The 144,179-nt window shown below is 39.7% G+C and overlaps 5 protein-coding genes across 15 annotated transcripts in view; 3 read left to right on the top strand and 2 right to left on the bottom strand.

Moving 5' to 3' along the window:
• Positions 1-53,797: 53,797 nt before the first annotated feature.
• On the top strand, positions 53,798-57,744 carry SGO1 (shugoshin 1; the record flags this gene model as incomplete). The annotated part of the gene is made up of 8 exons (XM_082302062.1): positions 53,798-53,933; positions 54,017-54,213; positions 54,629-54,733; positions 55,201-55,265; positions 55,427-55,566; positions 56,155-56,991; positions 57,177-57,351; positions 57,603-57,744. 8 exons carry the CDS (start codon positions 53,798-53,800, stop codon positions 57,742-57,744), a joined length of 1,797 nt encoding a protein of 598 aa, XP_082158188.1.
• A 2,127-nt stretch (positions 57,745-59,871) lies between these two features.
• Positions 59,872-99,842, bottom strand: KAT2B (lysine acetyltransferase 2B). Of its 10 annotated transcripts, none has more exons than XM_082297943.1 (19): positions 99,606-99,842; positions 91,089-91,215; positions 86,180-86,325; positions 85,581-85,670; positions 83,715-83,896; positions 81,301-81,492; positions 78,746-78,852; positions 78,032-78,157; positions 76,503-76,639; positions 74,910-75,118; positions 72,594-72,720; positions 70,237-70,347; positions 69,112-69,255; positions 66,342-66,456; positions 65,542-65,578; positions 65,122-65,185; positions 64,940-65,024; positions 61,848-61,881; positions 59,872-60,448 (listed from the first exon to the last, which is right to left on the bottom strand). In XM_082297943.1, exons 1-19 carry the CDS (start codon positions 99,825-99,827, stop codon positions 60,394-60,396), a joined length of 2,310 nt encoding a protein of 769 aa, XP_082154069.1. In that variant the 5' UTR covers positions 99,828-99,842; the 3' UTR covers positions 59,872-60,393. The 10 variants fall into 10 exon arrangements, 5 of the variants coding, with proteins under 5 accessions (XP_082154069.1, XP_082154068.1, XP_082154071.1 ...); XR_014227119.1 differs by lacking the exon at positions 59,872-60,448 and adding an exon at positions 64,645-64,826 and having other exon boundaries at positions 61,748-61,881; XR_014227121.1 differs by lacking the exons at positions 59,872-60,448; positions 61,848-61,881 and adding exons at positions 61,917-62,775; positions 64,645-64,826.
• A 9,334-nt stretch (positions 99,843-109,176) lies between these two features.
• PP2D1 (protein phosphatase 2C like domain containing 1) lies at positions 109,177-115,693 on the top strand (the record flags this gene model as incomplete). Its single annotated transcript, XM_082300795.1, is given in 12 exon segments — positions 109,177-109,250; positions 109,373-109,816; positions 109,818-109,844; positions 109,846-110,026; positions 113,355-113,522; positions 113,525-113,565; positions 113,567-113,695; positions 114,093-114,118; positions 114,284-114,362; positions 114,364-114,476; positions 114,479-114,529; positions 114,532-115,693. Coding segments are annotated over 12 exon segments (1,443 nt in total). The 3' UTR covers positions 114,642-115,693.
• Positions 115,694-115,835: 142 nt separating this feature from the next.
• Positions 115,836-131,491, bottom strand: RAB5A (RAB5A, member RAS oncogene family). Of its 2 annotated transcripts, none has more exons than XM_082280257.1 (6): positions 131,256-131,491; positions 125,256-125,508; positions 121,770-121,921; positions 120,661-120,783; positions 118,710-118,803; positions 115,836-116,310 (listed from the first exon to the last, which is right to left on the bottom strand). In XM_082280257.1, the coding sequence occupies exons 2-6, from the start codon at positions 125,416-125,418 to the stop codon at positions 116,195-116,197; spliced, it is 648 nt and encodes a 215-aa protein (XP_082136383.1). In that variant the 5' UTR covers positions 125,419-125,508; positions 131,256-131,491; the 3' UTR covers positions 115,836-116,194. The 2 variants fall into 2 exon arrangements, with proteins under 2 accessions (XP_082136383.1, XP_082136384.1); XM_082280258.1 differs by having other exon boundaries at positions 131,123-131,261.
• A 6,170-nt stretch (positions 131,492-137,661) lies between these two features.
• The window catches only part of EFHB (EF-hand domain family member B), a gene marked incomplete at both ends in the record, with an annotated part of 13,802 nt that continues 7,284 nt past the window's right edge, over positions 137,662-144,179 (top strand). Inside the window, 7 exons of the mRNA XM_082282075.1 lie at positions 137,662-137,727; positions 138,052-138,114; positions 138,905-139,048; positions 140,365-140,545; positions 141,134-141,244; positions 142,314-142,440; positions 142,800-142,883. Coding sequence (XP_082138201.1) covers positions 137,662-137,727; positions 138,052-138,114; positions 138,905-139,048; positions 140,365-140,545; positions 141,134-141,244; positions 142,314-142,440; positions 142,800-142,883 — 776 coding nt within the window. The remainder of the gene's footprint in view (positions 137,728-138,051; positions 138,115-138,904; positions 139,049-140,364; positions 140,546-141,133; positions 141,245-142,313; positions 142,441-142,799; positions 142,884-144,179) is intronic.

Below are 144,179 nucleotides of genomic sequence, written 5' to 3'. Positions count from 1 at the left end.
AAAGAAACAAAAATTCTAATTTGTGCCAGCTGTCATGGATCACTGCTGAATTTTAAGACATGAAATGGGTCAGTACTGCTCTTAAGAGGAAGCCGATGTCAGTAGAGCTCTATTGTAACTGAGATTATGGTCAAAGAGTAAAGTAACAGAGGTCTATGTAACAGAGTTATGGTCAAAGGAGACAGAGACAAAGCACACTGAGTTAGGTGGCATATCAGGTGAGAACAGTTGATATGCTTGGAAAAAAAAATACAGACACAGTTTTGGGCTCAGAATCCCATAAGCAAGGGTTAGTAGAATGTGTAAGAAATAAGCAAGTGCAGGTGAAGCTGGCAGATGAGTAGATTCTCCTGTAAGAATAAGAAAAGCAGAGTGTCCCACTGCAGACCAGCAGAGTCTAATCCTGGCACAAGAGCCTCTGGACACACCAGGCACTCAACTGTCACACGTGTTTCACACCGAGGGGTTTGGAGAGAGCAGCGTGGCAGGTACAGCTCACCAAGGGGCTCTGCTGAAAGGACAAGCACAGTCAGGAGCTGCTGGAATTCACCCTGCTGAGATGCCACCACGTTTTGGTGCTTGTTGTCAATTGTCCTTTCTCAGTCATGGGAACCACTGATTTGGTTCTGCTAAGGTAACTCCTTCCAAAAATTGTCAGAGAGTGAAAGCATCCTTGTATCTTTTTGGTGCTTGATAGAGAACAGGCCACTTTTCGAGTGCAGCTGGGGCAGCTGGGTTTGGGGGGAGGGCTGATTTGTGGGGATTTACTGCTTTCAGGGAAAAATAGAGTAGCCCAGGATTTCACCTTCTCATAGACTTCAAGATGAACCAAAGCTACAATTTCTTTATTTTTGAACCATACTTTTATGTAGTTTGAAACACATGGGATAAAACAAAGTAAACTACAAAGCACAATTCTAGCTTAAATTTTAAAAATAGTTTTATTGCAGGTTATCACCTAACACATTCTGGATGCTAGAGCTGGGGCTTCAACAATCACATCAAAATCCTATTTTTATAACCCTGAATTTAATGTTGGCCTTAAAATACTGTCTCTCTGTGAGCCAGCAGAGTATTGTTATCCCAAGTCAGGTGTGATTTTACTTAATTTTGTTTGTTAGTTTTGTTGTTTGGGGTTTTTTTTCAAATACAGGAGCAGTCTGAATGACTTGCAGCTTCATTAACTCTGGGCATTCTCAGTAGTTTCTGCTGGAGATAGTATTTTGGAAATTCAAAGGTATTCCCTATCCCCTATTCACTCCTGATCAGTCAGACCTGAGGGAGATAAGTCACCTTATAACAGCAAGGTGAATCTGGAACTGAAAGCTATTCCCCCTCACTGTTATTTAGCTTGCTGGCTCTTTTACTGCTATCCATCGTGAACTGGTCCCCTTACAACATACTCTTAAAAATTAACCCAGTTATCAGTCATATCAACACTATGTGAACACACAAATTCTTTGATTTTAAGCAACTTCTAGCATTTGGTTCATTGCTAACACTGATGACATTTGATAGTGAGATGCTCTGCTTCAATGTACCTGTGAAAGGACACATCCCTTACTTTCCCCAGTGCATGAGAAAAAGATATGTTACATACTTTCTGCTATGCTGTGAAGCTGTGGATTGCCCAACACTAGAGATCCTTAAGAAAAGGCTGAAGAAAGATTTTTTTAGGAAAGATACAGAGACAGAAAGACTCAGCCTCACAGAAGCATTTTGAATTTGATTTTGCTGGCTCTGGCCTATGAAGTCAGTGTCATATAAACTGTAATGTCTTCTTTCTTTAACAGTTGTAATAGTAATTAGGACAAAATCTAATTCACAAGCTGGAGTTAAAAGGAATTAGCTAATAATGTATGATTAAACAATAGTAACCAAGGTCACTGCATGACTAAATATTCCGTAATCAGTGATTAGATTTTGTTGGTCGATCTTTTAAAGGACCTGATAGGAGATGACCTCTTCCTTTCAGATTAAATATCTTCTCAGGCTGAGTTATTATTGATCCAGAAGCTGACCTTACTGCCAGCACTGGCATTCCACATTACTGATCTCTTTGCATATGGTGTGCACGTAGTTGCTGGAAAACTTCAAAGAGATTCGATCAAGTTGATGATTGCTTGGTTAATTAAGAAGGTGCCATATTTTGGTATTCCAGACTGGTTGCTCTCTGCATTCTTACAGAAATCACTCCCAGATTCAATTAAAAACAGCAGGCAAAGAAAAAAGACTCCATAAGACTTGCATTCTACAGCATAAATCTTGCCCTGTTTCCCCTGACAAGAGGAATGAAAGGGTTTTTTCCCCACTCATAAGTGGAGGACAGGTGTACCAAAAAAGAGGAATTTTTCCTCTCTGTGTCCTGCAAGGTCACTGCAGACCTAAGACATTAAGACACAGAGTGGGAGAAAGTGCTCTGCAAAGCATCAAACACAAGAATGGTACAGTGGAGGCTTTCAGCAATCTCGGAGCCCCAAATGCTTCTTTCTAGATAATTCATATGATCAAGTGATAATGAGCAATTATTTGTCTTTAGGACATAAGGTTATATATCCGTCTCATCTCTACTAATTACCCATCAGTTATACTCCTTTTTGGCTGCATGTTGCCATAAAAGCAGTTAATATTAGTCTTCATCCCCACCCTAGAAAATGTTGCTTTAACTCTTTCTCAAAGTTAAAAGAGCAATTCTTTCTTGGAGAAAACATCCAGTCATGCACCAGGAATATAGTCCTGAGACTGCATTACCTTCAGAAGAATGTGGTCTTGTCTTCATGTCAAATGTCATGTTCTCAGGAACAAAATCTTGTCTTGGCCTGTCTTTGAGTGGTAGGAAATTCTCTTTTCAAAAGCCAACAAATTTATTAGTCAGGGATTTTTTTTGTTGTTGGTTTCCACCCCTTTGGGGGGTGGGGGTGAGAGGAACCAACAAAAAAAACCCCACACAAAAAACATAGGGCCATGCAAAATCTTAACCAATTCTACAGATGCAGGCAGCTGCACTAAGAAACAACTTTAAACCCACATAGAAGCCCATCTGGGCTGAGAAATTTCACAAATCATGTGCAAAGACACTCCCAGATTTCTCCTTTTAGGTACAGATTTATTAAGAGACCAATCGGGATTGTGACCCATCCATTAGTTTTGCCTTCTGCAGTGCATGCTCCTGCTGGAAATGTGGGAAAGCATCTGCAGAGCATATCCTCTGTGCTCCTTCTGTGCAGAGGCCTTGGCTGTGCCCACCCCAACTCTTGTCCTGAGCCAGCACTGCTTCCCTGGGTCTCCGCTAGACATAATAAGGATGAGCACACCATGGCACAGTGTATTTTTTCACCAGACAATTCCGGACATGGTGATGATGTCATTAACTTTTGCCTCCTCATCATTTAGTTGCAATAATTCCTAAGCCAAAACACGCACCTTATTACAAAAATGAAGATGAAAACTGTGAAAGGAAGTTGCTGTTTCCCTGGCCAAAGCAGCATGGTTTGCAAGTGAATACATTCCATGCTGTGTCATCCTTGGAAGGAAATGATCATGAAAAATAATACAGATACTTTAACATTGTCCAGGGAAGGTATTCATCTGAATTCTATCACCACACAATGGGCTGTGTGTTTACATCTGTAAAAATATTTACTCTTGTTAAACAAAGAAAGGCTGAGTTTACAAGCACAATAAACAAAGTTGTTCATTCAACAGATCGCTCTGAAATCTAGATTTTAATTCTCCCCCACTCTTTATCTAGCACTCATCTAGTTACCTAGATGAAACACTCAGATATTGGCCCTAATTGCAAATGACATTACCAATAAATATTGTTCAGCACTAGACTCTTCCCGTGCTTTAAAACAAATAAAAGTTTTTGTTAATTAAAATTTGGGATTCCTCTACAGTCTGCTGTTGCATTTGGTCTCATAAAATAAGGTAGGCTTAAATTAATTCAAATGGAAACAAATTTCCAAGTAAGTATCAAATTCAAATTCCTAATTAAATTCTCAAATTCATAATTTTACAAATAATATTTGAATTTTGTCTCAGCTGTGGAGAATCACTCTACAGAAGCACTGGAAGGAATAAAAACTGGCTCCTCTTAATTTATTAGCTTGTTGTGCATTAAAAGAGTCATTGTAGGTCAATTCTTAAAATTAGAGAAATTTAGGTTTGGCAGGTTTTTGTTCCTAAATCCTTTTTAAATTGTTAGAAAGAAGAGAGTAACATTTTTGGGAGTAACAAGTAGTGTTTGATGTACTTCCAATGTTTATAGATTGCTGCGTTTAAAAAATTTAGCAAATTCCCAACAGAGAAATTGTTTAAAAAAAATCATAGAACAAATGTTAAAATGGAATATTCACCTCATCCTTTTTTGTGGAAGACAAACCAGAAACCCCTTCACTGAAATCTTTGATAAATGCAAACTTGTTCTTCAGTGAGAAAAATATTACCTGCATCTGAAGTTCTATGTCTACTATATCTGCCCTCTCTCCTGAGCACAGAGCAGAAGGGTAAAAATCTATGCACTGTGCATGAAGGGGCTTTATCAGGTCTGTTCAGACACAGAGGGACCAAAGGGAAGATGTTACAGAGAATTCCCATTGCGTGTCTTCTTTTGGATCCTGTGTTTGCAGTGAGGACCGGCTGCTGCCCCCTGCTCATTCTGAAGCCACCAGACATGGTGGCACAGTGCATGAACCCTACAGCTCACAAGGGTCCCATGAGACCCAGCACCTTGACTACATGTCTTGTACCACTTTCACTTAGCACCACGGAAGAAGGACAGGAGATGGTTTTTACTCACAGCCTAAACACAGAGAGCAGCTATTCAGAGCTAGGTGCACCTCAGAATAAGGCTGCCTCAAATTTGTCTCCCTCCCACTCACAAGTCACTTTGTAGAGGCAAAAGTTTATGGCAAACAGCAGGAAAGTCTTATTAAAAGACTATATTCAAATAGGAAGTAAAATCAAATCATTCTGCCCCTCCTCCCAAAAATCAGGAGATAGAGCTATTGGGCAACTTTCTGTTGAATATTAGTTTATTACCTAAGACAGAGCTCTGGCTGGCAATTCCTGTCAGATACACATTCTTTAAACAATAAAAAGCTGCTTAAAAATAATAAAGTTGGCCTGGAAAGAAGTATTGATTTGAGTATTTGATTCCTGTGGGAACAACAACCTGGGTTTAATCTACCAACGCTATAATACAGATATTTTTAATGCCTTTACTTAGATATGATAACACGGAAAGTAATTGCTTTTAAAGTTATACTTCTATGGGAAGTACAAGATGCCTAACAGAGAAGAAAACAAGTACACAACAATCCCTTGAATGATTTTCAACCTTGTGAAGCAGAAATCTTTCTCCAAATTCAATGTCATAATCAGACTGCAGAGGACACTTAGTGAATTATCTTCAAACATAAAAGCAAAGGTCTACCCAAAGTAAGGGGTTAAATGTGAGAAGTCTGAAGAGACAGATGCTGATCTGAATAAGTCACTGAATAAATATGAGGCAAGCTGTAGCTTTCTGTTGACCTCCTAAGTGGTGGGGATTGGGAAAGAAAACAACAGGAAGAAATTCAAACAAAATTAACTCCTATAAAATAGTAAAATTATTCAGAAGGTGTGGAGGAATGCTAATGCTTCCAAATGTGTTCACCTTTCAATGGTGCCCTTGAACAAGTAAGGAAAGGTAATGCACCACACAGACAAGCATCTGGAGTCTGCCTCTCTGAACAGACCCAGTCTGTTTATCCCATTCTAGCTGGAATCAATTCTCACAATCTTCTTGTTTGCAGTGAAGTGCCGATACCAAAAGCACCAAGTGACCTAAAAGGCACGGCAGTCTCAACTCTGGTATGCCCTTGGAAACAAGACAGAATCCTGGAGAGCAGACCCTCCAAAGCTACAGAACCCTAGAACAAAGAGGAGGGAAATGGTAAATTAGGAAAACTCTGCAGATCACAGTGCTGGGAAATTCATCTGCCTTTCTGTGCTAACCAAGACAAAAAGTATCACAAGGGCTTGGCCCTCCTGAGCTCTAGGGAATCAGCCCTATTTCAGTGAGTTGTTCTAAACCCAGCTTTGATACCCCTCTTGAGAGTCACTCGTTGCAGCTCACATTTTTAAGCTAGGACACCCTCGGGGGTTGTGTAAAAGAATGTTTTCAGTCCCACCTGGATTGAATGACAGCTCAGAGCAGCAAGCACTTAACACACAGGACCAGGGTTAGGTATTCACAACAATACCTAATGTTGTGTTGTTGAGCAACAGCACAACACCTTAACAGCTTTTGTGGCAAAGGTAGCTGGGCAGGTGAAAGCATCCCACAGAAGGGACCTGAATCACAGGGCAGCTGAGGCACCTACACTGTGGGGTCAGGCACAGATGTGTCTGTAGGGACAGACAACATGGGAGGAAGGGGACAAAAACTGATTTATAGCCACCTTCTCTGAAGCTGTATAATGAGCTCCACAACCTCTTCCTCTGAAGGCATGGGTAAAGAAATTTGTTTTCACTGCCAGCTCAAGAGCTTCACAAAGATACCTGTAAGCGATCTAGTTAACTCACAGTCACTCCAATATTAATTCCACATGGGGTATGAAGACCAGACTTACCTTCTCTTCCCCTTTTATGCTTCCTTTGTCAAACAGGCTCTTACTCAAACATGCATTCACTGTGGGAGGAGAGGCAGAGAAACCACAGAAGACTGACTTATTTTCTTGGGGAGCTAGAAATTCATCACAGCCCATCAGTAAAGGTGTTTTCTAATCACATTATCCTTCAGTTTCTGATATCATCCAAGACCCTATCAGCATTTTTAAGAGTGCTCTGTCTCCTTACCTCTTTCATTTTACCTCAGCTTTTCTTTTAGTTATGCAAGAAAGTGATGCTTATATTGGTTTATGATAGGAGAAAAGCTTTAACTCCTTTCTTTATGAATTCCATTATCAATTCCCATTTAAATAAGCTAAACTAAGACAGCAAAGTGGTCAAGCGTTGTTTAAGGTCAAGTGTGTTTTATGAGCAAGGAGTACAGGTAAGAAAGACCTATGTAAGAGGGTTTATAAAAACTAGGTTCCTCTACCAGAATAGATTACAAAAAATAGACATGTTTCTAGCAAAACAAGCAAATACAGAGAGGGAGAAGAGTGTGGGAAAACAAGAAGATCACAGAATCATGGAATAACAGAATAGTGTGGGTTGGAAGGGACCTTTAAAGATCACCTAGTCTGATTCCCCTTTTGAGGCACAGGGACATCTTCAACTAGATCAGGTTATGCAGAACCCTGTCCAAACTGACCTTGAATGTTTTCAGGGACGGGGCATCCACTTCTCTGGGAAACCTGTTCCAGTGTTTTACCAGCCCCATTGTAAAAACCTTCTTCCTCATATCTAATCTAAAGCAAACCCTCTTTCAAAGGTTTAAAACCATTTCCCCTTGTCCTATCACAACAGCTAAAACGTTTGCCGTCATCTTTCTTATAAGCCCTTTTTTGTACCTGAAATAATGTCTCCCCGGAGCCTCCTCTTTTCCAGGCTGAACTCTCAGCCTTTGCTTATAGGAGAGGTGCTCCAGCCGTGTGACCAGCTTCTGGCCCTCCTCTGGACTCGCTCCAGGAGGTCCATGTCCTTCCTGTGTTGGAGACCCCAGAGTTGGATGCAGTGCTCCAGGTGGGGTCTCACCAGACGGGAGCAGAGGGACAGAATCCCCTCCCTCGCCCTGCTGGACGCGCTGCTTTGGATGCAGCCCAGGGTACAAGTGGCTTTCTGGATGTGAGCGCACACTGCTGGCTCATGGGCAGCTTTCATCCACCAACGCCTTCTCGGCGGGGCCGCTCTCGATCCCGTTTTCTATCCCTTCACCCCCAGCCTGTGTTGATACCGGGGGCCGGCCCGAGCCCCTGAAGTGCAGCACCTTCGTGGCTGCACGTCCTGGCTGCGGCTGGACGTGACCCCAGCCCGGTCCCTCGCCCTGGGTGAGCGCCGTGCCAGGGGCCGGGGCCGGGGCCGCGCCCTGAGGGCGCCGCCAGCAGCGCCAGGCGCGTGGGCAGCGCCCCCTGCCGGCCGCGCGCCCGCCCTGCACCGCGCCCTCAGGGCAGCGCGGCCGCGGCCCGCACCTGAACCGCGGGGGAAATAACATAAATAAATAAATATATAAATACAGCATACACACACAGGTAGGGTGACCCTGGACGCTTTGCGGTTATGTCAGAAATTACTCAGTGTTTGCAGCTTCAACTCCTAAAATCTCGCTTAATGCGGCTCCGGTCAGGCTGGTAACAGCAGTCTGTTTCCCAAAGACTGAGCCTCTTAATAAAATTAGGAGTCAGTTCATTGTGTTCCGTTTTTTTTGTTTTTTTTTTTTTTTTTTGTTTTGTTTTTTTTTTTAATTGTTGTTTTTGGTGTGTTTTTTTTTTTTTTTTTTCTTTTGTGAAACTTCCCTGATGTGTATGTGTGTATATATATTTAAGTCCTTGACAAATTTGGACTCCACTGGAGCAGCAAGAAAGCTAAAGTCAAATTAATCAGAATAGATTACCTAGATGAGACAGTCATTGCTGCTGAGCAAACCTTTAGGGAGAAAAGTTGTCCTTGAAAAATATTTGATGAAGCTGCTGCACTAAGAAAGGGGCTAAATCTATGAATAAAACAGTCACAGAGAGCTCCAGGGTCCCCATAGGCTCAGTCTGTTAAGCAGAGCAAGGCAAGGGAGAAAAGGGAGAAGGAAAGAGGCTGATAGGGAGAATTCCATTATATACAGCAACTCAAAGCACCTCTAAACCCAGAGAAATCTAGAAGTCTGTCCCACCAAGTACAAGAATCAGAAACAATGCTTTGCCCCAAGGTATCCCTTGAGCTAGTCAAAGCATTTAGATCCCTTGGGTAGGTAGCAAGGAAGAAGAAAGTAAGTTTCTTCCTAATCATATTTTGAAGCACTGGTTTATCTTGGGGCTCTGCCTCCATTCCATAGCCAGAAATAGCAGTAGAGGTGTTTTCCAGGTCAGAATCCAGCCTGGGGACACACACTCTTCCTATTCTGACTGTGACTTTTGCTGAAAGTCAGTTCAGTGTGGGAGAACTCTTGTGCCATTCTCAATTCACATCAGATTCAGCTCATCTGCATTAAAGGCAGCACAGGGGACCAATGATGAAGTTAGACCAGGATATCAAGAATTCCACATCTTTCAATCTCCTCCTGCAAAGCATAGAAACAAATCTCTCTCTTTTTTTTTTTTTTTCTCCATTTACTTTTAACATTTCTAGAAAACATGAGTCCTGCAATGCTTCATACAACATGCACCTACAAATTTGATAGGCAGGAATAATTTGTCTGAACAACACGAAATTCAGTAAATTAAGAACAAGACACTTGACCACACCAAAGATCCAGCTGGCCCAGTAACCTGACCAGCAGCAAAATCAAGGGAAGAGAACAAGAACAGTGTAAATTTGTAGTGACAGCTCTTCAGACTGCGTCCTCAGCCCCAGTGTTTTGTAGCTCAGGGATCTCATGAACCGAAGGAAACACACCTGTGCATGGGGATACCTATTTTGTTGTTGTTTTGTTACTCCCATATGTTTGCACATTTACTTTAAGCACCCATAGGAATTTTCATTTTATGCAACACCCTATGGCAGAGTTCCGTTACTTTATTCTCTGTTTTTCTGTGTGCCACTTACAATTTTGTAGACGTATATCTTCTCCCTTTTCTCCTTTTCCATACTGAAGTCTTCTCCTTTTACACTTTACTCATTTTCAATCATCCAGCCAAGTAACTGAAACAATACCACACAGCTTAGTGAACCAAACACACACCTCTACTAAAAAAATATTTATTTAAAGGCAGGGCTGGGGGAAAAAATGTTTTTCAGGTGCTTCTTAAGTGAAATATGGTTCAAGAAAAGCAGTGCTGAATAACTATAGGTTACAGGCATTTTTTTTTCTTTGAGCAAATTAGTCACAAGAACTAAACACCTTATTACAAAGAGTTCCCTAGTCATAGTAGTAAAATATAAAATACTAGGAAAAAAAGAAGGCACTTTATGACTGGGGGAAGGTTTGGTAACCTGTCATTTAAGCAGCCAGTTTCCTCTCAGACTGTCATTACAACATTTTGCACTCTAACAGTAACAATAATAGGCTTTCTCAGGGGCATTTGTCAGCCCTCCTCTCATGTAAAACAAATTATGTCCTCAGGGGAATATTATTTTTAATATCACCATCATGGGTTTTAATAACTCAGTAGTTCCCTGCAGAAATGTTGGTCCTCACCTTTATGAGTGCGATGACAAAGGTGGCAGCGATGAATCAGCCCTGAGAGGGTGGCCCGTACAGCACTGAGAGTAGAAGGTGAGTACCACTGACTCCTGCTGAAGCCAGCCAGGCACTGTCACAGATGTCCTTGAGGAGAGCATGAGGACTGCCCTCAGAGATGATTGAGATATTAAAAAAGAGCTGCACTACTGCTGGTTTCACTGAATGCTGTAGGGTACAAGCCTACCTCTGATTCAAGCCATACACTAAACTCTGCCTGCTTCCTGATAGGAATTGTATGGCCAGTGATTAGGACAATAGCAAACTTAATGGCATATTTGGTAGGCTAAACTTATTTCTAAACTATTTTTTTCCTATGACTCAGTGAAAATAACACACACACACAAAAAAAAGTACCCTCACACTCACCTTGAAAAGCACTGAGACAAGTTGACATCACAGAAAGCCTGTCCTTTGCTTTGTATCCTTTGCTCCCTCACTTCTCTATCACTTCCAAAGGACAGTACGGGGATGTATGTAACTTATTTTTCAGTAGCTGAAGTGATTAATTTAGGAATGAGAACAATGCACATTTTTACCATTTATTGTAAATCTTCTGGTAGATAACACTTTCATCTTAGTCTGTGCTAAAAAAGTACTTTCATCATTGCTCTCTAAGCAAGCAGAATGTGTGAGACTATACAAATTTGGTTGTGGGGGGTCTTTTTGGAGGAGAAGGCATTTTGTGTAACCAAAAAAACTCCATGCTAATACTGTCAGACTGAAGCAGAGACAGGTTCACCTGATATTTGGACCATATATATTACCAAGCATAGTTCACTATGAAGCTTCTAACCCAAATACATATACCGACTGTGGACAGTGTGAATAGTGAAATATATGGATATGTTCACCCTGAGCCAGTACAATAACATGTTGTACTGTCAGAGGTGTCATCCTACAGAAGCATCAGAAAAACAAAGCCCTGATGACCAATGATCTTGAAATTTTATCACAATTCTTTCTGTGGGGTTAATGCCCTCTCAAAATGCATTCAAGCTAAATTTCCTCCTATGCAATTTAACTCTGTTTTCCCTTCATCTACCAGCATTGTGCAGTGAGAAACAGCACCTTCCCAGTGCTTTCCTCTATGGGCTGTGTAACAGTGCTGGGACTGTATGCTGCCCCTCAGCTATCCCTCAGGCTGCAGGACTTCAAGGAGGATTTTCAGCTGTTATTTCAGTGAAGTTATTCCCACATACGGCTTATAAAGCACTGTGAGGTCCTAAGGGATGAAAGGTGCTATATAAATGCAAATTGTTGCTGTTGTTATGCATGAACCACATCCAGGTTTTAAACTAGACTGACTATGAAAAATGTCATTTATTTTGACCTTTCCTGATGAGAACCACTGTGAATTAGAAAATCTCTAAACTCTTCGGACATAAAGACAAACTCCAGTTCAAATTCTCTGGAAGGTAATGGCAATACTCAAAGTGGGCAAATGAGTTAAGGGAATAAAAAATGAATGCTCCCTTACTTAAGCAACACTGATAAGAAGCCAGCCTTCAGGCCAAGGAATTTGGGCTCTTATTTTGACCCTGTACTAGACTATAGGACAACTGGGAGGAAATCTGTTCACTGTTCTGTGCTTCTGTTCCTAACTCTCCTCCTCCCTCACCCACCATCTGTTTTGTCTATCCATATGGTACATGTCTATCTACATTGCAAATTATCTCTAAGCTCAGTGTTTGTATAATGCTTTCCTAAAGCCTCCTCCTCACAGTTTCCAAGTGAACAAAGCCAGCTAAGTAGCTGCAACCCTGTCAGGTGCCCAGGCAAACGTAAGTAATTGAATGATACTAACGGGAAAGTGGAAAGCAGGGCCACGGCCCTCCATTACACCAGCTTCTTCCTCACAAGTAAATATTGAGATGCTTTACAGCACTGTTTTGAGAAGCATGAGCTAGCTCAGAGTTAATTAGCTGGGGCAGAGCATTGCATTAATATAGCTATAGTGCCTCAGGTGTAAGCTAGATTGTGCAGAACCAGACTGGGAATCACAGCATGACTGCACTGGGCTTTGAAGAGTTATGCTCAGTACTCACTAAGGAAAAAAAAAATTATCCAGAACAAAGAAACTGAGGAATATTTCAAGACCTTCTTTCACTAATGACCTTGAAAGGGTCTTCCATCAGTCCCAAAAGTTGACAGCCTTTAACATGTCCTATCTAGTAGATACTTACTGCTCTCCTCCTCTGTTATCCAGACACACATGGAGTAGCCTGTGGATCGGTCTGCCGTTCAAGGAAGTTGAATATGTTTGTTGAGAGACACCAGAGTAACTGCATCATACCTGTTCGCCAACTATTGCCTGATCTCTCACCATGATAGATCTTCTAACCAAAGTCACATCTTTAGCCAGGTGTGATAGCTGTAAAAACCAGGGCAAAGTGCTGACAGTCACAGCTGATAAGAAAAGGAGTATAGATGTCTTTAATGCAGTTTTACTATTGAAAGTACATTTTCCTGTATTAATGCAGAAGATACTACCATGTGTTTTAGTTGACATTTCATTTTAGAATACAATGATGACTGAGCAGTTAATGCCAGGAGTTAAGAAAATGGACTTCTGCCCATTTTTCTTAAATATGGGCAGGTGCAAACCTTCTAAACTTTCTCAGGGCCAGCTTCAGCCCAATCTAATTTCATGGGGAGTTACACACACCATTGTAAAAGTCAGCAAGACTACAACAAAGCAGATGTTGGTTCATTTTGGTCCAGAGTAAGAACAGGGTTCCTGTTCAACCTGACAGCCTATCTCACTGCATTGATTCAGGCTTTTCTGGACAACTCTTCCACCAGAAATTTTGAAGAGTGAAATTAATCTTGGAAAGACTCTGGAAACTTGTCACTCCATACTGGGCATAAATCCCTCTCATTCACAGATCTACTCTTGATATTGGCACAAACTGTCTCTCAGTGTCCCAGACTTGCACAAAAATAGCAAGAAGACCAAACATATTGCAATCTTGTGAAACAAGATACCCAGTTTAAAATTAGGCTGAGTGTTTGTTTTGAGGGATTTTGCTGTTTGCTTGTTTCCTGCCCTAAAAAAAAAAAAAAAAAAAAAAAAAAAACACCTCTTTGGGCAGTCTTTAAGTGCTGCCTAACTTACAGTGGTGAGTAGTCTTTGACTAAATGTAAGAATTATCTACAATCATGGAACACTGTGCGGTAAAATTATTTTCATTGGAAATTGAGAGGCATCAAGAAAAATACTATGAGAATATGCACATTATTTCAATCAGAAACCATACCTTTTTGCAAAGTAACACAGAAAAGACACTTATTCTGATTTCCAACCCTAGAGATAACCAAGTACTCAGTCTGAAAAGGAAAGCAGCTGGGCCCCAGAACCCATCAGGAAAAACTACATCCACCTTTATATGATTACAAATTAAATGAAAACCTCACGTAATTAAAAGAAAAAAAATTAAATCAGAAAAGTTAGAGATAAGGATAAGCAAAACAGAGAATTTTGAGGAAATTTGTATTTCAGACTGTCAGCCCATCTGTAGGCCTTTAGTTTTCAAAGTGAAGAATTAGTCTTGACTTCCTGTATGTGACATTAAAGTTGTATTAATCACAGCTTATTGCCATCCCGATTCTGAAGACATAAGCACAGTTTATATTGCCTTAAGTGGGAAATGCAGAAGGTATTGTCAGAAGTAAATCACTGAATACCTCCTGTTTCCCTTTCTACTTTCATAAGAGTATTATTTTTCTTTAGGTTTATATTAGAAAAAAAAAAGTCTCCATCTAGTCTAGGTCAAAACTTCTTTTTGTATTTTTCCACAGAATATGTGTTCTTAATTTCCTTTGCTGGCATGATACAGAAGATACTCTTGTTCATTGCATAACTATATAACCAATGCTTCCATGTGCTGACTGCATACACCAAAGCAAAACTTTCCCAATGGTTATTAATTCAAAACACAATTTTGGTTTCAGAGTCTCCAGTTCTGAATTGTAAAGCCTAAGAAAAAGGACAGTATTTCTATACTTTGTTGTTGCTTCAACTTTTATTAATCTAAATATTGCTACTTTTTTTTTTTAATTGATTTGGTGCTTCAGGATCAAATGGAACTCCATTGTACTGTCAGAGAGAATCCCCAAAGAAGGATTTACCTCTCCAGGGCCAAGAGCCGACTGCAAACATGTGACCAGCTACTGGAACTCAGCTAGTGCATGGATACTGTGTAAGAATGACTCCTATACCTGTGCCCTCAAGCTCCTGCCATCTTTATTCACTCTGCTATATCTTCCTCCTCTTTCACACGTAATTGCGTAATTATTTTCACATACACGGAAGAAGATCCTCCCTTTTTTAGATACATGAAGCTTACTATGTGTGCCTTAAGCCAGTGCCTGTCCTTTCAGCAAAGACAGACCCAGAAATAATACTGCATGATAATGGTTACTGTAGCATGTACATGACCCAAACAGAATCTGGGGCACACTGTGCTAGATCCTCTCCAAACAGCAGAAGATGGCCTCAGGTTTGAACTGCGTTAAGGGGTGACCAAACACCATGGCTTTAGACTTCTGAACACAGAGAAATAAAAATGACTTGCTGAAAAATTAAGGACTGAATCAAGGACAAAAACAGGTCTACAGAACCCTAATCCTAATGTTTAAGGATGACCTACTTTCCACAGTGACGGGGCTCATGACAAATAGGATTTGTACTTGTGTTATGTATATGGTACAGCCTGTGCTATTAGCCTTCCAATGATATGCTGCTTCACAATTCAGAAGGTGGGCAGGTTGAAAATATGTCATTTCTTCCTTTATGAGGAACATTCTGACATCCTATGAAAATATCCTTCAGTCCATGCTATAAAGGTCGTGGAGACATATGCTGCAAAAACATGCAGTTATTTAACATCTGAAATGACTGAGAAATGTGTTGACATTTTCCTTCAACTGAGTATCTTTCTCTTTTTCACTCATGGTTAGTGAACAGTTTTTGGGAGTTTATGAATCTGATTGCATGAGCACTATTTAATTTCTTGAACTGTTGTAGCTAAAACCCAGCTGTTTGCAAAACCTATTTTATGACATAATGTAAATTACTTACATTTTACTCCCCCTTCCCTAAATAGCCTTTTCATTGCCATCCCCTTTACTATCCCACAATCTCTTCTACTAGAATGCCTTTACAGAGAATGAAGATTTTGCAACCCAGAACACTGGGTCTTTTTGCTCCAGTTCTGAGCAGATTAGTCATCTCTTTAAAATTTCTAGCAACAGCATCCATTCATGTGTTAAGAGAAAAATAATTGGCTTTTTCCTCTCTACAGATCATACTTTACAAGTTACTCCATACATCAGGTTGTGCAAATACTGTATAAGTATCCTTAAAAGATTTATGTGTTTGTGGCAAGAAGTGTAAAAATTATGCATTTGTATATTTTATTATTCTTGCTGCATAATCCTAGCTGAAAGATGCTGGCTGCTACCATGGTCTATATATGACTGATACACCCTAGCATGGTAAAGATTGATTGCAGATATTCAACTGCATGACCTGAGGACTTGCCTTACATGTTTTATTTAGGGTATGGAACACATGGAGCCACAGCTGGGTTTGCTGAAGCACCACAATACATTATGTTGTTTGGTCTATAAAAGAATCCTTGTGCAGAGGAAGGGGGGAAGAGCAAAAAGAGATAAGTAAATGCTTGCTGAAAATCATAATATTCAAGAGGTAAGGAACACAAGAAAGAAAGGAGCTGCAATGATAGATCAGGCTTCAACATCTAGTATATGAAATGGGTCAGGATGTCGATGTCAGTCAACAGCTCCCGCCCAAATGAAGGAGGTAGCAATGTTTGTGTTTTCAAAATCTTCTCCTGCCCCCAAGAATTTTGGTTGGGTTTTTTGAGCCAGAAGTCAAAGGTTTTTTTCTAGTGCACAGTTTGTATTTCATAGATGAAAGAGTTCTGCCTCCTAACCTAGACCACTGTTGGCTACATCATCCCCTAATTTGTACTTGTCCATTTTTTTTTTAAGCATGATGAGCCAGCCTATGCCATACTAGTAATAAACTTTGGGAAGGCAGCATAGTTCATATAATGTCTTATTTTACTGATTTTGACAAAGCTGGCTTCCTATTCTTTTTTGAGATGAGTCCTTAGCAGGCAGAAAAAATAACCAGAGGGAGAGTTGAGATCTCTAAATATTCCCTGTCATCACTTGATATTTGCTGCAAAATAGTTTAAGTACTACATAACAGCCTTATTGTCACAGACCACCTTCCCTCCCACTAAATTTTACATCTAAATGTATGTATACATATATCATATATCATGGCACAAAGATATGACTATCTAGAAAGCATCCCAGAAATGAATTTAATTGCATTTATGTTCATAAACACCGGAGAGAGGCAGGTGGCTTTATTTGAAATCACCATTTTATTTTGCACTCAGCTAACAAACAAAATATATCTTTCAAAAATTCAGGACCTAGTCTTCATTTTATGTAGTATTAAAATTATTCATAAATTAAAATGATGAGGAGTATTTTCATGTAAAGAGGACCGCAAATGTATGTGGTCTAATACATAGTAACCATTTTTACTGCTTATTTGGAACTCAACAAGTCTGTCCACAAGTGCATCAAAACCAGAGTTTATGAAGGAAGTTGTGTGTCTGGGCTAGATCTCTCAGAGCAGATAAGGGCAGAACTGCAGGATGCACTGAAGAATGAATCTGCACTGCACAGCAAGAGCAGCCATGGAGAGCTCTTTTCCAGAATATCGAAACGGAAGTTTCCTTATAGACATGTACCTGTGCCATAGTCCAGCTTCCCCAAAGTCAACAGTAAAACCCCCTAAGAGTTGTTTAGCCAATTAAATATTTTCCAGATAATAAAAATCTTACTTGTGAATCACTTCAGATCTTTTACTTGTATTTTATAACTATGACTTTAACTTACTTTTATATTATCTACTTGTTATATACCCTTAAGTCTAGAACACAATTTTTCTCCTACAGAGCTAAGAAGTGCACATGACAAGATTGTGATCTGATATTGTAAACAGTGACTACAGCACCATGTAAGATCAAGTGCTGTCCCTTGCTGAGCACCCTTATCTCCTTACAGAGATGAAACCGGTCCAAGGGTTGATACAGAGAATCACAGTGTAAGGCACAGAAACTCTGTTATGCACCTTATCCAAGTGTTGGAGGCTTTCCTGCTGATGGGAACAGCAGGGATGAGAAAAGTGGAAAATTAAGGCAGCTGCACAGTTCTGTTGCTTTCCTATGACTCCTCACGCAGGAATGAGCTGGAGACAATCTATAGGGCAGCATTAGGAATGTAGGAATTGTTACCTTCAGAGCAGGAAGTTGGGATTTCAGGTGTACACAGAGCAAGAAACGTGAGTGAAAGTCCCCTTACTTGCCTCCGGATGATGACATCTCCTGATCATCACTGAGAGAGCTTGTCAGTATAAATTTATAAAAACCTTTGTAATAGAAGTTAATATTCTCAGGTCACCTTTAGCAGGGAAAAGGAGAACCAAACAAAACCCAGGCTGCCTAACTTGGTTTTAAGCCACAGTTTCTTTTGCTACATTTAAAAAGGTCCACATTTTGTCCACTTTTGACAAGTGTCTTACTTGACATTTTATATCATTCATGTCAGTCACACGTATTTTCTAATGCAAAGTGACATGTCAGTCACCTGTCACACTGTTGTGTCTGCAAGAAGAATTTCTATGAGCTAGAATTTGCTTAAATTCAGAGGTGGAGTACAGGTGCCTTACAATGACTTTTCTTTCCCGAAAGCAGATGATATAGTGGAGTACCTCTTTCTGATCTCCTGCAGTTTTATTCCCCGGCATAGGAAATGCATTATTCCCATAAATCGCAAAGGGGATACTGACTCTTCCCTCCATTTAATAGTTTTGGTTTTAGTGCATCGTAATCATTAATAATCTACTCTATTAAGATTAAACTAAACTATGCCAGATGTTAAAACAAAATGGTAAAAAGCCAACAGCTGAAATGGGACTGTAGCAGTATAAATTATCCTTCTAGTACCTAACAGAGGTAGTCACAGAGAGGATGTAAGTACTCTCTCCCAGAGGAAGGAAAGTGACAGAGCAAAAAGCGACATGCAGAACCTGGGAAATTACATAAAAGTTATTTACTGTGAGAACAGTTAAACATTGGAAGAGGTTTCCAGAGAAGTGGCAGGATGTCCTTTGCTAGAGATATTAAAGACTTGGCCCTGTTTAACGCAGTCCAATGCCCTACTTTCAGCTGGAGCTTGTACCAGATGACCTCCAGAGGGCCTTTCCAACCTAAAGGTTTTCCATCACTCCAAGATGCTAAATATTTGTGAGAAAAAATTGTTTAAAAGAAAAAAAAAAAATCACTGTATGCCACTATCTTCACGTGTTTCTTTTGCAAATATAGCACAGCAATGTATACTAGCATGTCTCAGACACTTTTGAATACAAAGATGAATCTTGAAAGTCACACTTTGTTGTGAGCTGAGGCAAAAACTATAATTCACTAATGGTCTGTATGGCACCTTGCACATTGCTGTTCAAATGTGTGTAGCTATGGGCACTGTAACTAAACATTTTGTAAATCCTCCAAAGCACTTAATGCACTTGACAAGAGCACAACTATTTTTGCAAAAATACCTTGCACATTAGCCCTTAATTAATTAACCTACAACCTTAATCTACAAACAAAACCTAGTAATGGACCAAAACCCAAAGGACTACTTAAAAACATAGCAGAGAAAAGAGAAAGAGATCAAAGTTCATGTTTCATTAATCCAGCCTTTCCTGATGCTTTCTCATCTGCTTACTGACACTTAGCTATAAGCCAAAACACTTGGTGTTTAGTTGTAGATCCACATAATGAGAACCTTAAAAATATTTCCTTGTAATAAAAATTAATTAATTAATTAATAGAAACCAGGGGCATCAGATGAGATTGTTGCAATAAAACTGCTTAAGATTTTCTGGAAAAGCAATTTTATATATAGAATGGGACCGGTTTACTGACAGGGCTGTCAGCAAACTTGGGCAATTTTGTATACCAGAGCAACTGGGTTTTTTTAGTAACTAATTTATTTCCCCAAAGTGCTTATTCAGTTGATCTGACATTATTGATGAAAGTGCTTAGAAACTGGCAAATGCTTCCAGTTAAGTTAAAAAATATATTTAAATAGAAAATATATCTATCCATTTCTATCCCCTTCCTCTTGCTCTTGTACTTTCTGGGAGATCCTGTAATTCAGTTTTCTGAATAACTGTTTCTTGAGAGATGAAATGAAATTCTCTTTTTCCAGCTGCCCAAATCATACTGGCTATTTTCATCAAGACACTCATATTTACCACAGGAGTGGCCTAATTACCAGACCATAAGAACAGTCTGTCCCAGGAAATCCATTCTTTCCTGTTGTGTTACACTTAGTATTACTTAATATCATATGCAAATGGGACAGCAATACTCCTGTCTCCACTGAAAGAATATACTACCCATCATCCCCACCCTCCCTGATACTGCAAACACTCAATTATTTATGTCCCAAAGAAGTTTAAGAATCAATCCCAAGTGACATATGTAACGTGTTCTTTCTCTCTTTTGTGAATCTTTCATTTATGTCTGCATGTAATTCAAAAGGAAGACCATCTAAATGCAAAGCAGAGAAGAAGATTCAGAAAAGCAGTCATAATTTTATTCCTAATTGAAACAGTTCAAGATGTGCAATTTTTTGTGTGGACTACATGTACGTCAAACGAGCTGCTGTGGTTTTAACTTTGTTTCTGGTGGAAACCTGGTATTTGCTAGCTCCTAAGCTGTAAGAAAGACCACAAGCAGACTATCGAAAAATACCTAATTGTGTTCCCTCTGGGTCAAAGTCCCACCTGGCTGTTTAGAAATTCAAGTACCTTTCTTAAGGAAACTCCAGATCAGACAACCATATCTATTTGGTTTCAGGTTTTAGGAAAACTCTTCCATTTTACTAAAACAGAAGTCAAAATTTGGAAAAGCCAAGGACATTCCTTGCCAGAATGGCATGTATGTATGCACCAGTCCCACAAAACAGAATAATCTCAGGTATGAAGAAGGAATTTTCTTGGAGGAATCAGTAGTTTCTAAAAGGCAAAATCAGTTTACTTCAACAACCTTGGTTCAAATAATTTCTTATAAGATGTTTCATTTTAAAGATATCGAAGAAGTTACAATCCTAAGATTCAAGCCTGCTAATGAAATCTAGCAGGTTTTCCATATTTTTCTCTCAGGGAAAAAAAAATATACCACTTTTGCTTGTTACAGTTTTTCATGTAGGAAGAAGGTATCTTTCCTTCCTTTAATATTCTTTTAGGTTTCTCTCGCTCACTCTTACCCACCTCTATTCAATGGAGCCTCATTAGTGAATGATTTTATCTCTTTTTTTTTATTGTTTTTACCATATATTTTTGTGGTTATGTTAATGTTCTAAACACAGTTCTCTGAAAAAAATAACAAGATTTCTGTAAGCAAATATTACTACACCACTTAAAGTTAGGGGGGGAATTGGTGGGGATAGTTTTGGGGGTGAGGTAGTTCAGGCATAACTCTCAAGAAATAAATAAGAATCCCATTCAGGATGTTGGATTAGTCCTTAGCTATTTCCCTGATCATAAGTATTTCTTTGAACAATTGCTACTACAAAATTAACAGGCTGAATAACCATGCTGTTGGATTAATTAACATGTTAAATTTATTAAACATATTGTTACAAATATGTATAAATAGAGCAATTCAAGTGTTCAAGGAGGATTTAAAGGAAGGGAAATTTCAATTAGTTCCTGAAGTTACAGAAGAAAAAACTGAGCTATTTCCATATCAGGGTCACATTATCCTTTCTGTAAGCTGAAAAGACACATAACATTCATAATTTAAAGAACAGCTGAGATTTAAGGACACCACAGTAAATGCCTTCAATAGTCTTGCAAAGAAGATAGTATGATGAAGGGATCAACTGCACCCTCAGTAAATTTCCAGGTGGCACCAAGCTGAGTGGTGCAGTTGGAACACCTGAAGGATGGGAAGCCATCCAGAGGGACCTGGACAAGATCAAGAAGTGGAACCATGGGAATCTCATGCAGTTTAACAAGACCAAGAGCAAGTGTTGCACTTGGGTCAGAACAACTGGTATCAACATGGTATCAACACAGGCTGGGGAGTGAACAGATCAAAAGCAGCCCTGGAGAGAAGGACTTGGGGGTGCTGGTGGGTGAGAGGCTGGACATGACCCAGCACTCCCAGCCCAGAAAGCCAAACTTGTCCTGGGCTGCATCCAAAGCAGCGTGGCCAGCAGAGCAAGGGAGGGGATCCTGCCCCTCTGCTCTGCTGAGACCCCAGTTGCAGTTCTGTGTACAGTTCTGGGCTCCCAGCACAGAAAGGACAGGAACCCTTGGAGCGAGTCCAGAGGAGGGCCACCAAAAATGATCAGAGGGCTGGAGCACCTCTCCTACGAGGGAACTCTGAGAGAATTGGGATTGTTCAGCCTGGAAAAGAGAAAGAAGACTTCAGGGTGGCCTAATTGCAGCTTCCAGTACCTGAAGGGAGCCCACAAGAAAGACGGAGAGGAACTTTTTACAAGGACATGTAGTGACAGGACAAGGGGAGGGGGAATGGTTTCAAACTGAAAGAGAGTAGGTTTAGATTTGATATTAGGAAGAAATTCTTTACCGTGAGGTTGGTGAAGCACTGGAATAGGTTACCCAAATAAGCTGTGGATGCCTTATGCCTGAAGTGTTTAAGGACAGGATGGATGGGGCTTTGAGCAGCTTGTTCTAGTGGAAGGTGTCCCCGCCCATGGCAGGAGGGTTGGAACTAAATTATCTCTAAGGTACCTCAAACCCATGGAAATCCAGGATAGTTGTAAACCAGACTCCTGCAGTAGTATCACAAATTTCTCTCCACAGAAATACCAAGTGCCATGGCTTGCTTTAAACCTGCACAATACAAACACACAATGGATCCTTCCACAGAGATTACTGTTATGTGGTTGGTTAGTGTAATAACCTTTAAATTTTACTCAGATAAAGGTAAACCAGAAGAGTGCCTGGGCTCTCCGAACCTTTAAATTTTCTGCTGGAATTATGGTTATATGCCACTCAACAAAAGCTTTTGCATTAATCAGTCCTAGGCACCACTTTTAATCAATGGATATCAAAGGCTTTCTACGAGCCACTGGAGACAGACAAGCTCCTACAAGGGGAGAAACCCACAACATCCAAAATGAGCTCACAATTTCAATTGCACTTGTGTACTATGCTGTGATCATCCTTTTTTCCAGATGCAGAGAGCACAAAGGAAGAGCAGTGAGGTATCTGTGCTGAATGTCATTCTCCAGCAGCGGCACTGGCTTCCCATCCCAGTCCCGAGTCACGACTTACCAGTCTAGCAGAAACAGACTTGCTTCGATTTATCATAGGGTCATTTAGGCCCCTGCTGCATGCCCTTAGCTTCTTATCACTGTCAGAAAGATGTACAGAACTTTTTACAGCCCTGAAAGATATAGGAATGTCATTAAAATGAACATAGCATTACTAGAATAGCAGAAAGGGAAAATGAGCTCTTACTGTTTAATCAGCCCGCTTAACAGTTTGGATTTGTTTTATTATTCTAATTTTACCACTCCAATTTTACGAACATTTACCCTAACCCTTGGCTTGTTCAGATTCCTCCTCAAGTCCCAATTCATGACTGTTTGCTTAATACTTGAGGGATTAAGCCAGTGAAATTCAAACAATTTACCACAGGTCTTTAAAAGGTTTCTTTTCGGTTTTGCTAGTGGCTTAGTCACTTGGTAGATCAGGCTGCTTCCAAAGCTTGCCTCTGATCCTGACACATTACTGCAGAGGGCGAGTGGATTTATCCAAAAGAGGTCTTACGGAATTCAAGTCTCAGGCTGCAGTGTTTGCAGGCACAAGCTTGAAGGTGTGCTACAGTTTCAGCTGTGATTTCCAGGTTGTGAAAGATCCTCTGTTGCAGAGGACAAGAGTGGAACATTTGGCTTGAAACATGTGAAAATGAAATTGTAAATTGAGGCTATGCGAACTGAAGAGAAATAAGTTTTGGCATCCTTCTTTAAAGTTCCCCTGATCTACTGGAGAATTTGAGCTGGAACAAAAGGGTGATGGAGCACTGTGTAGAAGGCTGTGACAACAGAACATGCCACTTGGGCCAAACTGCAAATATATTGAAACTCATTAAATGGAAGCATAAAATAATACTGATATGATACTGTGCCTATGTGCATACCATGCTTTGATAGAGGTAGCAATGTGAGATACAAATTAGCTGAGAAGGAGAAATTCTACATGATCACATACAACTCACCAGAGTTTGGCTGTCTGAAGGTAAATGGAAGTCAATCAGGTTAACTCCTACCCTGCATTCTCCTAAACTGTCAGTTATATAAACAGACAGAATGCAAATGTGTTTAGCTGATGTGAACTGAAATGGCAAAAAGCCAATAATGACACCAGAATATTTTGAACAAAACCTCAGACTTGCATTTATTCGATTTTTTCATTTTCCTGCATTTAAAATTTATGTTTTGCTTCATGTTATGGGAAATGTAATAAAAGCAGTTAACAACATGATGTTAAGCTTCATTTGTGAACTGTTTGAGAAAAATCAGAATCTGCCCAGCCCATTAGTGAAGTGAAAATTGTACAGGCAGAATTCCAGCACTTTTGAATAATTGAATCTAGATTTGTTCATTAGAGTAACCTTCAGGGAGCTATAATGCAGATCCATGACATCAGCAGCTTTAATAGGAACAAAAATGTGAATTTGTCCAGAAGAGCACCATAAGGCTGATTAGGGGGCTGAAGCAACTCTCCTATGAAGACAGATGGAGAGAATTGGGATTGTTCAGCCTGGAGAAGAGAAGGCTCTAGGGAGACCTTAGAGCACCTTCCAGTACCTAAAGGGGGCTGACAAGAGAACTGGAGAGGGACATTTTACAAGGACATCCAGTGACAGGACAGGGATAATGGCTTCAAACTTAAAGTGGGTAGGAAGAAATTCTTTACCATGAGGGTGGTGAGGCGCTGAAACAAGCTGCCCAGAGAAGCTGTGGATGCCTTACACCTGGAAGTGTTTAGGGACAGGCTGGATGGGGTTTTGAGCAACTTGTTCTAGTGGAAGGTGTCCCCACCCATGGCAGGAGGGTTGGAACTGAATGATCTTTAAGGTACCTCTGACACAAACCACGCTATGATTCTGTGGTGACAGGTATTCTCAAAATTTTTCAATACTAAATTTCCTTTTGCCTATATACAAGTATACACTCTTTATATCCCCGTACACAGAAAGTTATTAACTTATGTGACATGTCAGTGGGAGAAAGTGACAAATATAAATATATATAAATGTTTTTTCAGTTATGAGGGCAGCAGCTGGGGTGTAATACTCCTCTGCCATCTCCTATTACAGGGTTCTCAAGAGGCAATGACCCTGACAGTGTCTCAGTCTCAGTCATCTATACTTACCAAGTATCAGTCACACTTTTCCACCAATTCCTCCTCTGCCTGAGCCTATCTTCACTTTTTGCCCAATCTTATGGCCTATTAGAAATCTCTATTTTCTACGCCTGTATATCTGCAACAGACTTCTAATATCTTGTTCTCAACTTCTAAGTCTCACCTCACTTCAGTTGATTCTAAAAATTTCGCACTAAATTGGATGAAAAAAAATTTCCAAGTAGAAGTATATGGATCTCTTACTGTATTTCACCTTAGCCTAATCACTGTATATCTTAATCCTCCTCTATCTTGACTCCTTCCTTACCTTCCTTCCAGGCCAAAATCACACCTCTTTTAAAGGGATAGTAATGTTTCCTTTGATGTGGGAGCAGGGAGGCAGGGGAAGAGGAAAATTAGTATCACATCTCCCAAATCCTCTCTTGCTTTTCTAGTCCACCAGTAGGGTAGAAAGAAACGTGTGAGAAATGGCTGTGGGAATGCTTTCTGTGGATAGCTGAAGCAGACCTGTGAAAATGACAAAATACCATCCTACTTTTGTAAGCAAGTGATGCTACATTTATGGATAAATTTGGTATTTCACTAAATTTGGAGGTCCACGCAACATTCCCCAACTACAAAACTGCCTGAGTTTCTACACTTTGAAACTATTGCATAATAGAAATGACAGGGCAATCAAAATGCAAACATTTTTTACTGGTTACGGCTTTCCATTATTTATAGCTTCATGTCCCTTTTGGGAAATGCCATCCCAAAATTAAACTTAATTTTAGTCTCCAAAATTAGTCAAGTCCTATGACTCAGTGGAGGAGAGAATGTTACACATGCATGCTTCTAAATGGAGCGGGCAGTTTAGTCTATTAGAATTCATTAGAGACTGAGTCATAATTGTGAAACTGAATTTGCTTAGGACAATAACCTTCAAGAGAAAATAAGTATGACAGTGAGCCAGTTCCCATTTCACCAAGAAGTCAGGCAGCCTCCAAGCTTTCTTAAGTGCAGTAATCCCTTCAAGTTCCCGCCTGGCAGGATTTAGGCTGCCTCCTCTACTTTCATACATAAGAACTTTACCACATATGACACCTGCAAAAAATGTCACATGAAACTGGCGTTTGGCTGCCTGGAGTGTTTAGTCTGTGTAACATCATTATCAAGACACTAAGAATTCATTCCCAGTCTAGTTAAGGAGTAAAATTAGAAAGGGACTACATACAAAAATAACATTAATAAGTGGAAACAGCTGAAATAATTCCCTCTGCACACAGCAAATAAAGTCTAATAATAAATTATTAAAACAAAATGTTAAATATCAGCTGAAGATCCAAGGTTAAAGTTAAATATTGGGAGTAATATTCCAAGAATGAGAAGGCTTGAGTACATCGCACTTGATCACAGATTATTGACTGTTGCTGACTTAAAAATTAGCACTTAAAGAATCAAATCATTGTCTGTCAACAGCTTCTCAGTTTGGCAGGAGAGAGCTACACCCCAGTGTGCAAGGGTATATTTCAGTACTTATTTCTCCCAGATTGAGCACAACAGATTCTTCAGAGTCATATTCTTTCTCCATTCTGACTTTGGAAAATACTTGGGGAAAGGATAACTTTGAGAGTAGAAAATTTCCATCTATTTTGCCTGTTATGAGTTCATAGAAGCAACACTGCTGAAGACAGGTTAGCTCAGTTACAAACTTTGACAGTGATTGCAGAACAGCAAGTACTCGCTTTTCATTCATTCCTGGCTGAGTGGCTGCGCAGTGTGTGATATTCATGCACACTCAGGTGGTTCCGAATTTAATTTTGTCTCTAAAGTACATCATTAACAATTAATACTGATGCTTCACAATTCATTTAAGCATACAGCAGTCTTCTGTTTTTCACAGTGGCAGTTGCGTTCCAACTCAATTGGGACCCTCCCTAAATCTATCCTCTAATAGCTTGCTTAATTTTATTTTTGTATTCCACAGTCCTTGATAACAGCAAGCTAATTTCTGTAACTCCGTTTGATGAAAATGTGCTGATGGAACTCATATTTCACTTCATTGACTGTAATGAGCTATTTCATCAAACTGTCCATGTGACACTATTATAGAGAAAATGATAAATTTACTAATTTATTCACTAGAAATTTCATTGGAAATTTAAAAAGGAAAAGAAAAAAGCCATGAAGTAAGTTACATTAGACTTCTACCAAATGATATGTCAGGGTCTACATGAAACAAAAGCACTGACTACTGCTACACTTAATGAGGTGTAAACATTAAGTATGTGTTGATTAATCAGTAGTTGCTTGAAACTGAGAACAAAAACCTGCAGCACGATACAGGTTTTCCCTTGTAAATATTTACAAGCTTTACCTTTTCATCATGAGGTGCTGCTACCATCAGAAATCAGAGTTTCATTCACACACTTCCTCTCTGCCTTCGAGACCTCTTACCCATGTTAGGCACATGGATTTGGATAAATTCAGCAGCTGACAACCAAGCTGTCATAGCAAAGAAGTAATTCCTCCAAAGATCATTTTTACAAAGATTATTTGCATTTACCTCTTTTAAAAAGAGGTGAAATTTTTAAATAATTTTTTACTTGCAACCATAATGTTGTGTGGGATGAAACACTATTTTGGAAGAACATTAGGAAGCATGTAATTAGACAACTCATCTCGTGCTAATATTAGGCCTGGAAATAGAGACAGTATCACATGGCCTGTGTGGCTTATTTTTAATTAGATGTCCTCCACCTGCTACTACAGTTATGATCCACATCTTTGATCGCTCTGCCACAGACCATCCAGAAACCTAGGCACTAGCCTGGAGAGCATGCCACTGGAAAATCACAAAACCAGCTAGGACAATTACTCATAATTCTTCCTTGCATCCCATTTTGTACCTATTCAGAGACTTACTTTATCTGTACTCAAAACCGCAGCACACTCCTCCTGCAGTAGTAACTTCCTGCACTTGTTTATTGTGGAAAGGGATTTTGTAGGCGGTGAAAAATAATTTTAAAACTCACACAATTTTAATTAACTTCAAGAAATTATGAAACCAATAACAAGGCTCAAAATAAAATAATATTTCATATAATGGTTAATTAATTATTGGACTTTTCTGGTCCATATAGTTTTGGGGAAAACAATTTACACAGGGAATTGTCCAGGGGCTTTTTTGTTTGGTTGGTTTGGGTTTTTAAATCTATTTGACTGTCACTTTCAAAAACTGCTTTCTTTGCTAGTCTAAGCTAGTCTCTGGAAGACTAAAATCCAAAACAGATGATTGCATAAAGAGCCCAAGCAACTATTTGCAAGATATATCTTGTGTTTACTCAAAGATATGCCATTCAACATAAATAGAAAACTACCACAGGAAGAGAGCAAGAGGGCTTGTCTTTTCCCTCAGAACCTGAATGTTTTAAGACAGCCCACTCCCTACTCAAAGCTGAAGATAGCCACCTGAAGGCAGTGACTCAGCAGCAATCACCTTGCTGCTGCACAAGGGATTTCTTCTTAGGGTGCATTACAAGGAAAAACTGCTCAGTTCACACGCTTTAAATCAAACCACAAACAAAGAAACCAATGATTTAATACTGATGTGATTAACTGACAGTTGGCAAACTATACATTCAGAATCAGTATCACAACACATAAACCACACTATTAGAATGAAATGTTAATTAATACCTATAAATTTCTAAGCACACTGTAACTAGTCCCAAGAGTTACAGCACCCCCCACGTTCAGTTATACACACACCACTCTCTCACAGGGCTCGAGGGCAACGAGCCCTCACCACTCTCTTCTGGGAGTGCAGTTTCCCCTACTTGCACCCCCATCTTGCTGGAAATGTGGGTGCTCTTGCTTTGTTTGTGTCCGTGCTGCTCTCTACCATCCCTATGTGGCTGAGAAATCACACCACAAGTTCACACACACAGATCCTTATTTCTTTGTTCCCTGTCCTGAGACCACAGTGGCTGGATTGCTTCGATGTGAAGGATGCTCTGTTAGGTCTAGACAGAAGTTGTCATGCCAGAGGATGACTTTTGGAATTATCAAAATAGGTTTTGACTGCTGCTCTCTTCTCACTTCCCTCTCCCCTCCTGTCACAAATTCACATGGTGCTTTCATACTTCTTTTGAAGTTAACTCATTCATTTAACTTCTTGATTAGATTGAGGGCCATGTGGGTACCCCAATGAGGTTATACCAACTGGTCCAAATAGAGAAAGAAGGCAGTGAAGAAGCTCTTCAGGAGAAGAATTCGTCTGTTTCAATATATTTCTACCCTCCTCCATTTGAATAGCGTCTGCTCAGAAAGCGCTCACACTCCATCAGGGCAATGTACGGGGCAAACTCACCACTGGGGTTAGAGGACCAAGAACACGGTGGATTACGTTGCTACCAAACTCCTGCTGGATTGCACTCTCCCTGCTTGGACCAGGCACTGGGAAAGAGCCATTTAACCTCCTGCTCTGGCTTCAGCTTTAATCAGTCCTCAAATTGTCACAACATTTAGACATATGAGTGATCAGCAGCTTTTTCTGCTAAGGTATCTAGTCCTTAGGAACATAACCTCCATAGATCCACTAGAAGTACAAACTTGGCTTTAAAACTAGGTAAACATTGAGAAATGGAAGCTGCTCTCCTTTTATGAGCGCAAGTTCACCACTCTATAATTAAAATATATAATTATATAAGTCCTGAGTGCATCAAGTAGCAAGACAGCCTTCCTAAGAGATTTGTGTGTAATAGGCCAATTAGTCCCTAGACCCCTATCCTGGATTTTGAAAGCAGTGAGAAGACCCAAGAAAGAGTGATTTTTTTGCTATTAGTAAAACTTCCCACATACCCATCTTCATGCATGGTCATCGGTAACCACTAAGCTGATGATACTTGTTCAGTATCTGTTTGAGGAAAAAAGTTTTCTTCCAGCAGGCTTTTCATAAAGCATAATTAGATGGATTAAAACTGTCCTTGCTAAATCTGCCGTCTCCAGAATGCCACTGTATGGTTAATTTACTCATCTTTGTTCCAGCCCTATTGTGCTAGTTTTTGTATTACACAGATTGATGTAGCAACCATCTATAAACATGAATATAGTCCTGGCATAACAGGAAAAACACTCAAACAAACAAACAATAGTTTCCTCTGCAAAGGAATACCTCTAGCTCAGACCAGATAGTTTTTATGCAGAGCATGGAGGTAAGAGAAACAAGTGGCCTCTGAAAGTCACTTTTGTTCTCTATGCTATACCAGGGAAGCAGAAGACACAAAATAATGGAGACATTAAAGATATTTTGGTCCTCTTTGCCAAAGATCTGAGTCTGGAGGCTGTTACTAAAAAATGCTACTTCAAGGGATTTTCCTAGTGGAGTCACAGTCTGTTAGCAGTAAACAGAATGGGAACACAGCAGAAATATCATAAGCCTCCCAGTTCAATACAATCAATATTAAATATTTAATCAAGCCTATTAAAATGGATAGCAATGCAAGTCTTCAAGGAAAATAACAAAAGTAATTTAACAGAAAAGACTTGTAAAATCTTTTTCAGAAGCTGATACCATAAGCAGAGTAACCAAGCATCAAAGATTACAGATTAGCCAAGTCTTTCCCCTTTCCTGGTCTCCTTACATATGTTCCAACTCATATTCAACTTTACAACAAGACAGATAGCACCCATCTATATGAATATGAAATTACCCATTTGCAACACTCTCAGACTATGCTCTGCCCACAATCCCTCAAGCATCAACCGTGTGCATCATCCCAATGCCTCTAATTTATGTCCTCTTTCTTAACAGCAGTGAGGAGAGTGATGCCAGAATTGCTTTGAAGAGCAATGGACTACTAATATGAGTAAAAATCAATCCAAAAAAACCCTCACATTAAAAAGTAGACTACCCAGTTGTCAATCAAACATCTAAAACATACATTCTTTCAATGGTGGTAAATGTAAGATACTTGAAATTGAAGGGCTATTCAAGTAGCTCTATATAAATAGAGGCATACAGGAGTGAAAAATTATTAACAAATCTCAGAATGAAAACTACATACAAATTTTGATTTGTCAAGCTGTTGGTAGTGGAACTGAGACAGCCATTCCTTGACTCAAGTGCCCTTATACCATGAATACCATACTGAAGAAACACAAAGCAAACTTAGCAAAGGAGTGACCAGTCAGAACAGAATGATGTTTGACAATCACCAGGGTGCAGTTCAACCACAGCGAAATTGCCAGCATTCAATTCTAATACTGAAATATCTTGTTTCACAAAAATTAGAACACAATTTTCATAGCACAGAAATTATTTCAAGTTATGAGCCATCATAAAACACATTCTTTCTATGAGGTGGTGAATTCTACCAACACTAAGGTCTGCCTATAAGGTCAGCATGCAATTCAGCTGGAATTTCAAATGTAAGATCCAGTTACTAACATGATGCCAAAACACTCTTGGTCAGCAGCCCTGGGACTAAAACATGCCTATGCAGTGATTCAGTTGCACTCTTGCTTTGAGTTGGCACAAACCATTTGTTGCATAGTTCACACAAAACCTAACCAAACAGGCTTTTTCATCAGCTCAGAAGGAACTCTTGTTGACATGGCCATCCATGCTGCAGTATAACTTGTTTTGGTCCTGTTTGCACAGACAAGATCAAAACACTTGTCATGGTACTTGGAAGCCAACTACAACTTGCATGTTTTATATCTGTATGGAAAATATGAACAAATTAGAGTTTAAAGAATGCTCCTAAAAAATGCCAGGTTTTCTTTCAGAAGACAGAGGGAAATACTTAAGCACTGCTTTGGACATCTAATCTGAGTGCCATTAAACACCTGAACAACTTCGAGGGCTCAGAAAGAATAAAAATTAACAGCATTTAATAAAAGTACAATTTCTTTGGCAATTTCTATCTTGCTAACCTTAAAACACCAGTTCCTAACTGGATTCAGGGGACACTTCATTGGTACAGAAGGCAAATTTTGCACTCTATCACTATTTGGTGATGGACACTTAACAACCTGGCTGATCTGAAGTGTATTAATGAGGCATTAAAATGTTTTAAGGCATAAAGTAGGTATTAAAATTTCTTTGATACATTGTATGCATTTAATGGCAATTCATTTAAAAGTTGCTGGTCTTCTTGATGGGCATATAAAAAGGTTTGTTATCTAGAGATTTTTCTCATTATTCGCTTTCAGAGTTCATTTACCCTTGATTCACGTATTAATTCCAGCAGGCTTCACTGTTCTCAGACATGGAAAAAACACCATTTCATATACTTTGGCACAGTTATGGTGGATTAGGAAAGAAAAAGACAGGATACAGAAGAACAATCCATAACCCAAAAATGACAATAAACTTCACCTATATTGCTCATTTCTCCTCTAATTTATCTATTCTGTAACAATGATATAGCTAAGGGCTGAATCCAGAAGGCTTCAGAAGAGAGAGACACTACTCCATTCAGGGGCACAGTGAACTGTCCCTAGCTATTCCAGGGATAATTATGTTTCACTAGCTAGTGAAGAGTTTTCAATGAACCTGTTCATTAATTGAAATTCAGGGAGAATTTTCACAGTGCAAACCAGCAAGAGTTTTGCTTTATTTCCTGTACAAACAAGCAGAAGGTATGAAACCGAATTAACTGCTCTTCAGGAAGAAAGGAAAGAACTAAGTGAGGCTCTGAACAGTTATCAGCTAGGGAAAAGCTGTAAGGAATAGTAACAAAATTGTCTGAATTACAACTGGTTGCCTTACGTACTCCTAGAGAAGTATTACAAAAATTTAGGGACGTTTTCTGAACTGTATCCTTAAAGTCTAGATGCTTAGACTCACAAATAGCATAATAAACTCTTTTTTTTAGATCTAAGGAGATCCACTTGAAGGCACCTGCAGTTTTTTTGCCCCGCTGTTATAAGCACTCTGTTCTAAAACCTGCTTGTAACAATAGCTAGAAGCCTTTGTAAAGTCTAAGCCTATTTTCCTTATGGTCAGATTTTACTTATTTCCCTTTATATCACTTACCGTTCTTTTCCTTTTTTTTTTTTTTTTTTCCCCCCTCTCCTCTGTGGTGTACCTGGACTCAGAAGCTTTGTCTCCACCTCTTGTTTGTTTTAACTAAACAAGAACACCAGGTTCTCCAAAATCATTGCCTTGGCAAGAACTGCCTACAAACAATGTAAGTGCATCAAGGTGGTTTTACAGATGAGGCAATTAGCGCTGCTGAGAAACATGACTTATTAGCCCAGGGATTCAGTTAACACACCCATGCTGCCCCAGACAGGCTAAGACAATTGGCCACTGCCTTTGGGGTCAGGACCACTCTCTGTGATGGACCATTTTGTTCTGGATGTTTCTGGGATCTGCCAACAAGTCCCTACTTTTCTTTTGTATGATGTAATTTCCACAGAGCTTGCCAAAAGTCTCATTTGGCTAACCAATCCAATAGGAAAAGCAACACATTTCTGTGAAACTCTATAAAGGACAGAATGGGACCAGATATTAAACACAGATAAGCCAAGATACTTTTTACCATTTGAGGTACTGGGGATTGGACTGTGCACTGTTACAAGGTAGAATTGCACCACTGAGTTCTGTCCAGAAATGAAATTTCCACGGTTTTACTTGCTTTATTTTTACCAGTTTTAATTTTCTGTTTGTAGTTTACTAGATGCTGGGAAAAAAAGACAAAAGAGAGCATGAGAAGTGGTTCATTTTTCATAATTTTTTTTTTTTTTTTTAAGGGATTGACAGAGGCTTTTTTCCCCGATTATAACTTCTGCTTTGAGAAGACAGTCAAATAATGATCCCCATATCCATGGCATAAATCTTTTTTTGTTAGGCTATGTTTTACCATTAGCATTTGGCCTTCCCATGCAATTACAGTTCATCAAGCACAAAAAGTATTTGTCAGTCTATTAATTTTCTGCTGGAATCCTCCATTATTGCTCACTTGAGTGTGCAGATCAAGCTTCTTCAGGATCCAGCTGGTAGTGACCGCTGTCATTAAAGAGGAATTCCAACCACTGCTCGGCCCTCCCCTGCATCAGTGGCTCCTAACTTTCTCATGCAAATTCTGTCAAGCCAAAAATGTCTGCGCCTCTTCTCAGTCCAGTGATGAATTACTTTGGAAAGCATGAGTAAAATCAATTCAGTCACTTGAGTTAAGCCAGCATGAAAAATAAACTGAGCTTTCGCCATATGTGCTGATTGAAATTTTCAAGCATGGAAATCTTAAAAATGGCTAATTCTCCACACGTCATTCCAGGTTGTTTTATAAATCCTCACAGAGGAAGGAAAAATTATTCATGGCTAATGAAAAATGGTTCAGTAATTGTAAACTTCTGAGCATTTAAAGTCACACATTTGTTTAAATTTTCCTTGAAACAAGGGATGAGTTAACGCTGCTCACATTTAAAGGTAATCAATTACCAATAATGCCCCTTGCTTTAACTCTGTTTTAGCATACAATAAGTGTGCCTGTATCACATTTTAAAGTGGTTTTTCTTTAAAAAAATACAATAAATAATGCTGACACAACATTCATGAATCATGATCTAGGATTCTAAGACATTCTCAGAACTATGTGATTCCTCAACTCTATTCAAAACACTTCAGTACTTACAGCGACGGTTCTGCACTGTGTGAATCTTGATGACCTTTTTTTTTTCTGTTATTTAAACTGTTATCTTGCATACAATATACAGAAATAATACAGTGGCTACAACAACAAAATTATGCTAGTGGTCATGTATCAGGGATAGGGATAGCTCCAGGCAAGAGGCAGGGAGGCAGAGAGGGAGGGAGGAAGAACAGGCTGTGCAGTCAACACAATCGTATTACCCACAAGTCGAGGTACACCAAGCTTGTGAGTCACTTCTTACAGAGAAAAGGGGAAAAAGCTTTGAGCTTTTGGACCCTGCCTCACTAAATTGGCACTGGCTCACACAATGCAGGAGCTAAAACTTCCTTAGGACTCCAAAAAGTCTAATGGAAGGATACAAATCCCACTTTAAGAGCTTTCAGCTTTGAAGACAATTGAGCATCGTTACAGGTGTAACAGCATCTGTCATCTTGGATTTATTTTATTTGATGGCCTTGGAGGTAAAGTCTGGAATTATGGCAGATATAGGGTTAAAACAAAGAAGTATAAAAGAAGAAAGTAGGGTAAAAATACTGCGATGAAGCAAATGAAAAAGCTATAGTGCAGAGCATATGAGAAGATTAAAAGACCTACAATCCTTTAAGGAAATACCACTACCTAAAAAGCAAATCAGTGAAGAGTATTGAGCTAAAGACTGTTTTTCTCTGCCAATTTCCTAACTGATCTCTCTGTTGAAAGCTTGATCCATCTATAATTAAAAGGACAAAAAGTGCATAAAAATGAAATAAGGATCTCAGAATTTGGCCTCTATTATTTTCACCTGACCTATTTTTCACATCATCACTAACAAGCTACAGCTTTATGTTAGAAGGGTAAAGCACCTGAGCAATCATAGTCAATAGTGTTCTCATTAAGAATAACTAATGCTCTTACAATTGCTTGAAACACTTTATTTGCTATAGGAGCAAGGTCTAAGTCTTGCAGAAGTAAATTAATTGTAGCAGTGTTTGTGCTAGTTGAGAACACCTGCAGCTATTCCTCAGACCCGATGGTCAATGTCACTAACCTAACCTGGGAAGTAATGATATGAGAGTAATGATCTTGTCAGATAAATAATCTTGCTGTTTTTAAAGATGAGGACTTAAAAACAAACAAACAAAAAAAACCCCAACCCTACAATAATATTTTACCATAACTTTTAAACAACTATTAAGTCACTGTAAAATCAACATCATGGGATCAGTGCCTTCCATGGTGCATTTCCATCCGCATTTATTCCTTTATATTTCATTTTAGCAGAGTTGCATGTGTTCAACTGCACCAAATACTCATGTGTACACTGCTCCGTGTTTACACTGCAGGTAGCGCTCAGGGACACGTCCATACAGGTTTGTTCACAGGTCTGCTGGATCTGACCAGAGCACAGACTCTCTCACCCACACAGCGTCCAAATGCTTTCGAAACAATCCATGTAATAGTTGATCTCAGTTGTGAATTGAGTCTATATGCTGCAGAGCTAACACCTTGATGCTAGTCAATCACCAAATGCTCTCAGTGAGAAAATGCCTGCCGCCTCAGGCTATGTTTCAGATTAAAGTCAGGTCCAGTGGTAGGTTTTTTATGTATTATATATTTGTATTACATTTTTAAACTTTTCTTGGACGTTTTAACACCCATATAAACACATAACAGAGAGATTCATATATTTTAACCATTTTGATTCTCTCATAGTATTTCATAATTGTGAAGTCCTCATGTAACCACTTCCTGTGAAAACCAATACCAAAAAAAAATCTTTCATCTTGTTAACAGTGTGAACAGATGCCGGTAATGGTGGATCCTTCTTCCTCTAACAGAGGATTACAGGACAGACAATCCATCCATATGAGAAACTAGGAGTAAGACACCTGATATACATCTGCCCCATGCTAAGACAGCAGGGATTCTCTGATTTGCACAGGATTTTGAAGCAACGTGCAGCAGCTGCATATTTTCACTCCAAGTGTTTTCATTATGGCCCTTTTCCTCTATCAGTAATTGCTTAGTGGCTAGTATGTTTAAACAGTGTGGAAGAGAGTAGAACTCATTTTTCTTTTACCTCAGGGGTTTAAAACTTATTTTGACAGGAAACTTAATCACTTGACTGTAAGTTAAGGGGGCAGGAGATGCTCTGCACTCTTCTTGGTGTGGTTATGCCACTGCATAGCCAAGAGAACAAAGATTCCATGAGAGGTAATGTTTCAGCAAGACTGTAGCTGAGGGTTAAAGCTTCTCAGTTCCCATACTGAAAATAAAGTCCCTTTTTAAAATCACCTGTACTTCTTACAGTGACTTTTACAAGTTGGCAACCAGCACGCTTCCAGAATGAGCAAAAGGACACAGTCATCATGTGGCCATGTTGCACACATGCCTGATAACCTGGTGTATCAAACCTCCTGGAATGTGAAAGGACTATTTTAGCTGAAATGCAGTTCATGAATCTAAATCAGGATTTTAATTTGTGGAGCTATAAATATTGTGTAAATATCTACATCTTCACTCAACACAAGGATGGGGTATTCCAAGCATTGTCACTGAGGTGTCTTTTTGCAAGTATACTGATGAAAATAAAATACACAGGGCCCTGAAGACCCTCAGTTAACCAAAAACTGTTGCCATCTGTTATCCTTTCAGTTAATTCAATCTCTAACTCCAACAGCTACAACTCAGTGCCAAATATATGAAGCAGTGCTGCCATCTGAGAAGCATATGAGTATGTCCTGAGAACAGAGCAGATAATGTGCACCACCTTATACTTAGTAAGTAACTTCTGCTTAACATTAAACCTCCCTGTACTTCTGATGCAGTTGCCTAGGTGCAATGTCAGGTATTTTTATCTTACCAAGACTATGCTTCCACGAGCAATTATAATCTAATTAAAGTCATTAATGTTTATGCCCTAGGGAAACATTCAGTTATTTGTAGGCATCTGAATTTTTCCTTCTTCCGATCCTTGTTGTAATTTATGCTTTGTTGAGCACTTCTAAATATCTACAAGTTACTTCACTTGCCACCTTAAAGCTGTGCCACCTGTAGCCTATGGCACTGCTTTCAGTGCTTCTATTTAGAATTATACTGAATAAAAACGGTTTCAGAAAAGTTTCCTAACTGGAGCTACAGCTTGTAAAACCTTTTGGTTTTTTTCTTTTACCAAGGATGTTCAAGTTTTCATACCATAAATCATGCCTTAATCAGAGTTCAGAATTGTCTGTGCCTTTCAAATGCAAGCAGAACCCTAGGAGTGCCTAAAAGAACACACCAGTGATTTCAGAACCTAGAGCACTACTATAATCCTCTATAAAAACTATTTTGGAGCTAAGGAGTGTCAGTGAGGTAAAGATTTTAAGATAGGGTTGGAAAATTTCCTATTATTTACCAATTATATAGCAAATCTTCTCATCACTAAATTAATAATATTTTGTAAAGTGCTTGAGTATTATTTTCAGAGTTCTACTGGGACTTGATCCATAGACATTAAAGCCAATCCTAAGGATCCCACTGATTTAAGTAAGCTCTGGAGCTAACTTCGGTGTCTCTCTTAGTGTCAGTCCACAGGCCACATGGCAAAAGAAGGAACAGTGGCATCATTACCACAGGGTGTCTCTAATAGCTTCCCAGGCTTCCAGATTAGAATTTTTTCTGCTTGGAACTGAGAATGTTTGAGTGCAAGGTGAAGCAGCCAGCCAAAGAGCACATGATTTCATTTCAAGCAATCCAGCTCAATTACTGCAGAGGGTGTGGGAAGTGATCTGTCTGTATCGCTGCTGTCAGCCCAAGGGAGGATCACTGCTGATGGCCTGTGACAAGCAAAACATTTTCACGGCTGTGCCTACTAGTCTATCAGCAAAAAATGTTCCCATAACTTCAGAGGAAAAGGGATTTTAACTACAGCTGTGAAAAAAAGTATTTCCTCATGTAATTCCACATTTCAAACATTTTTCATTCCACATGAGTGTGAAACTAAAACTTCTTGAAGGTTTTCACCAAGAAAAAGCATGCTTTCCCTGACACTTCCAGATCAGGTTCAACATGGTGTACAACCTGGTCTAAAAAAGGGGTGTAAGTTTAAACCTTTTTCTAACATATCATGAGCACCGGGCTATCTTGGGCTGGAACTGTTGCATATATACCCTATCTACAAACACTCAAACATTTCATTGCAGCCAGGACTTGATCCCAGTAGAGTCTGTGAACTCGATTGTTGTGATTTGGGACTCCTGCTTGTCCATCTTTATCTCTCTCCAGCACGGGGTCAAGATAGCTGTCCCAAACTAAGCTAAATATACTTCAGTTTGACAACCAGTCATTTAATGACAAAAGTCATTTCAGTAAAATATTCCCCACCAGTGGCAGTAATGCTCCTTTTGGAACACATTTAAATAGCAATCAGCATGGCCAGCCTGACCTTGTCTGAAATCTGTTCAGAACAGATTTAATTAATGAGACTAGAAAGCTAGAACAGAGTCTGACATGGCCTGTATTCTCCACAGAGTGGGGTGTTTTTAGCTGGAGTGCCCTTTAGTAGGGGTCTGCTGCCCATACAGTACAGTCCCATGGCCAAGGCAGTATGGGTCATTAATGTGCAGTCAGCAGGATTGAAGCACATATTGTTGCATACAAGTTGTTCTAAATATGGATTATGAAACCATTGATCCTTGGGAATTATTTTTAATATCTGCAGAATTAAGAAATCCAGGCGGACATTCTGTCTCATTAGTGTAAGCATAACTTGATTTACAATTTTTTTAAGCTGACTTCAGAACATGTTCAGAAATAGTCTTCTTTCTACAAACTGTTGCATTCACAATCTTAGGGAAAAAAAAGTAAAAGCTAAAATATTTTTCTCTATTTTCAAACTAGAAACATGCCAAGCAGTTCTGAACAGCTGAGTTGCTTGTGTTACTCAGAAGTGTTCATCTACATTTAGGTATGTAAACTCCATATATTTCAGGTTCCTTCAGCATACCTTGTTTAGTGTGCATATCAGGACATCAACATTATGCTGAGCAGGTTTAATTATCTGCTACTTACATCACATATCTCCAGCCCACACTTTATGGTCCAAGCTATTAACAGAAAGTTTGGAATATGACTACAGCTTAAAATGGATTTATTTGATTAATGTGTGTATACAAGTGTGCGTTCTCTTGTGAACTATTCAAGTGTTGAGTTTAATTGAGCTACAGCTGGTGCTGACTATGTTTTCAGAGAGCAGGGATTTACTGACTGATTGACTGTCTCTCCCTTTTAACCTGGATGAAGATGCATTCAGTAAGAAGTGAAATTTCCTGATGATACAAACCCACAGAGAGAATAGAAAAAAAAAAAAAAAAAACCACCAATAATCTGAATGAAAATAAGAGCACATAAAATCAAGTAGTTTATATAAAAGGAATGAAACTAGACATATCAGTTAGAAAATGCATGAAATCAGGGATTTTGTTTGTAAATCTCCAATTCAACTGGGGAGGAAGGAAGAGGGAAAAAAAACCAAATAAGAGCTACTATTCCAATGACAATGCAAATCTCCTTTGGAGAGGCAGAATAAATTAAATTAATGAACTTTTAAAACCCTTCAGCTGAGAACCTCTCTCCCTTGCTGGCAGATATAGATACAGCTGTTCAAATGGTATCACAGAGGGAAAGCAGAAAATCAGAAAAAAAAAGAAATATAAAATATTTTCTTCCCTGCTCAAGGATGTCAAACATCCTGTGTGACTTGTCATAAGTACTGCTTATCCAAAGGAAAAGCAGTAAAACCAAATGCAAATTGCCAGGGTGTCACCAAAAGTATAAAAATGAAATAGAGCTATCCAGTTAGAAAAAAACCAAAGAAAAGTAAAATCCCCCAAACCTCCACAGGCTTCATTATCTGAAAAAGCACTGCAGAATGTAACACTTGTCATCATTTTGCCTGAATAGAAGTTCTGGACAATGATCCAGAAAGAGGCCACCACAAGGGCTCTTTCCAGTTATTCTGCACGTGCAAAACCAACACTTCACATCTATCCTGCCCCTATTCCACCTTCCATTAACAGAGCACATCCTGCCCTTCTGTAGGTGGGAAAGCCTATTCTCTATTTCAGGTTTTTCTTCTGTTTGACCTTTCCTCTTTTCACCAGGAATGTCATTGCTGTCTTTCCATAAAACGTGATCGGTTCTTTACATGAAAGTTTAATAAACCATTTTTTTTCCTCCCTTGCAGGGAAGAAATACAGTAATTTTTAATTCTCCTTAACATATATCTTGCTGCTGCCCAAAGTTATAATTTAAGATGTTCTAGAAATATGGTTTGTTTTCATGATGTATGTTTTCATTCACTGAGAAAGAACGGGTTCTATGCCAAAATAATTGAGGAAAGCAATTTATTTAGAAAATCTTACTTTTTCTGAATAATGTCCCTACTATGACTTTGTATGTACAGTCTAGGAAGCTGTAACATCAGATTTTCATGTAGTTTTTCACTTTTTTACACTAGGGTAGGAAAAGTTATAAGAGCACTGTGTGCCGGGTTTGCCAGTATCTTGAAGGTTTGAAAATCTCAACTGTCATCTGACTCGCCAGGTCATGGAAGCAGATGTACTTCTAAAAACACACACAGGAGCTGGGAGTGAAGACATGCAATGTGTGGGACTGTGATGCCATCATGTCACTGAGAATTTTGTCTTTTAACTTGGATTTCAAAGCATAAACCCCCTCTAGTTGGCCAATCTTAAGCTCCTCTCCTCAGTGTTGCAGCTTCTCTCCTGTTCTATAACCCTGATTGCCAGATATATCTGTCAACAGATGGCTGATTGGGAGAACCGGCTCCTTTTGGCACAGAGGGTCACCAACCAGGAAAGAGAGATGTGCTCAATATATTTTGCAATAAAACATAAAGCTTGAGCTCAAATGACAGAGCCTATTCTGGGTAAATGAGATGTGACAAGTCTAAAGAATATATTGAAAGTGTAAGATTTTATTCACATGCTAGTCAGAAAAACCCCTCAAAAATACCTATCCTTATCCATCTGTCTCAGAGGAATTCAATGCATGCAAACACTAAAAAACCAGAGTAATAAAGAAAACAAACTCCCACAAAACCACCAGAAAATATACACACTCTCAGTAGTAACCTCTGATTGCTGAGTATCACAATGGCAGAGAGAGCCATAAATTCCCCAAGTTCTTTGTTACAGTGTGCACAATACATACAGTAAAGAATAAGAATGAGTCGGTGCTTTTACTGTGACACTTCTTTAAAGAGTGTCCCATTCTTACAGATGGAAAAGAAACAAATTGTGAAGAAAAGTTGCTGAGAGTTCTTTATACTTAGCAGAGTATAGAGAAGGTGTTTACAGTGTGGTATCTCCTCCTTTTTTCCTCTAAGTATAGTCTATTCTCTATGCCAGAAATAAATTAGTTGTCTTTCCTGATTTTATGAAGAACATTTAGAAGAGAGATACAAGTATGGAAAAAGTTTAAAATATTAGAGGGAAAATGATGTAAAAACATGTATAAACATTAACAAGCTGAATTTTTAAAAATTTTACCAAGATTGACAGCTATTGCTTCATCCTTGCAGGTTTGCATATACATTACCAAAAATACTGTATTCCCACCTTATTCCAAGATAGCCTTTGCTTTGGCCAGCAAGTCTGTTACTTCTTCTGTTCTAGAGTAATTAAAACCAAAGCCATAAAGCTTCTAATTCCTACAAGGATGTATTGAAATTCCACATTTTTTTTATTGTCTTCCTCCAAAGTACTATTTATAAATCTGTCTTTGCTTTTCTGCAAGCTATTTGTAAAGCACATTCACTTGCAGTGTAATCTGGCTCCACCAAGTGATGATCACTGTGATTGCTGGTCTACACCTGGACCTAAGATAACACAAATGGGTACCAACTATTAAACTAATTTGGTAACATGGGATTTTGTTGAATAGCTTTGAACTTCATTATATCATACATTTTAAATAGATTATCTTGTAGTGTAGATGGTAAGTGAAAACACTGAAGCAATGCAAGGAACTTATTTGTTCCACTGGATGATGATGAAATTTTGTCTTAACAAAAGTACCCATTGGATTACTGTTAGTAACTCCACCAAAAACAACTGTGAGAATAATTGTAGGAAGGTAGGAGGGAGGCAGGAGAGTAAATTATTTTCCTGAAATTCATTCCACACCTTCGAGGTGCAGATAGCTAATGAGAGAAAGCCTGCTGGAATATGAGGGATGTGTATGAATGAACTTGCTACACAGTCCTTAATGTAAAGTCTAAAAGAACATGCTCTGGACAGTCAAAAACAAAGTGGATGAAAATCACAGATGTTAGGAAGATTAGTATAAAATGTATTCGGTAATAATAATTTTGAATGATGGCATATTATGAAAGGGAAGTTTTTAAAGCATTTCAGGCTCCCAGGGAGATACCATGAAAAGCCTGACAGTGAAACTGAAATTGCTTTGGATGCTGCCTGCAATGACTTTGTGAACCCACCCAAAGACCCTGGCCTTAGCTTTTGCAAGCTCATGGGGGCATGAAAAAGTAGCTCTGCTGAAATTTGAAACTACCATGATGCAGTTGATAGGTTTTAAATATCACTGTTAGTCAACAGTTAATTTTACCACAAACAGCAGGATTTGCTTTATCATCATTGTTACTTGCAGTTTTTATTTTTGGTGAAGAAGACTATGGAAAGGGTGAGCAAACTGTCTTTTGCTACCTTAGAGTTTTACTTTGATTAATTCTTAACAGAAAAACCAATATAAGGGGTCAGCAGCTATTGGAAAGAATCATAAACCAATGCACATGGATACACACATGCACTCACACATGGGGCTTACAAACTGTTAGAAATTAATATATTAATATATTTGGATTATAGTTCTCTCTGCCATCGTGCCTAGCTACACAGAACACAGTGTTTGTTTTATTTGTGTGTTCTGTTACATGTTCTGTTCCTTTGAAAAGACTCGTTGAGGAGGAAGCCTGCTCCACATAACAGGAGATAACTCAGCATGCCCAAAGGAGAGAAAGCCAGAGAGGATCACAAGAAGGAATAGACAGGACATTCACAAGAAAGAACAGCCTGGCTCCAGAAAGACTGGGAAGAACTTGCAAACAGAACTACACAGAAATTGTGGGCACCCAGCAGATCAAACCTAGGGTCTGTCTGCAGCGATAGTGGACGAGAACAATGCGTAAGTCCTTTTTCTGTGGTGTCACCTCAAGTTGTCTTAAGTTTTCTTTATATTGAAAAGTAGAAATGGAACTATTTATTTAAATAGAGTTTATCCTTTTTTAGTCTAGAATATTTTGGATCTTTTGAGGGAGCTCATTATAAGATGAAAGCCTGAGGCATTTCACGACAAAGCTGTATTCCACTCTGCATCTTGTCACAGGAGGGGACAGACAACCTTGCAGGCCAATAGAAGCTGCTACTGTCCTAGATCCTGGTGTTATTCTGAGAAAGGGAAGGGAGGTATGAATAAAATAGCAAGGAAAATCACCTCTGGATCTGAACTGACTCCTTCTGAAGAATATACTCAGTGCTTCTAAAAGCCATATTTTTGCTTGGATTCTTTGTTAGTCTGACACTGTACCTAAGGTGGGGGGGGAATTACACTTACTCTCCTGGAGATCAGGGCAAATAAAAATTTTGGGGATTTTTTTCTAGATTTTTACCAAGATTCTGTCCTTAGCATTCTAGGACTTTATTCCTTTGAAGCTGCAGACTTTTTATGATTTATGGACTTAAGTATCAATTAGCGAGAAAAGCAATCCTTGGAATCCTGAACAATTAGTGTTAGTGTTATTGTTGCTAACAAATGCTAGCAACACCAAATTCCACTGGCCCACTCTAGGGTTAAAATCATAGTTATCCCAAACTGTAAATTGACTGTTTAGAAAACAGCAGCTTAATCAGGAAGCAGAGAGCAACAAGCTGGCAGAATACAATACAAATTAAAAGAAGAAAGTATAGATCTTAGTAAAATCTGTTCTGAAGACTGCACTGAAGAAAATAGATACTCAGTTGAAATATCTGGTAATTTTGCATTAAAAATGGACTTTGGTGCAAGATTTCAGGATTAAAAAAAGCCACAGTGAGTTTTCATGAGGAAATAGATAAGCTACAATAAGCCAGTACTAAGGCACAAGAAAATATTATTTCTAGCAAAAGGATTATGGCAACTGCAGACTCCCTCATTGCTTCCTCATTAGTCAGTACTCCAGTTGACTACAGAAGACCACACGCTAAGACCTAAGCCTCTATCAAATAATGCACAGTCTGACAAATTATATAAAAATAGCAGAATTAAAATGGGTTTGCAGCTGGGTAATATGTGCTTGTTCAGCCCACAGGCAATCAGATAAAATATGGTGTGCACATTGAGCTCCTATTTTAAGCACAGCAGTATCTTCCTCCTCTTTCTAGAACTTCTGTGTTTCTAGACCTCTTTTAAAAAAAAGAAAAAAAAGAGACACCTAGGTTAACCATAATTTCTTAGCTGACCTAAGCTGACCAGGAGTACCTGTATGTATGTGTTTATTTCCTTTGGTGACTGGGGCAGCAGCCAGGGTATCTGATGGAAGTGCAATAGTACCTGTAGGAATTAAACTAGGAAAGGCAGAAATAAATAGCTTTATCCAAATGTCTAAATGTATATAACACAAACCAAAGACTCTTCTGCAACAGTCTACATCTACTTTCCAGCACGAAAACGGTAGGAGAGATGTGTAGGAAGGTGACCACATGTTGAGTGGGCTCCACGTCTGCAATTTCATTTTCTCTTCATCATCTTCACGGAAAACTGTCATTTGAGCATCTCTGTTCAGATTTGTGCTTATTTCTTGGCAAACAAGTACTTCAATCTAATTTATCTCATTTACATTTCTATAAAACTCCTTTGTACTAAAGCATTTTGAAAGTCTTCTATTAGGTCTCCTCCCAACCTTTTATTTTAGCAATTGTTGGCTTAACTACAGTGAAAAACTTTCTGGGAACATACTGATTACATTAAACTTTGTGACATAACAGTGTAATTACTTTTTTCAGTAATATTCCAGCATTTTACAATTATTTTATCATGACAAATGCTGTGTTCTCTTTTTATTGATTTAAATAGTTCAGATTGAAGGAAATTTGGTCACAGTATCTCATTTTTCAAATGTTCTTGAAGTTTTAAATATTTGAATTACACAAAATAAACCATGGAACACCCATTAAAACATAGTCTTTATCAACATACTGGTTTTTTGCTTCCTCTTTCTTAATACAATCTCTAGTTCTTACCATACCAATTGTGTCTGCCTACAAATATAAAATAACAATATTGTATAATTTTATTCTGATTTCTCCAATAAAACTGAGAAAAAATATTCTGAAAGGACAGAAGATCAGATGAAATTGTGGGAATGAAAAGCTGTAACATTGGACACTACAGTACAGTTGCAAAGCACAATAATAGAATGATAAAAGGTACCGAGATAGAGGGGAACACAAGAACAGAAAAGTGCAAAGATTACAGACCTTGGAGAATTCTGCCTCTATTCCACTTTTCTGTCAGTCAAAAACCTTGTCATGTTTGAAGTTCACATCTGCAGCAGTTCAGCTGTCTTTCCATATCTCTTTACCATTATCATGCCACTTACAGCTTTTGCTGGTGACAGATCTGCTTCAACTGTTCAAGTAAACATCAGGATGTTAATGGCAGGCTAAGCTACAGAAACAAAACATCCTCAAACCTTAGAAGCCATTTCAATGTCAAATGTTATAATGTCATTTTGGCCATACAGTTATGATTTCAGTTGATCCTCATAAGTATTTGTCATTCAAACCCCTCCCTTCTTCAAAAGGAACAGCAGCCTTTTGGAGTAGATCCATTATCAACAGAAGCACGGAATGATGGTTGCGGTGTATTCCTTTATTCTAGAACTGACCAGTCTTTTATTGCCTTTGTTTTCTGTCTGGTATTACCCACAGCATTTCCCACAAAATGTTTAAGTAATAAAACAACCCTGCTTATTTTAATACGGGCAACATACCTAGAGCAGAACCAAATGGAGTACTACGGAGTAACGGTGTTTGCTTCTTGGTCTATCCTTGCCTGTTATGGCTATATAGTTTATTATACCCTATCATCCCCCTGTCTACCCTATCTTGTTCTCTGTGGTGGACTGAAGTCAGTAAAAAGTGTTTGTGCAGGACCTCTTGTGAGAGAACAAAGTGTCAATCTATATCTCTGTCTCCTACCTATGAACAATGATTAGCTCTCTGAAAGTCACCCACCCATAACCCAAACCTCAGAGAGCTGACTGCAGCAATACAACCCCAGCAGGAAGGAAAATTGATTTTCCACACTTCATAAAAATCCTCTTCAACAAAATATTCTGATCTAGAAGCAGTGCTGGCTGTCAAGACATTTTTTCCCTACCCAGTACCAGTATGCTCCAGCCAATGAGCATGCCAAATGCTGTGGTTAATTTCTTCAGTCTTCTGTCTTTCATCATGTTTTACCAGTGGCTTTAGGAGCCAGTAAGGATTGTACACACTATTACAAGGCCTCAAATAAATACTTGTATTTAATGTGTACATAAAGAGTAGTTGTGTTTAAAAAGAAAGCTAAAAGCAAAGAGATCAGCTCTAACCCCAGGTTTACCCATATAAACCAAGACCCTCTCCACTGACACCACAGCACCTATAGAAAGAAGGTATGCAAGAGTGGGAAGCTGGTGGCACTCTGCTCCATCGGGATCCAGGATTTCTGCACTTATTATCATATGTTTAATATTCACCTCTCAGATTGTGACAGGTGTGTTAGCACTAAGAAAAGCTACACTAAAATACATTCTTGTATACATGAATGAGTTTTGTTCCATTATGCCTGATAGTATCATCATCATCATCAACATATTAGCATAAAGATCCACTATGCAGGTCATTTTTGCCTTTGTATCTTTATGCTACAATTCTAACGGTGGCATATTCTACTCCTGAGCTATTTATTCATCATGAAAAATGGGGTAATAACTGGTGGAAAGCCACATATTTGTACAAACAGTAGAAGGAAAATAAATAGTTTTGTCGGTAAATATTCCATTTGATGGTTAAAATAAAAAAAAACCCTAAACTTCAAAGCTTAAAAAGTTTACTTACTTAAAACCACCTGAAAACACAGAACCAGTGCTAAGCTTCACTTCGATACTGTGAGACAGAGGTTGGTAGGAGATTTGGGGGTAGAAAATTTGAGGGAGAGGAGGTTGCTTCTGACTGCATGCTCTGGAACTGCTGTGTACTGGAGAAAGACAGGGTTCTGGCCTACTGATAGGTGGTACAATGATAAATGAAGATATGTACTCAATGGAAACGTTGAGAAAATGTTAAACATTTAATATACACTTGTACTAGTTTGAAAACAAACCAGTGGGAGGCACCAAGTCAGAATAACAATTTAATAGGGAAATTAAAGAAAAGGAAAAAAAAAATAAGAGAACACTGGTTCAAACTGACAGAGTCAAGATACAACCTGACTCCCTGTTGTAGCAGTCTGGTAAAATGTTGGCTGCAGTCCTCTGAAGCGGTGATTCTGTACAAAAGGGTCTGCTCTTCCTCAGGAGGTCCAGTGGTGGCTATGTAGCTCCTGTCCTCTGGAAATCCAGTGGAAGGGTTGTCCCTGAGTCATGAGGCCAAGTGTTGATTGGACTCATTAACAGAAGATAGTCCGGAGGGAGTTATCTATGAGTCATGGGGCAGGACAATGATGGGCCATTAACAGCAAGATAGCCTGGGGGGAGGAGGCAAGGAAACACTGCCCCACCTGATTTCAACGGCTGATGGGGATGGTAATGGAATACACTGCAACCCAGGACAACACTTTTGACTCATGACTCCTCCTCGCTCATTAGATCTATGTAATTTCAAGGTTTCAGATTGGTACGTATATTGTTGCAATACTGCTACAGATTAAGACACTCTTTTGGGCTCTGGATTTTCCCTGGCACTAAAAGGAAAGATTTTGTGGCAACTCTGACATGTATAATTCAGAGTGTCTATAGTGAAAGACACAGCTGTATCTGACCCATATAATAACCATTATTTTTATATATATTAAATTATATATTTATATAATAAAATTATACATTTTTGTCTCTGGAATACCTCTCATGAACAGATCAAGATACTTATTAATCTTTCACATCCTCACTTACATTAAACTGACTAATAATTGAAAACATTTTAATTTAGATTTAATTAGAACATAAAGATTTATGTCTGTATATGCATTTAGAACAATTTAGAATACATATGTACATCAAAAAGACACTGATACAACTAATGTAGGTATGCTGATTTATAGCTCATTAATTTTAGCTTAATGAAACCCATGTTGCCTCATACTTCAATTAACTCCGGCTTCTTTTCCTCTTACATTTATGGTTTTGTAAGTAGAACAAAGTTATTTTTGAGAAAGAAAAATAATAGCATTGTAATTAGAAAGTGCTTATGGATAACTCAGAATAGAGAATGTAATACTAATAACATATTCCAAAACAGAAATGGTCTGAACTTAAGGAATTTATGGCTCCTATTTGATAAATCCTTCTGAAATGTGAAAGAAATAGCACATATGGACGTACATAAAAATAATGACACCCCAATAATGCTCACATTTCTTTTTAACCTTGCTGAAGGAAAAATATCAATTATCTGGTCATTATTTCTACATAATTTTCAGCCAAACTTGGTCAAGCTAGTACAACACCTTTTTTGCTCAAATACGTCTGTGTCAGCTTCTTCAAAAAAATGTTTGCTATTTTTCTGTTTTCAGGGAAGAAGAGGCTGCATCAGCACCTTGCAGTCCCCACAGTTCTCACACACCAAATATTCTTAGACTCCTGTCACGATACTTCCACGATGATGACAGCTACAAACATCCTACTCCAAACTGATCGGAGCTGAACAGTCTGAAGGCAGTTCACAAATGAGGCATCCGATGGGCAAGCAGAAAAGCACTGCAAGGCACCATCAGTGTGCAAGTCACAGCAAATGAGAACAGAACTGACTCAGCAAGACATAAATGATCTTCCCAAACCCCAAAAGTAATGGAAAGTCCTGTGTGCCTGTAGCGGGTTCAGTTTGTAACCGTGCACTCATCAGTCTCTCTCTCTCTCAGTCTCTCTCTCTTGCTAAAGGAAAGAAATACTGTAGGTGTGTAAGAGCCACTTCTAAGGATGTCCTCTAACAGAGAACACTTTTCAGTATTCATTAATTTGCTACTACACATAATTTTATATTGTATACACTTTTCTTTCTGTCCTCACAGTATGCACTGTATTACATTCATTGTGACTTCCAGCTCTGTACCTTTTTGTGATAGAGGTAGTAAAATATGAGTCATATGATGGTTAACACCAGACAGTACAAACATCATCACTGCGGTTGCCAGATGCAGGGTTGGATGTGGAGCAGCTGGAAAGATGGGTGGGGTGTTTAAGTTGGGTATCTGGAGGTTATCCAGCTGCCTGCATCAACAAAAGTTTGCCATCAGTCACCACATCATGGCTGCTCTTTTGTGCCCTACTGGTGATCACCAAAATCGAGTGAAAAAGTAGATTCAGCAAGTCTAAACGTCTGTTCTTACAGAGCCATACACTTCATCCTGTTATTGAAACCAGTAGTTTTAAAAATATTTTCCATCAAGTACCAGATTATCAATGCCTCTCATAGGCATCCACTCAAAAAGTTAAAGTTCCATTTATTTGAAGAGTTTGGTGTTGGTAGCAATAGAAGTAACTAATTAAAATTGCATAGGATATCTTATATCTGATTGTTTGCTTAGTTGGAAAAATCAACAATGTCCTGACTTTGAGCCCTAACAGAATGTATTGGACCTCACCATGTAACACCACACTCAGAGGTGAACTCTGATAAGAAGTATCGAGAATGCTCCCAGAATCACAGCTCTGATTCCTGTAATTTGCTGTCATTATATGAAGCAACTCTTGCCTTGTAATGCAAGACAATAAATCTAAGATGAGAGCAAATCTTTTCATACTGCAATTCCAGTTGCAGTAGCAGCTGTTTTGCCACATGAGTACACCCGCTAGAAATAAACTAATAATCCCCAGCAACTCTGGCATCAATGACAGCATCAATCTTTATAGAGGAAAATGTGAAATTGCTTACAGCAAAGATTCAGTTGGGCTAGAAAAATTCACTACTTGGAATACTCCGCTATAAATAAATAAAATTATACAGTGGATGTAACCTGCAAATAATCTAATAGAAACACAGCTGTCTAGAGATGAGACTAATGCACAAATGAGCACACCTCAGTAACAGTGAAAATGTGATTATCAGGATATAGAAATTCAAATTCAGGAAATCAAAAATAATCTGCAGAAAGATTCCAAAGTGTTTCTGAAAGAGGTGTAACAAAATTGATGGAAACAATAGAACACAAAAAGGCGAAGAGAGGATTTTTAATCGTGATATAGGCATACTCAAGACCAAAACCAAAATTTAATTAAGAGTAGCGCTTAGATAGTAACGAGGAAAGTATTATTTTTTAATCAAAACAGGGTTCATTTAATCACAATCAGTGCATTTGTGTCAAGCTAATAAATGACTAATGGATAAAAGACCTTACCAGCATTGCTGGGAACTATCAATTGCTACTTAGCCAAATGCAAAACACCTGCTGCCTTTAAACAAGACAAAGTTTGTAGGGAAAGGCATTGCTTTGGGTTAGAATAGCTGTGCTTAGCTGAAAAAAAAAAAAAGCTGAAAAACAACCCCCCAAGCCCCCAGGAGCGGAGTTCAACTAGATAGTTTCATCTATGTTTAGAGACAGAGAGATTTGCAAGGCTCCAAGTGACACTTGGCTGCAGCTGAGTGGAGGAGCGTGCCCAATTATTGCCTTTAAAACAGTGAGAGGCCTGTGGGAAGGGGATGGGAAATTAATCGTACCAGAAAATCAGTATTTCTACAGACTATGTGACTTTTAATGTCCAGTACACATATATTTTTCTGCTGCTTTGGGGAGGGGGGAGTTGGGGTGGTTTGGGGTTTTTTTGGTTGCTTGGTTGGGTTTTTTAAAATCTTTATTTTCTTTTTCCCCCAAGCCTGTGAGATTTTGTTTTGTTTTGGGGGAGTTGTTTGGAGCTGGAAGGATGGGTTGGTAGAGGTTACTAAGGCAAAGCAAGCAGACAGGAAAAAAGTAAAAACATGTAAAGAGAAACTAAGATTGTGGGTTGCTGTGGTTTTGTGTGTTACTAGTAAGTGGGTCTAATGTGTGTATATTGCTCATAATCTTTCATGTTGAATCCTAAAGAAAATATGGGGTTTTTTACATCATCTCATGTCTCCAAAGGGGACTGGCGGACTGCATCAAGGGCTGGGTTTGCAGGACAACTTATTTGCTAACAGGAATGCAACACCAACTTTAACGATATCTATTGATGAAGTAGGACAGTAAGTTAAACATTTATTTATACCAGTGTAAAAAATACATAGATGAGGCCAGCAATGCTGAACTGGACAAACAAAAATTACATGATCTTGCAAGGAGTGGGAAAGGACAAATGCATGCATATCATGGTTTCTGTCATGATCCACGAGAATTTTTCAAGTTTGAAATCAGATTGCCACACCACATCCAAGCTGTAATAAATAAAACCAGGAAACTGGGAATAGCTGTAAGAAAAAAAAAAAAAAAAAGTGTAGCAGCTAGGAAATGCTGACTTAACACAATCGAGAAAACCATTTATTCTGTTAGTAAGACATCGTTTAGCTGATTTTTTCTCTCCCGTTTCTCTCAGTGTTTAATCAAGGTTCAGCACGCCACAGCCAAGATGCATATGAGCACATAGAAGATACAGCTCCCTGACGCTTGTCGGGAAAATCCACAAACGCCAGAGGTTTATGTCCAAAAAGGAGACAGAGGAGTCCTGCAACTTTATTCGAATAAAGGGAGAGAGTCCCCTGGGCCAGGGTGTTCTCTCTCGAGGCTTCGGAGGGCGCAGCCTCCTTTTATCCTGAACTCCGGGCCTCATGTTGCCGTCTTCCTTTCCCCAGTGGCTGAGGTACTAGGAAGGCACAGCCTTCCCGGACTGCCTACCCCATATCTCCCCCTTGAACCTGTCGTTTTACCCCAAAGTTCAGAAGCTCGGGACTGTGTAGACCCACTTGTTTCAGTAGCCAAGCTGTCAGGGCTCTGCAACAAACCTGCAGCCCAGAGTTAACAGAGACATTAAGACCCATTTCAAAGACGTGAACACCCATACCTTCACCCATCAAACTGTTTGTAAAGACATTCGCTTTCCTTTTACGTTTGTCCTACGCTTCACGGCCTGGCTGTGGGCAGCCCTCGTAGCGCAACTCTAGAGTGCGAAAGATTCATCCTGCTGCTGCTGCAAGAAGCGGCCACTGAACTAAAGCCCCGCAGATGACATATTTCTATCTCCCGGCCCCGCTATTTACCCGCACTCACTCGCTCCGCCCCCGCCGCTGCCCCGCGGCCGCTGAGGCGGTGCCGCGGGTGGGCGGGGCCAGGGGCGGATGCGCGCGGCGCTCGCGCCGTGACGCGGCGCTGGGGCGCACCAATGGGAGGCGGCGGCGGCGGGGTTTGAACGGCGCGTGGCGGCGGGCGCGGGTGGTGCCGCCCCGCGGGGCCGAGCGGTCGCTCCTGCGCTTCCCCGGGCGCGGCCGGAGCGGGACCCGGGCGCGGAGCGGAGCGCAGCCGGGCCCAGCCGGGCCGCGGGGAGACAAGGAGCCGGACGTGCGGAGACGGGGAGGAACGAGCTGCGGGAACAGGAAAACTCCGGGCCGCTGCTGCCGCTGCGCCTGGACCTTTGCGGGCCCTCCCGCCGCCGCCGGGGACTCGGGCGGCCGCGGCCGGTCGGTAGGAGGTGCCCGGCTCTGCACTCGCCCTTCCGAGGCGGTACGGCCGGTCGGTGTGGGGTGCTGGGACGCTGTGCCTGCAGCGTTAGAGGAGCAGGGGGCCGGCTGCCGGCGCCTCGGGAGACCCCTCCCCAGGCCTTGGCTCCGGTGCCGGTGCTTTAAGCCCTCGCCGGGCCCGCCGCGGGCGCCGAGCGTTCTGCAGTTCAGACAACGCGCGGCCGGGAGAGGCCACGCTGCAGCAACTGCGGTGAGAAGGGCCATAGCTGCGGGTCTTTGCCGGGTTGCGGGTCTTTGCCGTGTGTGTATCTCCGCCTAAAACTGCCACGAGCTTTACTCGTGTGTCCCTGTGCCTTTTCTTTTGGCGTTGGAGGAGCGTGGTGCAACCCCAGCTTCATGGGTTCTTCACCTCTTCTACTTTTAAAGGTAGAAGATGGCAGAATACTCGAGGAAGTCCTTTAAAGACAGTCTGAGTGACATCAAACAACGCATGAGAGAGAAAAGAACTCAGAAATGGTCAAGGCTGGGTAAAACTATCCAGTTCTCCACCGTAAAGGCCAAAAGAGCAAGTAAGATGCTTAAATATCTTAGGATTTATAATTTATTTGTTTTCTTTTGAAACCCAGTTGAAACACTCACTGTTGTCTTGCAGCCAACGACTCCAACAAAATCAAGATCATTCAAGCAAACAACAGAGATCTGGCTCTGTCCTTGCAAGAACAAAAGCTCAAACTGAGGGAAGCTGAAGCTACCATTCTTCAACTAAGGAAAGATTATCACATTTTGAAGACTCAGATGTTTGACTTGCAAAGAAATCATAGGTTCCAGCGAGAACAAGGACTTGTGGAGGTATTTTTAATAATAACTTTATGAGCTGGTGAAGCTGAAAATTAGAATCTGCACCAATCCACTGATTGATATCTTTATATGTTTTGATGTGTTTCATAAAACATTAATTCAGTACATACAACAGGGTTTTTTTAACCTAACTTGGTATGCTGGTTTGGATACCATGACACCTGGTAATGAACTACTTTTTTTCTCACTAGTCTTTTATATTTACTTAAAATATGAAAGAGTAAACCTAAAATCTTAATTTAAAAAAATATTAAAGTCTATCTTCTGTGAATTTCGTAGGGGTTTTCTCACAGGTGAGGGCAGCTGACAGGTTTCTTCAGATTTTAGTTATCATAATGCTGATAAATTTGTAGTTGGTACTAGAGTATGATAGTAACAGTGTTACTGTCCTTCCATTGTTCATTAGAATCGACTATCAGCCTTGAATGAGATAATTTCCAAAGTCTCTCAGAATTTACTGGACTCAGTCACTCTCCTTGGCCCAGCAAAGAATTTGTGTTCCCTAGATGTGGTAGGTACCTTTTCCTCTTGAGGAGCAGGACTTCCATTACTGATTGCCCTCACTCCTTCCACCATAGATGCACACAGATTTTTAGATCTGAGCCTTAATTTAGTGGAAGGACTACTCCCACAATTCCCAGTATGCCATGGGGTGCACACTGTGGGGCTGTGTCAGTAGGCTGTAAGTAGGACTGAGGCTCTGCTAGGAGGTGGTTGGGGCACCCTGATTTTCTGGGGTTTTGTGCACAGTTCCTTCCCCTGTCCACGTGCTCTAGGATTGGGCTGGTGATGAATGTGCTGATGTGCAGAGGCTGAGAAGGTGGCTGGCTAACAGCCACAGCACTTGGTGCTAGCAAGACAGACAGAGTCAAGGGCCTCTTTGGTCCTTCCTTGGGTAACTTGGCTGTTGTCTAAAATTTGTAGATGGTGCAAGCTTGTTTTACCCATTTAATCACAGTAAGATTTATTTTTTGACAGAATCAAAGAGTGCTTTCTTCAGGTCCTGGAAGCAGTTGCAGTGTCACAGGACCAACAAATTCAATGTAAGTATCATTGATTAATGCCTGCTTATGTTTGGAAATTCTGTTACAGGAAGTTTAATTTTCTGACTGGAAAAAGGGAAGAAACCCAATGTAATGAAACTGTTCCTTGTCATACATTTTATTGCTGTTCAGTAAATACTACCTTTGGTATTTTTCTCTAGAGGACCTCTAAAGTGTGTTCTTGAAGACAATCCTGTACCTCCAAGTGGGATGGAAGCTGGTGGTGACAGAAATTCTTTGTCAAAGATCTGTGTGGAATCTGACAGTGACATTTCCTTTACCAAAATAATTCCAAGCGAAGGTAACTAAATCAAAGTATCAGATATTGCTCTATTTTGAATTAGGAAAAAAATGTGTGAGTACAAGTTTAAATAATTGCTGCTTTTGAAGGAACTGACAAGTAATTTTCTGCTTATTGTCATAAGGGGGGAATACTAATGCTGTCCACTGGTAAAATGTTTGAATGAAGATGCCCAGCAAAATAGGGAGGAATTTGAAGCTGCTTTATCTTCTCTATACCTGCAGTCCAGTTTCATTATCTACTGAACTGTTCAACCAAGTAAAATTACCTTTAGACAGGCATTAGCATTTTATGAAATCAATAAAAAATTGTTAACAAAGCGAAATACCCAGGAAAATAAATGACCTGTAAATAACCTTTCCAAAAGGAACAGTTTATAGGAAAATACTAATGTTATATACCTAACTGCTTTCTGCCTGGAACCTGTATTAAACAGAGCTTATTTCAGTTGCCAAATCCTAGTTTATAAAAATCTGGAGAAAACCCAAAGAATAGTCTGAATTTTTGACAGGTTCAGAATTTTTGCTCAAAACCTTAACATGGTGTTTCTGTTTGGCTTTAATATGACATTTTCTCTTCAATCACAAGGACAGCCATCTGATTTTCATCTGAACAACACAGAGTCAGAGCTGGAAAACGTTTCTTCAAGTGTAAAGTTTGGATTTGGTAGAGTATTACCAAAAGGTGTATCCACCAGACGTCACTTTTCAAAGATGAGGAACCTTGATATAATTTGTACTGGTGTCTTGGACCATTTAGAAGCACCTGATTCAGTAAAAGAACTTTCTGAACAGAATGAAATTAGGCTTGAGGAAAGTCTAGAGGAGTGTGCTGCAGAAAACATAAATGCAGCTATGCCTGACTTGAATGAAAGCAAGGTCGATTCAGGGCTCGTGTTGAGCCAGAAAAATTCTGGAACTACACAGTTCAAATTAAAACGTAATTCTGATCTTAAACAACCGGAGTGTAAAAGCAGAGAAAACCCTCAAAGAAAAGAAAAGCACCAGAAAGGAAAACCGCAACGGCCGCTTACTTCCCAACAAAGACCAGGAAAACAAGGTAAAGAGGCTTCTAAAGAAAAGCTGAATTTCTTGCGTGGTAGCAGTGATGCTTATGACTTCCATTTGGAAGAGAGTGTCCATCTTACACCTTTCCGACAAAACAAGGTGAACAGCAGTGATACCGAAGTGGAGGACGAAGAAGACTCAGCTGAAACCAATACCACTGAGTCAAGCAGTACTGCAGAGGACTCTGATGACAGCCTCTACGAGCCTTACAAGAAGAAAAGGCGAAGTTCAGTGGACAAGAACCCTACATCACCAATCCATGCAAGGCCAAGGTCTAAAAGATGTTTGGCACAGCGTGAGCAGAAACACTGTCATGAAGAAGAGACTGAAAACAACAAATCAAGTGATAAGTCTACTAGTAAGTGCAGAAAGTGTTCTGTAATTGGTTTTGTTTCCTTGAAAGAACATTGCTTAAGAGGTTTAGGCCTTTTTATTTTAGGAGGTTTTTTTAATAGCAACTAAAACTAATGTTTTAAGAATGGTTAGATTTTCTTTTAAGCTTGCTTACCTGAATGACCGGACCTGTGCCTAACTTCTTCACAGGGCAGCCTTCTGAGCCATCTCGTGGGCATCTCTGTGATGTTACCAATACAGCCGCAGTGCCCCCCAGCACTGGGGATGCAGCAGCTGTCCCTGAAGGTGAAGAACCTCAGACTCCAAAACGCAATCGGCGAAGCTGTACTGTTACTGTGAACTACAAAGAACCAAGTATTGTAGGGTAGGTTTCTTTACTTTCCAGTTTGATACAAAGTTCATGATATTCCATCCAATAGAGGACTTGAGAGGCCTATTTAGATCTTGAAAACAAGACCTTAACAAAAGAGCTTATTCAAAGAAGTCTGGAGTTAGTAATACAGCCTAGTTCATGTGGAATGGAACTTAGTAGCTAAAAGTTACTGTTTTAAGTGATGTCGGGAAAAAACCTCAGTTTTGCCTTTTTTTTTTTTTTTTTTTTTTTTTTCCAAACAGGAAACTCAGGAGAGGAGATCCATTTACTGATACAAGCTTTCTGTGCTCTCCAATTTTCAAGCTGAAAAAAGATGCTAAACGACATTCTCTTAAGAAAGATTCTGCAAAAAAATACAACGAGAAATTGGTTAGTTGTCTTTGAGATTTTCTGCAAAACCATGCTTGTACCATGAAGAAAGTAATTTTCTGGATGGAATATTTTGTTGCACAATATGTTATATAAATATGTAAATAGCTGTGTATCTCATATTAAGGATATCAGATGAAGGGGGCCTGTATTTTTTCTAGTGACATGTTTTTAATGATAGGGATTGATTTTATAACTAAAGTGATTCTATTCAAGGTTCTTTTGAATGGATCTGGCAGTATATGAGAAATCTGTGATGGATAAAATGGTGAATGTCATTTCATGGGTGAACCTTAGGCACTTAAGATGTTTTGGGCAGGAAGTATTTTTAATACAGATATGTGTTTGTACAGATCTTGTTTATGTGATGGTTGTAGTTTCATGTTGAATCTTACAATAAACATCTTAGTGTTTGGAAAGAGCTCTGAGTGGGTTGGTGTTCCTGTGGCAGTTTCCATAGTTACTCCAAGGGCACTAATATCAGCACTGGGCATTACAGAGACCTGTATACTCTGTCCCCATCTTGTGTGGTAGCATAAGCAGTGTTCAGAAGCAGTTTACCAGCTGTAATTTGATTCTGTAGCTGCAGCTCTCAAAAGCAGCAGTTTAGGCTTAGTTGGTCCTGCACTGAGTGCAAGTTAGAATCAACCAGACGGAAACAAAGCAAATTTCTTGTGAAGGTTGGTGAAGAAGGCGGCACGTGGGTGGAATGTAAACTATTAGTCCCAACTGTTGCAGGACATTCATAACAGTTTATAATAATTTTGTCCCTGCTTTGCACAGTGCCTTTCCCAGAGGAAGAGCTGCCACATTGGAGCTTGTGCTATCTGTGAGAACAACTGCTTTATCAGCTGTCCACCACTCAAACTACTTTTACTTTGCCTAAGACACACTTAAGTATTAAAGGGTACATAACTACCCAAATGAAAGCTACATTCCAAATAACTAATGGGAAAGTACAAAAACTACACACTCTTCATTTGTTTTGCAAGATTGCCTGTCCCACTTCAACAGGTGCAAGATCTCTCCCTTTCTGTAATAAAAATGTTAATTACTCTTTTACTTGTAACTTCTTGCATGACTCTTTACAATAACACTAGCTGCAGCTACTGAGTGTTTGATAGTTGTTCACAACACAGCCTTCGAATGTTTGAACGGAAACTTAACTTTACCTTTGTATCCTAAAATTCTAGCCACAAGGCCTCACCATCTCAGTCTGGAATTCTAGTACTAGAGGAACTTGAGCAGAGGGGCTGAGTTGGTTAGAGCCTAGTGCTAATAATGCCTACCTTGTGGGTTCAATCCCTGTATAGGCCATTCACTCAAGAGGTGCACTTAAAGATCCTTGAGGGTATTCTGTGAATCTCAGGTCCTTTCATGAAGCAAATCTTCAACAGCTGTCTTACCAGGGACAGAGAAAGAACAGGGTCATTGCAAAGCAGCCCATGGCAGGTGTGGTGGGTCTGGGTGGGTTTTTCTTCTTACTGGATTGAGCAAGCTTGAAGAATTGAAGTGAGGGAACTGTGTAAGGAAGAAATCAGTCCTTCCTGATCTCAAATGCTTTCTCTAGAAGTGTTCAGTAAAACGACTCTTGGCCACTGTTGCTACCCTTTAACAGAACACTTTCACAGGACCAAATCTGAGGGGATGGGGGAAAAAAAAAAATCTCTTCCTCAATCTGTAATTATCTGTCACATTGGACAGGTGCAGGCTTTGTTTATGTGACCATCAGTACCATTATGGTGATGGTACAAGCTCAGCCTGGACTGTAGTTTGCTGCTATATATATTACGTATTGTGAGTAAAGGACTCCTGAAGGCAAATACCAGCAAATAGCATAAGCATGCTTTGAGGTGAAAAACCCAAAACTTTGGAACAGCTAAGTCAAGGAACTGTTGAGGAGATGGGAGTAACAGCACTGTATCCCAGTTACCATAAAGCTGGGAATGCTACTTGGACTGGTCACAGCTCAGCCCATCGTCCTCTTGGTGAACTCAAAGGCCATTTCACATATTTTCTATCTGACCTGGACGAGGCACTGACAGCACTCCTGTAGCTTCATTGCGCTTGGTTGTGAAATTGCTTCAGTGTGTATGTTTGTATCATAAGTACTAAGTAATGAAAAAAACAGACCAAAATAAGTAGGGTTTTGTACATATATAATTTAAAACTATTCTGTACCAGTACAATATATTAATTTGACAAATGTAAGGTTCATCAGCTGTTAAAGCATTTGCAAAACCACATATCCTACCATAACTTTATTGCACAGTATCTATGAAAATATCAATTCTTAAATTAGAAAACACGTTTCAATATAGAAGAGACAATCTGATTGAAAGACAATAAGAAAATCTACTCTGAAAATAAGAAAAATTCACAGGTTACCAAGCTTAACAGGTGCATCTGTAGGGCCAATCTACAAAACAGGTTTATAGCATCCTGTTCTGGCTATTAAAGAAAAAGTACTCACTGTACCTTTGTTATAGATCCCAATGCAGGTCAGACTAAATTCATACAAAACACGATGGCAAGTCCAGCATTAACATTTTGAATACCTTGGGTAGCACATTTACTACTTCTAGATAGTTCCTGACATCTCCTTGCTGAATTGATCTGTGATCTAACATTGCACAGGCATTTTGCAGGAATAGATTCTTTGACTCAGCACAGGATTGGTTTTCTCAGTCCCATAACTTGAATTTTACCAGTGTAACATCTGTAAATATAAAACACCAAGAATGAAAGTTTAATCTGTTTTTCACAAAAGCAGTTATAATTTACAGTTACAAACTCTAATTAGAAAATGTCAAGGGACAGCTTTTTGGCCTGTACTGATCTCCATTAAGGATTTAGGTGTACCTCTTAAATGTAGTGTAAGCAGCAAAATATATATATATTTTTATATATATATATATATATATGAGTGTGTGTGTTCTTTTTGAAGATATAATAAGAGCTGTAAAATGTTAATATGTTCCTGGGTCTAAATAATCACAGTTAATAAGCATTTACAATAAAGCTTGGTAGAAAATCCAGTTTACCACAGAGCCAAGTATCTAAGCTTGAAGCTGTCCTATGTTGTCTTCTTTTGTGTACAATAGTCTTATTTCTGCTGAACAATCTAAAGAATTTAGCAGTGAAGAGTAGTAACTAGGGTGGATCATGAAGTGCATCAAAACCTTAACTCTACTAAGCCAATTAAAATTGTCCACTAGATGCGAAATAGTTTCTAAAGTTATTTTGGGTACTTATGTCCTGCATAAGCCAAGTCACTATGACCTTACGCATCTAGCCAGATTTTTTTTCTTTTTCTTTTTTTTTTTTAAAGAGTGGTTATGAGATTACAATTTGCAGGTAAAATATTTATCAAAACTGAAAATGAATAGAAAAACTTGCATCTATCAATGATTACAGGCAGTCCTTTTTCAGAACTGACTGCTCTTCTCTCACAGCTTCTCAACCAGCTGAGTGTTTCTTTTAAAAAATAATATCTTATAAAAAGATTCTACAAAGAAACAAGTGTTTCAGAACCCCCCCACACCTGTTGTTTTCCCTTACGATTTTCTTTTTTACTGGAAAAAATAATAAAACTTTATCAAATAGGTACTGCATTAGGTAAGATATAACATTTGTTGTCTGGGAATTTTCTTCATCTTCCCAAACATGTGCAACTTCCCCCATGTTTGTGGGGTTTCTGAGGCTGTAGCTGATAAACTTATTAGGAACATAAGGTAATCGGCACACAAAAGAAATTTTCCGTAATTAAATACATTATAAAGCATTTTAATAAAATAATTTTTGTAACTTCAGTATAATACATGTTTGCAAAACTAAAAGGGTTTTAAAAAGTGCTAAGTATTAAACAGAAGTTTCTTGAAAGTCCCACAACTCAGATATAGAACGGCTTTCCCTGTCCATAACATAGGCACGCTATTTGGTTGTAAAAAAGACAGTGTCACTTGTCAATTAATCCAGCTTCTTTAATTTTTGTGTAGAAGAATTTCTCCAGTATATTGGCACATTTGTAGTATTCACTCTCGGGGGGGTTGTACTCTCTGCAGTTTGTAAAGACTCGCTGCAAGTCTGCCATGAATAATTTCTTAGACACGTAGTACCTGTTCTTGAGTCGCTCGCTCATTGTTTTGAGATCTGCACAGAAGAAAAATAGATTAACAGCGTTTGATTCAAATACTTTTTGTGTGCAATATCCCTTCAGACTGATTTGCCATTTAACGTGAACTGGCAAAGGTAGGATTTGGAATGGAAATTGCTTTCATCTAAGGCATGGTCCAACTGACCTGCTGGAACTAAGTAATATTTCACTGTAAGGATGAATTTATGTAGAGTTTATTTTTAATTCTTTAAAACATTAAAGCTTTTTTTTTTCTGTTCTCATACTTAGAGCTCTGAGTTTTCTGCAGGTAGTAGATGTCTCTAATGCTCTTCTGACTGTCCTGAAACAACCTGTTCTCAGCTCTGCTGGAGGAGGCCTTACGGGTATACAGGCAAAGAATTCAAACATCACAAAACATATATGTTAACCTAAAATCCTTACTGCTGTGCAAACACAGCAGAGAAGATACACTGGTCTATACCACAGGCAGGATTTGCAGCTTTGAAAGAAAGATTCAATTTTTTCTACACTCTGCATATATTTTTATTACCTCTTCAGAGTTTATAGTTGTATATCCTTTTTAAGAATCATGTGAGAACTGATGTCCCCTGCTTTCAGACCATCATGCAAAACATTTACTTACAGAATATTCTTTAAGAACTGTTCTCCTTTATACTAAAATCAGTCAACATAAAATATGTTAATCATCTCAGTGTTCTCCACATAGTCACTTTCCCAGTAATTCTCATCAGGCATTTAAAAATTCTGACTACATACAAGTGTTCTAGGAGTGAGTACAGGAATAGAAGTAGTGGGAGGTGTGCTGGATGCCTTGGCTTTTCTCACCTCAGATGCTCCAACAACAGGTTTTTTTAGTAATGCTTGAGCCAGGCATCAGCAGCACATTTGTGAAACTGTAACAGAAGTAGCTGCAATGAAGAAGACTTAATGTCCACGAGTATTTGCAAGGACAACAGAGACCAAAGACCTCCAATGCAAAGGAATTAAACTTTTTAACTTCAGGTTTAAAAATATGGTTGTATTTTTGTTTTGGTACTGTTTTTGGGGGCTTTGGGGGGTGGCTTTGTTTTTTTTTAAGGGAGATTGGAATTTATTAAAAGAGAGGAAAACCCTGTCAACTTGACAAGATGGGATTATTTAAAGAAAGTTTGATGGATGCTCTCAAATACCTTTTCCAATGATACAGAACTTGCCACTCCCAAATTTTGCACAATATTGTGCAAAAGTAAAGGCTCATTCAGCTCTCATTAAGTCTGAAATTCAGGTACCTATATCTAAAGTAGATATCCATAGACTAATTATAGCACCCAGCTGAGAAGGCTGTTCAGCTCACCCTAAAGGAAATGTTGCCTGGCTGGAGAGTTAAGCTATTCTCCTCTAAGTGCAGTGAAAGTTTGGTTCCATCTGTCACTCAGCCATACAGCTTTTGAATGGCAGATGAAAAGGGAAAAAAAAAACCCAAAGAGTATTGCTTAAAAGAGCACCTGAAGAGCACTTAAAACAGGGGTAAAAAAGCATTTATACATGAGAACTGACCTAAGGAGGTAGTAAAAAAATTTACAGCCATACCTCTCAAAAACTACAATTTAGTCTGTACACAAACATAAAGGCAACTGTTATATCTTGTCTGAGCAACTTTTTACAGTATCAGCATGCTGGCAGGAAGAGCAGAAAGAAATCTGAAGTTAAACACAAATCAGGGCAGTTTAGTCATGCTGGGTTCCTTAGCTGAAAAAAAACAAAACAAAACTAAACCAAAGACCTCAGCTTAATCCTCACAGTAAACTGCTGCCCTCACCTCTAGTTTAATGCATCTGAACAAGGAAAGGACAGACAACATTCCTACTTTGGGTTTGCCAGCTCAGGTAAATTCTTTGTAACCACTGTTCAGATTAAACAGTCAGCTAGATCTGCTCAAAAAAGCAAATAGAGAAAACTCTGACACAGAAGGGGATTAACATTCTTTTTCTTCACTGGTAGAAAATACATTTATGCCAGGGACACAGGAAGCCAGTGATTAGTTTATAAAATATATGTATATCTGCTACTTGGGAATGGTAAGTTGAATAGAAAAATATAATTAAATTGATACACATCAGCTTGGAACCTATGCAAAGGAACATGAGCAAATACTTTTATTCTCTGAGAAACTGATGGCTAGTAGCCTGCCATGAACCTGTGTTTCATTTTCTAACAATATTAAAGGGTTCAGAAACTGTAATTAGAATGATAGAGGTGAGTATTGCATAAAGGAAGGAGTGCCAGAAATCAGTTTTAAATCTGGTGCAGTACAAATCAAGCATCCATTTAGAGTATCACTGAATTATCATTGAAATTGTATGTCCCAGAAGTCAAAAACTGGGTCATAAGACAAGCAGTCAAAAGAAAAACATTATTAGCAGTTGTGTACTTCCCTTTGCAAGCAATCCTACATAAACAATAGCTGCATTACTTATGAGTAAGAATAAATAAATAAATAAATATAGCACCTCAGACAACTCTGGCAGATCTAAAAGACAATGATAAAAGTTAGCTTACAATCAGTTGTATGAAGCATTTTCCTAAACTTAAATTGGAGCAAAGTGTTAAGACTTAGTTAGAAAACCCTGGGACCTTTGAAAATGTTTTCTCTATGTGATTTAGAAATCTTAAATCTCTATTTCAAAGCAACTCAAATGCTCAGGTGTTCCTGAAAATTTGCCTTCAGGTCTTTTAACACATGAGTAGGATCTGCAATGACCAGTTACGACACACACGAACATATTCCTACAACTCACCTACACCATCTCAGTCCTAAAAGCTTCCAGCTGACTGCACCATTTAAGAGCTTGTTAGGGTTCTCTAGGGCACGCTGAGATTTCCAATATGTACAACATACATGTTTCACAAAGGTCACAGAGCACTCATCAATTTCAAATGACAGCACCACACTCTTGACACTTCAGAACTTTGTATTCAGCTGCAAGTAACATACATCTTTTTTCATAAAACAATCAGATTAAAATTTATCTGCTAAGTCTGCAGCTATAATGATTTTTAAACGCTATACTTAAAAAATGTTAATGGTATTACCCATGGGAAACCTTATAACTTCATAATATCCAGGAGCTTCTGTTCTCTTCACGGGTTCCATGAAGGGCCAAGCGCTTTGATGGCTCTTTGGTAAAGAAAAAAGTAAGGTATCTAATATGGAAACTAGATATTGGAAATAATTTTAAAATCTTTACAGAAAATAAACTAGAACTAGCACTCACCTTCACTTGCTGCAGGATGGTTTTTAATGTGCTGTAAAGTTGATCTGGATCCTTGGGCTCCTTACTTGAAGAAAAATATGAATACAAGAAGATTAGTTTGAATCCCTTATCTTCATTCCTACAATTTCCATCTTACCTAAAAGCAACTCCAAAGTTTCAAGCATTTTATGAAAGAAATAAAATTTAAAACAACCAAACACAAATGAAAATCCTCAAAAAAGAACCCCACTACCCAAATCACACTTGCCCACAATAAAAAGAAAAACAAACAAAACCAAAAAACTACTTAAGAACTCATCTCTTGCAGATTATTTATCTGATTTCCAGGGGATGGAAGGAAATATCAAGTGACATTGTTTAAAGACTCTTCTTAAAGGAGTATCCCAACTGCTTCAACATTTTACTTTGTCTAGCACTTACCCTCTTTCTTTTCCACTTGGTTTCCAGCCAGTCTCTCCTGTACACCAACAACATGAGATATTATATGGGAACTACAGTAGGCCAAAACATTAACTGAGTGATTGCAACTCAAAGAAGAAAAGCCATTTCAGCACTACTGCAGTAAAATTGGTTTGTTATAATAAAAGCTACTCCTAATAAATAACATAACCATCTAGACCACAGCCCCATTCAATTTCCTACATGACTCTTTCTGCAGACTTGAAAAGATTCTAAAATATTTCTATATGAAACACATTTCTTTTCAATAATTCATACATATTTTACTGCAACCCACCCCTGTAAAGAATAATGAGGACAAAGTTATCCAATCTGATTCCCCAGGGACAAAGAATAAATTGCAGAAAAGCACAGCTGAAAAAAAATTCCCCAGAATATGATACTTAATTTTTTAAAATTCTGTTTTGTCCTGTAAGTTCATGCCTAGCACAGAAAAATCATTGTTGTTCAGGAGTGCAGTGCATTAAAATGGTGCCAAAGGGAAACTGCTGCCTACACTGTGATACAAATCAAAGAGGGATCACATGTAAGTAAAATTATACACACATACATAAAAGAGGATCAGCCTGGGATGCCTTGGGGAAATCTCAAAGACAGTAGTTGCAATGGAAACACAACAATCTTCACAGAGATCAAATCAGCAGACCAAAACAATTACATTCTAATCAAGAAGAACTATGTGACTACGTTAGTATTTCTAGTCTTGGACCTTTCTTGGGCTATTCTGCTTCTGTTCTACATTGAAAGAGATTGATACATACTAATTCCAGGAATGCTTTCTATAGGGATCTGCCGTACTCCGTCTTTGAAGCAAGAAAGGCCAGGATAAACTTTTCGTATTTGAGCTTGCTTCCTTTCTATGAGCTTTTTAATGATCTGTAATAAAGCAGCAGAGAAAACAAAAAATAATTTATTTGGTCTAAAGTAACCCAGAAGATTAATGCAAAACTGTGATGAACAGAAACATTTTCACTTCCTAACCTTGCAGCCCTTTTCCATGAAGCTGGTAATAGGGCTGAGCTACCTGACCAAACACTGATTCTGCAAATGAAGCTACCAAGTCTCTCAGCTTTTTTGGCACAAATCTAGAAAACAAGGAGTCATTGCTTGCTCTATTGATCACAAGCTGCACAGCTCCTGGGAATACAGGAGCAGAGGCAGAGAAGGAAATTTTCTGGAAGAGGGTTTGGAAACTGGCTATAAAATTTTAACAGCTGGAGCTTCTGAAATGCTTCAGCATAGCTGGTCAAAAATTTCAAGGCACATACTCAATGTATGTATTTTGATGTACATATATGTTCATATCCCAAAATTTTAGAAGTAACCTATTCACTTCAAAGTCTCCATATATCTATCTGCAGGAGTTGCTTACCTATCAGTCAAAGATACTCTCATGGCAGATTTTCTCTGGAGGATGTCAGAATGATGCCACTCTTCAGAACCAAAATTCTACTCTATCTGCTGATGCTAGGGAAAGGCTTTCCCTGCTCCTGGATACACTCTGTTTTACTTTGCAATCTTATTACCTCAAACTCTAGGCAATTTGCTTTGGTGCTCTTGAAAACCACTTAGATACTTATCTAACTTTTGTGTGTCCTGGATGTGTGACTTTCAAAACTTCCTAACTTGGAGCAAACAAATGCACAGCCATTCAGACCACCAGTTTGACAGACTATTTTCTTTGGAAGTAATAAAGATGGACATATGTTTATTTTTAAGGACCTTCACTCCCTCATACATAGTATTTCCTCTCAAAGAAGAGAAAAAGATAAAACCAGACTTTCAACAGAGATTAGAGATGTTAAGAGAAATATAGTATACAACAGCACCATGGCCAGATTACAGCATAATATGAAAATAATTTCAAACTAATTATTAAATCCAACTTAAGCCCTTCTTATAATTTAGGAACTAGTGGCTCTTCCTGATTCAAGCAAGCTGTTCAATCAGCACCAGTGATTGCTCACAAGTCAGTAGGTCACAAAGCTTTGCATAGGGGGATTTGTCATATTTTTCAGAATGATTGTAAAGAAGCTACTGGTACAGGTGATATGGTCTTAGCAGCCATAGGCATATACTCCAGTTCTTTAAATAAAAGCTTAGTTCCCATGAAAAACTTCACTTCTAAGAGGACAGGTCCTGAAAAGTCTGATGTCTAGTACTGGGCAATACCAGCATTCAAGAAAACTGGTCATAATACAAACTGGTAACATTTAAAATTATTTTTATGTCCAGGTAGGATTTTCACTGCTTCTGATACAAGCAGACAAGCAAACACTCTTCATAAAGTTGCAGACTGTGAGGGCTATTTCTAAGTTTCTTTGCAACAGGGAGAATAAAAGGCCTGATCTGTGTTTTGAGTGTTAAACAGGCAATCCTAAGTTCCAAAGTTCCAAAGCTGTATGTAATTATTCTCAGAGAAGATCAACAGCACAGATCAGTGCAAAACAGCAGCTAATAATTTTAGACACAAGAGGTCTGGAGGACCAAGGCACTTTATCTAAAAGAGCAGTGTCTCCAAGTTCTTTAGAATAACGTGGACATCCAAACAAATAATAAGGGAGTTAAGAAAGTTAATAAAGCAATCTCAGAGCCAAAATCTTGAAAACTAACAGGTTTCCAGAAGCAGCATGTTATGGTGATGGTTTGGGCCCAGAACTGGGCAGCTGGCACGTCCAGCAGTAGCCTGGAACCTGAAGGATCAGGCAGCCAAGCAGAAGTGAAAGGGGAAAACTTATGGTCCCTGTTGTATGGACACATGAAAACTTTCCCAATGAGTGAAATTAAAAACCTTGTAAACTAAATGTAAAGCCATCAGATACTGTCTTTCCTTCTCCACACATGGGCCAAATCATTCTACTGGAAGAAAAATTATTGTTCCATAAAGAAGCTTATTAACAAAATAAATGTCAGGTTTGAATAACCTTGAAAGAACAAATTATAATTTGTATTTCTTTAAAAACCCAGGAAGGTGTTTAAACACAACTGGAAAAATCATAATTATTTTGCTAATAAACTGTCTTATTATATGGAATATTATTATGAACTAAATAAAGAACACCTCACATAAACTCAGACTGGAAATTAAGACAGTCCACCCTTGACTTATATATTAAAAAATGGCAGAAAAAAGAATCCTCTTTTTTTCAAGTAAAATACAGGCCATGCAATACAGACACTCCATTTAAATGTCACTCTAATGAACAATACTGATATGGGGGGGGAAGGAATTGACAAAGCCATAAAAAAAAAAAAAAATCAATCTCACAAGATTTTGCTTAGTTAACTACCACAAAATTGAACTGTGAATTACTCCTCAAAATACCAGTACTTTAACAGTCTTGTTCTTGTTAAGTCAGTAAGTTACAATTTGATACTTCAAAATTTTGGCACTGGGACTTGAATGAAGGGATTACTCTGACTAATAAAAGCATACACTCAATTTTAAGCACCAAAGCAACAGAGCTAACCTCAACTGTTTCTAAACATCTGAATAGAGAATAACATTAAACATTTCATGTCAACCTTTACCTCTTTTTGCTTTTTGATGATGACGGAAAATTCCGTGTAGGGGATCCTTGGATTTAATTCACATCCCATTAATGTGGCACCCTCATAATCCTTGATGTAGCCAACATATTTTGCTTTTGGTACTTTAATATCTTTGGAGAAACCCTGACAAAATAAAATAAAAAAAAACCCTTATATTGTCATGATGCTATTTTCCTTTTACATTTGTACTGAAATGAGTGAGGATTTAGAACCAAATTCATCATAATGTTAAAATGCAAAAAATACAACAGAGTGAGTTACAGACCATGGTTCAGTGGTGCAAAAACCTTCTCATGGGAGGCACTTGATACAAGAACATTTAATTGCAAAGAAGGGAGATAGGGGAGATTGTATTCATTTTGAATGTGTGAAGAGTAAGTTGTGTCAGTTTTATATACAGAATTATAGAACACATTGGGAGGAACTTGAGGAGCTCGTCTAGCCCCATCTCAGCTCAGAACCTGTCTCATAATATCTGGTTGATGAAGGCCATGACCACTCTTCAAGACTGTAAAGGACAGGGATTTCCCCTCCCCAGAGAGTATTTTCTAGTATTTCACCACTCCTAAGACAGGAAGGGCGAAATAAAAATTTCCCTAGTTGCAATTTCCCACTATCCAAGTCATCTTCACTGCCTAACGCTGCACACCTCTGAGAATAATCTGACTCCATTTTGCTGACCAGATAGTTGACACCTGTTTATCAAATCTATTTGACAGAACAGACATTGCCATCTTTCCTGAATTTGAACCTCATGCTTCAAATCAGGAGGAGCTGTAAGTGCAGGTCAGGTACGTTTTAGTCTATCACAGGTATGTCTCATCCTTTACTTCTTACAGAATCAGTGAAGGAACTCATATTTTACAAATTTTTAGACTAGACAAATTACAGACTATTCCATATACCTATACTCAGACTATTCTGTCAAAGTAAAATGTATTAGAAGCCAATATTTCATGAGATGAACACATTTTATAGACAAAAAGAATATACATGTAAAATTGCACTATGCATTTTATCCAACTACTTTGCCATGTCTACTTATTTAGTTCATTACTGCCAGATGTTAAACTTGCACAAAGTAATTTCTTGCATTGAACTTACTTGTTTTTTGAAGTAGCCGATAGCATATTCATCTGCATATGTGAGAAAGTTGAGGATGTTGTGTTTGATGTGGTACTCCTTCAGATGGTTCATGAGGTGAGTCCCATAACCCTGTGTGAAACATGAGGAAAAAGCCATGACAGAGACTTTGGGGACTGCACGTGTTAGAGCCTGTGGACCAAGGGTTATTACACACCGTTTTTCAAAATGCAGGCTTTCCTCTAGATCCTGTTTTAAAGATTTTTCTCTTAATTAACCTGGTGCTGCACACTCAAGAGCAAACTCTTTTCAGCCTTGTAGGGGTATCTCTGTGACCCAGCATGGAAGCTGTAATTCAAGGTGCCCACCTTCTTTTTTTTGTTCCTCTTTTAAATTAGATATTAACCATTAAAATCACACACTTCACCAACAACAAAACTGCACATACTGTAACAATAGAGCATCCTTTCTGAGCCATATCACTTCAAAACCACAAAGCAGTAGCAATACTGAAATTATTCCAGTGTTCTGTGCATCTCTGGCAAAAGTCTCTGCCTCAAAGGATTTATTATCTAAACTTATCATAAAGCATAAAAAGGAACAGTGAACAATTACCATAATAAGGAGCAGAAAATTATTGAGTCCACAATGAAACAAATAGCTATGCCTTCTGACTGCACACAGGCATGATTTCCATTTAAATTCAACCCCAAAGTAAACAAAAGGTTGCATTTATTCACATTACCAAGTAAGCCATAGTCATCCCCTTTTACTGTGATATGAAGAAACGTCAAGTAGACAGGAAAGCCCATAATAATGTTTTGTTCCTGCATACATTCCAATTTTCTCATCATGGAGACTAACTGGACACTTAGAGAAACCTACATAGATTGCTTTTGGGTACTCTGTTCTTGAAAACTGGGAAAATTTTTACTTATGTACAAAAACCAGAAAAATAAATTAGAAAATACAAACTTCTGATTTAATTTACAATTTAATAGTCCCAAATATGGCAATTGCCAGATAGGAAACTAAGCCACATACAGTAAAATTTAAATTTATTTTGTAAGAGGGGACCAAACTACCTCAAAAACAATTCAATTTGTATGGGAAAACAGTTCCCATATTTTTTACTCGAGCCTCAAAATGAATTAAAATAGGAATTTATTTTTCCTAAGACTAGGCAGGTCACCCATGTGTGAACATTTGTTTTTTCTCAGTTACCTGTTGACAGGGTCAGCTTACTCAGAGAAAAAAGGTGGGAAGGCAAATTTTCAGAAACACTTAACTGATACAATGAGGCACCCAGAGGATAAAAGAATAAATAGTGTGTTATGCAACCCTGGGGGCAATCTGATGAGTCAGAATTATTTGCTCTATTATTTTGAAAGATTATTCTTAGAAAATCACAACACACCTTTGGCAGCCTCGCCTGTGTTGCGCAGTTAGGAACAGCTTAGGCATATTCTGTTAGGGTTTGCATTTGCTAAAACACTTTGAATGCTGACAGGTCACTGCTGAGTGTAGGGGATTGCTCCTCTCTAACACCAGAGTTGAATAAAAGCAAATATAAGCCAAGTATTAACAGCTGTTACAGACTTTCAATCCCACTGTGTTACCCTTTCACACCAGGGTGTATGATTTCTGCATGTTAACTGCTACACACTCTGAATTAACCCACATCTCAGCTCTTGCTGCTTGAACTGAAAATCATGAAGCTACAGCACCATCTAAAGGCATAATACTGAACCAAACGGTCAGAGTTAGATCTACCCACAGTAGCTGGAAAAGCTGGAGGAATCTCATGTATTCATAGTGCTCTGTATTCTTTCAACACAGATGCTAATTCTCAAAATTCTGAGAAAATGTTGCAACATTAACTCAAAAAAGAGTGTACAGAATAGACCCTGTGCTTGTTTTGAGATGTAAAACTAAATCTAATTTTTTACTACGTCTCATTTTGATTGAAGTCATGTAATGTCACAAAGTGATTGAATACAAATTACTGCCCCACACAGGCAATATGTAGTCAGTCAACCACGATGTGTTACACTACACAGAGACACAACTACTGGGGACAGAGGCGTGAAAAGTACAAGAACGGCAGACTACTGGCCTCTATTGCTCTACTGAGAGAAAAATTTATTTAATTAATTAATTACAGGTAATCCTACTGTTATGATGATGATTCTAAATCCACACATTTTAGTTTGGGTTTTGTATATTATATTCAGAATCGCTATATCTTTCAAAATCTATTTCTGTCTGGCAACTCAGCAGTGCATTCAACATGACTAAAAATATTAGGAGCACATGCAGTAGGGTGAATGAGACTCAAATCCATTTAATAAACACTTCCAATACAGAATTCTTTTTACCTTGACTTGCTCATTGGAAGTCACAGCACAGAAAACAATCTCTGTAAATCCTTGGGAGGGGAACATCCGGAAGCAGATACCACCGATAACACGACCATCTTTTATTAATGCAAGGGTTTTATGTTTCCTGAGTAGACAAAAAATATCAACCACTTTAATTCATGTACATAAAGTGCCATTAACCTTTCTTTCTCCAGAAACTTGATTCACTTCTTTCCCCGATGATAATGCAATTGTATATGCCTCCTAGGTTAGCCACTTGTATCTAAAGAAGAGTTGTTATTTTAATATCAGGCTTTCAATATACCATAAAGGTCACGTAAAGCAAGCTCCTGGCCTGGCCAAGTACTCTGAGATACTCGGGTAATGCCCAATAAATAAAAGTTGTATCGCTTTCATTGAATCTATTGCTGACAGTTACACCATTGCACAGTTCTCAGAATGATTTTATCCTGAGTAAATTAGAAATTAATGGAGTTACAGGAGAGCAAGTCCATTCTAAGGGATTCCTGTTTCCTTGCATGCACTCTCCATAGCTAAGCTATCAGTTTCAAATGCAGCTGATGAAGTAAGAGAGGACATTTCTTATTTCTAATCACCCACTCCTAGGGGAATCAAGACCAGAATAAATATCCATTTCTGTTGCACTTATATTGACTACCAGGAAAGATGTAACAAGGTGCAGTCTCAATTCTTATGTCAAGGATAAAGAATTTTAGTATAATCCTCAAGGTGTGAAAACAGTGCACCTTTCTTTAGATCATTCAACACACAGTATCATACAAATCATATAAATGATACAGTTAATTTACAGAAGTTGTATTTGGGGGGAAAAGTTGGTGCCAAAATGTGCCCCTGCCAAAAAGCCCAAAGAGTAGTTATACAGTAGGTGCCACCATTGAAGAAGATTTATACATGTTATACAGTCTTCTTTTTCTTGTACTTATTTTAGTGCTTTTTACTTGTGGAATGACAGCAGCAATGCAGTAGCTGGCAGTTTCACCCTGGCTGAATGCCAGATGCCCACCAAATATGCTCTATCACTCCTCAGCTGGACAGGGGAGACAAAACGTAATGAAAGGCTCATGAGTTGAGATAAGAGCAGGGAGAAATCACTCAACAATTACCACCACAGGCCAAACAAACTTGACTTGGGGAAATTAGTTGAATTTATTAGCAATCAAAATCAGAGCAGGATGATGAGAAGTAAAACAAATCCTAAAACTACCTTTCCCCTCCTTCTTCCTGATCCTCTACCTTCTTCCTCAAGCAGTGCAGGGGGATGGGGAGTGGGGTTATGGTCAGTTCACCACATGTTGTCTATGTCACAGCTTCCTCTTCAGGGAGAGGAGTTCTCCGCCTGCTCCAGTGTGGGGTTCATCCCACGGGCTACAGTTCTTCAGGAACTGCAGTAGCACAGGTCTCTTCCCACAGGGTCACAAGTCCTGCCAGCAAAGCTGCTCTAGCAGGTAGTGGAGGCAACTCTCTTCACAAGGCCACAGGATCTGCCAGGAACCTGCTCCAGGGTGGGCTTCCCACAGGGCCACACAGCCTTCCTCCAATTCTCAATGGAAGGTTAAACTGCTGGAGCAGTTCATGAAGAGCTGCAGCCTGTGAGAAGGACCCATGCTGGAGAAGTTCATGGAGAACTGTCTGTCGTGGGAGGGACCCCACACTGGAGCAGGAGAAGAGTGTGTGGAGTCCTTCCCTGTGGAGGAAGAAGCAGCATACACCACAAGGGAACTGACCATAGCCTCCATTCCCCAACCCCCTGTGCTGCTTGGGGGAGAAGGTACAGAATCATGAATGAAGCTAACTCTGGGAGGAAGGGAGGCATGGGGCAAAGGTACTTTAAGACACAGTTTTTATTTTCTCATTATCCTACTGTGATCTGATTTGTAAAAAATTAAACTAATTTCCCCAAGTTGAGTCTATTTCGCCTGTGATAGTTATCAGTGAGTGATCTCCCCCTGTCCTTATCTCTATCCAAAAACTTTGTACTTTCTCTCCCCTGTCCAGCTGAGGAGGGGAGCAATAGAGCAGGTTTCATGGGAACCTGGCATCCAGCTAAGGTCAACCCACCACAGTCCCACAACAAGGAGTCACTTACCATTAATACAGCCACCAAGATGGTATTTGGGTACAACCCAATTAGACTGACCAGGAGTTATGAGAGCTTGAAAAGATGGCAAAAGTGTAGCACAGGCAGAGGTGCTCTCCACACCACCTCTGCTGGCACCTTCCTACACCCATGCTGGCAAACAACACCAGACACCCTCTGCCTCACACGCCAGCCCCCTCTCCAAGGATACTCACGGATCAAAGACCAAGCGGGTGATGTATTCCTTTGGCATCCGAGGCAGCTGATGGGAGAACACGTTCTGCAAACCAACCAGCCACATCATGATCTTCTTGTTGGGCTTCTGGTTCAGGGAGTTGCCGACCACATGGAATTCAATCACCCCCCTGCGCTCCTCCAGCCTCGCTGCCTCGTCCCGGGCCGAGTGTGCTGAGAGGAAGTTGGTCTGTACCACACAAAAGAGGAACAAAATCACAGTTTTGAGACTTCACATCCTCTGACAGAACAGCCTTAATGAACAAGCAAATAAAACCCACTCTCTTTTTCCAACAGAGCTGCCAATGATTGCCTTTGTAATGTGTCTGCAGAAGGGACACCATCAAATAAGCCAGATGTAAGTCTACATTACAGTCTATAAAGGCCTATCTGAATTTATATTGGTACAGATTAGATAAAAACAACTATGGTTATGACCCAAAAAGTCCCAAAACCTCTTAAGAGATAGCGCTCATCCAGTTGAAGCTTATGACACTAAGTCTTCATATTTTCATTAGTCCTAACCGGTTTGGGCATGACTTGTGGATTCGCCTACACATACTGCAAATCACACATTTTAATGGTACTGCAGGGAAAGTCATTTTTTTTTTAAATTTCATTAGTGCTTTCCACCATCTCTACCACTACTGTAAGAGCCTAAAAAGAAGATTTTAATTCCTACAGTATTTGCTGTTATATATCTAGCAATTGCATCTGTATAACTGAATGCAGATTAAATTAATACAGAAAATTTATTTCACTTATTTTTTTTTCAAGATCATTTTACAATGCCAAAACATCTCTGTATGCCCATACTGTTTACTTTTTTGAGCAAAGTTTGGCTGCTGGGTTTCTATTCACTGCCAGCCCCAACAGCCAGGCTGGCACAGCATTTGTAATATGCAGAGCCATCAGTCACAGTGCATAGTTTGAATAAGAAATGTAGGTGGTTCCAAATCTTCAGCAGTTTCTAGCTAAATCTTGGCAAATGAGCTGCTGGCAAAACATAGCCTGGCAGAGGGAACAGAAGGAGGAAAAGCCAGCCAAGGGAAAAAAAAAAGTGCAATTCTGTACATGGCACAATTCCGCAATTCTGTTTGTTTTCTCCTCCAGCCAACAAAAAGAGCAACTGGGGAAGACAGAGCAAATAACTGTTTAGATCAGTTTCTGCACTAGAGAGAGGTTTTAACTTTGGATATTTCATTCTGCTGCAATTTTTGAACCCCATTTAACCTTATCTTACAAGGTCTATCTATGATTAACAATAAAAAGCATACTCTGGAACTGTTTTGTAATAGAAGTACCTTCCAGGATAACCTGAGATCTACCATTTTACTATCACCAGTTTACAAGTCTCTTTGCTAACTGTACACAGTGCATAAAGAAAATTGTAGAACTATTCCTCATGTTAATGATGTATTTCACCAATGCTTTTTGCTCACCTAATCATACTCTTTCCAAGTCTCTTTTTCTTGACAGGACTTCTAGCTTATCACATCCTATCCATGTGGAACATTTACTAAAACCACACCATTTACAAACAGACCTTTTGCAACACCAAGTCTGTATCTCACCTCTGGCCCAAGCATTGCTGCAGGATCTGTAATTGTTGACATTACTTCGTTGATTAACTCAATAGGAATATCTCCTACAACCCTTGGTCTTTTAGAATCCTCCAGAGAATAGGGTTCATTATTTTTTCTCTTTTCCCCTATAAAACAAAACTCGGACAGATTAGAAATAACCAAACTGTCACAGACTAGCACTATGAAGCCTAGCACTTCTGTTATATCCTTTAGCTTATATTACAAGTTTAGGGTTGGGGTTTTTTTTGGGGTTGTTTTTTGGTTTTTTTATCCACATAGACAAGGAGAAAGCAAAATAAAGGAAAACTGAAAAATATTTATCACTTCTCAGTTTTGGCTTTGCACTGGGGTATTAGCATAAAACAGGGTGAATATATCTCTCCTTCCACTACACCTCTGTAAATTCACTATTTGCTTTTTCTTTTTGCTTCAAAATCCTCTGCATGGAACCTCTGTGCAGCTGTCTTGGAAGGTCTGTGCTCAATACACAAATTGCAGTGCATATTTCTGGATAACAAGAAATCCCCATTTTAGGATTCACTGGAACTAAGTAACCATCATTTATTTTTTTCACCTTTTCTGTAAACCAAGTAGCACGTACAGTCTGATGTGTCATACATATTTGAAAATCCATATAAAGTTTTCAAATCAAAATGTACCAAGTTAATAATTAACTGCCCATCTAACTGCAGAGCCACATGTATTATATAGCAAAAGCAACTAGTTAAATTCATGGAAGAAAAGTCCACCAAGGATTAGCAGAGGTACAGTAACAGAGAGCCAGCTGCTAGATCAGGATTATCCCACTCATCACCCTACTCATTCCCACTTCTGAGGGAAAAGTTGAGAAATGACCTCAAGGAAAACTGCAGTTTAGGAGCCACCTTGAGTTTCTCTGCAGTGAACACAGACTAAAAATTCACTTTGGTTTTGCTTTTTCTCCTTCCTTGAGGACTTGCTTTACATAAGCTTGGGATCATCTCTCTGACCTACAACTTCTCTTGACAGGCTCATTAATCCCGAGGTGTTTGAAAATGGATTTATTAGGAGAATTTATGCATTCACCAACCTTTTTTCTTACAGCATTTTTTTTTTTGACCTGACCTCATTCAGGTTTTAAACTTAACCTGTGTGGTTGTCTGTGTTTTTCTTTACTGCTCAAATGTATGCACTTTTAGTACCTTGAAAGATTGAAAACCCCAAATGTGATGGCCCCTTCTACTCTGCCATTATTTAAATCAAGCTTTTTCTCATGGCTTATAATAGATGTACTCCAAGAAAAGTATTTTTCAAAAAGCTCTGACACCATCAGACCTTTCCCCATTTTAATTTCTTTGCAAATACAGTTGCCATTTCTGTTAGTTAAACATTACCATAGTGGAGAAAAAGGTACATGTGTGCACATCCTTCAGCAAAAACACCTCAAGTTTGCTAATGTGGAGTGAAGGCAAAGGTGACCATACATTGCAACTGACAATATCAACAGAAACCAAAAGGCAAGGCTCCTTCTCCATTACCTAAGTTTGGGTCAAGGGCAGAAGAAACTTTACAAGCTGGACTCATATTTCCACTGTTGGATTGCTCCAGAGATGATGGACTTGCACTGTATGCAACAGATCTTGCAACAGGAGGTGGACTGATAACTGCAATGACAGAAAAAACAAACACAAAAAAATCAGGTCATGGAACCCATTCTGGCGCCGATGGAAACACTGTCACAGAGATGGACACCCACCACCCAAAAAGTAACAGTGAACACCGTGCAACAGAGCAATGCCACCAGTTAACAAATAGAGACATTAAAGGTTCAGCTCAGTGTATTTTTCTAAACTAAACTCTACCCAAGCAAGGACTGCTGGATAACAGGGATTGCAAACATCAGGCTTTATTATTTCACAGTGCTGAGCAGAAGCTAAGAAAACAAACTCCCTTCACATACCTGCCAAGCATGCTGGCATTTTGCTTCATGAAAAGGTTTTTTGTAGGGCTCTATTGAAAAGCAAAATCTCATCATTCAGCTTCAGCTGTCCACTTTAACAGTGCTCTAAGACTGGTTGGACAAATCAAACTCAATAAAGGGAGAAGCTGTTTCACCAATTAAGAGAATGAAACTATTATTTTAAAAGGTCACAGACTAACATCTCTCTCTAATATTTTAAACAAAAAAGCCCCACATTAGTCCTAAATAATGCAGTTTTCATTTGTGTTATCCATCACTAAATGCAAATTACCTGTCTGGATTCCCAGCTGGCCAGTTCGGGAACTAGACACCATGAAATCCTGATCCCAAATGGGAGAATTCTGGCTGTACACTTCTTCTTCCAGCATAGACAGAAACCTAGGCACAAAACCAGGCAAAATATCAACTTAATGGGGTCATTCCAAACAGGTTCTTTTTCAAAATAAGCACTTGCAATGTTTTAAAATTAAAAACATTTACTAAGTCAGTAAGAAAATGCTGTTGGTCAATGCTATTAAAAAGAAAAGCACACACACACAAAAATCACAAGCCAAAGTTGACATAAGTATCATAATTCAGTAGAGTGCCTTCACTTATGAAACCTTACATGTGATTACAAGCAATATTTATCTAATTGCAAGTGTGAAAGTAGTTACAAACTACTTTTACAGAACAAAACTCCACTAATAAGAAAACTATGAGTTGACTAACGCTATACAATGATGGCAAAGTATGTCTGTTTTGATAAACCAGTGTTTTGCAGATGCACTTGCTTTCTGCCTTTTATAAAATTCCAGTGTTACTAACAGTGCCTCTTAGGAAGACATTTTCATTCCTTTAAGTGTCCTACTGTAACATTTAATTGCGTGTTTGTGATTGCCTAACAGTATTTTTAACCTTACTTTGGTGCAGTTACAGTAACAGCACGATTTTAAACCTCTCTTAGCATTATTGTATTCCACAGATCAGACTCTCCAGCACGCTCGCCTTCTCAGGGCTAATACACCAATTTCCTCTCAGCAGCAAGACAGCTGCTTATCCTGTGTGGCACAAAAGGGGTTTTCAAACCAGAAGTTGACATGGCACATTTCTACTCTCTGGAGTCATCTATATGTATAGAAACTGTTCAGCTGAAACCAACAGGACTGTTGAGTAAAACTTTGTTGAGCAGGATAGGGATTTTCAGGATCAAGTCAGACTCTTGTACTGTATATACAGGACAGCCATACCTAAGCAGTGTGCAGTGTTTGCTGCTGTCTATACAGCTGATAATAGCTAAAAGGTTTGTAACAGTGACCTGACCATCTGTGACAGAGCAGAAGGACAAATTCGACTTTAGCTAAAGCTCCACTTCCAGGCAGCACAGAGGCTCTGCCTTCATCCCTGTTAGTGACTACTTCCTAGGTGTGCACAGACACAACCCGTGGGTGCTCCCTTTGCCCAAAAGGAGAGCCCAGGGCAGAGGGGAGCCCTGTGCCAATGCCAGGCTCCCTGCTCTAAGACACAGGTCTTCCCCAGGGCTCACTCAGCACAATGCCAGAGAAGAGACAATGCCTCAGAAAAGCACAGCCCATTAAATATTTAAGTTGTTATTCATATTTCCCACAGATCATCTGCAAACAGTACTTGTCCTTTTTTCCCCAGCAGAATATCAAAAGGAACTGCAGTGAATAATAATGCTTTTCAAATTATGGCAAAAGGCTTTAAAAGGCAGTGAAAACAAGGGCATATGCACACCTACTTCTTCCACAAGTCTGCTCCTTTCATCGGTGAGGTGCTAAATCCTTCTTTATATCTGTTTCAGGGCCAGATCATGATCCTGTTCCCAGATAAGCACCAACATTCCTGTATCCATAAGAGCCTACCCCAAAGACAGTGTACATTTTTTCAAAGTGGTAAAATAAACTATTAATAATAGTAGGAACAACAAATCCTGGCTCTGCTCAGCTTGGGAAAGTTCATGTTGTTTTTCATTCCCCTGAGCTCTAACCCACCTTCTGGCCCAACACAGTAGCTTGCATAGATAGCATCAGTGCCACCAGGTCTTCTGCAGGTTCAGTTCATTTGTTGTTAGGAGGGACAGGCTTTTGAAGTATTACTTGGAGAACCAAGCCACCCTCGTAAAATAAGGATATTTTTAAAGTGATTCATTACAATGAATGATCCTGTCACCATCACTGCCCCTCTTTACCACCAGTAGAATGTTTGAAATTAAGGACTGTCAAAGTTGAGCATGTTTCAATACTCCAGCATGTAACTATTGCTGTTTTACTGTGAGAGATCACCATCAACATTCCAGTACTGGAAAAGATAGTCAGTATGAAATTTAGGAGTTTAGGATTCATTGATGCAGTTTTATACTGACTCCTCCCTAATAAACCCATCTCTTCTGGGGGTGGGGTGACTACTTTGTTCACTATTACAATGTTGAATTAAACTGAAATTCTTATAAACTCTGTACAACACCTGCCCTTTAATGCTCCATCACCAAAGCAGATGAGAACACGTTTTTAGAGGTCTGGAGTTTCTTGTTTCCAAGGACTACAGAAAAAGAAAGTAATTGACCTACAATATCTGCTAATAGGCAAAAAGCACAATCCCCCAGCAATATGAATAATTCTTTTCATAAAGTAAACCCTAGGACAAAGCAAAGCAAGCACCTGTGTACATAAAATACACTAGTCTAAATTATGGCAGTAAAGAAAGCTGCAGTATCTAGCTGCTACTGAATAAAAAGATAAATTATTTTAAACTGCAGGTAATTTCTCCCTTTCCACAACAAAGTTGCTGGTTAACTTTGAATGCAGGCACACTGTGACCCCTTACTTTGGAAAATGAGTGAGGATTAGTGTTCGTTTTTCTTGAGGAAGCTTGTCTTTTTCTTGCCTGGCCTGCTCCAGCAGTTGTCGTCTCATTACAGTAAAAACAGAGCGAAGCAATGTCCTACCAAAAACCTGGGTGGTTTCATACCGAGGTAGACTGTCACAAAACTGAGGGACATTGCAATAACAAAGCCACCTGTAAAGAGGAAAAAAAGCCAGATAATTATTACCATCTAACATATGACTTAATGCAATAAAACCACTACCCACATCATTTATAATGCAGCTGAAAGCTATATGACCATATAAATCAGTTCCACTACAAGGCTGGACAGAGTTAAGCAGCATTTATATTGCCTGGTTTTATAAAGACATGGCAACCAAGTACTTATAAGTTTCCGTATATTCTTTTTCTCTGCAGTCTAGTTTCCACAAAGTGCTCTTGTTCCAGACAATAATCATAGATTACAGACAATTCATACTGATGTCAGGGATTCTCTCCACAGCTCATTCATTCAGCCTCACACATCTCCTGCCACTGACTCCAAAGACCCTAAGCATAGCCTGTTTTACCCTCTAAATGTCTATCTTTCCCCACACAGAGGCAAAGTAGGTGACACTTTTAACTAGCTCCATCCCAATCCAAGTGGACTCCCACCCGTTGGCTTCTTCTCATTATACTCTGAGTTACTCTTTCATTACCAGTATCTCCATCCATAATAAGCTTTTCATTAAGGAAAATTACAGCATGTCATGTTTCTTTTCTAGGAAAAGGGATTATGGTACCAAATAGATAATTCAGGAGGTACACTGCCTAAGTAGGTCACAAAATCTGTTAATTGAATAAACAAGATTTTGCTATCTGTGTGTAAGTGAACAGTCATTGGTATCTGGAGCTTTAGCAGAATCAGACCACAGCCATTATGAAAGCTCCAGCAATGGAAAGAAAATATTAGGAATTGGATGCAAACATATTGTGCTGGATCCTGCACACGTTTCCTCATCCAGACCTAAAGTACAGCCTGTCTCGAAATGTTCTCCCAAACTCTTGTGCCTTAATCTTTGCAGACAGGAGTTGCAAAAGAGTTGCGAGATAGAGCTGTTCACAGACTTCTACTCCCTGTTCTTGGCTGATAAAGCACAGCTCTCAAAACACAAGAATGCACGTGAAACTCTGATACAGTTTCATTCAAATCCTCAGGTTCTCAAATGAAATTGGTGACTGCAAAAATTCAGGTGTGCCCATGGTTCACAGCAGCACCCAGAGCAATGCCTCAGACAACCCAGAGGAGAGAAGCTCACAATGACAGGTGAGATTTGATGGGAAGAGCACTTTGGGTCAGGGGAGACCTTAGGGACTATGGGCAGGACGGTTTGAGAAAACACAAGTGACAAAATAATTAACAACAAAAAGCCACCAACCAGAACCAATTAGCTAGTGATTCCTAACCTAAGTTAACTCCTACCACCCCTGGCTGACACCTGTTATCACAAACAAATGGAGGTCAAACACCCACCAGACATGGCTGTAGGAGCACCATGGATTATAACTGCTCTTTATGGCAGTAATTCCAGGTGACACAGGCACAGCGCAGTCTGCTCTGTCACTAGCCAGAGTCTCAACTCATACCACGTTTGCTGTTCTTCACGGAGAGCAGGTGTGTCAGAGGAAAGGCCACCAGGAAAGCAGCCTGGTGCTCATCCTTGGCCAGCAGAGGTGTCTGGGCCGTTCCTGAGAACGGGGTGCTGACAGAGGTTACCTGCTGCCTGCACCGGCAGGACCCTTTACTGCTCTCACTGTGCTCAGTGAAAAAGGCACTGCACTACTCTTGTGAGAAAAAGAAAACAGAGACATGTCTTTTTATCCTAGCTCTTCTTCCTTCAGCGACTGAGTTATCCCTTTGAATTCTAACAACACATTAAAAGGTCGTAACAAGAACTATAATTTTAAGGAACCTAGTAATATCTGTTCCCCATTTAGCATTCAAGCACTCACAAAATTAGTTTGATTTTTCAACTCCTCTGTGATTTGGTTTCAAAAAGTGATGCTTTACAATGCTTAATGTTATCTTCTCTCTTTTTTTTTTTTTTTTAAGTTGAATAATAAACAGGGATCTTACATGAGGCTCATATCTTAAATAGACTGGGAGCGCTTCACAGAGAACTTGCGAAAGCATCGTTAGATACAAGTGTTCCAGCTTCTACTCCCTGTTCTTGGCTGATAAAGCACATCTCTCAAGACACAAGGATGCATGTGAAACTCATATAGTCTCACTAAAACCCTTAGGTCTTCATGTTAAATCCATGGCTGCAAGAATTCACAAGGTCCATCTGTGGCATAAAGATACTGGTATACCCCTGAAGTTTGTACGTGCCCTATTCGTAAGGAAGACTCCTAACAAGCAAAAGCAGCATTACCTGGTATAATTCACTTTATACCCTGCAATATCATCATTGGGTGATCTTAGTCTTCGCTGAGAAGGGGTCTCCAGGTGCCAGTAGTTAATGCGGTTCAGGAACATTTTAGCCAGTTCCACTATTGTTTGCCTTTCCTTCGAGGGTAAGTGGCTAAATTTGTACTGCACAAAATTATTCACACCCTTAAAAAGTAAGAAAATTCTGTTTAATAATTTAGCCATAATTTTTATAGGACCATCCTCAAACAATCCTCACTTTATGTTTATTATGAACTTGCATTGCATGGGAAAGAAAAGAAATGTTGGAAACCATGAACTCCTTGCTCAGCTACTCATGTAACTGCCACAAGCTGGTACCTGTGTACACAGCAGAAGGCACATCCAGGTATTTTTAACCAACTGTCAGCAGCTGATGTAAAGGGAAAGAAGAAAAAATTCCTTTTTTCCTTCCTTTTTTAAAGTCAGCAAACAGAGAAAGTTCTGGTAGGCTTTCATCTATTCATAAACCAACTACCACCCTCAAAACTCTCCAGCTACTTTTCAGTAATAGATTAGGGCTTATGGACTTTTACTTAAGTTTATGTCGACAAATCATATTATTTCTCCAAGAAATCTTAAAACTTCACAATCATGTCTCATTGCACGTTGGATACTGTCCAGTTTGAAGAAAAATCTACTGAAAATTATTAAAATGGGTGACTAAAAGTACTGCAACACATATTTTATAAATCCATTATAACACTGGTACTTAGCAAATAATTTTGTTTGATTGAGTTGTTGAGCTGCTAAAAACTGAATTGAAAATACTGGTCTTTTTTAAAGGGAAAATTATTTTAAATCACAAGAAGAATTACCCTTTAATCTTTATACTTTATTTTCTTAAGCAACTTGAACATTATGAAGAATTTGACCAAAAATTGCATTGTACAAAACCTTTTTTAAAAGTGTATTTTAAGGATTAGGAGCCTATGGGGATTACATACACACTAAAGCAGAACTTAAAGTGAAGACTTCTCAGAAACTCAGTAATGAAGTGGTTTGATCTTCCTATTGATAAGAAGTGAGAGTTGTAAAGAAATAATTACAACACCATAACAGTCTTCACATTTAAAGTGTCCTCTTTAACAATAGAACATCCACTCATCCACGGATGGGAAAACATTGAGATCCTGTTTCAGCGAGGTATGTGAGCCTCTGCATAATCTCACTGGAGTTAATGGGCCCACTTGTGTGCCAGAAGTGCATTCTTAGGAGCTTGCTTAACCAAAAACTGAATTTGTTGTATGTTCTTTATCTACTGAGAGTTACAAAAGCCTCAATTATTCTTTGGTTTCAGCTTTGTTTTTTTCTTGTGTACCCTTTGAAAGAGAAGGCTATGATCTCACTGAATTGGACTGTAACATTTTTCTTGATATACAGAAGGCAAGTGTCATTTCAATATTGGATTTCAAAACTTCAACAGCATTTTTCATCACTTGAAACAAAGAAAGATTAGAACTGCCCACATAAAAGTAGCATTTCAAGTTAACTCTCTAAACCCACAAAAAAGTCAGTTTCATTAAAGCATAAGATGAATGATGAGAGAAGTCAAATAATGTAACTATTGTACGAACACTAAAAGAAGCAACAGCAATCTCCTATAATCCCGTTTTGTCCTAAGCAGAACACAGAAACATCTGCAAAGTGCCTAAAATGCCCTGTTTTCAAAACTAGTGCCTGCATTTACAAAAAGAAAAACAAACCACAAAAAATCCCAAAACAAATCCTTCAAGCCCCCAACAAAATAAAATTTAAAAATAAATATATAAATAAAGAACAACAAAAAAACCTACCACACACTGACCAAACCCACATTTTGACTCTTTACCTGTTCAATGCTAGGTTTCTCAAATGGGGGACTTTCCAAAGATCCTTCTACTACAGGTTTTCCCATCTGTAAAATGCACTTCCTCAAAAGCTGTTAAAAATACACAAATTTTTTAAAGTTAGTATATTTGCATATATAGAGTCAGTGGAAGTCACGAGGGCACAACACACTGTGAGCAGTGTTGAAACTCTCCTGGATATCTACCTGTCTGCTTGTGTAATCATCTGCATTTGTAATTACTAAACTTCACTATGAAATCACCTCTGAAATGTGTACAAGAGGCTTCTCTGAGGAAACGCAGGCAGCTACATTACCATTTATGTCAACTGACTTTTCCTGGTATGTCAGTGAAGAAGACTGTGCAGTTTATAGATGGGACTCAGGGTCAGTTCCTGAATCATCTGGATGACTTTTGGAGTAAGAATCAGTATATTGTGGCTGGACACCAGAATGTCCAGCCCACAGTTACTCAGGAGAGCATCATCTTAGAGAAAAACTGTCTCGGCAGATACAGACAATCCATGCCCGAGGGGCAGTGAAATTGGCTTATGTGTGAGAAAGTGAAAAATCTGAGAAGATTCTCCACAAGTTCAGCTTACTTTGAACAGGTAGAAATAAACTTGCTTGGTGTCTGCATCTTCTTCTTTGTGGACACAGGTGAACAGATATTCCACATCCAAAACAATCCCCAGGAGCCTATTCATTTCTTCTTCAGACACATTCTCCAGGTGAGAAACATGAGCAGCTAAACAAAATAAAAACCCAAATTTGTAAGAGCCTACTTAGAGAACCCATAGCACAGCTATAGCCCAGGAAATCTCCAACTAAGCCTGAACTGTCAAGGCACAGATCCTGTAATAAACTACTTAAACAGAACACATCTTATTAGAGGTTAACTGAAACCTGTGTCACATCAGAGCAGTTAGTAAAGGTTGACCAGGGCTGATAACTTCCACAGCAGAGGAATGACAGCTGGTTGGAATCACATCATCCACTCACACTTAAAACAGACTACCAAAGTCCTGTCTGTATTAACATGTTGCACTATATAACTAAGTACATACATTTTTGTCCTAAAGCTATGTCTTTGAGACAAGGTTGCTTGACTTAAGAAAATAAATCCATAATTTCCATAAATTATGTAATTCAGATGTAAGCAGCACCTTATTTTGTGAAGAGTGAAAAAATGGCTTTTAGTTTTAAATTGGGCATAAACTGTTTAAACTGGGGAAGTCTCTTGCTTTCATATCATGTAAGATCAAACTGTGCTTTGTGCACTCTATACTAACAGAGACTTTGCAGGCTGTACATGCTCATTTGTTCAGAAGTTTACACACATCGCAATTTCCAAGTCACAAACTCCCTTTTATCATCACCAAAGGTAAATACAATTCCACATCTGTAATTTTCAAAAGCTTGAGGTTTCTCCCTGTAAAGCAGGACATTCATTTCAAGCTGGTTTGAACAAACGGCCCGGGGAAGAAGGAAGGCACTGTAAAACAAAAACAACTCCCAGAAAGAAGATATTTGCATTACAAAAAGCAATGATCTTCCCTGACTCCAGGCCAATGTAGACGGTATGCATAGCCTTTCCTCTGAAATGACAAGAAAATATCCTTTCAAAGAAAGAGAAAAATACTTTAAAGTTTGGGCATATTAGCTTTTTATATTTTATTAAATTTTATCTCTATTTACTTCTTAAGATCAACACAGTTTTTGAAGAGAAATCTGACTCCTTAGTTGGGGAGTTAGTGAGGAAAAATAACACTAAACTTGAAAACGATCACATTTATTGGCCACCCAGCAAAGATGGTTTGTTTTGAGAAGTTCAGTATGATACCAAAACATTTAAATTCAATATCTTTGTTCAGCTTCAAGTAAAGAGTATACTGTAGCTCAGCACTTCAAAAATATGCCAGCAACTGTTTCCACTTAAATGAAAATTTATAATATAGTGTCTTAGGCACATGGCCATCATGAGCTTCCTTTGAGGATAAATATTCAGTATTCTGGGTAGAATAAAATCATTTAATTTCTGTCCCTAAGACAGGTATGAAGGGTTAATATTCCCAGCTGTGTGTCCGGATTGTTTGCAAGTAATAAATACCCTCCTAGAGAAGCTTTGCATTAGAAACTGATAATGTGCTAGAGAAATGTTGCATTCAACTAATAAATGAATAAAACATCGGCAGAAGAAGCCATTTCTATGCAGTTTCCATAACAATACTGAACTACTTGACTACTTAGTGGCAGTGTTTAAACATCTTATTAATCTAGTGAATTATTACTCATACTGTGAATCTGAAAGTTAAGTGTATTATCAGCATGTATTTACCAAAGAGACACCAATGTTTATACACCAGCCCAACAAACTATCTTTCTTCAGGTGTTCACAGCCCATTCCCAAACTCTGTGGCCATTAGTAAGCGTTTTATTAAAATTAAAGCTTTAGTACACCGGCATTAAATACTGCGTCACTCTTGACTAGAGTTACACAGTCCCAATCACATGCACTGCCCAGCTGGTACACCCTTCTTCAGTTGCTGTTATGCCCGAAAAAAAGAATTTAAATATCATATGTACAAGTTGCTACAGCACGCAGGGAAAAAGCAAGCAGAAAGAACAAGGCTCAGCGATAGGAGGACCTGCAACTTCAGCAAGCAAGCACTGGAGTGTACAAATTAGGAATGGTGGAAAAATGGATTGACAAGGAATGTGTCCACAGTCTACCTCAAAACAAGTAAATGTACACTGTAGTGTACACTGAACAAACAAAAAAATACTCAAATATGCTATGAGAAGGTGCGTAGCAGGAACTGAGGACAGTGCTGGGGGGAAGAAAAGAAAGACTGAATGTGTATGCAGTGTATTAATTAACTAGTTTCAAAAGTGATTCAAGACTGACAATGTTTACCAATTAAAAAATGTGCCCTGCAACACAGGAGAAACAATCAAATAGGAAAGAGAAGAGCTCACACAACACCTGGTCTTGTGGCTGGTGGACAGTGAATTCTCCCAGCATCTAATGCAGTCAGTGTTAGAAAATATGCCACCCAAATAAAAGAAATATTCATTAAAACAACCACATTGGGCCAAACTGTGGGGCTGGGCACCAAAAGGACGAATACAAGTTGTAGGTAAGTAGACAATAAAACACACAATCAAATAGATTTATGCACCAAAAGCTGCACTGACTTGGCTCTAAGATCAAACCACACCCCCAAAAAGAGATAGCTCAAGCAAGACCAGTATGTAGGACTATCTCTGGATGAAAATAATAAATTCTAGAAAAGAAAAGAAAAAAAAAATCCTATCTTTTACATCAGGTACAGCTTTAACCAGTACAGGAATTTCTACACTGCTACTTCGATGGCTTTCTGAGGAGAAGAAAAAGCAGGACAGATAAAGTGAAGCCCACACACCTTGTGGTAAATCTGGTCTTCAAGGTATTCAGCAGAAACACGCTAATTTAGAGGAGATGAATAGGAAAATTATCTTGGAAAACACAGCTGAAAGACATATTTTTTCCAGTAGTATGAGGAAGCACACAGCAAATCATTTCAGTTATTTTAAATGAAACATCTTCCTCATTAGCTGCAATCAGAAGAAGCCTTTTCTAAAAAGAGCAGTAAATAAAAATACAGTTTCTTTATAAAATACTTTTACTAGTTTTACAGTACTGGTTTGCCCTGATTCCTAGCTAAATTACTTAATATTTTTTAATAGGCCAAAACCAGGCCCAGCCTTTAGAAGAGATGAGTTTTTTCAACAAAATACAAAGCATCCACAAATTCTGCTGAAGAACAGAGAACTGACAGGCACATCTTGCAAGTTTTTAAAAAAAAAAAGAAAAAGCTCTTTCTTCAAAGGCCAGGATTGAAAGGGATGGGTAACACAAGCCACCCTAATTGCATAAACAGAAGCAGCACAGAGAAGCTGTGATGAAAAGTTGAAACTAACTTGGCTGAAGTGACTGAATTTTCTGTGATATTATGTATTTGTTAATCTTCTCCTGCAAGCAAACCCAGAGATTTGGAATATCAGGAAAAAATTCTCCTGAAAAGCCTAGAAATAAATCACATGTAATGAAAGCATAAAAAAGAAGACAGCAGAAATAGCAATAAATCCCATAAAAAAAAAAAAAAAAGTATTCCATTCAAAGTACAACATTTTTTTAAAAAGTAAAATAATAAATGATCCATTGTGAATGTTTTAGATTTCCCTTTTTTTTTATTTCATTGTCCTAAGTTTTGGGCAGCAACAAAAATTAAATAGCAACTGCTTCTTTTCAGTTAGTTCTGAATTTTATTTTAGCTGAATTTTTGTTCAATATTTGCAAAGAAGGAAGTGGATCTATGCTGGAGCAAGTCTAGAGGAGGGCAGTGAAGTTGATCTGAGGGCTGGAGCATCTCTCCTATGAAGTCAGGCTGAGAGTGAGGCATTGTTCAGACTGAAGAAGGTTCCAGGAGACCTTAGAGCAGCCTTCCAGGACCCAAAGGTGGCCCACAAGAAAGCCAAAGGGGGACTTTTTCAAGGACACTCAGTGACAGGACAAGGGGTGGTGGCTTTAACCTGAGAGCAGGTTTAGATTAGATATCAGAAAAAGGATTTTTTACAATGAGGGTGGTAGAATACTGGAACAAGTTGCCCCGAGAGGTGATGGATTCCCCATCCCTGGAAACATTCAAGTTGGATGGGGCTCAGAGCAACCCAGTCTAACAGAAAGTGTCCCTGCTGACTGCAGGAGGGCTGGACTAGATGATCTTTAAAAGGTCCCTTCCAACTCAAACTATTCTCTGATTCTGATACATACAGAAACAGCCACCAGCTTCTATTCTGGATAAATTCTTAAAATTATAACACAACTCATTTTTCAGGCTATGTGGGTAACAAATTGTTATTTATTCTAAGTCTGAAAAACAAAACCAGAAACTACAACAGTATTTAACAGCGGATTTTGAGGACTTGCGTCCAAGGTATGCAAGCTGTCTGCAGAATAATTAAGACCATTCCAAGACATGCAACCCTAGTTTTACTTTCTGTGACACAGAGAAGACACAGTTCTTTTTGCTGGTAGGAGTACCTGCTTTAGTGATGTTCAAGAATATTTTATACTTTGTTCTAAAGCAAGGAAACATAATGCAGCCTACAGGAGAGAGCTACTCGCCTTGTAGCAACAGATAAAGCCAGGCAGCTGACAGATAAAACTATGCGAGGTTAAGACATATGTAACACAAAGTATTAAAATTGTTATGGGTAGCTTAATGGTGCTTCTGCATTTTAACAACTTTGAACGTCAGTGTTGTTAGAAGTTGTACCTTAGCTGCACTTCTTTAGAACAAATTTTAGGACATTTCCCTATTAGACACATTTTTAAAATATTAAACATACTTTAACCGAAGTTATTCACATTTACACCTAATCGTGACTCCCATTCCTAGGCCTTGGCACGGCATCCTGACTGGGAATTTTGGGCCCGGCCCGCGGGAGGACGGGAGGAAGGCTCACCCAGCGCGTGGCTGCAGCTGCGGCAGGGCTCGGCCAGGCTCACGGCTGCCTGCTGCAGCTCAGCCCGCGGCGGCGTGGGAGGCGGGTTCGGGTTCTTCCAGCCATTGCATTTACAGGATTCCTCGGCCTGAAACCAAAGCAAAAGGGATATCGATCAACACCATAAAACACAGGAACTTGCTGAAACGGCTTTATTTCAAAAGCAATAAAAAGAATTACAGGTTGCTTCCTCTTTTTTTATTTTTTTTGGGGGGGGGAAGCTGAGAGGAGGGGAGTTGGGGTGTTTTGCTGTTGTTCAGCTTGGGTTTGCATTTTTATCTACCTCATTACTAACCCTTATTTTCTGGAAATTATCAGAAATAGAGTAGTATCCCAAACAGAGAGATTAACACAGTTTGGTAAGCAGAATACATAACAAACCCTGTCTAGTTCCTTTAGAGAAAACCCTCACTCTAGTGAAAAAAGTATTCAAACATTTACTGGTATATCAACACTTACAGTTCCTGCCACTGAGACAGATTTAATGATTTAAACATAAATAGGTTATCTAACAGGCAACACATTTGTCACTGCTTCATCAGCTACACTGGCACCAAGGAATCACACAACTGAAACCAAGCCCACGACAGCCCAGGCAGGATTAACTAATGCTGAAATAACCAAACAAATAAATGGACTGTTGGAAAAGGCTCTTTAAGGCAAGGAAGGCTTGGCCACAAAAGCAACAGATGCAAAAGACAGTGACACTTCCACTGCAACCTGCTGCTTTCCCTGGAAAGTCTACTTATCCTCACTGAGTGTGAAACAACCACCAAAAGACTGCAGTTTTTAAAAGGGAAGACCAAGAAGGGAGAGGTTGTGACTTTGGAAACCATGTCTCAAACTATTCAGAAGTTCAAAGTATCGATTCCAGTTATCCAAAGAGCAGCTTTACAGGAGGAGATTTTCTTCTGCATATCCAAAAGACCTTGGTTATTCTAACATCGCTCATCACTCCCATTTGAAGATCTAATTGAAAGGAAAGCCTGCTTTTCTACTCTTCAGAGATATCTGTGCACTGGGTTGTAAGAAGATACTCATGAATTTGCACTGCCGAGACCTCAGTGAGGAAAGTATGCCAATTCCTGCATAATATTTATGGCTGAAACAATCTTAGTAGGAAAAATTGTGATGATAATATATGCAGCACTAATGTATCATTTTTCAAAACTGATTCTGCATACATTTAGTGTGATCTATTTCAGGAACCTATTTCATTTTCCTTTTAAGTTTCCAAATCCCATCCTACCTAAGGAAGAAGAGCCCAGGAGAAGCAGAAAAGATCACAGCTTGACAGCTCCTAACACTGACAGCTTCGTAAATGGCTGGTAAATTGTTCTTTTAAACTCATTTCAATATTCAGCAACCTGAGAACCAAGAAAACTGCTGCCTGAAGTTTCCTGAGCACCACATGATGTTTTTACCATCCGTACGGCTTAAGCATTTATCCAGCTGGGCTCCTGGCCCTGGGTGCCACGGCCTCTGCCTGGCCCGGAGCGATCTGGCAGGTACCAAGGGCTGTGACCAGCATTTTCTGTAGCCAGAGGCAGCAGGATGACTCAGAAATCCACCTGCAAGTGCCCAGCAAAACCATTTCCACATATTTCCCTTGAAAAGGGGACAACCTGTTTTGCTCTCCAAACTCAATGAGTGGGTGCAGACTGCCTGCCAACCCATGCATTTATAAAGTGAAATCAGTGAGTGTTCAGGATGAGGGGAAGATTAAAACAAATTTTTTTCTAAGTCTCATAAAATGCAATCTGAAAAGATTTATGGTGAAGCTTAGGTTCTTTTTCTATCGTGTTTTCTGTGAGTAATATGATTGGCAGAGAACTGAAGGCAGCCTGGTGTAATTTTATGGCAGAAAGCATAAGGCACACAGGCATTGAGCCAGCCGTGTTTGTCATCCAGCCCTACAGGCCCTCAAAGTTTATTGGACCAGAGAGATCAGTGATTGAGTGATACCTGTGAACCACAGATTGCCCTGGTGCAAGGACTCTGGACATCTGGGAGATGACATGAAACCCCTTATTTTCAATTAGCATCCCAACGCAAAACCTATGCCAAATAAACTATACACATTTGCTTTGTGGGAGAGACAGTGTTGCCATGAAAGTTTTTGCATTTAATATGAGGATAGAGAAACTGTCAACAACAACAAAAAAAGTCTGAAAATGAGATTATTGACAAAGAAAATGCAAGAGACAATTGTGAAGGACTTGTCGAACAAAAAAAGGATTGAGTATTATTTTAGGGAAGTAAGATTTGACTCTTCCCATGCAGCTGTCTGGACAGATGCTCAACACTCTAAATTACTGACATATCACCATGCTTATTATTAATTGCCTTAAATCAGGCCACAATGAAACATATCCAGAACTCCCTCCTAAAAATAGGCACGAGCTTTTTGAGATGTTTTTCTCCGAGTGGAAGCAGTATGTCACAGAAGCTCACCAAACAATGTTTACTATCAAGCCAAAAAGCTGTAAACAGTGAGTAACTATGCAAACTTTAGCATCACACCATAATTAACAGCAAAGATGCAAAGAGATGTACAAATCGTGGTAACAGCTCAGTTAAACTGACAAAAATAAATATCAACCCACCCACAGAAGAATAAAAGCAGCATGTTTAACAGGAATTTTTTTTCTGCTGTTGTTGGTATTTCCTCACCAGATCTTTTTGCAACAGCTGTTAATTGGCATTATTCTAGAGACCTTACTCAAACAACCACTAGGGTGGGTTTTTTTGGTTAATCTCTATAAAACACCAGAATCAGCATAAACGTTCTGTTAACCAAGGGGAAACAGAACCTAAAAAGGTCCTCTTTAAAACTTAGCTTTCATTGTAGATGTTGACAGAGCAAGTATTTTGCAGTGAATATGCAATGTGCATTCCTCAGTGGCTTAAATTGCTGAGTTGTTTTAAATCTTCCACAGAATTTTGCTCATTCAATCCTTTCTTTGACTATCTTCAGCTTTTTCCTTTCTTCTTTTTTTTTTTAATGTCACTCATCTGCTTTTCATTAGAAAATAAAGTATGACTTCACCTCTGCAAAAACTTAATTTAAGATCAAAACAGTTTTGAGGGAAGGAAGGAAAAGTATTTGAACTAGCACATCCAGTCCTTGAAGCCTTGTTTTCTGGGACATCTGCAGAGCTTTGAGAAGTCCACTGTAGAACGATGGGGACTTCTGCCCTAATGAGGCCTGCAAAATAATGACTGTCCTCTTTGCAGGCCCAGGGATCAAGAACACCACACCTTCATTGGTGGTTTTTAACAAAATTAGATGAGTGCAATAAAATAAAACACAACAACTACATGCTGTTGCCTGGCCCCCTCACTGCAAACAAACAAAAAATCCCAGTGCAGAAATTATGTAAGAAATTATTTTGCACTACACAATTTCAATTTTCTTTTTAACTCCTTACATGTTTGGTGGAGTGTAACAATGGGAGAAATCAAACTGTCCAGTAGCTCTGAGAAGTGAGAACTATAACTCTAGGCAAATTAGGTTACCGTTTCCTTTAGAATACTGAATATACTGATAGGTAAAATATGGACAGTGAAAAAATACAGCACATATTAACACAAATTGTCAGTATTTATATTTAGAAAGGAAGCACCTGAATGCTACAACACTGCACATATCTCAGCCCCCTTTAGGTGGGTTTCAGCTGTCCAAATAATAATGAATAAATGAAGAATGTTACAATAACCTATGGATTACAACATCCCCTCCCCCTTTCAGATTGTGAAATAAGCCTAAGAATGTGCAAACTTCAAGCTAACTTAATTATAAGGTAAAAGACCCCAACAGCTTTAAAACTGAGTTTCAAATAGCTGTTGTGCTGGATTTTTATTTCCAACTTAAAATCATACAGGTTACGCTATTTGGTAATTGAGATGCATAGCAGGCTCAACAGATTATACACAGAACATCACAGATCTTCTCTATTTCCAGCAAGTATAATTACTCTAGAAAACATATTCTTCCTCCCAACACAAAAGCTGTGTAAAATACCCTATAAGTTTTTTCCTGCCAACAGCAAGCTCAAAATGATTACTTTATCAAAGAGAGTCACATAGATGACAATAAATACATTGATGAATTTAAACCGTATATGTTTCCTACTCAGATGTCCAGCACCCAACAACCAGACAGCTGGACACAACTTGGAGAGCCACTCATACATATCAGGGAATTAGCTGACCCATTTAACTTTAATAATACAAAATAAGCAGTTCAATGGGCAGCTCAAATGGTATGTTCTTCCTTTATTGATTGATCCAATTATTTTATTCCTTGTATTTTACAGTTTCACTTATGGAAGAGAAGTAGGCTACCATATAAAGCTTTTATTAATAATAGGCACCCAGTTCCTACCTTGTAAAGTTAAGAGTAGATTTCCTATTTAAAGGAAGATGCTTTAATTGGGCCTGTATTATAAAACAGATTCACCCCACTATGAAAGTGGTAAGAAAGATTTAGATATCTCCTTTGTCTCGTACATGCTTCGGCAGAAAACAATCTTAATACCTTTCAAGTTGAGCTTCAAGGAGCTGTACTCCCACTATACAGAGCCCAGCAGTAACACGGCCAAATTGGCCTCATCTTAACCTGTCTTATAAAAATCAGGAAAGAAAATATTTTATTATGGAAAAGGTGGTACAGGTTTACCTTATGAACTCAGTTTTTTCATGTGTGGGAAAACTAGAGGTCACTCTAGAATGAGAAGTGGGAAGAAGTGCTTCAAGAAAGGGTCAGCAGCTGGTCTGGAACCTAGGGCTGGGATTTTACTTCCACATCTGCACACTGCTCACCTGCTGCAGGGCCTTGGCCAAGTCATCTCATCACAACCCTTCTCATTCTATCTACTTTGCTTATCTAAAGCAAAAAGCCCTTCTTCAAGGAGGTATTACTGCTTGTGCAAGTGCTTTAGGCTACTGAGTTCTAATTATATTTATAAACACCCAGGCATTACTATAAGATACATACAATGAAAAATAAACAAGTTTGCAGAAAACTTAGTGTACTAAAACAGTACATATTTCACCTTGTTTACAAGAAAAGCTCCCAGTGAGACTGGAGAGAGAGTTGTATTTTCACATACTGTAAACCAATAGGGAAAAAAAATGCAGAGGAGACTTCCTCCTACATCTTCATTAAATATATTTATGTGTGTAAGTCACACAGTGCTGCTTTTATACAAAGCGCTGTGAGCTCGCATGCCTAATGCTCAATTTCACAGTGGACAAAACCAAAACGATGTATGCAGCCATTCATACATGCACAGATACAGCAAGTGCCAAATACAAAACCCCTCATAGGACACAGCACTACTGTGTACCTCCAAAAGTAATGGAAACTGTACCAACTCCTATTATATATCTTGTTCAGAATGCCACCCTCCTCCTTCAGACTTGGGCTTTTAAGGTTTTTTACTCAGAAGAGCCTGTTCTGTGCCTTCCACACAGACTTTTCTCACAGAGGAACAAGTGGAGCAGCTCAACAGCTACAACTCTCCAGTTCTTTCATCAGGAAGAAAGACCAAACCCCACATTTTTCTAGCTTCAGCAGCAGCCCCCTAAACTTCAAGCTCATTCTGCTCAGGATATATGCACACCAAACATGTATTTACCAGCAGTCTTTGTCCACGTTTCCCATGACAAAAAGGGATGGGTTGAAAAGGACCAGGAGGTCCCTCCTGAGGACCAAGCACCCTGCCCCAGAGCAGTGCCTTTTACTCTCTTCTGCTCGGCATTTCTGCTGTCACCAGTGAGTCGTCACCCTCTGCACGGTCACTGACCTCTCCACCTTCTTGTTTTGTGACTCTTCATCCCTAGCAGAGAGATGCTCTCTGGCTGTTACTCCAAACCCCTCTGAGGTTAAGCTCCTAATAAATTCTGCATGCTGAATTTTGCAATGAAACTTATGTGGGAGAAGGTGATTGACATTAAGGATGCCATTACATGTTTTAGCACTCCAACTTGTACAGCTCTATGAAGATTTACATAAGATCCATGTACAGTCACTACTTGAATGAAAACAGATGTCCTCTTTGAAGATGGTGCAAGTGTTTGCCTTCTCTCGCTCTTTTGCATTCACACACACAAATGCAAAACCAATGGAAGAGAAATTACAGCCCGAAGAAAGAAAAAGTTCAAAGTTACACACTGCACTGCTACAGTTGGCAAACCAGCTTCTTCAGGCTACAGTTTCTGACAAGCCACTAATGTTACAAGCCAAGAAGTGTCCTTCTGAAGCAACTGCCAGGTGTTCAGGAAGAAAAATAAAGCATTTTTCCACCCCGCACCATCCTTCCCACCTTATCCCACTGGAGAAGCTGCTTGGTTAGCTTACAAGGAGCTTCCAGTCTGCCTACTTGCTTCTGTTATGAGATCTGAAAGCAAACTGTCTGCCACTGAACTACTGAAGAGAAGTCAAACAGCAAAGGTTTGCATTTTAATCTGAACACAGAGCAGCATTTAGTGCTTGGAGCTGTGCCTACATCCTGGCAGGAGGAAGACCCCCTGGCCATGGGTCCTGCTCCACTCATCCCTGCAGTACCAATGGGACACGCATCCAAGCCTTGTCACAGATGAGGGCCAGCAAGGACACCCCAGCAGGGCACTGACTGTTCCTGCTCTGTACCCCATCACCAGAGTCCCGCAAGAGGGAAAGAGGAGCTGACAGCAGGCCACAGCATGCCCTCCTCCCCTCCCAAATGGCACAAAGCACCTGCAAGAGAGAGGCCGGTGAGACCCCAAAAAAGCAAAGGGTTTCAGAGGAGACAAAGCTTCTTGATAGCACGGCAACCTCTACGGGGCAGAGCACCACAGGAGAAGGCTTTCACCCTCAAAAACATCACCTGGAGGTGCATCAGAGGAAAAAAAAAAGCACCAACCAGGGAAGAGAAAAGCAATTCAAACACACACATACTTCCCTAACAGCCCATGAAAAATTTACCCACTTCACAACCAGTTTTGTTTATAGCAAGTCTTGCTAACATTAAAATACGGAGATGAAAAGGGGACTCATCACTGGGAAAGCTTCAAACCAATATCATTGCCCACAGTGAGTGTTGCAAAGTTCAAGTACACCAGCTTCTCTTTAACCTTATTGACACCCGTGTAATCTTGTACTGTCCCATGCACGCACCAAGGCTGAAGCGTAGGTGCCTGCACATTTGGAAACAGCTAAGACATTGCAATGTGTGTGGCTTCCGAAATTTGCCCTCCCACGATAGCATTGCACCATGCCTTCAGCAGCTTTCAGTATACAGCTAAATCTCCTCGCACCACCAGACAGGACTATAGAGCCATAAAACGATGCTTTGTCTTGTTTGTTAGCTTGGCCTTTCACTTAACGTCTGCCGAAGTAGGAGAACAGAGAAAACAAGATGCACTTTTCTCACAAACAGCTACTCTCAATGCTGAAAGCATTATTAGAGGATCTGACATCAGCGCTGCCAATCTAAACATGTCAGCCCCGCTGTGCATCCACAAATTGCCCTGACAGCAGCAGCGCAGCCAGCGGCCCGTGCTCTGAGCACAGGCGACAATGCCCGCGGTCAGAGCTCCGAAGGCGGGAGCGACAGCTCTGACCGAGCTCCCTCCCTCTGCAATAAACAGGGGAGTCCCGCTTCCCCACCAAGGAGAAAATCGCAGGTGGACAGAAAGTGCTTGTGATGGGAAACCAGGAGCAGCACTCCTGAATGCGAGCGCCGGGCAGATACGGAGCAGAGAGCTCCGCTGGGGCGGGGTACAGGTGGATGGGGGAGCCCGCCGTCGGCTCGGGCACCGCACACCGGACACCGGCCCGGCGCTACGTGACCGCCGGGGACACAACTTTCCCAAGCGCGGAGGCCGCGCCCCTTCGCTCCTCTGCCAGAGCTGCTGGCGACGGTGCCAGCTCCAGCTCGGGGCAGCGGCTTCTGCGGTGTCAACAGCTCCGCGCTGCGAGGCCGCCGCCACGCCCGGGCTGGAGCAGTCCCCGCCCGGGGCCGGGGCCGCGACCTCCGGGCAGAGCAGAAGGGTGCCCAGCTCCCCGCCGGGATGTTTACGCGGGGAGCGCTGCGACAGCGCTGCTAACCCAGCGCTCACCGCCGGCACCGGGAGCCGCCCCGCCCGCCGCCCGCAGAGGGACAGACGGAGCGGCGGGCGGAGCAGCGGCGGCGCCGGGACGGGCAGCTCCCCGGGCGGGAGGGAGGCGGCGCTGCCCGCGCGGTCCCGTATTCGCTGCGCGCGGGTTTAATTTTTGCGGCCGCCGGCCGGAAAGCTCCGGGGGGAGCGGGATCCACGGGCAGCGCCGTAGCGGCCACTTCCGCGGACAGCGCCGGGCGGCAGCCGGGCCGCCCCCGCGCCCGGCAGGGCAGGGAAGGGCACGGTACTTCCCCACCGCCTCCCTCCCCTCCCCTCCCGTCAATCCCCACCCTCCGTGGGCGGGTGGGCTCCTGCGGCCGCCCGGCCGTGTACCTTGCAGGCGGAGTAGACGCCCAGTTTCTCCAGCTTCTTGGCCCGCGGCGCGGAGCGCAGCTGCGCCTTCTTCCCCGCGGTGCGCGCCGAGCCGGGTCCCCCGGGGCTCTCGGCGGCGCTGCGGACCGGCCCCCCGGCGGCCACCCCCGCGGCGGCCGGGGAGCCCTGCTGCGGCCCGCCGCCGCCCGCCGCCCCGGCCCCGCCGCCGCCAGGCTCCGCCATGCCCGCGGCGCGGCGGCAGCCGCCCGTCCGTCCGGCCAGCCGGCGCGGCGCGGTGCGGTGCGCCCGGCCTTAGACCCTCCCCTTCGCCGCTCCGCCGCCGCCGGCTGCTCCCCGGGGGGGCGGGAGGAGGGACCCGCCGCTCCGCGGGCGGCTCCTGCCCCGCCGGCGGGGGCGGGGGGGCCGCACCCGCCTCCCGCCGCTGCGCACCGCAAGGGCGCGCCCGCCTCCCTGCGCGGGGGCTGCGCGGGGGCTGCGCGGGGCGGGCGGCACCCCCGCGGGAAGGGCGGCGGCACCCGCTGCATGCGGAGCCGCTATGGAGCTATCCCGGCCCTCCGGGAGGCTGCGCGGAAAGTTGCCCTAGAAAGAGGCGGCACTGCTGTCAGTGTCGAACGGTCCCGAACCCCGGTGAGCCCGCGGTGCTGCCGCAGCCATTGTGGCCCCTCGGAGTGCCGCTACTTTGTTTGGCTTAACCACTGCCTTCCCACACTGTGCACTCTGCGGCCACCTATGAAGGGTTCAGTCTTCTTCCCCAGATGATTTCTAATTGAATGTAAAAGTACGGGTCAGTTTGTGATACCAGATAATACAAAAACTCTCTGCTCAGTTTCTCGTGTCTTGGTTCTGGGTCTTGGGTTTTTTTTGTTTCGGTTTTTTTGTTGTGTCCAGAAACAAGTGTTGAGAGCAGGTCAGTTTATATCTTAAAGGGATTACCCTTTAATTGAAAGTTAAATTAAGCAAATGGTCCTGCCGCAGAGTGCACTCCAAGCACAGCAGCAAGTGCACCGGGTGTGAGGCGGTTCTGCCCCGTTGCACATATGTAAAAACGTGGTTGAGCCGTGAGAAACCACAAATGGCAATTCCGTAGTACGGCACCACGGTTTAAAGGGTTGGGATTGTGGCTGGGCGTTTGCGTAGGGTTTACGGCTCTTTGATGTGTAAAGCTGAAGTATCAAAGTAGCAGTATGAGTTTGGAAGGGAGTCCCAGATCAGGGAGAGTTCTTGCAGGCGCAGGGCCTTGGCACCTTGCGTGGGGAAAGCAAAAATAACTCCAGGTTTATGTGAAATAGTATTTGGGGGGAAGGGTAGATGACAAAACCCTGCGGTCTCCTTCTTCCCTTCGCAGCTCCTGGGGATATTTTCAAGCCGGTGTTATACGGCGAGTTAGCATATTCATGAAATGATAGGAAAACAGAATGGAATAAAATTACGTATTTCATGAGACAAGGGGGGGTCTGTTGTTTTTCTTCATTTACTTATTTATATTTTTATTTTGCTGAGATTTCGAAATCGACAGGGTGTTGATGGGGGTGGGGGTCCGGACCTGCTCTCCGGCCTCCGCCGCGGGCTCGCCGGAGCCGCGGTCCCCCGGGGGTCGGCGGCGGAGGCCGGGGCTGGCTTCGGGCTTCCCAGCAGCTGTGACAGCGACCCGTAAGATGGCTGCTGCCATCCCCGGCGCTTTAAGACGGACTGGTTAAGGTGGAGGAGCCGCTGCCCTTGGCGGTAGCAGCCTCAAGCTTAACAGGAAAATAAATGTGATAAAAAAATCCAGTTTCTCTGAAATTTAGGAGAGAATTTTCTTCGTCTTTTATTTTTAAATTTTTAAGTGTCCGAATCGCGTTTTAAAATAGCAAATAGCCGCTGTATGTTAGCAGCCACCTAAGAAGCCCTTTGCTTGCATTTTCTTTATGCCGGTTAGGTTTCTCCTTTCGGACTTGAAAATGAAACTGTTCTTGCTTAGTTTCACTTTCAGCTTTCCCACGACTCCTTCTCGGCAGCAAATGTTACAAGCAAAGAGCACATCTGGAACAACACGCTGGCTTCCATGGACCACTTAATATCCATGCCTGAACATAGACACCTAGTTTTCCTGGGAGCTGCTGTACCTTTACATCCCCCAGTATGTTTTTCCTTTTTTTTTTTTTTTTTTCCACATCACCAGGTTCTCCTTTAACCAGGTAGTTAATGATATTTAACCCAGGGTTAAGTTTGCACACTTGCATGTAATCAACTACAGTTTTGATTCTAAAAATACATTTATTGTTTTCACAGGGGTGAATAACTCCACTCGTGCATTGAGGCCGTTCAGTGGCCATTTATGTCTGAAGCTGCACAGGTGAATGCTCACAGGATCACAGCCTAGGTGAACAACCTTATTCCTTATGGTCCTTAAAAGCCTGAAAACCTATTAATTCCATTAAAGTAAAATCAAAGATAAAAGTTGTCAGGAAGCAAATAATTTTACTGCAGTTCCTTCTTGAATCCTCAAGAGCATGGCTGCCTTACAATACCATGTCTTTTTTTTTCCATCACACTCTGATGCTCACCAGATAACCAGAAATGTAAGTCTACCAGCTTGTGGCTACAGATACAGTTACTATAGTAACATTTATAAACACTAATTTCACTACACTTGCAGAACTGCTGCCTGCTAGGAGCATCTTAGATAGAAACCACTCTAACTGCAAATAGGTACCTCTTTCTCTCTTTTTTTTTTTTTTTTTTAATATTAAGCCTGATCATTGCTCACATTCTAACTTCGTGCAAATATATTGTTAAAAAACAACAACAAAAAAGGTTTACTTTGTCTTAAATTGCTCTAGTGAAAAGTAAAATATTACATTCAGAATTTTATCAAGAATCAGGAGTGAAAAGACCATTTACTGTCTGGAAACATGGGTTGTGCTGTCTCCAGTGAATGTAATTAGGTCATGACAGGTTGCACTGCATTAGGGAAAAAACCAAAACCCCCTATGCTTTGACATACAAGTGGATACATGTCATTGTCGGTTACATATATCCAAGCTGTTTTCTTCTGTTGGCTGAATTCACAAGTACAGTACATACTAATTTTCTAATTATAATGCATCCATAAATCTGAGCACTACATAATCCCACTGTTGCTTGTTTTTCATCATTAAACATGAAGATATTAAATTAGATTCAAACTCAAACTATTGTCTGAAAAACCCTCACCACATTTTTCAGTTTCTGTCCTTTGGGGCATGTCAGTGGGTTTGCACGAGTCGAGCTGACTCTGAAACCTGTGTTTAGGAGGCACAGGTGGGAGCAGATGATCCTGCCTGCCTGCCTGTGCTGCTCAGCTCCCAAGCTCAGGTGAGTAGCCAGGTGACTTCAGGAAGGCTACTCATCTGCATCAAATTAAGGAAGCCGGGAGCTAGGTGAGACACCAGTGCCAGCTCATGTGGGTTTCAGGTCTCACTCAGGCTGCTGATAACCCCGAGGAGGTGCCTGCTCAGAGCCCATGCTCCCAGCAGGTCAGACATGCATTTCACACGCAGACGTGCATGGATTCACCGTGAACACCTGACAGGCTTAAATGCAAGAGCGTGTGTGTTACCATTATTCCAGCAAAGGAGGCAGCTGCATTCTTGAGTCACAAAAGGGGAAATTAAAATGCAGTTTAGGGTGTGCCTGACTTCTGGTTATTACTTAGTTGTCATTTAGGGCTTTTGGGGCCTATCTTGCTTCCATAAATTAAAGAATGACTCAGCTAATAGCCTAATGCTGAATGTACTGTTCTGACAGGGACCACCCAGCCTGAAGCTGAGCTCTGGGAGCCCACCCCTAACCCTCATGCCTGTCTTGCAGCCCAGTCAGATCCAGCATACCCAACCCAGCCTTGTCTCCCTCCTTTTGTTCAAGCGAGATTTTCTTCCAATGCTCCCACCTGTTTTTATTCTTGTCATTCAATTCAAATAGGAAAAGTGTAGCTCTTGCTCTTCCAGGGAACCTTTCTGAGTAGAAAATCCTGTTGTGTCCTTTCATTACTGCATTCCTTGAGGGTGAAGTGGCCTCCCTCTTGGCCACAGTGCATTCAGGACTGCTATCAATATTTTATGAATCACTGGAAGTATTAACAGTACTGAAGTTTTGCTCATTAAGCTCTCTAGCATCTCATCAGCTTCCCATGGTGCTTACATGTGACTCTAATAATACAGATGGCAGACCTTCCCATCAGGTTTTTGCTCTTGTAGAAAATCTTACACCCCAATTACCCAGTTTTTAAAGGAAAAAATGCATAAAAGTAAATGGAGAAAATGTCATTGCAACACCCATGGCTGCTTCAGTCACACAAATTTCTTCTTAGTGATGGACCATTTAGCAGTTTTTATATGCTTCTTACCCAGAGGATGCTCTTCTTGACTGCAGTCAGACTTTTGATTTAACACAAACCAAGTGAGAAAATTAAAGGCTGGAGTCACACAGCACAGGACAATCACTCCTGCCTTTGCACAATTTGAGCTGTGTATGTGAAGTCCAGAAGCTGTTTGTTGAAGTTATTTAACCATCAGCAGTTACTGCATAGGCTTACACAGTGTTATTTTCTGGTAGTGAGAGCTCTGGATTTCTTCATGCAAACATGGGATGTACTATCTATTTTTCTCTTACTTTCTCTTTCTTTTGACTCCTCACAATTCTTTTGTTTATTCCTTTCTCTAATGTATTTTTCTGTTCTTTCTGCTTTTAATTCATTGCAGAGATCCCTGTAATCCTCTGAGACTTGGTGTACTTTGACTGCATGGTCTGTGTAGGGCAGGTGATTTGGTGCTGGAAGCCTGACAGACCCCTGGAAGACTGGCACAGGCATAGCTGGCAGGGATGGGAGAGCAAGGGCCTCCTTTCTGCTACCTGCACACAAGGTGCAGGTGCCAGCCAGCACCCTGGATACAGCACTGCCTTAGATAACAGAACTCTGCATAGAAGATCCCTATTATTTCTGTAAAATGAAGTTACAGTGACCTAAGCACTGATTGTGCAAACCCAGTCATGGGCCTTCCCCACATCTGTGTGGGGGACCACCTGGAAATCCTGGGAACTAGAGACACAGCCACAGGCACCACAGCTAACCACTAAGCAGCAGAAACTAAACAGGCAAAAAACTTCATTTGGACCAACTGTAACAGTGCTGTGTACAGCTGAAAAAAGCAGGGGAACCCCAGGAGTACAGCACCAACCACAGATGGGGGTTTGTGGGGTGAGGGAGGCAGGATGTCACTGGGAGTGCAGAAGGCATAGTTATGTTACCACCACCCATCTTCTACCTTCTGCCACAGCTTTCTTTGTGGATTCCCAAACCCTCACATTCCTCCCCTCCTGTGCCAAGGCCAGCAGGCTTGCCATCCCCACTCGATGTTTCGTGGCCTCTCTGCCCCACACACACCCTTTGGGGGTAGCAAACTGCTATCTCTGCCCCACTGGGACTGACCCATCTACCAGGAAGAGCTGCAAAATATCTGGAGTGTAGAAAGAGCTGGTTTTGTCATGGTTTCACCACTCCCACTTCCCAGTTCAATGTTTCCTCCCAGCTGAGGAGCTGCACCTCTGCACAAGTGGACGGTGTCACAAATAGTAACTCCTGCCTAGGACCTAATGACAGGGACTCCTGTTTTATAGGGTGGCACAAAACCAGAGGGCCTGGAATCCTGGGATTCCAGTTTTGGACAACACTTTAGAAGATAAATAAGGAGACTAATTATCTTAATTTATTCCATAATTATTTTAATTATTAATCACTTCTTTCTTACTTATTATCAGGTTTACAGGTGGGAGTGTTCCCAAGTCCTGAATGCAGGCTCTGCCCCTGGCATGCTCCCATGACTCACCAAGTTTGTCTTTATCTCTTCCCACACCTTTCATAACTAGACTTTCTTGAAGCTGCATCATTGCTTCTGGGGATGGAGTAAGTAGGCTATACTGTGTGCTCCTAAATTGACTTGGGAATGCACAGTATAGCCTACTTACTTGGGAGAAGATGTCTTGTTCCTTCTGCACTGTTCCCTCTGCAAATGGTTTTAGAGAATGAGAGGGCTAGCTCTGCTAAAAAAAAGTGATGGAAGGTACAGGGCATGGCTCCTGGGTTAGCAAATGAGTTTGGTTTTTCAGTTGAAGAGCTTTTCAGAGGTCTTATATGAGTTTAAGGAAGGCTTTGTAAGGGTTTTCATGTACGGTATTTGCTGGCTCCAACTGTGCTGAAGGACATGAGCTGCACAGCACGGTCACACTGCACCAGACAGATGCTAATGTCCCACTGCCCACCCAGCGTGGCTCCTTGCCAGGTACTGGTGGCATCAGGAACCCTGCAGCTCAGGGACAGACAGTCCTGGCCATGTTGAGAGTCTCTGTCATGGTTTCTGTATGTGGGTGTGATGCACTCACAAGTTTTCCAGGGGAGGTGCTGCTGCCAAACTGGGTGACGGGCAGGGGGGAGGGAGGTCAGCCAGGACAGGAACCGTGCTGAACATGTGGAGGCAATGAAGCCATATCCTGGCATCACAGGCACATGGGAAAGAGAGGACTGAGAGGGAAGTGCTGACTGAGGCATGAGCAAGAAGTAAATCAGGGAAGAAGGAAAAGACAGGCAAGGAGGTTGGTGCTCATTCAGCAAGAATTTGCAGCAGTGAGGCCTGTTTATATGTATTAGAGGATAATATTTTGATGAGAAACTCAGGGAGATCATGACCTCCATTTTACATCACACAGCTCATCTATGCTTCTTCCCGTCACCCACAGGCAGGCAGGCAGGCAGGCAGGCATCTCTCCAGTGCTGGTTTCAGCATCAGTAACAGTCACCATTTGCTAAGACCACAAGTATGTAGCAAATAATAAAAGCCCCAAGTCTCACAGAGGAAGGAGCTCAGGCCTGGAGATTGTGCAAGCTAAGTTCTGACTGTGTCAAAAGGGAAGTGAGGAAGAAGCCATGCTCTGGGTGGAGATAGGAATGACATGTGTCAAAGGGAGATAACTGCATATGGGACTTGTCTGTTTGGATACAAATCAGGTCCTGGATCCTCTAAGCTTAGGAACAGCTTCCATCTTTGCTAATTAAAAATGATGATTGTAGTGCCAAACTGCAGAAACAGAGAATAATCTTGCCTTACCTTATTAACAGCAAGCAGCTCCAAGTGTCATAGCTAGGAAGGTTTTCCAGATATACGAGATTTACTGAGACAATGGTATCCTCTGCCATATGAGCCTCGTGCTCTGCCTCAGTTCTGTCCCTTTTAGACAGGCCAGTGTATGGTAGAGGTGGAGGAGCCTCCCTTTCCAAGCAGCAGGACTAAGCACTGAGCAGGAGGCTCTTTGTTATGACACATAAAGTAAATACGATTTTTTGCCCTTGAAAACATGTACAATCTTAAACTGTGGTTCACTCCCCATTCTTCTACATCTAATTTCTTTTTATCTGCTTCTATTTTCATCTCAGAACATTAAACTGTGTTGCGTTTTGGCTCCCTAAATAGGCACAGGGAAACTGCAGTGAGCTAGAAAGCTGTATTTTATCTTTCACTGTGAGGCCAGGAGTGCTTTAGCTTGTTGTATTGTGCTGTCAGTATCTCACTGTTATCCTTTAACCTGACAGCAAAAAACCTCCTAGTCTGTACCTGTTCCTAATGAGAGAAATGCAAGGAGAGAAGGAAACACAGAATAATCTTTTTACTTCATAAGAGATCAACAAATCAAATGTTTTTTGGGTTTTTTTAAATTTAATTTTTACAAGATTTTCAGCTATTAACATAAGCAATTTATGCATACCATAAAAATTAACATCAGGGCTGCCCTTTTAATAATTATAAGAAAAGTTATTGTAACTAAAGAGTTGTAGCCTATCTTGCTACATGAATTATTATGTATATTATCCTGGTTATTTACACATTGTAATTAACTGGGACTGTTTTGGTGCCTTGGAAATATGATTTGTTAGCACTTACAGCCACTTACAGAGATACAGACCCATGTAAAATGTATGTGAGTGTTAAGAATTCAGTTTGGTGAGATCAAACTAATATTTTGCTGGAAGTTTTCAATTTCCTGTCTGTAATCCCAGGGGATTGTACAATGGATTCATATTTAAAAGACTGACAAAAAATAGCTTACCAGGTGTTTTGTATACATTAGTCCTAATTTTTCTCAGGCCTGAATGCATCATTGCAATGAAAGCAGTGAAAAATCTTGTGCCATGTCTCAGTCTCAAATTCAAACTATGCAGAATAAAGGAATAAAGATCTGCACAAGCAGTTTTATCCATGTACCTCCTTACCTTTCCCTGAAGTCATGCAGCATTTTCAGAGGAGGCTGATGTTCATTCTTGTAGATAGACAGACTTTCCTATAAACTGCTCCTACAGCAGACTGGGAGCTGTAGCCAGCTGCAAGCCACTTCTGCAAGGATAAGCTATACTATGCTGTCATAAGGAGTTTTTAAGTGGCTCTGCCTAATACTATCACCCATTACAAAAGATATGTTGTAATTGATCTACCTCAGCTGATCAGAAGCACTGGATTCATTAAGATGTATTAGGATTAATTTGGGCTGGAGGAGGTTAGGGCTTTGATTTTAAGGAAATTTTATCTAAGAACTCTCACGACAAGAAAGGGGCACACATTGAAAGACAAACTGAAGAAATCCATATAATACAGGTGATGGAGAAAAGTAGTGAGACAGAAAAAAATGTACTTCCCTAGCTGAAATCCTGGAAGAGAAAACACGTGCAAAATAGTTTATTCAGGTGTGGCTGTATCGAGTATACAGGAATGAGGTTAAAGTAGGATGAAACTCCCAAAGGCTGCTCTTGTAACGTGGCTGAGGGATATTACTGCTGCTAAACTACCTCTGTTTGCTCTTTTGATGAATTAACAGCAGTTAACAAAGATTAACTGAAACAGAAAACTCATAGCAGAGAATACAATGGCATATGCATTTTTGTCTGATATTTCTCATCCATAAATGCTAACTATTGAATATAAACACTGTGTTTTCATACTTAGTAGATAGATGATGTATAGGCTGGCAAGCTTAGCTGCTCACATGGTGTCAGGATTCTGTGTTATGGTGTCTGTGCATGTATGTCACGTGCTGGCTTAGGGGGAGAGGATGTTATGCAAGAAGCAGTTCATACTGAAATTTTCCAAGCCTGAAGCAGAATGACTTGGAAAAAAATTCTAGGTAAAACGGCTTAGCTGTTTCTGAGAATATGATTTGGAAAATATGTTGTTTTGAATGTATTAAGCCAAAAGTCTAATTTTTTTCTAGAGAAGCTCCAAGACTGTCACATTTTGAACTACCACTTGGCAATTTGGCTGAAATGGCACCAGCAGTGCATCTTTTGTCATTCTTGTCAATTTGCCCAAATCAGAGCAAGTTACAGTATTTAGAAATCAGCATCACTTTGCCTATGCCAGGTAGAGACGTGCCAGTGTGCAGATACTGAATTCAGGCAGGCCCCTCTGCATCACCAGGGTCCTATCAGGAAGCACCTCACTAGGAGGCTCTACAGCTCTGACTCTTGGCTTTGCAGCACCAGCTGCTAGACCTGGGAATAGTACTGAGGATGCAGAGTGAGGTGAAAGAGACTGAGCTGATGGGGGAAACTGGAGCAAGGGGCAGGAGTGGAAAAAAACAGAGGTACGTGCAGATGGGGAAGATACGAGCTCTGGCTGGAGGATAGGTACAGAGGCTGGTGCTGACTAGAGTCAGGTCCTTGCAGTACCTAAATTCTAGAGTGCTAAATTCTCTGACACACACAGGCAGAAGATTCATTATTCAATTGAATTCCTTGTGGATAATCCCACTCCCACACCATATTGTGATCTTGCCAATATCAGCAATACTTCTAAGAAAGTAAGTAATTCTTTAATAAAAGCACTACTGATTTGCCAAGATAAAAATTCCACATGGCAGCGAGACATGGAAGACAGGTTTATTGTGCAGGACAACCATGAAAGTAGGTCAGATACATATTTTCTGGAGATTCTTGATGGCTGTCACAGTGTGACAGCTACAGAAGCAATTGCAGCAAAGCTTCCACTTTTATTTCTTGACCAACTTCCTCAAATAGGTACCTCCTACAAAAATAATAATGACAAAGAGCAAATTTTAGTTTGTTTTTTTTTTTCCACAGTAATCAAGGCAGATTACAGGGAAAAAGAAGAACCAGACAAGGAGGAGACCAACAAGACCAGTCCCTATGAAAGTGTATGCCAAGTCCTTTTGGAGAATGCAGATTTTTACAACTGGGAAGGAATAAGGTTTCCAAAGTTCACTGGAGTGGTTGTTCAGTGGTAAAAAGAATTCCTACTGAAGAGATAGATGGCACTGGGGAGGAAGAAAGAAAACATTTTGAAAACAACACACACAGTCCATTAGCCAGGACAGTCAAAGGTGTTGCTGGGCTACCCCACGTTGCTATTACAGGTTCCACACTAGGATTTTTTTTTTCCCTTCATCCAATTAAAAAAAAAAAAAAAAAAAAAAAAAAAAAAAGGCAAGCATAAATTAATCTAGAGATTTGTTGGCAGTTGGTATCTGGAGATAAAAAGCAGCAATTCCTTTAGCTTGACAATGTGAAAGAGACATGATAAATTCCCTCACAACTGATATTGCTATCAGACAATAATATTCAGCTTATTAGATAAGTAGCCTAAGCACAATATTTGAATTAAAGCATTTAAGCCAATTTACTAATGTAAAAGACAGTTAGGAAGCATTCCATAATAAACAAGTGATCTCTGTAAGAATAGTATGATTTTTAAAAATTTTAAGTCAAGAGGTTTAAGGTGTCATTACTTTAGGACAGGCAATCAAAAAACTTTTGATTTTTGATCTGATACAGTCCTTGCGTCAATGAAACATGCTTAAGATACTTTTAATTCATTTATTTCATTGGACTAAGTACCACCACATTTTGCTACCAGCAAACTGAAAACATTATTTGAAGGAATAATCTGAATGATTACTTTCTGAAATAGGAATCTGTTGTATTTTACTGTTATGAAAGAACTATTCAGACCTGTTTCCTTATGAAGCAGAGCCTTTCTTTTCTTTAGTACAGAATCAGTTATTTATTACAATCAGAAACAATGAAACACTCCTAATGCTCCTGCACTCACCCCTGCTACAAGGAACACCAGAAAAAGCTCTTGCAGACTAGCAACTCTAGGCATTGTATCTTCCCATCTGGTGATTTTTGTTACCAGTTAAACCCTCTTGTGTACATAAGACAGCTGTAAGGTTACAAGCAAGATATTTGCTTTACCACAAAGGAGTGCCCAAGCACAGTTATATAAAAAAAGCTGGATGAAGAGTTTCCAATGGTTTGTGTCTACAGTTACATTCTCTTACATGCCCAGCACTACATCACTTTTCTACTACTCTCCTGGGCATTAGTAAGGAGTGGGCTGACACTGCAGCTGACATCACAAGCACTCCTTCTTCCTGTCATGTGTGCATTCACACAACTTGCAAGACTTCTTCGTATTTCTCCATATGAAATTTGACCAAAATTAATGAAGAGGGTCAAATATCAGTAGGAAAAGGGAGAACCATTTGAGAGGCTTCACTGTTGTCGGGATGAAAAAAGTCATGTTCCACATTTGAAAACACCACCACCAGATATAAAAAAAATGGTTTTGCTTAAGAAAAATTTGCACTCATCTGCCAGTCTGAGAAACACTGTAAACCAACTTGATGATGCACTGACACTGAACTAGGTAATGGTGGTGTATCCCACCACCTCCATTCTTCAACGCTTGCTGCTACAGCTGTACTTTACCTCAAACAAGCTTTCTGCAGCTATGTGAACTTTACTGGCACAGGAATCCAAACAGGTAGTTTAGCACTAGCTCAGTTTTCTTTCAGGAAATGCAGTCACACCTTTACTGGAATGCAGCATTAACTCACAGAAGGGTTGCAATCTTTTCAGATGCATTTGTTTCCACCTTATTCGGACAGAAACACATTTTATTCCAAACAGATTAATGAAGGCAGGAACTTAGGCTGGGTGAACTCTCCACCAAATTCCTTCTGGATCTTGTTACCTGCCTCCATCCATTCCTTACAGAGAGGGTTTCATGCTGGCTGCAATTAAGGATACCATAAATTCAAGCTCTGCTAACAAGTTAAGGTTTGAAGGTCATCAGAGATACTTTATACCTTTTATGATTAAAATCCACATTTTTGAACCAATGTCAAATAATATTTATTTAATCTAATACAATTAATTTTCCACCAAATGTACAATATCAAAGGAAAAAATTCACACAACATGAACCTTCATTTTCCCCCAAGGAGTGTGTTCTTACAGAAGTACAGACATGTTCCTTCAGCTCCAGATAAGCAACTAAAGAGGATGATCAGATACAAGGAGCAGGAGATGGTGACACAGGCCATCATCTTCATTTAGTCCCATATTGATAGGTCAGCTAAGTTCTGTTGATTCTTTTGCCCTGTCTGTGGTTTGCAGACAAGAGACTTGCCTCCAAAAGGGACTAGATTTTACTTTCTTTCAGTCAAATTGTTCCACATGGGTTCTATTATGCCCTTTGTTAGGCTTACAGTTGGCGGTCTTCCTCCAAGGGTTCAATGGATATTTTACACATTCTTCTAGCTCTCCATGGAAATCAGAAGAAGAAGGGGGAAGCAAGCACAAGGAAACATACAGAGCACAACTTAAGGCATCTACAGTTTATAATTAATTAAAAAGGTGCGTCCTTCAGTTTGGTATTTTGAATCATTTTCTGATTTAAGGCAGAAGAAATCTGCCGTCACAGACTACACTTAGCTGGCTCCTACACTCAATGATGCCAATACTGCTCAAGAAACACAACCACTGTGTAAGCAATGCCTACTTACACACCTGTTTTAGAGGTCTGTGCCCCAGAACAGCCAGATGATATTAAAAATACAATATAAATGATCACACCACAGCCAACTTCATGTATAGAAAGCTACCACTTCCCAAGCAAGTTCCTTCTGCCTGGCATAGCTTTTGCCCTCATGCCAACACATTGGAGCAGACTGAACACCTCCCCTAACCCAAGAAATGGTCTCCCAGAGCACCACAGAGGATCCCAAACAATACAGCACTTTGGTTTGGAGTGCTTTCCTTTATGCTCTCTGTTCAAATCTGATATGACCAGTCCCCTGCAGTGTTGCAATTTCTAACACTTTTAATTCTCAGATTTCAGAAATGTTGAGGGAAAGGGAAAAACACCTCTTCCTACTAAAGCAAAGCAATTAGTCCTCAACTTCCCACAATGACTAAGAATTCTTGCTCCCTTGCGTGCCTTAACCAAGTAAGAGATTTAAGGCAACATGTAAGTAAACAGTAAATCCTACATCACATCCAAATTATTTTCAGGTACTAAAAATTGTAAGCTGCTAGAAAATGTCTGAGCCTGAAAGTTCTTGATGAGTTCATTCAGACACCTGAAAGCACACATTCTCATAGGAGGGAAAAAAAAAAAAAGTATTTGAGAAAAATGGAAAAGTTGCACCCTGACTGGTTTTTAAACAAGAGTGCTTATTTTTCATATTAGACTGCACTTTAAGCTGAATGAAATGTCACTTAAAACTCCTCATAAGTTTATTTGCAGTCAGGAGATTAAGATTCCAGAACAGTCTTCTAAGAATGGAGGGGGAAAAAGCACAGAAAACTTTGCTGTGACAGAACCAGATTCAATGATGGACATATTGTTGCCTGTGACAGTAGATTATTAACTCTGATCTCAGGTTTTTTTCCAGTCCTTAGCAAAAGGCTGTTATTGTAACAGCAGTATCTTTAAAAAAAACCAGCATGCTATAAATATTATTTCAACTCCAGATGATGTGCAGCCTTACATAAAAATGGAAAGAGTCACTGTCTCTCAAGAGCACAGCACTTCTAATGTAAGTGAGAGGAAACACTTCAGAACGGTGGAAACATCAGCACTAATAAACCAGGTGAGTAGAGGGATACCTGATAACTACAAGCAGAGAGATCCAGTAAAAAGAACATCTGTCATACCTGTACCTCATATTGTATCTGTCCCTACCAGTGTTACTTGCCAGTTTCTTATTTTGGCTTCTAATGAGCTTTGAGGGGGTTTGGATTACTTCAAGTACTTGCACCAACTCTTAACATTCACTCATTATCTGAGAATGCACAAGCAGTGTTCAACAAAACAGAACTTTGTGTGTCAGTATCTGATATCCCTCACTGGAGACAACTTAACTGACTCAAACCCTATTAATCATCTGCAAGATGGAATACAGCTACTTTATTCCAATAAAGGTATTTTTCAGAGTGACTCAAAAGGCAACCTGAAACAAAATTAGTGAAAATGTTCTCGGAAGAATTATAGGCAAAGTAAAAATGGAATTCCTAAAAAGGAAACCAATCACCACAAAAAACAACCTAATCCAGAACTGTCTCTTTTCAGTAACAACAAAGTAAATTCAAAGAATAGAGATACACTACTCCAATTCTAGCACACAAGGTGACTCCGAAGAACTCGGTTTGAGGACAGAAAATATTATCTAAGTTTTCATCCACAGTGACAGACTTCAGAGCAAGAAGAAACTGACACCTTCTGTGCAACAGGTCCAAGTCACAGCCATTACAGCTGCAAGAGGATGTGCTGGCACCAAGGTCTAAAGCCATGAAATTGCCCCCAAAATAGACAAAACAATGCCCTCTAATTCTGACTCAAGTACACAGCTGGCAGAAAAAATGGACTCCAATGCATTTTGTGACAAACTGTGATGCTGGTCAAACACTGCTAAAGACTGTATCACCAGTGGGTTCTAAACCACCACCACCACAGTTTGAAAAAGAAACAAAAATGTACTCCATCAACTGCAAATCACAAGCTGCAGAAGAGACACAGTCAGCTCAGAGACACTACAATGCAACACAACAAGTCACCTTGTGAACAACTGGCACAGACTGCATTAGCTGCAGGTTCAAGAGAGAATATTACTACTTTGATCGTACTTCTGAATGGATGTGATAAGATACCCAATTACCTCAACATTTAAAAATTTATAATAGGATAACTGGAGTGCCACTATATATATATATATATATAGGACAAGCTTATATTTAGCTGTGGCATGAATTTACTTGTAAGCATCTTAAATGCTGACCCATACAGTGAATCAGACATCTTGTCTGGAACTGTACAAATGCGATAAAACTTCCTGAAACTCTCAATAAGAAACAGTAAACAAAAAATTTTTTAAACCACTTTATTCAAACCTGAGCACCTCAATATAAAACTAAACACTGGTGAACTGTCATTTTTCTTGCTAAACCCAGATTACTGCAAATTTAAAATCTGCACAAGTAAGTTTCTATCAGTTCAACATTTAAATAGACTAATTCATCTCTTCTGACACACCTTGTAGATTTCATATAATGAAAATAACTAAAAGAATTAGTGCAATATACTGGACCGATCAAAATAAAATGTACTTTGGAAAACAAAGTTGCGAAGTTCATTACTGACAGACAGCAGTACTTATGTTACAGATACAGGAGCATCATTTATTACTGTTCTAGCCATAAAGGAAGAACTCAGAACCCCCTTTGATTAGAGAGGAAAAAAGTTAGCTTTAAGTAACTGTACATTCTGTATACCTTTAAGCAACTCTTAAATATTACAGAAAGTATTAAACAAATGTAGACTACAATGCAGAGTACCTATTTACAGTACATTAATATCCAAATTTAAAATCAAGTTGGATGTACATAATCTTTAGTGCACTATTTTTTTTCCTTAGGGGAAAAACAAACTGTAATGGCCAGCAATGATCAGAAACAAGAAAGAAGTCACAGACACCGAGTTTGTTGTGGTTTTACTTGAAGAGCTCTTACAGTTTGTAGAGGACAAAAAACCCCATATCCTAAGTTGTAGAGTTGAATTTACTGGTCTGTACCCTCTGAACAGATTAGAAATGAAGTTAGACTTGATTCATCACTAATTCATTAAGATAACTAACTGGGTTGATATAATTTACATAGAGTGTACCAACTAAAACTCCACTTTCTGGCAAGCATAGGATTCTTAAAATTGTTAATGCAAGTATTATTTGTAATAAAATTATTAAACTATGGAATGTATAACTAAACAGTGGATACCTGCAGAAACAACTGGTTGCATCAATACTGCAAATAAGTTTAAGTAATTTTTAGACCCTGTTTCTAAAGAGGTTTTAAAGCACAATTGAGAATTATGAGAAGACCCAATTCTATTTATTATGACAGTGATCAGTATTGAGGCTACAGGAACCGGCCAATTAGGTCCACAGAAAGCAGTTCTTCTACACCTCTAATAATAACAAATTATTTTTAAAATCTTTCAACCGAAGGAAGTTTATTCCGCTTCCATCTCCCCTCTACTGCTGAAACATTGCAGCCAGTGGTGGATACATGCATGTTAAAATTTTAGGTCAAAAGAAAACTTGACTATTATCGTAAGTCTCTTCGCTGTTTGGAAGCTGTACTGGAGCAGGTTAAGCACTCCAATTCCATGGTTATTAACTGTTAGGAAGCAGAAGAATATTCAGAACAGTTTAAAGCAATTGATCTTTTAGTTACTACAACATTGACTCTTGGGTGGTTGTGTGGGTTCAGTAAGGTCTACTCCTCTTCCTCTGGCAGAGCTGGCTCCTGCATTCTGTGGTTCATTCTTGGGCAATTTCTTTGCTGTAAGATGAACAGGAAATAAGAGTTAAACCTGAGATTTTACTAAGATTAAATGACCTGAGTAAACAAAACAACACATTATACGCATATCAGTATACTTACTGTATAATCTGATTTGATTCAGTGCATTGGTAATGAAAGAAGTTAAGACACTTAACTTCTTAATGCTCAGTATCTTATCTATGGTTTCCAGGAATGAAATACATTGGTAACTTGAGCAGTAAAATGTATCTGCATAGGTGTGCTATGCCACTATATGACAGCTCCTGTGGGAATCCACCCACACAGAACAGGCTTTAAGATCAGGATGTTAGTACAAAAAGATACAGAAACACTGAAAAGGCACAAAACACAGACAGAAATGGGTCAAACAGCTCCCAGATATCCAGCCAGAAATGAGTTTTTGCAGACAACATATAAAATGGCCCTCAGCACCAGATCAAGCCTCTCCTATTTTTTCCAAGCTGCCTCTTCTGTCCAGCTCTTATGAGTCAATTGATTGGTAATTTCTTTGCTGCCCTTGTAGCTCCAAGGTTCCTCCTCAGTCTTAACATGAAAAAATAAGGGTGAAAGCTGTCACCCTTCTGAGCTGTAGCTTCTCCTAGATTTCTCTCCATCAGAAAATTGCTAAGTTCTACACAACAGGACTTCCAAGGGCCTATCTTACCAGGACCCAACAACCACTCTTGTTCCACAGTTTGGTTTCCCCCCCGAAGTAGTTACTTCTGTCAATTTTTTAAGAACAACTTTTTCTAAAATCAATGAAACACAGCCAAAAAACCCACAGAGCAGACATCAACATGCTGTGGTCCAAGATAACCTCAGGGTGCTGGGCAAAAGGGTGGGCCACAGGGATCTTCTGAGGTCCCTTCCAACTTGGGCTGTTCTACAGATCGGTGACAAAACCCAAGAACCCACACAGTACTAAGCTGCTGAGCCAGTACAAAGGGACTGTGCACCAACAGAAAAATGTCTTCAGAGCAATGTTGTTTTGAATTCTAGAACTATATCTAGAACTGAATTAATATTATTTTTTTTAACTGGAAGTTCTGAATGAGTGCTGAAGCAGTCAATTTACAAGCAGCTGCAGCTTGCACCCAACAGTTCTTTCAACATTCTCATTTTTCATTTTCTCTCCGCTTTAAGATCATATTTACACATGGTCCTGAGAACTGCATCCACATTTTGCAGGCCATTCCAAATTACATGCAATACTTAGAGCCTCATCAAAATTTCCATTCAGAGTCTACTGCTGCACAGATCTTGTTCTGATGCCCTGACAAAGCTGAATTTCACCCCACTGATGCAAAATACTCACATGGCCTAACAACATTGCAGACAAAAGACAGTTATTAAGTGGGCATCTTTTTCCTCAAATTTACTTTGTAGACTTCATTAAAATACAGAGAGGGAAGAATTCTTACTGACATCTCAAATTACAAAAAAAGAAAAAACCCTCAGGTTTTTGGGGATTTTTTTTTTTACAGGATGCAAACTGCTCCATTAAACACATTAATTTTGAAATTTCACCAGCGAAACACAGAACAGTGCAACTGAGCATTTCTGTATCATTAAATGCGGGCCTATCTTGAACATTCATGAGAAAAATATACTTTCCTGTCATACAGTTAAGTGTTTGTGTCTATCCCCCCTCTTCAAGTATTTATAGTTAATATGAAGCAAGTACTTGTAATAAAGTGTTGCTATAGTGATAATTTAATTTGCATCTGCTGGAAGTTTGAAGGACACCACAAATTACCTTCTGCTCCCCTGACTTAAAAAGCAGAAGATTAAGACCTCTTTAAAAACATTTAATTTAATATCAATGATGTTTTTTCACCAAAAGTAGGTTAGAGAGATGCAACATAAAAAACAGATTTAATGAAGTTATTTGATGCTATACATTACTATTATCCACTAACAAAGCATCTACTATAAATAAGGTTACTACTAAACAGATTAGTGCCCAGCCTAAAAATTAATTATTTTTCCTCCACTTTCAAAAGTTTATTAACAATTAAATACAATTTTGGGTATACCAATGGAATACACAAAAATTCTTGGTTTATACTCACTACTACATGTTAGCATCATTACAGAAATCCCCAAGATTATGTTAGGTCTAAAAATGTATCAGTAGATTGATTTACTTTTAACATGCAGCGTCCTTTACTTATAACTTGGACACTGAATTGAAGCACACATTGCCATCTTTGACACAGCTTGTGGATGTCAGATAGGTGCCTAAACAAAATTAAACAAATAAAAGGGCCTAAGGAAACTCTGATGCCAGAAATAATTTAGGTGAAAACCAAAGATCTTAGGTTAGGAAGATTGTCATGGTCTGAATCTCATGAAAATTATTCGCCTTAAAGTTCTCAGTTTGTTCATAAACTCACCAATTGCCATGAATATTTCATTTACGTTCATAGATGTTTTAGCAGACGTCTCCATGAACAATAGGCTATTGTCATCTGCATAAGCCTGAGCTTCCTGAAAGTTAAAATAAGAATACATTACTTCATTAGAAAAAAAAATTTAAACTCAGACAATCATTACACACTGTACTTTCAATTGCTACAAAGGAACAATCTCTACAGCATTTGGAAAGAAAGACAGTTTGCAGAAACACTCATCTGACAATATGTTATTCACCAGTTATGGAAAAGTTACAATTCCACCAAGCAGTTAAACAACTAGAAATGGAATCTTAAAGATCCTTCCTAATCTTAAAAATATCCAGATGGAAGAAACTCAGGCAAAAACTAAATAATAAATGAAAATATTTATGGAAGATACAAGCCCAATGCAGAACACTAGCTGTGATGGCAAGTACAAATAAGCTTCAGAAAGTGCCATTGAATGTCAGCAAGTCCATTATTACCCTGGAAAAAGGCAGTCTGTGAACTATCTTGAATCTTTCAAGCACTGCAGCAGATGGATCAGAACAGTCTCATTATCTTGATACAAATTCATAATTACAGCAAATAAGCAGTATTAAGTATTTCACCATGTTACCTCCCTTTTCAGTATGAATTTTCATCTGATACTCTGCTCATACGAACTTTACTATTTTTGCCACTTCTTATTAGTCAATTCAGCTGAGAATCTACAGCTTCTTATGATTATGTAACTGCCTTTGCATTCAGTAAGAAATCTGCAAAAAAAGCTGAATTACAGAACACCTATGATGATAAAAATAATCTACAGCACTCTACAATTATTTAAGTGACACCTGCTAAGATCTATGTAATTATATCTGAAACAACACATTAACAAATACCTAGGAATCTAATATGTGATTTGAAATGAGAAATGCCTGTCAAGCCCACAAGGAGCCCATAAATCCACAGTAGCAGACCCCCTAACATTTGAAAAACATTAAGACTGTAATGGTTCAAAATATAGTACAGGTAGGTTTACTTTGGTAGTTAAATTTGATTACATTATTGACTGCAGTCAGTCATGTATGAAATTTTTGTTAAATACTACAATTTTTCATAAAACACCAAAGTCTCCTGTCAACTGTCATGGAAGTATAAAATTAGAAGACTGGCAGAAAAACACCTAAACCACTGCTAATCTTCATAGTTCAACTCCCTATAGTTACAAAAGGATTCATTACTATATGCAGCTGTATCTCACATGACCCCAAACACAGATTAAAAACTGTAAATTAATGACTAATTACTGACTAATAAATACTCTCTTAATTCAAATTCAGTCTATCATGAATGGACCAAAACTACCTGCAGTTAGTTTTATTCACTTTGGAAGCTATTTTCTGATTACTTGATTAAACCTTCTAGAAGATAAAATACACCAGAGAGCACAGATGTAACCACTAAACCAAAAGAAATGCCATGAAAAGCTCAATTAAAATTTGAACACTTCTTCAACAGTACAACCTAAGCAAGTTAGGCACACCAACCAGCTTTGTATCATATGATGACCAAAATTCTCTGTCTGACAGGCCAGACAGAACAGTTTGGTGTTAAGAGTTACTGCTATCTCATCCACTGAAACTCTAGTTACCAGTAATTTTGGGTAGAAGACAGAAAAAAGTCACATCAAAGAACAGATATTCAATAAGCCTGAAAGATATGCAAATAAATTAATTATTCCTCTAAGTCAAATTAATTATTCCAAAAAGTCTATTCCTCCATATTACTTGTACAGAAGTAGGTTTTTCGGTAGCATGTATTATTTAATTAGTCTCAGCTGACATTTATATTTAACAGCATGACCTCCATAACAACTAGCAAGGCTATGCATATAAGCTCCCCCTAGGTTTATTTACTATCTATTCAAACAAAATGCAATTTCTATCAACAAAAGTTATGTACATACCTGGAAATCCACAGCTCTTTTGTTAGCTAGATCGGCTTTGTTTCCTGCTAAAGCTATTACAATGTTAGGACTTGCTTGTCGCTGAAGTTCTTTGACCCAATTTTTCGCTCTGGCAAAGGACTCCTGTTAATGATCGCAAAATGATGCAACTGAGTTTTGTCATCCTTTTGTACACATCTATTATCCCCATCTCTGTTATCTACACTTCAAGCACAAAACGCCAATGCAAGGCTGCTACCTTAGTCCAAAGGCACACTCCAAATTGCCAAACTGAGCCTTTAAAATGAAACATTCCTACCTTAGTTCTCAACTGTGCTTAGCTGGGATAATGCTGAAGTAAGTAGGTAGGAAGATCTTTGTGTAGACAGAGTAAGGAAAGAAGTGGTTAAGAGAGAAAATAGGAATTTCAGTTTCTCTAGAAGAAACAAGTATATGAACAGCTATATTGAAAAGGCCTCAAAATTACTTTCTAATTACTGAAGACTGTTCATTATGGTACGGGATTTCTGAGTTTTTTTAAAGTTTTGGGCTTTAAGTCTCATTTTATCAGAAACAAGTCAAGATTATCTGATCTAAGTTCAAATAAAAAGAAATCTAATAACCTTAGGGTTTGGTCTCAATACCTTATGCTACCTTTTCAGTCTTAATCAAAATTTGCAGTAATATACAATGTTAAAATAATATCTTTCACTGTCAGCGACCAGCAATGTGACGAGAGTTAACAGCTCAAACTCTGTGAACTGACTTAAGGGTGGGTGAGAAACACTTCTACAAGAGGATTTGTTTTCTTTCTCTCTCTCTTTTTGATATTAAAAAAAACCCAAACAACCCAACCCTAGAAACGGTCTTTTAGCCAGAAAAGTTTACAGACACAAATAGACATCACACAGTGCAATATGAAATGAGCAACCTAGTCCAGCAGAAGGCATTCCTGCCCATGGCAGGAGTGTTGGACTAGATGACCTTTACAGGCTTCTTCCCATCTAAACCATTCTATGATTCTACAAAACAATTGATTCACACAAGTCAGTGAGAGAAAAATAAGTAAAGATCAGTGCAAGACTGGTAACTTCTAAATTCCCCTTGTGCCTCTGTAACCCAGTACTTACCTCGTTTGTAATGTCGTACACCACTATAGCTGCTTGTGCTCCTCTGTAGTACATGGGTGCTAAACTGTGGTACCGCTCCTGCCCAGCTGTATCCCAAATTTCAAATTTTACTGTTGTATCATCCAGACATACAGTCTGGGTTAGAAAAGCAGCTACAAAAAAGACAGAGGTGCTGAAACCAGAAGTCTGCTTATATCTCTATATTCACATATAGTTATGTTCACAGAGATGCAAAACAATTCAAGCCTACTGTTAAAATACAGCAGGTTTGATGCAAGCATTAGCTGACAGACTGTAACTGATCAACACAGAGGAGTTATTTAAACAACAAGATTTTCCTCAGGTTAGACATAAGAAAGCAAAAATTGGCAAGAATTCCCTTTTTCATAATAGTGAATCAGAGTAACCATAAGCCTTCTCTTAAACCTTCTAGATAAAGTCTGTTGAAGCAGGATGAAATGTATTACAGAGCACCAGTAACAGCATCCCATCATGCTACAACCCAACAGCTGAGATATTTGCAGTTCTACACATTTATGTTACTTGAATACCATCTTAAAACTTTGATTTTCAGCTCCTGACAACTTTACTTTAGCTAACAGATCTGCAAGAAAGAAGCACTTCTTACAAGTTCTTGTTCTCAAAGCAGCTCTATTTTTGACTTTGCAAGTGATCTCAAGAATTAATTTCAGCATTATTTCAACAGTCTGCAGTTTCAGGGAAACTTGCAGCCATTCCTACTACAGCTGAATACATTACCATAAATAATGGCCTTCCAGTTGCAGAAAATACTAAGTAACTCATTCCAAGTCTTCAAACAGTTACTCCTAGTAAAACTTTTCCATTTGGGTCAAGGTACAATCAGAAGTATGGAGGCCAGTGACCACACAGCACAGAAACCAGTATTACAAAACTAAGGAAAGCCCACTACTTAGCTGAAGTGGGAACTCTGATCACTAGGCACAGTGATGGACTGTGGCCAGTTTAAATCTAATGTCTGAAGAGACACTGACCTGTAACACTTGCATACCTGGGATGTTATCCTGTCCTACATATTTGGAGACATCATAGCCTATGAACAATTCCAAAACTGCTGCAACCTTCAACTCAACTCATTACAGAAACCAAAATGAAGCCAATCTTGCTCTGTAAAGGACATTGTAACTAGCATACAGAAGTGTCCCTGTCTCAGCTGTGAGCAGCAGCTGCACAGTATTTATTTGCTGGCTGGGGTTAAACTGTGACCAGAAGCTGACTCCTTAAGTGGTCAGGTGCTCTTGCTTCAGGGGTATTAGCATCCATCACAGATGAGCAGGCAGGCTGGAGACAGTAAAGGCTTTGATGTTCCAATGTTAAATCAACATAAATCTCTCTAAATGCTACATATACAAACAGTGGTAGAACAGGCTCCACTTGGCAGCTCTCTAAGCAGCCAGGAAACAAAACAGAGTGAAAAAATACTATACATCCTGCACTAACCTAAGGACTTCCTCCCCAGAACCAGCTCAGTATTCTATTTCTCCAAGGCACAGACAAGATGTTAAGCAAGAGGATTTTGAAGTTCTCACAGACATTTTTCTCTTAAAATAAACACTCCCTAAATGAAGGTATGTACTTGGAAAGAAAATTAAACAAGTGGTTTATTCTATGCAATCCTCTGGTTTTTGTCAAAAGGAACATTTAAACCACCTTAAAACGTCAGTTAATTTCTGCAAAAAACATAACTTTCTTGCATCTTGCCAAGGCCATAGTAAATTGACAATTAATCATCTGTGTTAATTATCTAAAGGCTATCATCTTTAACAGCCATACTCTTGTCTTAAGCAACCAACAGGCCTTGCTACACAAGTCTGAAGTGGCAAAACCACACCACCACCATCCAACACGTCCACCTTTAACTGCAGTCCCTTTCAGATGTTTTTATCCAGATTCACAATGCACATAAGCCTCTCTTTGTTAAAAGGCCCTTCTGTATACAAAGAAAATTATGCCTTGGGCAACTACAAGCCACACAGTTAAGACAGCCTTCTCTATAGAAAACTTTTCTGAATCCAAGCATTGCTGCATTTAATAGCTCTCAACTGTATTATATAGCATTTCATTGTTTCTATGTCATATAGAAGAGGCACAATTTAATACAGATTACACTAAAGATCATATACCTACTTAGGCTCTTGTTTAAGCTCTGTTTAGATTTTGAACAGTGTAACAGGGTTTGGGTTATGTCAAACACTAAAACAAGAAAAAACTAAACGGAAGTTAAATGAATTGGAGATCACTGAAATGGAACAATGAATTTCACTTAATTTTAACAGTTTTTTTAAACCAAAAGCCTTGTTGATATTGGAAAGTTAATTCACTACATATTTTTTGAGAATGCTCTCCATATTACCACACAGCTGTGTAGTATCAGAGAATACAGAAACTTTCATACTAGCACCTATCCTTGAGCCATGATAAAATGCCTAAAGCCAAAAGTGTACATTAGTAAGATTACTAAAGTAGAAAATATGTGGTTCTCTATTTATGCTGACAGATACAAAGAATAAATACATGTAGCAGCTAGAAATAGGGCAAAAGAAGAATGCAATGAAATTCAGCTTGTATTTATTTTTGTAAGCTTTGTGGAGTTTTTACATTTCAACAACTGTTGGTGTGTGAAGACACACAGACCACTGAAAGGCCTTCACATAAATATTACAATGGAACAGACTGACTCATACAAGCTGCAACAGCAATTACTGGAGAGTATTTATCAATTCATAAAATCCACAGTTTAAGTCTGTATGCTGTTAGGTAGTTTTAGGATACTTTTAAATTTATCCAAGGAGGAATACAGCTCAAAGCACAAACATCTCCAAAATACAATGTAACTTAAGAAATCTGGCAAGGGGAAGAGTATGATAAAATCTGTTCACAGACAAACAGATTTTTTTTAGTTCTAGTAGCCAGCACCTGTTTTGTTTAAAGTCACAAAATGGAAAAACAGCTCAATAAATTCTGTGATTACTAGCACAGAAATATATCAAAAAATGTACCAAATTCTCCAATATCAAAAGCAAAGTCAGCATGCATAAGTGACAAACACAAGCTTTTTGCGAGATGCAATGCTGTTTGTTTGGGTTTTTTTCATAGAAACTAAGCTCATAATTCTTACTAAGCAGTTATTTCATGCAGTAAGCATACAGCACAATTAAAAGAGCCACACACCCACTTACAAACAAAACGTGACATTGAGCCCAGGTTTCAAAACTATGCAGTTCAAGAACACATTTACTACCTCCACTTGAAAAGGATGTTTGCTACAGCCTTGTGCCAATAACACTTAACTTAGAAAGTTATAGTTCTCAATTACTGACACAGGGCTCAGATTTGATCCTTGCTGTCAATGACCCACTCTAGAAGTGCCATTACATTAAAGGCTTTCAAGGGCAAGGACAATATAGAAACTCAACATGAAACAAATTAACAGGGTAATTTTCTCACCTCCAATCGTACTTTCTTGAAATTCATGAAACTGTCCTTTTACGAAACGAAGCACCAAACTTGACTTGCCAACTGCAGACTCTCCTAAAAGTACTAGTTTGAATTGGCAAATTTTATTTCCAGCATTTGGCCCATTGGGCCTTGTTGCTCCTCGATTAGCCATGTCCAAATTAGAAAGCAGTCCTTTATTTCAACAACTTTTGAAAGCAAGTTCCACTGAGATCTGAATCCTTGTTCTTCTGCCAGTAACAACCTAATCGTGAAAAGACAGTAGATGCATTAGATTTACAAACCAAGTAAGAAAAGTCTCATTCACTAATGCAATATATATAATATATAACTTGACCTAATATTTACTAAAGTCAACAGGCCAGAGTACAGGTACCATCACTGGTAAGTTGTCAAGTATAGCCAGAATTTATTACACATGAACCAGTTATCTTCTTCAACTCCTAGTCTTGCCATTAAAGCTTCAAATTAGGACATTAAAATCCAATTATGTTTCTTCTTGCAAGACCTCAGTCTCCTGTTATTTATTAACAAATCGAGACTGATGTTTAACACAACAAATTCAGACTTTCAAATTATCAGTAAAGTAACAAATGACAAAGTAACAAAGAAGCAATAACTTTTCATAATTATGCTATTGCTAACCAATATTCCAAAGTCAGCACTGATGAAGGATGAGCAAAAACCAGCAAATTGGGAAAACTCAAACACCACAGTTAAGTTCTTTGCAAGTATAGTTCATCAATTCACTTCTATCCCATCTATCAAACACAGTTTCCTTAAATAAAAGTACAGATCTTCACATACAAACCATTAATACCCTCTGAAATTAACAGCTGTACTGAGAAGCAAAAATGAAGCCTTCCATATGAAAAACAATTGTCTCGACCAGTAAGAATTCCAGGCTGCTTTGTACAAACCACCAGAGAACTACCATATGATGATTAATTTCTATTTCCAATACTTACATGTCTCCTAGATCAATATTAACAACAGAGATTTTTGCTAAGAACAAGTATGAACAGCATATTGCTTAGGCTGCCTACTCTTCCTTCCAGATGCTTAAAAATACCCACCCACAGTACTTATTCATATGGACAGGGAAGCCTTTAGACTCTGCTGGTATCACTTCTGACCCTAATAATTATGCTTTTACACACTTAACAGTAGATACAAAATAAAAGACTCCCCCAAGCCAGCCTATAATTTTGTCTTACCCCAGCTGATTATTTCTTTGAATTGAGCACACTTTGTGGGGATACAGTTTTTCTAACATGTAGGATGCAAGTTAGGTTAGAGTACATGCTCCTGCCACAAAACATACTTTAAATGTTTTTAAACATATGTTGCAAAAAAGTAAGCAAACATAATAGTTTCAAATGACTTCCTGTTCTTTATTCCTTGTGATAAAGCAACTACATTTTAAACCAAGCAGTAATCTTTAGCCATCTTCTTATTTCAAACCCCTTAGCACATAGATGAGGCACTTGAGCATTCCAGTTTGCTACAGGCCTAGCTCAGATGCTAAGCCTTCCATCTCGTTCCTAACCCTCCCCTTCCCTCAACTCAAGTCCTAAAGAACCTTTTCTCTGGAAAGTCCTTGAGCAGTCTAGCAGAACCCTACCCTTCAGCAAGATACTCCCTTACAAACTAATATTCATGGAATAAAGGAGAACAAAAATCTTAGCAGTATATAGTGAGTAACATAACAGCTGAAAAACAGATATCCTATTTCTCACTGTAGACAGAATACAGGTCTTAAAAATATTTTCAACATCTTAGACACTTCTATTTGCTCATGTTGCTCCTTTTCTCATATCTCTCAAAATAATTTACCTTCTTCAAGGTAGGATATAACAATTTTGCATTCTGTCCTGAGTTTGTGTTCTATTTGACTATTACATCATAATTAAATCAAAAATACATATTTTTAAAATTTTAGTCGTACAACATAAACTAATAAGTATCACATTTTAGCTCTATATTCTTAGAAACATATGGAAGTGTTTCACAGTGAAAGAATGAAGCAAAAAAGTCCCTGCAAATCCTATCACCATTCTTATTAAGTACCATGTTAATTCTAAGATTCTGATTCATTAAATTAATTTTGGTGAAGTGTTTCAGAATACAGGAATGGATCCAGTTATTTTAAAAATACCACACCTTTCACCCTTACACCATAAAACAACAATTTTACACTACTAGTGTGTTGGTTCTCAGGCAAAACTCTTCCCCCTCCATGCTGCTGAAATAGGCTTCAGAAATTGTGGAGTGATTCGGATAAAGATGGATCAGTGACTACAGTTAATCTCTCTGTAATTGTACTACAGTAGAGAAAGCGGCAAGGCATAACCAGAATATAGGTGGTTCAGAATACTGTTAGCCATTTGTTTATCTTTTCCTTTGGAAAAGTAATAAAGACAATTAAGTTATTTCTGTTTTAAAATGAAAAAAAAAAAAAAACAAAACATCTGTATGCTGTAGCATTCCAGTGTGCTTGGACAACCATGAAATAATTTTAAACCCTTTAATCTTAATACATCCCATGTTTTTCCAGACTCTGCAGCATTCATAAAGACATAAGGACAACATCTAGTGACCATGTGACTTAGTACTCCTGTGAGCAAGTGACTTCTAGATGACACACAGTGAAGAAAGCAAGCCACTGCACAGGTTATTTGTTATGACTGCTTTTTTGCTTGCTGTTTCCCACACTGAGAGCAAAAGGAGGTAGCAGAGAAGAACAGGCAAGACTGATTTAACTCGTGTAATATTTATCAGTTTCACCTGAGCATTTACAGCTTGTACTTAATTCAGAGTTTTATCACTTATAAAACAGTAATTACTACCCCTTGCAATACTACTTCAGAACACAAAGCTGACACAGGTTGTCAAGAAAAATATCTAGTTCGGTTTTTATAGATGCCCAAGCTACAGAAGTTGTAGTTATCAGAGAACTTCAAAGTTTACACTCTTACAGCATTCCCCCCCAAAATCATTCTAGACAGTCAGATAGCATGTACAAAAATAACCAGCTGTCAAGCTGATAGCAGACCACAGTACCTGAGAGGAAGGGCATCTAAGAAACATACTGCAAACCTCATTCATTCAACAGTCACATCAATATATCTCATAAATTAATAATAAAAACTACTAGTCATACCATCCACTTTTCAACAGCTCAGGATAAAAACAAATGCAAGACTGAAAACCTGATAGAGCACATCCAGACAATTTTGACATATCAAAAAATTCATTAACACCTTCTATAAGTGTATATGAAAATCATCATCTTTTGAAGTATCAGATGATGCCGAAACCCTGCAGTTAAAGTTCACAACATGGCAGCATACATACACAATAAGCAAGGGAAGTATCTGCTTAATCCAAAGAGAAACAGTACTGCAGATTGACATGGCCACTACAGAATGGTTTTGGCCTGTTTTTTTCCACATCTGTGAGCTGAGTACACAACGTTTCACAAAGATTCAGAAGTAGATTTCAATGCTGCAGTCCCCCATGCACACTCCAAGTCTCAGGTCACATTCATTCTCCTATTCCTTAATTCATCAGTAAAATACAAACCTGGAGAACTGGGAGGAACACTACCCTCAGTACCCTACATATGCAATGCAAACTACAAACTGAGCTCTGGTGAAAATTTCCTGGGAAAAAATCCACTAATATTCTTCCCCTTATCCTCCCCTCCCAATTTTGTATGCAATGTAATCAATATATTTGGAATATGTAAAGAAAGAAAACCTTGGTAAGACATGTTCATTTACCTACACAAAAGCAAGTACACGACTGCTTGACTTGAAACAAGCTCTTAAACTGATACATATGGGAGTTATGCAAGAGATCTACTAATACAAAAATGTGCTAAAGAAAATACTATAAAGATTTCTGAGATGGATGGCTTCACGTGGATGGAAATGAGGGAGATTTTCTTACTTTTACAGAGTTTAATGTAAGAACTCCATTTTGTAGTCTAGAGCACTACAAATACGTAGGTCACTCTGCTAAGTCAGAACTTTCACTCTTTTCCTGAACATCCTCCCCAAGACACAGCAGGTTCATGCTGAAATGCCAGAACACAAAGCTTGGAGCACATTATCTGTCAAGTACTCCTGGTAACCCCACCAACTAATTTACCAGATGCTGGGTATTCTCATCACTCCGGAAGAGAAATTTGTATGCTGTTAGATAATCTGAATTTTATTTACAGAAGAGTCCTAAGATTTTAACAGATCAAACACAAATCTTATCATGCTTGAGTCTGTGTGCAAAATACCAACAGCCCCAGCCAACACCTACAAACACACAATTTAATGGCATAATTCAGTCATGTAAGCATAGGCACTGGCCTATTTTCCAGTACAAGACAGCTAATACAGAAGTATCGAAGTAACACTGGTGACAAAAGACAGCCTACTGAAGAGATTAAGACAGTGAGCACTGTTCCTACATTTAATGTGATAAAATGCATTATCAAATACAAAAGCCACACGAAAAAATTAATGATAAATTTAAAACTGGAACATTCCACCACTTTTATATCTCATAGCAAACAGTGTTTCTTACTAATAAACTTTTATACACTACATTAACAGACACAAACCATACAATGCTGAGGCTACAACCCTTATCTATCTACTTTACATTTCTTTATACTGGACTTTCTTGAATGTTTTAAAAGAAGTAACTAAAAATCCTTATATATTAGCCACTCCTACTAACCAAATTTTCTGTCATTCCTTTCCAGGTTCAGCCGAATTACTGTGACATCTTACTGCAGTGGTCAAGATAGTAACAGGGACAACTTGTCACATGTAAGCCAGTTTATATTGAAACATAATGAGACTGTAAGTAAAACAAATGAATCAACACAATTGTTGCAAAAAAATTACAGCCTTCCAATTAAAGGTAATAGCCACCTCATAAGCTCATCTGAATGATGAATGGTACCAATTGCTTTCAGATAAACCGGTTTATCACACAGGAAATGTAAGTGATGACTATAATACCATTGTCTCTAGCCACCTCACTTCAGCCAACATCTACCTTTTCCTGACATTTCTCGTTATGGAAGAACAATACCTACATGCAATCTAGCCTGACTGTAACTCTGAAGAGTCACTATAAAACTGGAAAAATTCAAAAATGCCATGATTTTTACTTAGGCTGAACATTACATGAAAGAAACTGATTCATTTCAGCTGCTTAATTAGTTCTTTAGCCTCTCATTTCCATCCCCAAGATCTGAAAGAAGTGTAAGGTAGGAAAAAACCAAAAATCATTAAAAATGCTGAGAGAACAGCCTTTCATGGTCCTGTCTGGAACATTTTGATAGTTCTTATGCAATTCAGCTCTCCTCTAAAACATAGAAAAGCTTAGGTTTGTTCCTCCACCCTACCCTAGCTTTGTGTCTAGTTCCAATTCAGTGCAATGCAGAAGATACCCAGCATACTAGGCCTGTCGCGATCCCCCCGATGGCGACGCCTAATCGGGAGTATTTTACTTCCCACCTAGTTCACCGTCCTTCTTCCAGCCGCAAGTGAAAGGGAAAGCGAGGGACCCATCACCCAACCTCCCCCTTCATATATCTCACAAGCAACTCGAGGAGAACAGCTTTCACGGGTGGCTCCAGACAGCGATACCTCTCTGCAGGAGCGCCCGCACGCAGGGGAGGATCCCCGCTCTCCCGGGCCCAGCCCCTCCAACCCCCGCCGCCACCTCCCCTCCCCCGCGGCTCCCTTCCAGGCACAGGAATAAGGGGAAGTGGGAAAACCGGGGGCGCCATTTTGAGCCGGGAAGGGAGAGAGCAGCCTCCCCTCCCCGCACGGCGGGCTGCCCACCTCGGCCACCCACACCGCGGCACGACGCTCCCGCAGGGCCAGGGGAGCGGCCGCCGGCAGGAGTCCGGACAAGGCGCGTCCTCCGCCGTCTCGCCGCCGCCGGGCCCCCCCCGCGCCGCCACCGCCTCCTCACCTGGCCGGGGTGGGGGAGCCGGGGCGGCGGCGCAGCGATGTCCGTCCGTCCGTCCGTCCGTCCGCGCGTCGGTCGGGGCTGGCGGGCGCGCCGGGGCAGGGTGGGCGGAGGAGGGGGAAGAGGGGAGGCGGCTCCTCGGTGGGGGCGAGGGGCGGGGGCGCAGCCGTGCCTCACCCAGCCCCGCCGCCGACTTCCGCCGCCGCCTCTGCCCCGACCAAAACACACTCACACACACAACACGCACTTCCGCCGCCGCCACGTCACGCCCGCACGCGGCGTGCCCTTCCGGTTCGCCCGCGCCAGTCACGTGGCTCCCTTTCTTTCCCACCTTTTCCCCTCCTCCTTTTGTTCCCGTTCCCTCCCTTCCGCCCAGCCGCTCCCACGGCGGGCGAGCCACACTCGTCAGTAGGGTGTTCCCCATCTCCCGCTTCTCCCCAGCGCCCAGGGCAAGAGTCCCTGGAAGCGACCCCGCATCTTCCATCTTCTATTTACGGTGGGGGTGGTGAGGCTGGAATGGGTTGCTCAGAGAAGTTCAGGATGCCCCATCCCTGGCAGTGTTCAAGGCCAGGCTGGGTGGGGTTTTGAGCAACCTGTTCTAGTACGAGGTGTCCCTGCTCAAGGCAGGGGCTTTGGGACTGGGCGATCTTTAAGGTCCCTCCCAACCCAAACTATTCCATGATTCTGTACCAGTCCTCTAGGGACTGCAGTGCAGCCTGAGGAGGCCACTGAGGTGCCAGGGGTGGGAGCCGGGTATCACACACACAGGCAAGTCCTGGTTTAATCCTTCGAAAGAACCAGTTTCCAAAGCTATTAGTCAGATGAGTTGAAAGGAGGACCTACATAGAAAAACCTGAATTGCCATTGGGAATTTGCCTAACTTTTCTAAACACCGAACAGCCACTGATAAAGGCTTAGAGGTTGGCTCATTATTGCCAGAGTGCTAAAAACTTGAGAAATGCGTTGCTAACAGAACAAGTCTTGACTGCTTCATAGATGGATATAAACAATATCTTGATTGCTTCATAGCGTGAAGCATGACCTTGTCAGTGAGCTGGATAAAGGCCAGTTGGTCACAGAGTGTAAGTGGGTTGTAGAGGAAACAACAGTCATGGTAAGTGTTTCTTCAGTATAGCAGCTTTAACAAGGTCTAAGAGTTGGCATTTGAAAGAAACAATTAAAAAACCCCAAACAAACGGGTAAGACGTTTAATAAGTTTATCAATAATGATATTTAGTAATTGGTACAATTTAATGAAGATTGTTTAGATACTCCATCACAGGAAATACTGAATGAAGTTGATGTTGCTGTATTCTCAAAATATGTTTTAGTTCAACCACATATATTTAAATGAAGCAAAAATCAAGTTATGTAAGCCCTGTGGTCAGTGCTATGCTAGTTTCTCCTTTCCTAGTATGACATATCAATACATTAACATGCTGAAGTGAATGGAGTGAAACAGATTGTTCTTTTTCTTTTCATTTTCATCAGTTCTTCTTTTCCATATACTTTTCCATTGGTACCAGTTTGGTCTGAGAGTAACAATTTCCTCTTTCTGCTTTACTAAGTTGAAGTTAATCACTTACATAAGTGCTTTGTGAAAGGCCAATATGTGACTTCAAAAAAAGTTAAATAGACTTTGCATTCACCAGTGATGTAGAATGCCAGACTAGCTCCAGAGAATCATGTTTGAAAGTAAACAAATTTCTTTGAGCTGCGAGTTTGCTGAATGTTTGTAAGAGTTGTCCTTTAAATCATGTAATTGTGCCCTAATACACTGCTTATTTGCCATAACCCTCTGACTAGTCCCAATATGTTCAACTGGACTGCAGGATTTGCTGAGCAAACAGCAGATTCCTGATAACCACATGTGTTTTACTACACACCTGATGGGCATACATTCGAACACCAGATAGCATCCAGTCAACCTGGCAGCTGCTCACTCACTCACTCACTCACTCAACCTCCCTGCAGTAAGACAGAACAGAACAGGAAGAACAAAAACAGGTAAACTTGTGGGTTAAGATAAAGACAGTGTAATAGATGAAGGAAAGAGGAAGTGAAAAGGCAATACAAAGGAAATCGCTGGTTACCCCCATAAACAGACCAGTGTCCAGCCAGTCCCCAAGCAGCAGCCAACTTGGAAGACATCTCCTTTGTCTACCTCCATTTTTTTATTACTAAGCATAGTGCTGTGTGAGATGGAATATCCCTTTGATCAGTTTGGGTCGGCTGTCCTGGCTGTAATCGGCTCCCAAGTTTCTCACCATCACCAGCATTCCTCCCTGGGTGGGGCTGATGACAAAGTGGGGGAAAAGAGAAAGTCCTCACCCTATGCAAGTACTATTCAGCAGTAGCTGAAGTATTGCTATGTTATCAACAGCAGTTTAGTCACAAATCCACAACACAGCACCATTCAGGCTGCCATGAAGAAAATTAACTCCATCCCAACCAGACACAGTACATACATGAACAGTTTTTGAGGAAAAATATTGTACTGTATCTTTAGAATTACTTGAACTAAATTCAGTTCAGAGATTAAACACTTCTGTCATACATAACATTTCAAGTTTCACTTAATCTTATCAAATGAAGGACCATACTATTCCATATGTAAGGATCATTATGTTTCTAATATAAATAAATACTTTCTAAAATTGAAATAATTTTACAGATTATCAGATGTATCTGAAGTTCAAGGCTGAATGGAATTTTTGATGCAGGAATTCTATTCATGTGATATAGTTGCACTAATGAAAAGGGGGCAAAAGGGATAAAGTATTACTTTCACATGAGAGATTAGAGAATTTTTCTCTTCAAAATGATTTGAGCAGACTTCAGATGCATTGCAGTAGGTAATTTTGCTGAAAATGCTAGCATGAATGGAAATTTCCCATGCTTTTTGTCTATTAAGTATGTAGGCAGACTGTGGTTTGGATTACGTGATGGATGCACTCTGGAACTCAGATCCCACAGCAGCAGAGCTCTGATGCTGTGTGTATCTGTGCTGGTAGGAAGCCTGTGTTACATGCAGGAGGTTCCTGCTGCTAACTTTAACTCCCTGACTGCAACACAGAGCTATAGCACATCTCTCTTGCTTTGTGAAACGCCCAAATTGTTCACAGCTGGTTGACGCTGACAGAGGGGGACAGCAAACACCAAACGTTCACTGTGAATGTGTGAAATAGAGGCATGTGAGAATGTGGCAGTGATCAAATGACCAAGTTCCAGTTACTGTATTTTGGGCTTGACATGTCTCTGTGAGTTCTAGTGGTGAAGACAACGTTCTTCTGTTGTAGTCTGCACAAAAAGATGTTGAAGGAAAGCTCTGAAACCACACGGATAGCTCTATTAGGAGTCATGTTTTTGTATTTTATTTCATTGTGGTTCATATATCAAATACCAAAATTGAAACTGTGCTGGGTGATATTAACAAATTTATGTTAGTGGGTCATGGTTTCACCAGGTGGCTTTCCATCTATTTTAGCATGTCTCTGCAGAGTTTAATAGTATGTTCTGCTCAGCCTTTTTGTGTTTAAATCTAAGGCTAATTGTGTACTAATAAGTGGAAGTTGACTTTAGAAGATGTGCAGAATCTCTTTATTGTGTTTGAACTTTCCAATTTATTTAAGTGTCCATCTGCTGTGACATTCTTTTTTTCTGTCTTCTATCTCTAGTTGTGGCTGGTCATATCGTAAGGTATAGAAAGTGTGCAGCACACAGAAAACAGCAATTTTCTATTTGTAAATGAATTGAATAAAAAAACACGAAAGCAACCAGGCAGTAACACCAACGTGCATCGGCATGGCTGACATGATTCAGGTATTTCACCAAATTTGGAGTGTTTTACACAGAGTTCTCTGGCCTTCAGAGACCTTAAGGCATCTACAGACTTAGTGCTTTGGCTGCGGTCTATGCCAGCACCATAGTCAGAGAGAGAACTGCGTTGCAGAACATGGTGTTTACACTTCATAAAGAAAGTAAAATGCAGGGGTTTAGGTGGTTTCCATTCCTCAGTTTTAGCCTAAACAAGACAGAAAAAGGCATTAGATTGTGGGAATTGGATGTCAGAAACTAGTGAAATGTCAAGTACTGTTGAGGAAAAAAAGTGCTGCTGTAGAATGGAAAATTTTGTTCAACTTTTTCCAAACAGCTTTCTCTAGAGATTCTACTTTTAACATAGATGACAAATTCATGCTGAAGTAAAGAAAATTTTGATCTTTTTTTTCCTAAAATTGAGTTCAATCGGTTTTTGCCAGTTCATCAGCTTATCTTTAAAATTTCAGGTCCTTCCCTCTCTACAAATATTCTTTCTGTGGCCAAAATAACTTTCAATATAAGAAAGAATGGATCTGACACTGATTCCACAATGAGAAAATTATAGGAAAGAATGTATATTGTTAGTAGGTTTCAAATTGATTTATAGAGACCCACATTTCTGCAGAAGAGAAAACAACCACAGAGAGGCAAAAAAAAAAGAAGGCTGAGGACTTTTGCTCTACTTGTTTCTGCAATAGGCACTCTTGTTACATGTCCAAGTCCTATTTTTATGCCTTTGACACAAACCACTCCATCGGGACTGAGTGGATGCATTCAATTAGCAAGTGTGGCCACCTGCTGGGGAAAAAACAAGGTAAAAATAAATCAGCAAGGTACAGAATGTATAAAAATGATAATAACCTGAGCACAGGTAGAGAGCCAGCTAGAAATACAACAAACACGAGGATAAAAAAATTCAAATCCCAATTTCCTATACCCTATTATTACCATCTAATTTTTACATTACTGTACTTTGCTCTTCCTCTGTATAAATAGTTCTCCCTTCTCCTGACAACTTTACTACATAGAAATTGCACCTTACAGACAAATGGGTCACAAAGCAAGACACCACCAATCATTTTATTTATTAAACTACCAAAAAATTACTGCTTTATTTGGCAGGAACACTCTGAACTTCAAGTAACAACAAATATGACAAATATGAAAAGAACTGAACACATTAAGACTTTACAAGAGCTTCTTTAGTTCCCGACATGGATATTCCATATTAGTGGTGTGGTGCAGCCATATCTACAGCAGAAAAACATGTACCTTCTTTTGAGAAAGGGCACCAGCATTGCCACAGCTAGATCATAGCTGATGCTATACATGATGCTTCTTGCCTGGAGAAGACCAAACTGTGTTAGTATGTGCTGGAAGTTCATGGATCATAGCACTGACAAGTACCGTTGGTGACCTGGACAGCCAAAGCAGGTCATCAGACAGCAGTGGCTGCCTGAGCCTCTCACCTTCCATTTGTAGAAAAGGAATTTAGTTTTAATTCAGCATCATTCATTTAAAATCCTTATCAAACAAATATTAGAGCAGAGAATAAAATTATAACACATGGTAATGTTTGATTAATTACGGTTACAGTCTGTGTATTTATCTAAAATGGATTTTGCTGTCATGGGACTATAGAGAATGGAGCAGGATGTGATTAAATTTAGATGTTTTGCTGGGAAGAAGGGGATAGTTTGCTAAATGTCATCTGAGAATAAAAGTCTTTTTAAGAGCTGAGGGTCTGTTAAACAGCGGTGAAAGTTGTTCAGTCTTACCCACGCTGCTTTTCTGAAATAATCCACATCTGTTTCTAAAAGGCAAATACAGTGGGTTAGATATATGAAGTGTTGACTCATTTAAGACAAACAGTGACAGCACTCACGTGTTTGATAAATGGGGTAGTGCTGACAGGCTTCTCTCATCCACCTCCATGCTGTGTGTGGGTGGGAGCTGCAGTTTTCTCTAGAGGTATGCCCCAGCATACAATATTTTAATAACATGTGACAACATTCGTGAAAGGGGCTGTATTTTTTTATTACAGTAATAAAGATTGAAAGTTTGATCAGACTTTTGACCATGTAAGACCTCATTTCAACCTCAAGATTCAACCTGCCTGTCTGAAAGCTGGTAGATTTTCAACGATTTTATAATCGGTCTAAGGAATGTGCGACCTCTACAGCTGGGCCTTAATTATTTTTCTAGATCATGGCATTTACAAAATAGCCCAGTGCAATCTATTTCCTGACTTTCGCCGAGGGGTGCGAGATGTAAGGGGGGTGGCGGGCGCTGAGGGCAGTGGAGGGCGCGCTGTGAGGGGCAGGACGGGGGGCACTGGGTGAGGGGGATGGCGGAGCGCTGTGAGGGGCAGGACGGGGGGCGCTGGGTGAGGGGGATGGCGGAGCGCTGTGAGGGGCAGGACGGGGGGCGCTGGGTGAGGGGGATGGCGGAGCGCTGTGAGGGGCAGGACTGGGGGCGCTGGGTGAGGGGGATGGCGGAGCGCTGTGAGGGGCGGCAGCACCGCCCGCCTCGCACGAGCGCTCCCGGCCCCGCCGCCGCCGTTACCGAGCGAGCAGGGTAAGCGGTGGCCATGGCGGAGCAGCTGCCGCCCTGCCCCGAGGAGACGACCCTCGACGGGACTCCGGAGCAGGCCACCGTGAGCGCCTTCGCCGAAGGGGTCCCACCGATGCCGGGAAACCTCCCCTCCCTCTCTACGCCTTTCTGGGGCGGGGTCTCGCCGAGGGAAAGGGCTGGAAGAGGGGCAGCGTGTGGGCTGGGAAGGAGCGTCTCCCTGCGAGCCCCCTCGCTCCCAGAAATGGGTGTGGCTCCTTCCCACCCTCCAACCCTCACACCCCACCGTCAAAGCGGGGACAATTGGACAACATCCCGTGCATAGTGTCACATTCCAGTTTGACTAGTTGTGTGCATTATTACAATGAGTTCCGTTATTCCTTATTTATTTTTTTATTGCATTGTTTAGGCTGGAAAGTTGCGTCCCGCAGGCAACACGGTTGCGAGTTGTCTCGAAGAGGTGTTACCCAGGGTGAGTTGGTTTTGCAGAGGCTCCTGTTTTTTTCTATATCCCTTCTCTTTTGAAACTACCATTTATTTCAGTGTTGGTTTTTGTCACATAGAATTATAGAGACTAGCTGGCAGGATTGAAAAACACTTCTGGCAGTACATTTTCATTGCATGTGTTTTACGAAAGTCACCGTGCTTGCTTAGTTTGGACTAAATATAATTGTTTTACACAGTTTTTTCCTCTGGTAATACAATTAGAGTAATTATTGGGAATTATTATTACTTTTGATGCAGGTTCTTCTTTACAGGGATGCCTGCCAGAATTGTGATTCTCACTGGCCCTTCCCCATGCCCCTGAAGAGTCAGAGGCTACTGAGACACAAATGGATCCTGTAAATAGCGGGTCTCCCTTTAAATGATAATTAAAAAAACCCCAACACAGTGGTTTAAATAATTTCCAAAATTGCTACACTGATGGTGTAATTGCTGTGAATCAGGTTCAAGGTTTCTGAAATTTATAAGTGTAAAATCTAGTTTTCATCACAAACATGTGAAGTAGCTGTTATCCAAATTAAAACTGGGGAGCATTGAAACTTAGCAATGCTGGTTTGATAAAATTTGGTCTGGGTTATTTTGACCTTATGCTCACAATATCAGCATCTGCAGGAGTATATGCATGTATTACAGCCCAAATCACCCTCATATTTTGTTCTTACATCTGGAATGACACAAATATCTGCAGTACTTTTTTTTTTTCATTGATGTTTTGTGAATGTCTGGTGTAAACTTGTTTTACTTTGCCTTACACATAGCCCATTACTCCAACTGTTGTGCGAAAGTTTCGAAATACAACAGATCCAGCTCCTGGTGCTAAAATAATATTCTATGGCACAGCAAATGATCCTGACGTTGCATCGCAGTTGACACATGGCATAAAGACAACCTCCAAACTCACTGTAAGAATGTGACTCATTTACTTTTGCTTAAGAATGAACCTCTTACGAGTGTTCTTAATGAAAGCAACTGATTTCCTCATAGTCAGGGATAAAGGTACATAGCTGAGCGATTTATAGTGCAGCATTTCACAGCTGTTATGAATTGCCCGAGTTCTGAGGTCAAATCATAGGATTTACTTAGCATTATTGAAATTGGAAGATATTTGAAGTTCAGTGACTGTTACCAGTAACATTATTTTTGTAGTGGCTACTGAATTATTAATTTCATTCCAAGATTTAAGTTAATGAACAGTCTTCTACCCATAATTTTTGCTGCTAGCTTCTTCTGGGTTACAGAGATAGAACCAGTTGAGCTCTTAGCAAAAGAGGTGTCTGAGAATGTGTTTACAATTTGGTGTAATTATTCTGTATGTTTTCTTACCTTTGGCTTGAAACTGATTTTTTTAGCTAAAAAAGTGATGGTTTGGATATGTCAGACTATTTTGCATGTGTTCTTTAGAAATTATCTTTGTAATCTGTAATCAAACAACTGAAGAGATCGTTGGTAGTTTTATCACACAGTTAGTGTTCATATCTCTAAAAACAGAAGTTGTGTTAGTAAAGTGCATTTTTATGAAGTAAGTAAGTCCTAGTATTAGAGGATGTTGAGTAGGACATTTATTAGGCATATCCAAAATGAAAGACAACCAGGTGTTGGTGTCCCTCCTTAGAAGTTTTTTGTTGAATGGATTGATCTGTTTAGCCTGTACTGTCTGTTGAAGACTTTGCATTACTAATTAAATATTAACTGGAGGAAGATTTGGAAGCCTCGTCAGTTTGCTAAGCATGGGTTTGGATCAATTGTACTTGCTACTAATTTTTTCAATATTTCTTTATATAATATTCAGTGAGGGTCTAGTAATAAATCTTCTCTAGTGTCCCCATTACTTTGATGGATAGCCTGAAAAATCAAATCACTTTATTTTTGGTCATACTATAATTTGAGTATAGTTTCTAATATGTGCTAAGAAAAGAAAGATTGCGGTCAGGAAATGTATATATTAACAAGTGGAAAAACTAGCATAAAAATAAAAATATCTCACAATAAGTATTTTATTTAGCTGGAAATTTAGCATAGCATTGATTAATAGTGGTCTTATCTCAAGACACAGTTTTGGTTTGCAAATTGGTGGATAAAATTATCTCAGTGTAACCATGTAAGATCTCATTAGGACACTTGTAAGCAAACTTTTGTTTGTGTGGATAGTCATAGTGATGTGTGAGTGATCAAAGTTTGTTGGTTTTCCTGCCTCTGGTGTTGTTTTTGATGTCTTCAGGTAGCTTCATTGATAAGTCCAGTTGCTAAAAGTGAATTTCAAGAAAGGATGCAAGACATGAAAGAAGCAATTTACTCCAGTAATCGTGAAGCACCTTTGGGTAGATCACATGATCAGTCTTCTAAATTACCTGAGGGCTTGGATATAATTAATACTGCATTTGGAATAAAAGTCTTCAAAGGTAGGAAAATGTGCCATTAAAACATATTTCCTGTAAATACAAGATAACCTGCAATTTAATATCTAGCACATGCTCTATGATTCCAGCAACTCCATTTTAACAGAAGAGTTATTGTATAACAGCTACTGAAAGGCCTAAAAATTTTTCAGTTACGATGAAGAAACAAGCAACTGAGAACATATGGTATCTAGTTGGGCTTTTGGCTTTCTTCCTGATCTGTCTTTATAGCCTGGGAGAACTGTTTAGGTAGCTGTCGACTTACCTTCCTTTTCCCAACAACTCTAATAGGTCTAGTGAAAGAAACTTCCTTGACATGTGTATCTTTCCTCCATAGACTGGAGGAAATCACATCTGTGTTGCCCGCGTAGCTTTCTTGCAAAAGTTCTGTACATCTGGGTTTCTGTGATTCTCTCCCTAGTCCCCTGTTACTAGATTGAATGTAGATTGACTAGAAATGTGGTGAGAAGTATCATTCTTCCACAGTATTAGCAACTTCTCTAACAAGATCTTTTTTACAATTAAGAACCAACCAAGCAATACATCCACCCCCTTACCTCCCCCAACCATACATTATTTATTTGTTTTCAGATTTGTCAGCTGGAGAGGTTGTAAATCCATCAAAAACTTTTGAGGAAGTGGATAAAGAAGCGAGAGAAGGACATGATTTGTACGTTCTGTCACATGAGGATTATTATGTGGGTAAGTTCAAAGGCTGATAAGAAGCCCATAAAAAGTTCCTCTATGTGTGTTCAGTGCGTACTGTATGCTATTTTTTAAGATATAAACTACTAATTTTAACCACTGTATTAATACAGTATAAATTATTAAAAAAATGTGAAAAAAATATGCAACTGACAGAGCATGATGTCAGTTTCTAGAACTGTCAATCACTTCATGATGGGCATTTAAAACAGTATAAGAAGTTCATGGAGGAGTTGGAAGCCTGATTTCTTTTGCGTGCTGTTTGAAAAGGAAAATATTTCCAGGAAACTAGAAACTTACAGATGCCCTGGTTGCTTACTGAGTTTGGCATTGTCTATGCCACTGAAAGCAATCTCAGATTTAAAGTCACAGACTGTGAGCCCAACCCACTCCATTACATTCTCCTCTAGTTCCTCTCTTTCACCAGGATCCAAAAAGCATTTCAGAGCAGACAGACTTTCTGATGAGGAGCTTAGCAGTAGCATAAGAATTCCATGCTGCCATACAGCCATATGAAGCCCTTATTAGGAAACATGCAGTGAATAATATTTTTGAAGGTCCTAAATATAATTCTTTTAAAAAGGTGATTGAAAAGACCTTGAAGAAAAATAATGACGGTTTTTTCTGTGACAAAAGACCATAGCAAGAGTGTATCTGAAAATGCAGCACCTCAAAAACATTTTTGCATTTTTGAAAAACAATAAATCAGATGGTATACATTTCTGTTCAGGTATAGATATTACACAGCAATTTGTTTGCATGACCCTCACCACTTAGGCTACATTAGGTTTCATTTATTCTGTTGGGCTTGTCTTTAATCAGACATAAAAGAATATCCAACTGAAGCAGTTTTTGATTTTTATTTTGCCTTTTATCTTCACTTTTGACAATGAGGTTGTTCCTAACTACTCAATAAACAGGGGGAATGCATTTATCTTTAATTGAACGGGTTTGTTAGTTAGTTGCTGTTGTTTCTTCATTGTTTTGTCTTAAGAATGAAGATACTGGGTACATTTTTTCTTCCTGAGGTGTTTTACATAGGTTGAAATGCCTACTTTTTCTGCAGGGGAGCCAATCAATAGGAAGTATAACTCACACTTCGACAAGTCTTTTGTTTACGGACTGGAAACCCCTCACTATGAAGATGGGCGAAATACAGCTAAGACCTTAAATTGGGTCTTGGACCTGGATTCGTGAGTTGCAATGAGTTAACTAGTTAATTAATGGGATGAATTATCAGGAAGAGTGGGTCTTTGTATTGAAGGAAGCTGTACATCTCACAATCCTATCCTTAGCTGTATTGAACTGAATAGAAAATGAAAGGGGTGATTTTCAGAACAGTTTATCCAATCACTTTGACCATATAACAGCACTTGGCATGTCTTAAGCATTGTGTAAAATCCTTTGATTTTAAGTAGCAAGATACTTTAATTACTAAGTTGAGAGAAGTTGCTGTTTTCTTTTAATATACAATAATATTTTAAAATATTATTGAAAAAATCTTGAATATTTTTAAACAAATATATGCAGGAGTTATTTTCATAATTTGTAGGAAGAGAGCACCACACCTTGTGTCAAAACGAAGTGATGATTTCAAGGAAAAATACCAGCCTCTTGTTGGAAAAGCTTTTGATCCGTAAGTAAGCAAAGATACCTTCCAAGCACAAAATTCACTCACTTTTGCCATTTCTCCAGTATCTTTTTATGTCTTTTATCTTTTTATGGATAAAAAATATAACTGAGTGCTTCCAGTGCAGCACTCATTTAACAGAAAAGGACCTTTTACCTGCCCTAATTAGGCTGGTAAGTACACAAGTTACTAGTAAGGGCTGTACTGTGTCCATGTAATGAAGTTAGATCTTACTGTTTAAGTGGTCTGTATCTGACAAGCACTCTTTAAAAGACATTTTTTCCCCCTATATTTTGCAGTTAGGAAGGTTTGAAAGGACTGAAACATCTCACCTAATATTTTGGGATTTGGTCATTTTGCTTACTCTGACACTATTTTTGGTCTTCTTTGTTAAATCATTTGTTATCTCACTTTTATTACTTCCTTGGAAAAGGATGTGGAACTAAATTGTGTTAATACCTAGTAGCATTTACTAATCTCATCTCTCAGCTGAATCATTATAATGACTGAGGTTTATGAAGCAATCTGGAGCAGTTTTGTAACGCTTAAGAAACACCATAGAAGTCATAAGGTACAGTGGGGTGAGGATCCAGGTATGCTGCAAATGTAGGGCTCCTGAATGTATCCAAAGGCAGTTGCTCTGAATTTCTGCAAAAATGTGTCAAAACCAGCATCGTTGACTTTGGTAGCAAAAGGTGATTTTAAACTTAAGATCCCAGATTTAAATACATGTGAGGAGTGAAGGCAAATATGAGTCAGTTTCTCCTCTCCCCTTTCCTGTGTCCCAGCTTACCGTGAGACAGACCTGGAGCATGAGCAACATGAGGCAGTGGGATCAGTCAGGGATGGGTTGCAGTGCAGCCTGAAACCAGCACTAATATTACAAGATAGATAAAGGCTAAACAAATCTTATTTAGTGAATTTTATGCCATCCACATCCTATGTGTGATATTAAAATTATAAAAGAAAAATATACATAGTAGTTTTTAGATTGCAGTGTTTTCATTTCTGTGTGTGGGTTTTTGTTTGGCTGGTTTGTTCTTTAGAACAAAGCATTGATTATCTTTTCAATTCTGATGGGGATTTTTGATTCAGATTACAGTTTTAATTATTTAATTATTAAAAATAAAATGAGCATTGCATCTTTTTCAAATTAAAAGAAGAATTAGTTCTTTAATGTCACAAACAGCATCTTCAGTTCTGGTAAATAAAACTGATCCAAGTTTTCCACATGGATATGGGCTTGGTTGCTGGTTTTGGTAGACACAAAAATGCATGTGGAAAAGCAGAGATTCAATTTTT

Source organism: Coloeus monedula (genome assembly GCF_965178545.1).
Source record: "Coloeus monedula genome assembly, chromosome: 1".
In the NCBI taxonomy this organism is placed as follows: domain Eukaryota; kingdom Metazoa; phylum Chordata; class Aves; order Passeriformes; family Corvidae; genus Coloeus; species Coloeus monedula.
This window is presented reverse-complemented; position numbering and strand designations above follow the sequence as displayed.

Excerpts from the sequence above, each read along its gene's own strand:
- KAT2B (XM_082297942.1), bottom strand. The coding sequence starts at position 99,827 with ATGGCGGAGCCTGGCGGCGGCGGGGCCGGGGCGGCGGGCGGCGGCGGG. Across the intron at positions 78,158-78,745 it reads CCAGCTGGGAATCCAGACAG|TTATCAGTCCACCTCCTGTT; the intron begins GTAATTTGCATT and ends CTGTCATTGCAG. Across the intron at positions 76,640-78,031 it reads TGCCCTTGACCCAAACTTAG|GGGAAAAGAGAAAAAATAAT; the intron begins GTAATGGAGAAG and ends TTTGTTTTATAG.
- RAB5A (XM_082280257.1), bottom strand. The coding sequence starts at position 125,418 with ATGGCTAATCGAGGAGCAACAAGGCCCAATGGGCCAAATGCTGGAAAT. Across the intron at positions 118,804-120,660 it reads AAAGAGCTGTGGATTTCCAG|GAAGCTCAGGCTTATGCAGA; the intron begins GTATGTACATAA and ends TTTAACTTTCAG. Across the intron at positions 116,311-118,709 it reads TGAAATATTCATGGCAATTG|CAAAGAAATTGCCCAAGAAT; the intron begins GTGAGTTTATGA and ends TTCATCTTACAG.